Genomic DNA, 144,179 nt, shown 5'->3' with positions numbered 1-144,179 from the left:
ATTCCAATTGAGTTGAGCTGAAACTAACTGTAAAACTGCAATTCAAATTTAAACGAAAAGAAGTGGAATTAAAAATTATTTGTATTTTTATTCACCTTATTTTTCATGTAAACGCGGACGCCGCCATTTTCGAACTATAATGTGTCAGATTTCCGGTAAAGCACTTCCGCTAATATTAGTTGTATTGTGATTACGTAGTTTTGCGTCGACTGTGTAGGTTTTACAGGCTAGTTAACTTTTAATATGGACTACAGAAAGACTGGCGTACTTTGCGCAGTTAGGGGGTGTCATAATAGCTGCAAAAAATACCTGCAAGACATTTGTTTTGATCATAATCCACGCACAAGAGCTGAATGTGGATGTGGGGCACCCTATGATTTGCACGCACCTCCGAAGGGTGAAGAAGCTATTTTCAAGACCTTATATTACTTTTTTCTCCCTGTATATGCACACACACAAACACAAATCATAATGTCAAGATGCAATTTATTTTGATTCCCCCCCAACATACACTGAAAATTATACAGTTTAGCAGTGCTAGGTAAATAAACACCAATTCGTCACTTTTTCAAAACTCATGGAACAAAAGGAAACACATATTTAAGTTATTTTATAACTTATTTTGGATGCTATTAATCCGACCTAATGCTGCACAGCACAGTAATCAGTTTACGGATAAGGACCAAAAAATTTCATTACTAATTTAAAACTATCAACAAGTGCTTTCACAGATGAAAGAGATAAAACATGTCATCATTTACTCATCATTTACTGATATTTACTCACATCATTCCAATACTTTGAATACTTTCCTCAGTGGAACAAAAAAGGAGACATTATTCCGAATGTTAGCCACAGTCACCATTCACTTTCATTGCATATTTCACTGCATATTTTGTCCATGAAATTAATGGTGAATGAAGCTAACATTCTGAATGCACATTTGCGCCACTTTGGCTTGCATTCACGTCTGCTTTTAAAAACACGAAATCGCTGTCTATTTCATGTACCAGCACTCAACCGACTTTTCCGCTGTGCAGGTAACGTAGCTACTGATATGCCTCCGTGCTTTTATAATTCCGCATCGAAGACTCGTCTACTCCGAGCGACAACACAAAAAGACCTCATAAGTTATGGCAGGCCACTTTTTCATTTCATCCTCCCACTGTGTTATACACCGCGGGTGTGGTAAATATTTACCATCACGGCGTTTAACAGTGTTCTCCCACATCGCTCCTTACCTACAATGTAGCGAAACGGAAGTCTAACACATTATAAGGAAGTACGTCATCGTATTTACTTCCGCGTTGCAAAATAAGGTGAATACATAATTAAATAAAGTAGACAGACTGGATGAATGGGTGGAATATATTTAGTTCATTTTTGCCATTCAAATTTCCTACCAATTCGATTCAAAATGACAATAAAAAGGGATAAAGGGTTCAAAGTGAATTAAAAAGGAACTAATTCTTTGATTTAAAATTTTGCATAACCCTGAGACAAAATTTTAATGTATCCTTTGAGGTCATCCCTTGATATTTGCATAGAATTTTTTTGTCTATGGTTCCTGTGTGCCCATTTGTAAGGAACAGCATAGCGCAGTCATTAAAAATTCACAATAGTATTACTGCTAATTACCTCTGTGGTGCTTTGGTCTGAAGCAATTTTCATATCTTTGGTCGTTAATCACCTGCGTTCATATACCTCAACGGATTCCAACCTCTCTCTTCACCCTGATGGAGACTACTTTCAATAGAGGTGATCGTTATGAACTGTTGTTAGAATGATCATATTTAACATAGAGTAGAACTATAAATAGAAAACAATTTAAAAACAACTATTTACACTCTTGCTTTAACACAGTCTCAGGAGACAGGAAACGGGCCAATAACTGACACTTCCTTCTGGTAGCATACATGAGCCAAACAGGTCACAGCTCCCGCTGACCCCAGGGCCAGTTTAATATACGTTCACTGAGAGAGATCCATTCTTTTCAAGAAAAGGACTGTCTTTGATGGCAGTCAAACTCCAAACGTCTGGGATGCACATGTCAATAACCACAGCCAGGAAACCAAGCAGAGCACGAAGTGGTGACTCCAGATGAACAATGCCTTTACCAGTGCAAAATGTAATCGGGCTAATTTTCAGACCTTTCAAAGGATTTTATGCTTTAAAGCAGGATGTCTCACAGAAAGAGCACAATTGTTGGAAACACCAACAAATTGGGTTAAAAAGTGTGTTTATGTGTTTGGCTATGTTAGTCGAGTTACTCACTCTCATGTTCTTCCAAAACGTTTCTTTCTTCCGTGGACCACAAAGGACAATATATAATATATATAAGACAATAACTGTGCTGATCTTTTTTATACAATTTTTGGTCAAACACAGATGCAGGATATATTGGTTCTGGACGGTAATTATTTTCATATTATAATTCTAAAAGGTATATGATATACAATGATAAAACAAATAATGACATTCTGTCTGGTGTTTCTAAATCGTTCAAAGGGATATTTCAACCAAAACATGAAATTAAAGTCATTAGGTTCCACAACATGAGGTTTTCATTTTTATGTGAACTATCTCTTTAAGTTCTTAACAAATTGGAGATGACAGTAAAAGATTACTGACGGATCATGATCAGTGACTTGTAATGAAGTTTACAGAGACCTTTGAAGCTCACAGCTTTGATTTGCTTGGATTGTTCCCAGAGCTGGATGGAAGACGACATATGATGTATAAAGGTAGCTGGATCTTATGATCCTATGAAACATGACGAGAAAATAAATACAATTTTGGGACACAATTCATGTTTAATGTGGAAATGAGCACAGTGTATACAAAGAGACATGCCATTTTTAATAACACAATTCTCATGACTCAATGAGTCTGGACTGCAACATGGGAACTCCCTTGCTCAAAGACTTTCAGCTTTGTGATTTTACTGTTCACAAGTTTTGTATATAAACTAATATTTTATTCAGCAAGAATGCATTAAACTGATCAAAAATGACACTAAATACACTTATAATGTTATGAAAGATTTATATTCATCAAAATGCATCAATTTCCAAAAAATATTAAGCAGCACAACTGTTTCCAACAATGACAATAATTTATTGAGCACTAAATCAATATATTAGAATGAGTTCTTAAGGATTATGTGACAATGAAGACTGTATTGTGTCTATTTCACAATATTGTTATTTTTACTGTATTTTTTTATCAAATAACTGCAGTTTTGCAGCAAAAGAGATATTAAAAATCTTACCAACCTCAAACAGTAAATAGTATATAACTTAATCACTCCACAGATGTGATCTCAGCAGTGTAAATTGGTGTGGATCTTCAATTTTCAGAATGATCAGACTTATTTTTGCCTGATAGATGATAAGATTATGGACAGAATTCCATGTGATAGCTTTGTGTGAAGAATGGACTAACATTTAAGTTTATTCACTGATTATAAGTGTGAGCTGATAACTCAAAAACTGCTGAGAATGCATGATTGAGTCAGTAAGTCAAACTCTGATTCATGAAGGAATCACTCAGTTTGATCTGTGAATCAAATCAACTGGTTCACAGAGAACAACCGCCTCAAAAATTGAATTGTTCACTGATCCAATTCATTCAAGTCCCTAAATTATCCCAGTCATAATGGTTCTCAGGTGAGCAACGTAAATTTCAGTCTGTTCCTCACAAAAACTGCTAAACTGTTAAACTGCTTCAGTAATAGAGTAACATTTGTATAGACTATTTTACGACACTTACAGAAACATAATAATGACTGAACTATTGCTTTAACATACCTAATTAAACACGAAAAACGTGAGCAGTGTTTCATTAGTCAGTTTACAATCTCAACATCAGCCCCTTCATAGGCACAATAAAGCTAAAAACATTTTGGAATGGAAGCTTGTGAAACTTGTTATTGACTAGCATTTGTTCCGCCAAATTCTCTACTAAAAATTCAGTCACGATTCACAGAAACCTTGAGCCACCTTGCGCTTGTGGCACGCTTGAGAGTGGTCCGCCCCCGACAGATGAGGGGAGAGCGATCTCACGGGCCTGGCTCTTTAACAATACACATTTACAGAGCGGCAGCCCACACACTGCTGCCTACACATGGGCGTCACATCTCCCCGCACAGCTCTGACACCCCTTTTGGCCACACCGTTTGGAGACAAAAAGAAGTGTGGAATTCTGGGTAATGGCAAAATGAGTCACTGTGGTCACTCTGTACCCCTCGGCTCCACCTACCTACCTGCACCTATTCACAACCCACACAGAGAACGCAACACACATTAACGTCTTTCAGCCCACACATTCACCTCCAACACACACACACACACACACTTGTCTTCAGCCCACACACAATCAACTAGTTGCTCAAGGAACGTCCTACGCCTGCTATGGCTGCTCCTCAAATGTCTTGCAGTCTCTCATATGTCTGTCGCACAACACAGTAAAAGCATTCCTTCATAAAAGAGAGGGGAAATATTTCTAAATCTCTTTCTTCTTCTTGCCTTTGAGAAACAATCACTATTGTGGGCATAATGAAGCTTTATGAGAAAGTGAGAAGTGTATTAGATGCTTCAAAAAGATAAAACTGCTTCTTTATCTAATTATGCTGGCCACATTTTTGGTACAAGTACATTGTTACTTGCTGTTATTGATGTGAAAGTCAAATTTTCAGTGGCTGTTAAAAGGATGAATATATTTTTTCTTTATATATAAATTTGACACTTTCACATTGCGACCAACTAATAAACAATGAACTACACATACCACTATTATAAAGTTAAAAATATAAAAATATTGTTACAAATTTTTTACATTTTCGGGACATAGGAAAAATGCATCTGTCCACAAAGTTTGCTACTGTTTGCATGGAACAACTTCTAAATACCATTCCAAATTTCTCAAATTATAACAAACTTTTTTGTTTGGATGAATATTAGTGCTTAATATCATTCTTCACATTTCTGCTTTTAAACCCTCCAGGACACCCCACTGATTTATATTTTAAGTGCGTAACTAAACAGTAAGCTGTTTTTGTTTGCTTTTTACAAATTGTGGGATGAGTACTGATACCACAGATGCTGTCAACAGAGCTGAACTCATATGAAAATTCATTTAAAAGTAATCAAAACACCTGAAGTCACTATTGAAATTTAATCAGGGAATTCTTACTCAGAAGCACAGAAAACCTCAGCATGTCATAAGGCAATAAAACAAAGCTTCATGAAATTAAGTGCTTGCTGCCACATAAAGGCGATTGGACAACCATGTTAAAAGCAGCCCTTTGGCTATGTCTCATACAGCACAATTTAAACTCAATAGCAGATCTATATAGCCACAAGTCATGCATTTCAACCGTATACTGCAGCTTTTGCCCTCTCTGTCCTTGCATTATAAATTTATTTTATTGCATCATTAATTTTTTATTCCATAATAGGTCTCAAAGTGCTCTTTATTTAAAGCATCCAAAGATCCAAACATCTGACGTTAGCTGCTTCTTCCAGCACTAGTACGACAACAGCCATAAAGTGCCAATTTGTGGTGACTTTATTTTGCCAAAAACAACAACAGACCGCATTTCTTCTGAGGCTGACTATATTTTTCACTGAAGGATGACTGGCTACTGTTGTTGATCCTATTAATGAAGAATATGAGCTTGAAATATGAGCATTTTTTTACCACCCCAGAAAACGTGAAAAAGAAAAACCCAGTAAATTTTTTTTTTGGTAAGCATTTCTCTGCAAGCTTGTGAAAAAAACAAGCTGCTCAGATTTCATTCCCCCATGACGTAGAAAAAGGAATCTTATTATAATTTTACCACCCCTTAATCTGCAAGTTTCCATGGCGCTGCCATTGTGTTTTCGTAAGCGACAACGGTGTACCAGTTCTAACGCCAGTATTCACATGACATGTGACAGCCGCTTTCTGTGCACGTGCTTCGGATGTGTGCGCTCAGAAAACCGTATATCAGAAGATAATGCTAATATGCTTTAAAGCGCATGATTTCAGCGCGATAGACATGATAATAAAAACCAAACAGATGTTTTTTAGCAGAGTATAGGAGGTACGAGCTGTAACGGCACAGCCCTATTCTGGAAAAGGGGGCGGGGAGCAGCATCTCGTTTGCATTTAAAGATATATGCACGAAAACGTGCGTGTTTCTGTTTCCACTCAAAATTTGCATTTTCAAAATGATATAATAAATGATCTGTGGGGTATTTTGAGCTGAAACCTCACAGACACATTCTGGGGACACCTGAGACAAATATTACATACTGTAAAAAGGGGCAAAATAGATCTTCTTTAAAAGTTGTAAATGAGCATTGGAAAAATATTCCCAGTCCTAAATGCAAAGCAACTAGCGTTAAAAGAACCGGTATGGTAGGGCTAGAATCGCAATCACATCTGCAAAACGAAACTTGAAGGTTATTAAAATCAAAGTCTCTGGGTTACAAATGAGTAGTTTCTCAGTGGGTCACAACTGTCAGTTATACTACGCCTTAACCCCATTTCACTTCAGTAGCAGGGTTTCCCCAGCGGCCAATCTAGAACTTGAACCGAAAGTCCAAGCCATCTTCTGCGACCTAAACGTACTGCAATACCCGGACCTCAACGGTTTACTTCCACATGGACACATCTTTGTAGAGGCTCCTTTGTGTGTTCCACAGTCTTCATTACTCTGGAGTCACATGGCTACTGTTTCCATGGCAATAGTGGCAGTGATGACGCATACATTCAGACCACTAGAGGTTTGAGCCATTAACCAATGGTACTAATGCTTATATGCCAAAGGGCTTCATTAAAAGAAGAAAAAGTTTTATGTTCCTTCAAATTCCATTTAACGTTTTGTGCTTTTCATGCCTCACAGCTATTGAGAGCATTTCGGTGAGCCACTAAAAGATCTGACCAACAGAATGGAAAGAATGTGTGTTCAATGGAGGCTGATAATTAAAAAACACAAATAAACTGGACAAGGTCATTATAGCGCAAACAAATTGAAAGGAGTCAAACAGGAAGGAATCTTCAATCGACCATTGGCTCATTGGCGAGAAAATTGTACAAACACAACCCAGCAATGTTATCAGATAAGCTTCATGCAGAACGCGCACAGCTTTATCAGCCCTTATCAATGCCAAGAGAGGAGATTACAGAAGTATATTGTGTTCCATTCAATATGCACGCACAGAGACATCCAACATTAAGCTCTAATATGTTATTATTATTATTAAATATTTTAGGTATTTAGATTTTCAAGTCATTTTTATTTGTATCTTCAGACAAAATCTAACTGGGTGGTTCTTTAGGACACAAAAGAGTCAGGCATAGGAGATCAGACAATCTTAACAGAAAATGTTCAATTCATATTTTTTCATATTTTTTGTTTGCATCTTGTACATGTAGTTAATGTAGCTTTTATTCTTTGTCCACTGTTATTAGTTAACACAAATCTTCACTGCTAGTTGCCATTGTACTATTTTATTAAAGATAACGTTGACATGAATTTTGATGTTTGGTTCTTCTAACATAATATTCCCTAGTAAAAAAGGGGATGACAGTTATTTTAAATATATTTAAAATACATTTATTTCAAACTAAGTATAGTTAAAATATATTAACATATTTACAAACACATAGCTAGAAACTTACTGATAAAAAATATATATAAACTTTATTTGGAGTACTATACTTGTGCACAATGCACATTTCTTAATATTAAGCCTAATGTGTTTTAATGTCACTATTGATGAGAATTGTATGATTTTTAACAATATTGGCCTTTAAATGCAAGATATTTAAAGTGTACCTGAAGTATACTTGCAATATTTATACTTTAGCGCAATCAAATAAACTTAAGCGTATCTTTAGATAGCACTACTTCCGCACAATTAAAGTGCATTAAGTACAAAATTAGTTGTTCCAATTCAGCGGATTTTAAGTATACCAGTTTTGTAAGTACAATTGCAGGGTATTTACCCAAATAATGCAAATAAATAAATAGTACATAAATAAATAAATTTCAAATACATCTTACACTCTAAAAACAAATGGTGCTATCTAACACTAGAAGTGGTTCTTTGGCTCGTAATCATAGGGGAACCACTGGAATTTAGATTTAGAATTTTCCTATTACAAATTCTTTAAAAAGTCTTACTGGCCACAAGCATTTTAGCAGTAGTGTACTGTAAATGATATATAACTCTCCTCAGATGCTTAGAGTATAGGTTTGCTTGAGTATCAAGTGCATGTTATGTGCATCTGCGTTCGTGTACTGCCCATAATATGTTTCTGGCCTCAGCATTGACTGGAGTGACAGCTCAGTTGGAGGTCTTGCGTGTAAGCGCCTTCCCAATGAGGCTGAGCTACAGAAGCCAGATGAAGCTGTCTGGAGCCCAGACTCTGACAGGCTTAGCTTCTGCCTCACCCTGCTCTTCTGCTAGTACAAACCAACACCCACATACTGCTCCACAAACAACCAGCTTCCACTGCAGAAAGAAGCAGAAAGAGAGCTGAAAAGGAGAAAGGGGGAGGAATATGCTATACAACAAAAAGTTGAGAATCTCCTACAAAAATAAGTTGAGAGAACTAAAAAAATCTGCTGAAGCTGGTTGCCTTAATATTTTAAGTTGGCTCAACTTTGCCATGGGTGGTGATGGCGCAGTGGATAAGACACATGCCTTTGGTGTGAGAGACCTGGGTTTGAATCCACTGTGAGACACCAATGTGTCCCTGAGCAAGACACTTAACCCCTAGTTGCTCCAGAGGCGTGCGACCTCTGACATATATAGCAATTGTAAGTCGCTTTGGATAAAAGCGTCAGCTAAATGAATAAATGTAAACTTTAGTTTTTTTTTTACAGTGAAGTTTCTTCACACAAACGGATGTATTTGACTGATCAAAAGTGACAGCAAAGACTTTTACATTGTTACAAAAATATATAGTTCTTTTAAATGCTGTTCTGCTTCTATTCATCGAAGAATCGTAAAAAAAAGTGTCATAGTTTACAAAAAAATATTTATCAGATCAACACTGATAATTAAAAATAAATAATAAAAAAAAAAGAATTATGTGACTGAAGACTGTAGTAATGGCTGATGAAAATTCAGCTATGTGACCTTAGGAATAAATAACAGTGTAAAATATTTAATGACACTTGGTATACTGGAATTGGAATAAAGCATTGGTTATCTTTTACAGTTTTTGTAAAATGTCACGTTACATTTTCAAAGATTAGCATAAAAAACCTGACAAGCAGAAAATTCATTTTCACCTCTTGTTTGATAAGATTAATTTTCCATACTTGTCATGTTTAAATGTCAACCACGAAGTCTCTTTTCTAGGATGACCGTTATTTAATTTATTCAGAAGGTGACTCCTGAAGTCTCTCTAAAAATGTTTTCTGGAGCAGATCCTGGTCTGGGACACACACACACTGCATGACATAAGGCTTTGGCAGTGAAAGGGATCATTGAGGCTGCAGTTATGCAGGGAGGGGAGTGTCTGTTCATGGATTAGCTGTATGTCACCATCATAAGTTACGTAAATCTGTGCTATAAGCGTTACATGCTGCCTGTACGTAACAGACAGAAGCATGCAGAGCTCGATCTCTTCAGAGGGCTTCACTCTGCCGTTCCTACAGCAGAGTCAATAAACACCATCACCCAGAACAACCAAGGGTCACTCACTGAAACTTCAGTAACCAATATGAATATCTGACTCACCTAACTCGAATCTTTCACCTGGAGTGACAGTGCAGTCACACATCTAACAGTACGAAGAGGTCTGGTGTTCAGTTCAAGACACGTAAAAAGTTCAAAGGAAGCAGTGAAAAGTGCTATAATATATTTTATGAGGTATAATAGCAACTCTGCACTGGCTGTGCACTCATATAAAATATAAAAATCCTGATGGTATTTTTAAAGTGGGAAATACTGTATCTGAAACAAAATATGATTTTTTAGGTAAATACCCTAGACAGTTCAACATATTGAAAGTACAGTAAATGCTGTCAAACTCAAAAATAACATAAAAAGTAGCATAAATATATTATAAAATGGTTAATGTGATTCAAGCACTATATCCAAATCTTTTAAACTTATTAAATAGCTATACTTTGATAAAAGAAGTGGCAATATCCAATTTATCAACCAATCTTTGTTTTGAATCAAATGTTAATTTTTTTAAAGGGGTCATGAAGGTCCTCTTATAATGTTATTAAGATTTTTGCATCAAATACATCATAATTTAGAATTAATAGGCTATTTTCTGTCCTGTTTTTGAACCCCTTCACCAGAATGCTCTGTTTGAGTAGGCATGGTGGATTGTAGACACAGAAGTAAACACCCACTGCTATGATTGGCTAATAGTTGTGTATCTTTGACAGCCTACATCCTTCACAAATGGACTCTGCTGTGATTTAGGTTAAAAACGCATAAATACTCAAATGATCTGTAATAACAGCGTCTTCTTGTATTCGGAACCATTTTTATCATTTGGTTTCGGCGTAGACCTGCATTTGCCTCTCTCGTAAACACTACATGTGCGAATCAGTGGGCGGGGCTAAGCAGTCAGTGATGTAGAGCGTTGATCTTGTTCTGCGGAGGCGGGGTTTTACCACACTATTACATCATAAAGTGGCACATTCAGTCGTTTTGGCAGATTGGTATCAATATAAGTTATAGTACAATGATATCTTATATGTCAAAAGGCCAAGAGAAGATCAAAGGATCTTTTATAAACCATTTTATAAAACCATTTTATATACCATTTTATCTTCTTATGGTGTTTTTGTCTTTTGGAGCTTGAAAGCTCCAGTTCATTATATAAAAAAAAAAAATTGGCAAGCAAGAATGTTATATAGGTTTTTGGAAAACATGAATGTTTACAGAATGTTAATTTCTCTATCCTATTAAATGTGCCTTTCTCTGAGAATTTAGTCATGAACCTGAACTTCCATAAACATAGTTTGTGATCATCAGTCTATTTTCATATTGATCAAACTGTAAATGTTGCACTTTAAAACACATTCATGCCCACTGTCACATCAGCCAATCTCTGAATGGCTCACTACAGTTCCCCAGCTCAATATATCATTGAACCGTGTGAAACATGCGCACACTAAAACACTCCCAGACGCACATTTATCTTTCAGGCAGATGAGCTTACAGAGAACATCTGCCTTTATGACAATAACACATTCATCATGCCCAAACTGAAACTGATATCCAACGCTGCAAAGAAATGTTCTCCTTCAGAGGTCAGACACATAAAATGATTATAAACTGGGTGTGAAAGACCTTTATTGCTAACGCTGGCCTCCAGCCCTGGGGAAATTATAGGGATATATGGATCAGATGGGGTGATGGTTCTCCTGCTGATAACCGGCCTCCTCCTCCTCATCAGCTGCCTGCAGTGCAGGTTCAAGGTATAGAGAAAGACGCCGGTCCTTTGTTCTGCCCCATGCTTGTGGGGGAGGGTTACGGAGTGAGAAGGGCCCATGGGCGGCTCAGAGTCAAACAGTGGCAGACAGATTAGACCACTAGACAGCTTAGGGCAATCCGCAATGACAACATCTAAACAACTTGAGACACTCCCAGCAAAGCAGACATGTTTCCATCCAGCACACAAGGTCAATTCACATTTTCTGACTAAATAATTTAACAATCAAACAAATGAATATAATATAATATATAATGTATATATTAAAAAATTATATATACAATATAATGTATATATTAATAATAATTATTAATGTAAATATCAATAATAAGATATTATAAATTATGTTTTGTTGATATAAAAAAATATATTTTATTCAGATAATAATGAATGAATACATATAATAAACATAATTTAATTGCTGTTAAATCTAGCTGTAAATCATACATTTCTTATTAGTCAATTAATTTGAGCTAATACACCATTGGTGCTGAATGATTTTTAAAATAATAATAATAATAATAGGGTTTTATGAATATAAATCTAATAATATTATGTCCAAATAATAATGTATAAAGAAATAAATATAAATATATTTTAAATGCATTTAATTATAACTGTTAATTATATAATATATAGTGTTTTATTAATATAAATAATATATTCTATACAGATAATTGTCTAAATAAATAACAAATAATATAAAACAGTGCATAACTAATTAATTATATATTTTTTATTAGTCAAACCGTTTGAGCTATACTATTGCTTCTAAAGCATTTGTTAAAATAATAATATGTATTATTGTTGTTGTTGCTGCTGCTGTTGTTATTATTATCATCACATACATACACAGCTGAGTGATCAATACAATGAAATTCAATTTAATTCAATTCCTTATAATGGAAAAAACCATGTAGCCTGAGGCAACACTCATTCTACATTTGTGGAATGTGCATTATCTAGTGTTAGATGCTTGCTGTAATTGGGTGTAGAGGTGACCTGCTTTTAGGGAGTCCACCGGGAGAACAGTGAGATCATTGTTTTGGGGTCCACAGCACTGCAGCTCACTTTGCATGAACAGTTCTCCAGTGAGAGCCCATTGCATACTCATGCTCATTTACACAAGCCGAATGAACTTCCTGCTCTCACACACTGACTGTACGTGCTCAAAATTCATGTAAATTCATCTGGTACCAAAGGTCAAACCTGTCAAAGACACAATGCCTTTGTTAAACCTGGGAAAGTCATGTATTATATAAAACACCAAAGAACATTAAATACATTTCCCTTACTTTAAACAGTATAGCAGGAAGAGCTTTGGTTTTAATCTTATTTGCAGCAAGCAATCAAGGCAAATTAACCAAAATCCCCATGATTTCACCAACTTCAAGCTGTGCTAATGCAAGTTAAAAAACCACATGCCAACCATTGCAAGACCAATACCACAAAATCATTAGTATAGTGGCTGGCTACTATGAGTTTTTAATCAGCCCAAACCCATTTCAACAACTAGAGAACTGAGGGTCCAACATACATACACAAATAGAGATATATATGTCCTGAAAAGTTTACAGAATTGGACCTTTATCTTGTATCTTTGTCTTTTTGTCAGATTTTCAAATGCTTTTGTTGCTTCAAAACAAAGTTTGTAATGTTGTGATTCACCTTGTAGCTGGCTGCTTTGGTTCATGGCTTATAACTCTTTAGCGAAGACTTTAAACTTAGATGCAAACATGCAAAATTAAAAGCAAAAATACTTCCAGAAACAAAGCCACTGAATAAGTGTACATGCACTGTTGCAGTATACATTATTTAAGGCTATTCTATTAGTAAGGCCGTTTATATATAAACTTTTTTATGCATACATTTTTTTTTTCTTTGTATGAGTATCACCATACATGGTTCCAAGCAGGTTCCTCTAAGTTCAAAAGTAGCTTGGAGACGCGGTCATGTAGGGCTCCCCAAGGACTCGTCGTGTCAGGACCTGAGCAAAGCGTGTCCGTCTGACTCAGGGAATGTTCTAGACCCTACAGCCTCATTGATTCAGCGTGCATGAGGTGCTGGGATTAGTGCCTCGCTACCATTTCATTAGCGATGCGTAATGCATACCTGTGTCTCCAGAGTGTTCACGGCCAATGGAAATCAATGATCGCAACATCATACTATGCAAATCTAATCAGGCCGAGTATATGACTCAATCTCTCTTCTGAATAACACAGCTAGTGCTTTTTACATAATTCAGTTACAAGAAGGGTTTGAAACCGAGTAGTGCTCCAATATCCAGCTGCCGTGTTCACAACAGGTAAAACCAGAGCACAACATCCACTCCACTATGACAGGCTGTCATACAAAGGTGCTCTTTGAGCCAGGATAAGCAGAAAATGGCCAGACAAGGACAAAGACCATTCTCTTTAAAATGTTAATGTAATCATAACACTCACTGAAGTGGAGGCGAAGCAATTGTATGAACAAAGGTTGTAGTAATGTAAATGGGATTCCTTTGTTTGCACGGTACACGACTTGTTTTGTATGCTCAGTGTACCCCTATAACCCCAACAGTACAGCTCAAGGACATCTTCATCAACAAGAACTCTCACTGGATATAACTCTGAACATCATTTAGCATTACTTTTAATATTTTAAATCAAACAATCAATTAAAAAAACAATAGTCTAGGTGAAAAGTGAATCATGACAAAAATCATGAGGTTTATCACATTTTCACTTCTGCATTTGACAGACACTTTTATCCAAAAACAACTTTCACGTCATTCAAGATACACATGTTGTCAGTGCTTGCTTTCCCTGGGAATCGAACCCATGACCTTTCCATGCTAATGCCATGCTCTATAATCTGGGCTAAAGGAAGGCTAATTATTCTTAATTATTATTAAAATATATATATTATTACTGTTAATAATTACATTATTGATAATTATTATTCATAATACATTTTTATTGATAATTAATTAACAATTATTTTAGTTGATTTTTCCTGTTTTTACAGGTTTAATAGGCAAAACAAAGACCCCCTGATCCCTGCTTAAATGGATAGTCAAAAATGATTTCATCGATTATCATAATAATTTACTAGCTTTCATGTCGTCCCAAACCTGCATTACTTTCTTTCTTCTGCAAAACATAAAAAACGTTGTTTGAAAAACATTCCAAACAACATTATGACCCTTTAAATTTTACTGTTAAATTTTTTTAAATATCCAAATTTGTCATACAGGACCAGAACGAATGACACGAGCAAATGATGACTTAAATTTTTGGGTGAACTGCAGTACATATCATTGGGCTGAGAAATGTGCTGTTTTAAAATGGTTCAAATTTAATTTAAAAAATTGTGTGTGTGGGTCCTGTTTTGCCTAAATTAATAAAACATGAAAATTATGGGAACCAATAAGCATCCCAACAAAGAAATTGCTTACTAAGCGTACAAAATACCATCTTAATGAAATCCTAAAAATGCAAATGGTTTTGTGTGAAGGTAATGTTTTATTTTATGAACAGAATACATAATTCATTCAGTATAAAAGCAACAGAAGTCAATGGAAAGTCCCCACCAAGATATGTGTGTGTGAATGCAGGGGTCTTACTTTTTGTCTCCTTTGAACTTGAACATCTGTTGTATTTGATGAAGAGTGCAGTCTACTAGCAGATGGTCAAAGCGTCTGACCAGTGGTGCGGCATTTAGACACACTAACACTTGATAGACTTTAGGAGATATATGGCTCACACATATAGGGACACAGGGACTGCGCAGATATCAGTCATCCAGTGCAGGGCGCTGCATTAAACCTCACAGCTCTGTTTTCCTGAATAAGTGTGAGCCGGCAGACTGCCAATGCAGGAATGCATCATGTCTTATCAGAAAAAGCATCATCATCACTGATGGAGTCTTTTATGTAGTCTCAAGGCGATGGAGTGCAAAGCATGAACTGACTGATCTTTCTCAGCATTGCATTTGATGGCAGGTGTTTAAAACACACTGATCAAAGGTAACCACAACCATCTACCATATATCTACATTTCAGCAGAGACATAAACAAAAACCAATAGGACATCAAAATCAGTAGGCTACTGATAAAATAAATGGATGTTTTGGTGCAAAATACCTCAGCAGTGCTTAAAACTGGGTAGCTGTTGTTTCAGCACCATCTCTGCTGGACTGCAAAATCTCTTCTGCGACAAAACCAAATCATGTCTTGGACCAGGTCTCCTCCTTTTCATATGTAGTTTTATTAACAATACACTCCCTTAACGATAAAGACTAAAACTTTGAGATGAAATCAATAGATTTCAGAACAAAGAAGCATTTTTAAACAGATGAAGGGGAGAATTTAAGCACTCCTTTAAGAATCAAATGAAGTTGATACACATTCTCAAAAGTTAAGCATCGTATCTAATGGAAATAATGACTGTTATATATAATCTAGCAACCTTTCTCAAGCAATAAGGATTATCTGTCCCATTAACATCTTCAAAACCGCGAATTAGACGAATTGAAATAGCAGCGTGTCAGAGAACTTCAGAGAATATGTAAAAAAAAGATACATATGCAATATGTACATACATATTATGACTTTCTGTAAATAATGAAATATTGTGGTTTACCTGTTCGGCGTGTTGCGTCCGCTGCAGGCTTTCTCTGGGAGCGCAGTGAACGCCGGTGGTGAAGAGCCGCCCACACTAGACCCCGCCCACCGCAGTGTAGCCCCGCCCACTGCTGAATAATTACCGTAAATCACAGTGTGGACGTGCCAACGTAACTGCTGCAGTGTGATGCGTTACACGTGAACGTCAAGAGAAAAACTATATACAATTTATCGAGGCAAAATGGAGGTTAAAATATTGCAAATCAAAAAATCTTTATATACTATTATAAATCACATTATAGTATTAATATACTAAAGCATCATTAAATAATTAAGTACAATTATTTTGTGTGTGTACACTCTTAACAGTGCTGGATTATTTCTGTAAACACATTGTTGGGTTAATTGTGCTGACTCATAATTCTGGGTTGTTTGAGGTACTGTAAACACACAGCTGGGGTCAAATGGACCGCAGGGGGTTCTTTCACCACTGAACACCTGGGGAACCTGGATTCTTCACTCATCTTGTCCTCAGACGGTCAAGCAACTTGCAGCAAGCAGGATTATAAGGTAAATTAATATGATGATATGATGATTTACCTCTATTTTTAATAAGCTGTGGTAATAAATATTTGATCTGTCGCTGTGCAGGTAAACTCGTCCTCTGTTTTAGTGAATGCTGTGTTGCTTTAATCAGGACACAAGAGGTTTATCCAGGTTAACAGTAAATTAGAGAGGCCATGTTCTTTATATGTTACTGTTAGAAATAATAATTTGTATTTGAGATAATAGGCAGATCACTGGATTTCCAGGCTGGCATACTGTATGGTTTTGCTAGCTTTTAACCCAGTTTTTTATCCTTATTTTACAGGATCTGTTTTGCCTCCCAAAAAATTTGCAGCAGTGGGTCTACAAGCCTCCCAGAAATCTTGAAGGAGTTCCCCAGGCTTCTAGAAAAACTTGGCATGGTAAGAAATCATTTTGATTTTATGGTTTCGTTTACAGAAATTTGAAATGGTTCAATTGTTAGTGGGGTTGGGCAGATAGACGATAGTACAGTTTATTGATGATATTCAGAGATATCGCTGAGAGCTGATGTCTTTGTTGATAGTCAAGGCGATATTACAGGAGCTGCCACATATCTTTAAAATTTGAGCACATTGTTTTCTGTGAGTGTTCACAGCTGCAGCACCTCTGCCAGAACGTCACTAACATCTACATATTCCTAATAAATTACATTATGTTTGTCTCAGGAATCATTCATGTAGGCTGACAAAGTCACATTTCAGCCATGCCATTGTCACTTGGTCTGCCTGTGTCATTTGTTTCTGATCCAATCTATTTAAATCCAATCCAATCCGATCCAAGCTATTTAAAGGAATGAAGACATTTTCACAGGAAAAGTGTTACAACGTGTCGTTTCTTATGGTTTAGATGCTAAAAGGGAGAGTGCTTTCAAAGGCCTGCCCACTCTACTTCCATCAGTATTCAAGAATGGAGGAAAGGTCACAACCACAGAATCCTGGAAGTCATTCATTTGACGAACAACCTGTACGTTTTTTTTTTTTTTTTACTTTTTCTACTTTATACACATTACTGTGCAAAAATTTTAGGCCACTAGTATTTTCATCAGTGAAAAAATGGTTTTAATTCAGTTATTTTTATCTTTTGCTGTAGTGTGTCTGTAGGAAATATCAGTTTACATTTCCAAACATTCATTTTGCCATCAATTGTAATAATCCAGTGAATGTCTGACAAACAACCAGTGCTCCACACAGAGATCTGATCTGATCATCATCCAGTCTGTCTGTAGTGACATGAAGAAACGGAGACCGACTAAATCCAGAAGAACTGTGGCAACATCTCCAAGATGCTTCATGAAAGCTACCTGCAAAGCTACAGTCCTGTTAAAAGTTTTAGACACTTGTGAAAAAATGCTGTTAAATGAGGATGCTGTCAAAAATAATGTACATGGATTTTCTTTATCAAGCACTTGAGTAGAGTTTTTCAGGAAGCTTTGCAGGGAGGTGTCTTGAAGCATTTTGGAGACGTTGCCACAGTTCTTCTGGATTTAGTCTGTCCCAGTTTGTTCTGTTTCTTCCAGACAGACTGGATGATGATCAGATCAGATCTCTGTGTGGAGCACTGGCTGTTTTCAGACTCTTTGTGCAAACAAAAATCTCACTGGATTATTACAGTTAATGGCAAAATGAATGTTTGGAAATTAAAACTGATATTTCCTACAGACACATTACAGCAAAAGATCGAAATAACTGACTTAAAACCATTTTTTTTTAGCTGGCTAAAACACTAGTGGCCTAAAACCTTTGCACAATACTGTATATATATATATATTGGGGGCTTTAAATTATGCCATGTTGGTTGGATGAAATTTAGGTAGGCAACCAAGAAGTGCCAGTAAGCAGAAAGAAACCTAAATCAGTAGCACAATAAATATTTTGTTTGAGCAACCTTTACCAGACCCAGTTCACAGGAAAACCTTGATGGTTTGGCTGATTTCCATAAAATACACGTAAACGTTATTTATTTAAGTCAACTTAAATGTTACAACTTGTAAAAATGTAAGTTATGTTTCAAGACTAAGTGTTGTGTAATTAACAGGTGGGGACCAACATGTTGATGCATCCCTGCACATTTTGTGCCTTGGTGACGAGACAACGACATCCCACACCTTCGCCATTGTTTCGGGCCATGCCATTGAAACGGACTTGTTGCTTGAGGCTGTTTATCTTTTTCAAGTCCTTTTTTGTGCTTGATGTTAGCTACACTAACATCTTCCTTCCTGGGAGTTACTCCAGCGTGCAGTATATCATATTGATGGACATGAGTCTTCGTGTGTGAGGTATTTGAGGGCAACAGTTTTTTCTGGCCACTTGTAGCGGTTTAATTTTTTGTCACATGTATTGTCTGTTGTAGGTCTCTTTGTTTGGCTTAGTTTTAATGACACAATGTTTGGACTGATTCTCATGTGGCAATAATCAATTTCATAGTGTTATGATGCTGCAATGTTGACAAAAAAAATAGGAATCTACAGTAGTACCTAGTTTACAGTTTTGTGTTTTAAAGAAACTGATCTACAAAAACAGTTGTTTTATTTGTGTCTGTAGGGGTTGGATGTAATGTGAATGTAATGTTTAAAAAGAAATGTGAAAACTCATTAATTTGATATTTACAGTTGCATTTTTTGTGTTGTGTAATTGTATTAAAGAAAAATAATAATTTTACATTCCTTTGTGATTTATTATTATTGGTAATATCGGTAAATATAAAGGTAGTTTTTTTTTACCTCCTCCACACTTTACAATGTTAGTGCTTATTTATATAGTGTATAAAATATATATAAATACAATTTTCATTTTTTGGTGTAGTGAAGTATCCCTTTAAGTACTAAATGTGTGACCTTAAATTGGACATAAAGGCAAACCCTTGCTAGGTTTAGGAGCATGTAGCACACCCTCACTTCATGTCTCAAATGTTAGGCAACAGAATCTCACACTCAATGTAACCACATTCATCTCCAGGCGGAAATTAGAGACCTATAAATTATCACTGAATCTCAAGAGGCCAGTTAAAACGCCTGACATGTTTACACCAATGTACGTTTTAGTTGATAGTCACAATGGGTTTTCTTTTCCAGCTTAGTAAACAAACGCCGCCCTTCAAACCTCAGAAGCTTGCCAGTATTACAAAGCAAAATTAAAAAGATATTGTTTGAGTCATGTTGTCATAGAGACAAAAATATAGTCGAGCCAAAGTGAGAGAGACACTCAAAGAAACGACATGCTCTTCCATCCTCTCCACTTCCTTAAATTAGAAAAGCTGAATGAAGGCCCAGTGCGCATCAAGAGCCCTTATCACTATGGAGACAGCTCTGCTTCCAAGATAGGGGTGAGACTTGGGCGTGCATTAGTATTTGATTGAGGAGAGTTAGTGTATGATTTCTGTCATCTCTGTCTCCCACAGCAGTCAGGAGTCTGGTTATATCAACCATTTCTGACAGATCAGTGTGCAGACAAAGCTCTCAAGAGAATAAACCCTTCAATTAACCCCGCCAATCACTACTGTTGCCCACCGAAAGTGATTAAAATGTTGGGGCAAAATTATTTATTTATCAAATATTTTATATTTTTATATTTTCTATATACTGACACTCACAGTATATTGGTGCTATAAACAGTGTTGGGGAAAGTTACTTTTAAAAGTAATGCATTACAATATTGCGTTACTCCCTAAAAAAGTAACTAATTGCGTTACTTTTTATGGAAAGTAATGTGTTACGTTACTTTTGCGTTACTTTTTAAATATGAGCAGGGCTTGTTTTTAATACAAGAAAGTTCTAATCATAGCAAATGTAAAAGCCCTTTCACACCAAAAAGTGTAATGAATAGACCTCAGGCTGAAGGAAAAGTAAATTCACGTGGTGCAGTAGAACGCAGGAGAAGAAGGTTCAACACTCTTCAGCAAAAAAAAAACAACGAAGTACAATTGTTAGTTTATCTAAAGTCATTTTTTCTGCTTAGTATGGTTGAACTGGATCCTATTCTGATGCATATTCTTTTTGCGTCATATTCTGAGTTTGCATTTCACTGTTTTAATTCATTCTGATGAATACTAAATCATTTTTTTGCGAGTGGGATGAATTAATGCACATTCACATTTAGTCTAGAACTACAGTAACAGAATGACAGCGCACTGTCAGTCAATAAATGGGAAAAAAGTAACTGCCGTTACTTTTTTGAAAATGTAACTCAGATATTTTCTTGTAAATTAAAAAGTAATGCGTTACTTTACTAGTTACTTGAAAAAAGTAATATTATTACGTAACTCGCGTTACTTGTAATGCGTTACCCCCAACACTGGCTATAAATAATGTGGATTGAATATACAGTATGTCCACAAATGTTAGATTTGTTAGCGTGCAATGTAATTTTAGTATTAACATTTTCAACATAGTATATTGAGTTTTAACAACACGTGTGTGTGTGTGTGTGTGTGAATATATTTTTTAGGTTTAATTTAAATTTTATGTTTTTTGTTTATTTGTTTGTTTTGCTTTTAAATGGTTCTATTTGGCTTTATTTCTTATTTAATTTTAAGATGTAATTTTAGTTAATTTGTACTTTAACTTATTTTATTTTGGTTATTTGCCAAAGCAACATTGATATTTTTTTTAGTTTTTTAAGTTTATGCCTTTTGTTTATGCTAATATTGTATTTTATTTCAGCATTACTTTTATTTGTCCCACTTTTATATGTTTAGGTTTAACAACACTAGTAGGGTTTTATTTGTATTATTTTATATTAAATAAATATAATATATATTTTATTGTTTTGCTTTTAAAATAGTTCTATGTAGCTTGATTTAATTTTTATTTCAGTTTTAGTTGTAGTAATTTTAGTACTTCTATGTTTTTCAGTTAGCATCAAAGGCAACATTGCTAATTTTTGCTAAGCTTTTTTAAGTTTATGCTTTTTGTTTAATATGTATATTGTATTTTATTTCAGCAGTTTTTGTTTAGTTTTAACAACACTGGTAGGGTCTATGAGCACTTTGTTACACATTCTCATCGAAAATACAAATTCTCATTTAAGTTCACCACGAGTGCTAAATCTGCTCCAGTACATATCTGTGCACTGCAGACTGCACCAAAGTCCCAGTAAAACTCCCCCTGCTGGTAGAAGTAAACCACCAAGCGTCTCACTGGAGCTATAAATAATGATCTCCATTCTCAGAGTTCACAACAAAAGAGAATGGGAGAGAAAGAGGGGTCTATCGAGCTCTCAGAACATCGCAGATCAATACAGTGACTATGCGTCACACACCGGCTCTATTCACTTACTCTGCAGCAAAACACAGAGTTCTGACAGCGCTCTATTTCTGATAATGCTCCAAAACCTAGAGAACTGTCTACCAGCATTTTAAGGCATCATAGGCTGTTCCAAAATATCATGTTTTTGTCCAAATCTAAGGCATCTAACGTGCCATGGGGAATTAGAAAAAATGTACTGCAGCGAGCACAGTGATGAAATAAACATTTTATGCCTAGCAGATCCTTCTTGATTAGGATGCTTTATAAAAAGGCAGCTCAAAAAGACTTCAAACTAATGTTGTGCGGAGTGTACCGACTTTTAAGAAGTGCAGTACAAGGGTGAAAGTCATTGAGCTAGACGAAGGAAAGCAAGTGAGATAATATCTTCCCTATCTCATGGACAGGCAGTAACCTTGACCCCTACTTATAGCCAATTAGCCTTTCCCCAGTGAGTGAGGGCTGCTTGTGAGATGGCCTAATCAGCTTACTGCTGAAAGAGATCAAAGACTACACACACACACACACACACACACACAGGATCAATGCAATAGGATTTTGAGCTGTCAAAGCTTGACACACAGCCTGGGAAGAATCATCAAGTAGTTTACAGTGTTTACAAGTAGTTTACAGTTTTGTCCACTTTGCCACCAACAGGCTGTTTTCTTGAGAATGCAATTTTCAGGAGCAGATGCGGCGCATTAGTGCCCCTCTGTGGTTCATATAAGTATTGCATACTTGTACTTGTGCCTGTTAAAGAAACAATCTGGGTTCAGTATCAATTAATATAAATCACAATTTATATATGTTGTACTTTTCCCCCAAAATGGTAGATAACTTTTAAGATGTTAACTTATTTTAGTCCTCCATTGACAATGAGTTGTATTTAATCTGAAATATTTCATCTCAATTAACAAGGACTCCATTGTGTTCATAAAATGTGATAAAGGAAGACTGTTAACTTCTAAGTGTGCGGCTGTCTAAATCAATTTAATGCAGTATGAGGTAAATTTACACACCTTTCCAATACGTGCTTTGCCCACAGTATTGGATAAATTATAGTGAAAGATGAAATTTAGAGTAAAATCATAAATCATTTGTTCTGTTTTTTCAAAAATGTGAACACAAAGCAATACACTGAAATAAATAACATAAAATAGGTTTAGAGTAAAATAAATAATATGCTTTAGAGTTGATACTTTTAAGGGGCTTGCTTAAAACATTTAATAAATTATACTGTGGAAAAGACAGTATGATACAGTATAAACGGTTTTTAAAAAAATTAAATACTTTATAACAAAATATTTTCCAAAGGAAAAAAATAACTCAATGAGACTGAGGAAACAATGAGAAAAATATCTGTTACAACATTGTGTCATAACTTTTTAAATGCTGAAAGAGTGATTACAGAGTAGAACCATGATGGCTGAGATTCTGCCTCAGTATGATGTCATTTCCTGGTCCACCTCAGATGTTGTGCTTTGGTGCTCTGGAAGTCTGTAATCAGCATAGGATAATAAGTCAAAATTACAAGCAAGAAAAAGACTTATTTTTCTCCACTGCATTTCAACACAATGTAATCTCATTTCAGATTTATCTCTTTAACTGTAATTGTGCATTTCAAAACTGACTCTGATTCTAAATGTGATTCCAATCTGAAATGACTTACAAGGTTTGGGGTGGATACGACTTTTTAATGTTTTTAAAAGTTGCTCTCATGATCACCAAGGACGTATTTAAAATAACGGGTCAAAAGATCAGAATTTATTTGTCAATTTAAATGAAAAAAATTACCCTTTTTTTTTTTTTTACACTCAGGGCAGTGACTGTGGTATGTGCATGTTATTCCTAGTGTGTCCAACAGAGGAAATAATGGACACAAGGAAAGGAAATAAGGACGTACAATTAAAGAACACTCTTATCTTCATCACCCATCAAAGTGTCCTCATCTTCATCAGCCAGGGGGAACGTACGTCTCCTCCATGGTTGTATTGACTACATAAGAGAAAAACAAATGAATACAAGCTGGATAGAAAGATTTGATTTAATTTATTTAATTTTTCACCTCTTTTTCATCCACACTGGCTTCTGATGAATCTTCAGAAGTACTAAAGGTCCAGGTGAAGGAAACAGGAGAATGTACACGAGAGTGAGCAGGATGGTCTCTCACGGATACAGAAGCGCAGCTTTTCCTGGATGATCTGTGGGGGGAAAAAAATCTGAAAATATGTACTGAAGAATATATGTGCAATAAGATAGCTTTACAATAAATCAAAATATACACAGACTTGATCCTGTGTCTTCTGTCCTGATCCCAGCAGGACCAACGCAGTTTCTCTCTACGTTCATAATTCTGGTGCCTCTGAAAGAAATCTTCATCTTCTGTTGCTTCTGACTGAGAAAGATAAAGCCCGTCATTCCACAACACTCTGCGATTGCTTCACCATTTTTTATTGCCTACAGCGAGCTTATAATTACAAGAATGTAAAAAAGCAAACCAACCATCCCTTCCTCATGCTCATCTTCCTCTCTTTTTAATAAAGGCGAAATATCCACCTTTCGCCAACTGACGCGATTAAAATCATTGGAATACAGGAAAGGGGAAAAAAAATGAAAATTAAACATGAATTCATCCATATCAAAGAGTCACATTTAGTAACTTGGCTGACGCATAAATTTATGCGTCAGCCAAGTTACTAAATGTGACTCTTTGGCAATCTATCAAGCACTCTATGGGTAGGCGGTAGGAGCTAAAGCTTACATCACAGTATTGATATATATCATTAAATAGTTATTTTAATCATCATAACAAATTCATGATAAATCTCATTATATAAAGGGAGTTAAACCGTAAAACTAACATCATATTAGCACTCACATACACTACCACTCAAAAGTTTCGGGTCAGAAATGATTTTAAAGAAATTAATACTTTTAATCAGCAAGGATGCATTCATTTGATCAAAACTGACAGCAAAGACATTTATAACCAACAAAAGATTTCTATTTCAAATAAATGTTGTTCTTTTGAATGTTCTATTCATCGAAGAATCCTGAAAAATAATGTATCAAAAAAAATTAAGCAGCATGTTTCCAACATTGATAATAAGAAATCAGCCCCAAAATCAGCAAATTAGAATGATTTCTGAAAGATTCAGTTTTGCCAACACAGAAATAAATTGCTAAATAAATTAAAATTGCAATAATATTTTATTTTTTTACCAAATAAATGTAGCCTTCGTAAGCATAGGAGACTTCTTTTTAAAACACATAAAACTATTTACCAACCCAAAACTTTTTTCTTTCTTAAGGTGAAAAAAATACAAAATATAAATTACTGACTTAAGGTCATTGCACACTGAGTCTGAAGTTTTTTGTATTCCTCATTCTTTCCTATCAAAATGCATGCTACGGATGTGAAAAAGCAGAAAATCAAACCTGATCTGAATTTTTTTTGACGGACGAAAGTTTCGGAGGCAGTGTGCAAATGTGATTGACACAACGTGAGGTTGTATTTATTTTTTAACATGCGAAAATTTCGAACGAAAATTTCGGACTCAGTGTGCAATGCCCTTTAGTGGAAAGATAAAGAAAAAGAAGACAAGAGAAGGGAGAAAGCGATAAAGAAGACAACTAATTTGAAGGCAGTGGAGATAAATTATGGTAATAAAAGTAATCTATATAAGCTAAAACTAGGGGTGTTCGGTTCCGGTTTTTTTGGAGTCGACTCCGACTCCCGACTCCTAATTTTGGAGTCGGTGGAATCGACTCCTCGACTCCATTTACTTTGAATTAAAATAGGGTCAGGATTCAGAAGGTGCGTCTCAATATGCTTCCTCGTTTCCTCACTTCTCGCTCGTATGTCCTACGACCCTGAAAGCGATCGAGCTCCGCTCTCATGTAGGACATCTAAATTCTTTAATTCCACCGGGAGGAGGGCGAGGAACGAGGAGGCTTCCTGAGGAGTCAAGAGCGAGGATACAAATGTTTCCTATACTAAAATGTTTAATCAACTAAACCTTATAAATCCCCCTCCTTTTCACATCGCAGCTTCTTCAAATCATATTTAAGTGTGCAATATGTTAGTATTAATCATTAAACTTGTAAAAGCAGACTTGTTTTAGACAGTGTATTTATCTATTTATTTTGTATATTATTTTATATAATTTTAATGTAGTGAAGCTATGAACTTTAACTTAAGCATGTTTAACTTTATTTTTTAACTTTTTTTGTTTAACATTGAAAAATATTAGTTATATTATATTCGGTCTGGTTGAAATATTTCCACACGGTTGAGGTCGGGGTTGCCATTATAAGTTAACGTTACTGGATTCAAAAACAGTCATCACTCAACAGTATCACTCAATCAACCACCACTTGCCAATTATGGGCATGTCCCACTCTCATCCTGAGGACTGGTACATGATTGGTTCGTAAAACCTACTGCATAGTTTTGTGCCAATCACAACCAATTGACTGTATTGAACCACATCATGATTGATTGAGCCGCAAAACAGACCCAACAGAAAAAAACTATCTGTACATTATTGCTCTTTGTTTTCCTGGCATTACTTATTTTTTCTTCTCATTTCTTTATCTTTTTGTTTTAATTTCTGTATCTTTACGTTCATTATAATCTTTTCGTTATAATGAACTGTTGCGGTGTTGAACTTGAAAAAAACACTCGACACTGGGAAAAAAACCCCTCCTCACTTATCGATTCCGACACTAGGGCTAGTGAGAGTCGAGGAATCGACTCTTTTGGAGTCGACTCCCCATCTCTAGCTAAAACCCATGTATTTCAAATTATATAAAGGGACACAGCATGTTCGTAATGGGTTTATCATGATTTATAAAGATGAATCAGCTCTCCTATTTAATTACCAACCCACACTTTTGAACAGTAGTGTAGATTTCCTGCAATAACAGGTACTTATGTCTCTCCGATGTCCGATGTGTTTTGGGTGAAATCAATTAATCAATACCTGGGTGTTAAAATGTTCTTATACTGAAGTCTTTCCACTTTCACTGATGCGAACAGAGACATAGGAACAACAATGTCATCAATGCTGAAAATACTCTCAGAGTTTCTCCTGCGTGATGAGAACTACAGCATAAAAAAGGACAGTATATGATTATCTTTCTCAAAATATTAACCTTCAAGTAGACAAACATTCCCTTCAAGGAAAGGAACATTGATCTACGTTTGGATTAGCGCAAATTGAAATATACAGTGCCCTCCACTAATATTGGCACCCTTGGTAAATATGAGCAAAGGCAGCTGTGAAAATAAATCTGCATTGTTTATCCTTTTGATCTTTCACTCAAAAAAAATCACAAAATTCTAACCTATCATTGAAGTAAAACAATTGAAAGTGGGGAGAAAATCTCATGATGAAATAAATGTTTTCTCCAATGAATGTTGTCCACAATTATTGGCACCCCTAGAAATTCTAATGAGTAAAATATCTCTGAAGTATATTCCCATTCATATTTAATTTTTTTAGCACACCAGGGTGACTAGGAGCATGAAATTGTCCAGCCATGACTTCCTGTTCCACAAAGACCAAATTCCCTTAATCATCCATCACAAGGAGTAAAACCTAAGAATATAGTTCTGATGTGCAGAACAAGATTGCTGAGCATCACAAAATAGAAAGTGGCTGTAAGAAAATAGTTAAAGCATTGAAAATCCCCATTTAGACCATCAGATGTTAAAAAATCTGCCTCTTCCCCTACATCACCACATGTTGTTCGGGAGGGTTTCAAGGAAAATTCTCCTCACTTATCCAAAAACAAACTCGAGCAAATTCAGTCGTCAGACACGACTGTCGGATGAAACTGAAAAAAATAGCTTTTTGGCAGCAAACCCACCAGATGAGTTTAGTACAAACAGGGATAAAAAAAAAGTACCCCATGTCCACAGTTAAATATACTGCTGGATCTTTAATGTTGTGGGCCTGTTTTTCTGCCAGAGGTCCTGAACATCTTGTTCAGATGCATGGCATCATGGATTCTATCCAATACCTATCTATAAATACCAACAGATAAAAAATCAAAAACCCACTTTCAATAGTTTTACTTCAATGATAGGTTGGAATTTTGTGAAGTTTTTGAATGAAAGATAAAAAGGATAAACAATGCAGATTTATTTTCACAGCTGCCTTTGCTCATATTTACCAAGGGTGTCAATATTAGTGGAGGGCACTGTACAGTATTTATCAAGAGGTTTGGTCAAAGGGCAGACCTGCGAGTTTCTCTGTTGTGTGGGGGTACAGTAAGAGACGGTCACATCCTCTGAAGATTCCTCCACCTGACTGTCATCACTCTGGGAGACCAGATCAGACTTGGGTATAATACTGGAGATGTCTAGAACAAAGCAGTATTACTACCTTAAACATCTTTGGTGTATACAAGTCAAACTAAATTAAAAGGAAATTGAACACACAAACCCATTGTCCTCTCAGAGCAGCGCCACCTCCTCTTGCCTTCCCTGTAATCTTGACTGTGGTGGTCTCGGGTGTGTGCCCATCGTATAGGAGTGCTCTCCCTTCTGTGCCTCTTCAAATACCTCCCGTTTTTTGGCTGATGACTGCAATCTGCAATCATTAATTATAGAACATAAAGACATATTCCTACTTATCAGAACAGGTATATTCATAAGAACACAAAGAATATTCATTCAAGATCACATCCAAAAAGAAATGATATTTTGCATAAAGTACATAAAAAATTATATTTTACATCCAGGTTAAAACCAAACAAAAGAAATAAGAAATTTTATTTAGCATATAGAAAATGTATGGATTTTTATATGGATTTTAAAAAATATATATATATTTATAATTTATTTTTTAGGTTTGGTTTGCATGGACTTAGCAACTGTATTAAACTGTATAACAATATTATTAAAGAGAGGAGATGGAAATCCTAATCCTAAAAATCTGGCCATAGTTCAATCCTAAATCCCAAAATATATTGTAAGACTACAATATATTTTGGCTATAAATAATTTGACCCCACTGAAAGGTCACTAGTGTGTGTGGTTGAGTGTGTGCAGTGCCTTTAGGCTGGATTTGTGAGTCTGTGTTGATCTCCACTCATGGTCTGGAAGCTGCAGGACTGTGGATAGACCGCCTGAGCCACAGAGATAAACACAGACAATACACCACAAGACTATGACTAAACCCACCCAGCAGCCTACACACACCTTATATCATCCCACACACAGCTGATAATGAAAACAGGAATGGAGGGAGCATGAGGTGATTGCGAAGAAAATATTCCTGTCATTCATTTTCCATTCAGTGCTTTTGTAGTTATTTTTTTGTAGTTTGTTCACTTACTCCAGGGGTGCTGCAAAGCGCTGACAGAAAATCAACTAAACAGCATGAGGTGTGTGTTTTTACTTTAGAAACCTGTACACACTTCCATTCCGGTGCAATCACTCACTCGCCCTGACAATCTCTCTCTGTTAAGAATAGCATTGCTGTTTCAGGATCATTAGCCCCCCTAGTCAGACAATAACCAGCAGAGCAGAGAAGAGTGCCAGACCATTAATGATTAGAGCGGATGAGTCAGAGTTTAGTGCCAGGGCAGCTCACTTCAACCCCAGCATTGCATTAAAACTGTAGAGCAGCTATTAACTTCAGCATGACCTTCAGATCTGCACTGAACATGGGCATCACTGTGTATTAAAAAAATACTGAGGACAGTAGTGCCTAAATGAGTCAATACATTTTTTAAGTCTCTTATACTCACCAAGGCTGCATTAATTTGGAAAAATACAGCAAAAACAGTAATATTGTGAAATATTATTACAATTTAATTACAATTAAGTTTTCCATTTTAATATTTTATCATGTAATTTATTCATGTTATGCTGTTTTTTCAGTAGTCATTACTCCAGTCTTTAATGTCACATGATCCTTCCGAAATCATTTTAATATGCTGATTTGATGCTCAAGAAACATTATTATTATTTTCATTATTTTTATCCATGCTGAAATCAGTTGTGCTGCTTAATATTTTTGTGGAAACCGTTTTTCTTTCTGGATTCTTTGATTGATAGAAAGTTCAAGAGAACAGCATTTAATTAAATATATTTTTACAATGTAAAATTCTTTATATGTTTACTAAGTGAATAAATTATATAATAAATACAATTATTTTTTAAATAATAAAGATGTAGTTCATAAATGAAATATTTAAACTAATAGTAATTTGACTAATGCCTGATAATTGTATGTGCTGTGTATTATTATTAAAGTATCTCATTGTTAGCTATCAAAATGCTAATAGCATACTGAAAAAGAGTTTCTTTGTTTCACACGTTGTGTTGCTGCCCATTTAGAGCTTCCCAAATCAGACACTTATGTAGATCCATTTCAGTTAGGATGCTCCCTAAGAAGCAGACAAAGAAGAAAACTTGGCAAGAACACGTTTATACAAAGCATACACACCTGCATAGAGTACAGTACATGTGTTCATGCATCACACACAAATGCCATGAGATGACTTACGGAATAAAGACCGGGAGACTCTGTCTCTGGAGCTGAGACAGTGATGGGGACTGGTGCGCTCAGTTTTCAGGAGGAGAGATCGCTGAAACAAACTTTTCTCAAAGTCAGAATTTTGCAGATGGAAGGATGATGGAGTTTCTGATGAACAGAACAGACAAAGACAAACCTCACTTATATAACACAAACAATAGAAAAACAAAAGTTCACTGTGATGATATAAGGCTATGGTTAAATACCTTGTCAAAATGTCAAAACATTGTCAATTATAAAAATGTCTGGATGTTGCATTTGAGTCATATTAAAGTATGAACTCAATGCTGAGGTTTCATACTGATGACAACCAAGGCTAATTTGATATACCTTCTCTACATTCCTGCTGCTACAAACAATCAGTAAAACAGCAGGAACGGCACAATTTTGACATGCTGATGGAGTAACTGCCTGATAAGAGACAATTTATTCTGACTGAACTGAAATGACAGTCTAATGCAGTGAAATAGATGAGTGATTAATGGATTGCTGTAGTATTAACCATTAAAATCATAACATCCATTTACCTCAGCAAGAGTTTGAACACTTTTCTACAGCTTAAATAAGCTCTTCTCCAAAACCTAGTGAGTTGCCTGCATATGTAGCATTTCAAGGCATCTAAAAGAACATCACACATATCGTTTGAGGAGAAGGCAATCTACAAAGCATTGCGACAGGCTCAATGAAAAAAAATCCATCCAACATGGTGGACAGAGGAGGAAAAATGCCAGTTTTAAACAAAATGCATTCATCTCTCTCTACCTGAGGAAAGTGATAGAACAGGATGCACTTTGCCATCTGTTCTGTCTTTTCTGTGGAGACATGCATGATCTCTGCACACAGATGCAGGATCACAGGATGCACAACTGGGACAAAGAGAAGGGGACGACTCCAGGACCTGTGGAGAGAGAGAAAGAAGTAGTGGGTGTAACCAGAACAGGGAGGTTTTGAGAAGTTATGGGCAAATGGGAAGAACACAAATCTTGCAAAGCATAATTACTAAACAAATGTCTCTGATGCTAAAGGCCTGATCTGCTTCTAGAATCCAGTTTTGATTTGTCCAACTGAGCATTAAAACAAATAAAAAGGGGTGGATGCAAACAACCCAAGTTAATAAAGGCCGAATCATAAACCAGGTTAAAGGAAGTGCACAGGCACCAGCTGGAAAACAGACTCATAGTGTGAGTCATGGTGTAATGTGAAGAGGGCTGGCACACACACAAATAACTGCTTTATTAAAGGACCAGTTCTGTACTCTGTACTATTCTGTCATAATTTACTCACCCTCATGTTGTTAAAAACATTTGATTTATTCTGCTAGGCTACAAGCAACTGTTTTGACTAATACGTTTCAATATGATTAACGTAAAAAAATAAATAAATAATAATAATAACAAATAGAATAAAAGTAGTTAAAAATTATAACATTTTCCACACTATTTTTCAGTAAATTAAGCAAAAGTGGTCAAATAATCACTATAATATTTAATTGATATTTGATTTGGTTTACAATGGTTCTTAAATTGACCTCATCAGCAAAATCAATCCAAATATGCAAAATTAATGCAAATTTCTATGTCCTGTTATATTGCTTAACCCTTTAAAACCTAAGGGTAAAATAGGTCATTTTTACATATTTTGTTTATTTGACTGTAAAATTCTAACAGAATGTGCTATTTTCAAGTGCAAGGTGTCATTTTTTTCAGAAAACAGACGGCTTTCAAAAAAGTACAGCTTTTGACCATTAATGTCGTGTGTTGAGTTTGTAAACAGAATTTAAATAGACAAAAATAAAAAACAACAGTAAAATATTTTCTGTTTTTTATTTATAAAAAAGAGAAAAATCGTGATCGAAATAATCCAACACTTCTTACTTCAAAATTCAACTATATTACATATATACAAGTAGTTTTGGGACACTGGGTTGCACAGTTTTCATTCAGGAGGCTTTTTTGTTCATACACGCATACATTTATACATGCATGTAAATGCGTGCACATGCATACACCCATACATTTACATGCACGGACTCATTATAGCGATGCACACACTACATGTGAAAAAGTCTCACTCAGACTGCTCCCAAAGTCTCATCAAAAATCATCCCAATCGACTCTTATGCTGTTTACTCCTCCTTCACCATGTTTTTGTTTGTTTCGTTTATTATTTTATGCAATCCAAAACTCCGCGCTCCCTATCGCTCCATTCAAATTCTCCCTCCCCGCTCTCCCGGAAATCAGCCGTCATTTGTCGACGGAGCGCAAGAAATTACCGTAATAAGCAATATATTGCCGAAAAGCGCATGTAGTTTTCTGTCAGGAGCAATTTGAATTATTGTGATGGTGCAAACGGTTGAAGAGTTACGGTAACATGAATACAGCTTGGTTTAGTGTGTCGGCGACGACACAGCCGGTCTTAAAGGGTTAACCCATATTACCTTTTATGGTATCTTCTTGTCATTTTTTAAGCTTAACAGTCCTATAATCACAATATGAATCACATATCATTGAATGGAGAAGAGCAGATTAAAAAAATCCTTACATAAATTATGACAGTTTTTTTTTTTTTTTTTTTTTTTCTTGGTTCCTTTAAACTGATGTTGTTTTGTTTTTTCCCCAATTGCTTCTGATTGCATTCCATTTGGAAAATGCATCTTCATCGTGCTGCTTCTAGGTTCAGACTAAAGTATACAGTATCTGAGTTACAGGTCCAGGCAGCCCATAGAGGACACAGCAATTATAAGATTATCATCATTTATGAAAGCACAGCTGGCCTGAGCACTGCATGTTAGCAGTTTCCAAGGGAAAGGACAGAACAAAAGCTAGGGTATTCTTTTTGAGCTCCTCTGTTGGGAAAACACAGCTGATTGAACACAGCACACAGCAGTAAAAGTCCCACTAGTTCAGACAATATCACAGGCTACAGCTATGTTTTGCCTTTTTTACTTAAGCACATTAAGCTGTTATGTCAGCAATCATTTGTGAGACTGTAATATGTGTACACTATCATTCAAAAGTGTACATTTTTTTTTAAAGAAGGAAATTAATACTTTCAGCAAGGATGTACTAAATTGATTCAACTTGTTAAATGTTGTTTTTTTTTCTTTCTATTCATCAACAAATCCTGAAAAAATTATTGTTTCCATAAATGTATTAAGCGGCCCAACTATTGTCAACAATAATAATTATGATTTCTGAAGGATCATTTGAAGATTAGAGTAATGGCTGCTTAAAATTATGCTTTGCATCTCAGTATGATGAAATGAAATTTTTATATATATTAAGAGAGAAAATAGTTATTTTAAATTGTAATAACATTCAACAATATTGCTGTTTTTACCTTTACTTGAGCAAAGAAATGCAGCCATGGTGAGCATTAGAGACTTCTTTCAAAAACATAAATCATACAAACCCCAAAGCTTTGAACAGTACTGTATGCTATGCCATGCCAACTCATTAAAAGTTGACACTTGAAGAATTTGGCTTAAAAATGCCAACCTGTTCTCTATGAGACAATGGATCCATGACGAAAAGTCTAGGCTTGTGATAGGTCAGAAGGGGTCGCGTCCGGGCTGACACACAGGTGACGTCCACCTGAGGGAGGTACTGTCGTCTGTGACATGTTCGCTTCTTCTTCTGCCTGGCCTTGTGCAAACACTGAGGTCCACTGGGAACAAAGACACCCGTGTGTGTCACTTGGCTGCAAAAGTAGGGATAAAATCTTCAGAAATCTGATCATATGACAAATAAAGAGAGCAAGTTTCATTGGTTCTCTTCTCCACTCAGTCTCTTTCATCTTCCTTCTTCCTAATTATTTTGCGTCTTTCTCACTTTTTCAGTTTTCCGCTGGGCTGAATGATTCATCCTGACATTCACATAAGATTTACATAAATGTATCAGAATGAGAGCGCTTCAGTGCTGCAATGAATATGAAATGCATGAATGAAATCAAGACATACTGCTTCCCCTCAGGTGTCTCTGGAGCTTACGTATGACAAAGTAAAATGATCTATACTGCGTCAAAAGAAAAAAGTATTTTTCTCTAATGTGAATATCCTTCTAACAATCTACGTACTTTCTTGAACAATTAAAAATCCAACAACCAGTGCTTCAATAACATAAAGTAATCCCAATTTCTATTTTTGGAAATTTTTGATGAATGACACTGTGAGATATTTGAGGATCATTTTAGCCTGTTGATGAGCTTATAGAGCTTGTAGGTGCTTGTTTGCCTCTCACCCGCTGTAAGCTGACTTCTGTTGACCTCTCCAGCGATTGCAGGGTCCTTTAGACATAGGTGATGAGGAAGGAGAGGCACACAAAGACGGCATCAGGCTGTTTACAATCTGAGTCAGCTGGGCACTCTAAACACACACAAACATGATTTGAGTGTGGTTGATTTAATCAGTTTTAAATTGAACATTACCTGTCATTTTTATCTTGTCTTTTCTATGTTTTTGTCTATGTGCCTGTGGTTTTAGATTCACCTGTCTCTCAATGTTCCTCAAAAGGCGTGTAGGGCTGCTGGGTTCCATCTCTAGATCAGAGTGCAAATCTTGCATGTTCCCAGCTGTAAATGAAAGATCCATAGTCTCTGTCCACAAGGCGTGTTGAATCTGCCTGTCTGTCAGGGGCTGAGACTCCGCCAAAATCACATGACCCTGGAGGACATGTTAGGGACACATATATTTAAACAATTCATCTAAAATCACTCAAGGTGCCACTGAGAACTTCATTGAGAATGCTTATAAAATTCCACTTTAATGAATCAATTTGAATTTATTCTGAATTGAAGCAACACACAGATTCAGAATTGCAATTACACATTTAATTTATGCATAATTAAAATGTATTTATAGCACATTTGTCAAAGAAATTCATATAACTCTGTAATTGTGGCTCATCATAATAAATGTTATTATAATTTGTCAGTATGAATTATATTTCAAAATGTTTAATAAAACAATTTGCTTAAAAATGAAATATATAATTTTTTTAAAAGTATTGTTTCAGCAAGTAGCCAAAAAAAACCCCACAAAATAATCTATGCTTAATTTAATTTCATTAATTAAGTGTGCTATATTTATGAAGTACATTTTATAACTGTGGTAGAAACACATAATTTCCTAGATTGCTCTAATTTACTCTATTATATCTATTATATAATCAATAGATCAAAATGTTGTTGACAATATGTATTTTTACATATAATATGTATTTCTATCTAAAACAAAAATGTTTGATGTGCTTAATGCAAGAATAAAAATATTGACTTTTTTTAATTATTCCACATATTAAGAATATTGTGAGTCAAACTTTATGATGTCTTTGTTTATGTTTTGTAACAGCATTTATATTTTGATTGTTTGGACTAATGAAACTCTCCTATTGTGTTACTGTTACTAATTTGCGATTCATTCATTTCTTTTTCAGGTTTCAATTCACCATCCTCTGGACATTGCCAATTCAATTTAAATTCTCACATGAATTAAGGGCCAGTTCTTAAATTCTGAATTTTGCCCCACAGTGCTAACAGCATGGCCAAATTTCCCTCCTAATCTATAGATGCTGCATAATTTCTTTACCTTATTAGAAAGAATGTGCTGCCTGAGTTTTCCAAGCTGCTGAATCTGAGAGTCCAGCTCAGACAGTCTCATCTGCAGCCATGTCCAGCGACTGCAGAGTTCAGCTCTGTCCTTCAGCCATCTCCACTCACAGACACGACAACTACCCTCCCACAAAGACAGGGACAGAAAAAGTTAGAAAAGGTCATTCAGCTGAGATTTTATACAAAGTGACTTACAGTACATTCCTCCAGAAGCAATCACAGAAAAGTGTTTGGGAAACCGGTGTATGAAACTGACTGTTTGCTTGCTCATTAAACTGTGATTCTAGGATGTTTATTTTTAAACCCAAAATTTGCAATCACAGAGGCAACAGAAGAGGACCTAAACATACAGATATAAACCAGTCTGTCTTCCTCTCTGCAGACATATAGATTAGTGCAGACACTCACTCACACACACACAAATATACTGGGAAGAATGAGATCTCCTGCTGGGGCAACTGTCTTCATGATCCCTATATAAACAAACACGTTACCTCTCTAGCCAGCCTACTGTCACTCTCTCTCTCTTCTCACACATTCACGGAGCATAGCCCTGCTTCATAAAACAAACGAAAGTCACAGAACAAGCGAGCAACCAAATAATTCACGAATTGAAAATATGAGACCACAGATGGCTTTGTTGCTTTTTACTTAATGCCTTAAGGGTGTCCAGACCAAATAATATCACTACATAAACTCTTTATTACATTGCAAATATTCCAGAGGCAACTAAGCAGACACTGAATCTCTGCAAGCTTTGGCCCTATTTTTTTTCAGAAATAAGTGACCACAACTTAACCACTTCAAAATATGAACATCTGTGAAAAGAGAGTACTGACGTCAAACGTGCTGCTCTTGACTGGCTGAGAGCCTAATCTCAGTCCACAAAAAGTGCCCTTAAGCAATTCTGTGGCCAAAGCCAGATAACTCATTTAAAACCTTACAGCAATGTTCTCATATCCAGCTTATCCAGAGAATACAAAGCAATGGCCACCGGCTTGAAACTCTGGTGAGAGATGGTAATTGAGATTGCTGGGACATATGGAAAAGTCACTGAAACTATTTTGTCATGGCCTGAGGAGAGGCAGAGTCAACAACCACAGCTGGCTGCTACTAAAGGGCGTTCACTTTTACAGCAATTTGCAGTAAAAAAGTAATGGGAAGTCATTCATTTTTAATAACAGTTGTTGATTTGAGGCAACTTGAGTCCAATGGGACAAAAGTTTAACATAGTTTAAATTTATGCATGTCAGGGTTATTATATTTAACTAAAACTAAAATTAAAACCATAAAGCATGTTTGTTACCTAAAGAGTTTCCGGAAAGATATATTCCTTTCAAAGATGTGTATCTTGAGACTAGATACTCTCGCATCTGCACATATGCTGCGATCTTACAGTGTAAGTGCAGAGTGGGCGAGCAAATCACAGAGAGGGACATGAAAGCTCTGATCTACGGGTTGGTGAAGGGAGGCCTGATCTCTATTTATTTACTCATCCCAGGGAAAGGAGAGTGCAGCTGTCTGTTTCAGTGTGGCTGCACAGAAACAGGATCGAGGAAGAGCCAGCTCCACATGAACACACCCGATAAAAAATCTTCAACATGGGGGAGAAATATGGTAAGAATTTCTCAACGGCTGTGTACTGTGCCTCTGTTTCTGTGAGCAAGGATCCTAAAGAAACATATAACACTGCCAGAGCCACTCCTCCATCTTCTATTGGGATGTTTGTTTTTCCAAACTTGTTGTTACACTCCCTCTCTTCTTGCCAAAGACTCACGGCCAGCCTGTCATTACAAGTTCTTTACTGCCTGGCAACTTCTAGGTAAAGATTCATTCTACCCTTCAATTCACTTATTTCAAGATCTCACCCAATGTTATTTTTCTGTATTTATTTTGAAGCTAGAGACTGAGTATTATATGTTTTGTTTATAACCACCAAGCATTGTGACTTGCATAGTCATACTATCAATTCTAAGTTTTGGCTAATATATCATATGGATTCTGAAGACTTCTCCTTTTGTGGTACTTTTTGTCCTATGCACGAGCTGTTATTTTTTTCAATTTGAACTAAGCTGTGAAGATGAACAATTTCCCTATGGTGTTCTATCAAAAAAAAAAAAAAGCATAGAGGTTTAGAATGACATGAGGTTAACCACAGTAAGTAATGCTAAAGTTTTCATTTCTGGCCAACCCATTCTGTTAATGTCTTCCATTAAGGTCTATTTCTGTCCATGTGTCTTCTTGATTAGAGGGTCAACAATAATCAACATGACATCATACTCACTGTGATTCCACTGAGGTCCCTTTGGCATCTTCATGGTCCCACTCCTCATCTGAGCTGCTCACGGTGGCATCTGAGTCCAGAGCCTCCAGCACTCCGTGCAGAACAACATGACCATTGTGTGCTAAATTCTGCAAATCTCTGGATTTCAGAGGTTGCCCATGGGCTTGAGGGTACTGGAGGTTTCTTATAAGAGCCTCCTCCACCTGCTGCATCTCTACAGCATTAAAAATCTCAAAAAGAGGCTCTGATGTCAACGTATGGCGTGCTTCAAGAAGTTTCTTCTTCAAACCATCCAGTTGGTGGCTATAGTGTCTAGAAGCATGTTCACCAAGCATCGTCAAAACCCTCTGTTGTAAATGACTGGCTCGATTTGCTAACGAAACGTGCTGGGAGAGATGCCACAATGACTGAATCATCAGCCCTTCCTTCAGTTCCTCCATAGTCCTAACCAATGTTTGGTTTAACGCATTGTTCTTCCAGCTGCAATGTGGTGCTTGCTCTAAGGAAAGTGATTTGGTGCCAACTTGGCGATCTCTGGTAGAACAACCATGTCGTGTGAGGTTGTGACTGGGATCTACCACATCTTGTCCACTGTCTTCAAGTGTGGGCATGAAACACATTTGTGGAGCACCTGCAGGAGTACCCGGTGAGTTTCTGTTCAAGGAGAGGAGGGTGAGTAGTGGCTCTGGGCTTGACAGCAGAAAGGCTTTGGAACGTGAATCCTCTGGGAACTGAGGAGAACTTTTAGAGGACAGGAGATCCAGATGGACCATGGATGGGAGGTTCTGCCAAATCATCTGTCCAAAACTATTATCCACATCCAAACCTAGTGCAACACCGCTGCAGTCCATATTTCCACTCAAAGCAGAGAATGAAATCTGGATTTAATTAGTTTTGATTTGCTGTGTGGATAAGAGATGGACTCATTCCCTGTCCCCCGTCCTGGGAGTGATGGATATAACCTCAGATCCAGTCTCCAGAGCTTATAGCATCACTTGAAACTGTGACTCGAGCAACAGATCTGTTAAAAGAGACGCCGACTATTATAACACATACAGAGAGTGAATACTGTTTTTCTTATAGTCTTAGACTTATATAATTTCAGATGACCTGTCTAATCATATTAGAAACCTAGTGAACAACTGAAAGTATTTGTAAACGGAAAGACTACAAGTATTTTTCGCTCAAGCGATAAGCGTAATGTTATCAAAATAACGGCAGAACTGGAAAAATAACGTCATCGTCTCGCTTTTAATAGCCGCTCAGAAACAGACGATCATCAGTCAATTAAGTCATTAAAATACTGTTTTGTCAGTTTTATGAGCAGATCTCGACTGATCCCGTCCGATTTTCTTTCTCACCGATGAGAGAGAGAGAGAGCTTGAGTTTGTTGTTGATAACAGTAACTTAGCCTTTCTTTCTTTCTTTCTTTCTTTATGTTTTGCTTGCAGTCATGAAAACCGAGAGGGTATCAGCCGCTTGCCCAATCGGACAAATAACTTGAAAAAGTCAATACCAAAAACAATAATAATTGCCTTTATTTATTATATAGCCTTTGTTATAGGGGTGTGCGATATATATCGTTTGCCATAATTTGGTAATTGTTGTTTTATGAGTGTAGAGTGCACGCGTACATTACCTAAAGTCCTCTCGTGCGAGTGCGTTCTTCACTGCATGATTCAGTATTATACAATGCATGAAGAATGAGCGGATAATATATGGGAGAAGAAAATGTATATATTTATATAATTTCATATAGTTTCACACGAAGATCGAGCGCCTTTTTTTTTTTTTGCTCCAAAAACCGTCATGATTACAAATGTGATTTTATAACAGTTCAATAAACAAGAAGTTAACATTAAGAGACTTACGTTTTAGACGCCATATTTCCTGTTTTTGCTCTGTTTCACCAACAAAAATAACTCCAAACACAGCCACAGCACTGTTCTGCATCTCTGAGCAACATGACTGTTTCGTTCCTATTTATTAACAGTGACTTGATGCCACCTAATGGTGGTTTTAATTTCACATTTACAGTATTTTTTTATATATATATAATTTCAAAAACCAGTATTCAACGTTTTATGAATCAAAACATTATTTATTCATTTGTAACTGCAGATTAAAGCATCCCATGTCCATCAGAGCTGCATTAACAGTGGGTAAATATATCTATTCCACTTCAGATGCAGTTCCTGTGTTTCCTCTACATTGCAAAGATGAATTTTGTTGATACTGATTTCATTTGTTTGGTAACTGCCCAAATGTCTTATTATACTAACTGTCTGATTAAATTGAACTCTAATTAAAAAATGTTAAATTTAAGTTTGAAAATTCATATATAAAGAAGTAAATATTAGCATTTTATTTTTAAGTTTAATATAAAATAATTGTATTTGTAATTAATACTCCCTTTTTATTTTAAAATACAGTATTATCACACTTTATTGTTTTTTCATTATTTTATTTAAAACGCAAAATCTAACTAAATAAATTAAATGTGTTTTGTATAACTACAATAAATTATTATATTTACAACTCAATTCAAAAAAATAAAAAATTCTCTCCAGGCAAGTAACTTTTATACTCAACCACATGAGAATGCTTAATGTCACGCCCTGCATGAGATATTTGGCATATTTGTGGCAAAGTTTTTAGCTGTCAGGTGAAAATATCCTTACACATATTTCCAGTGCACACATACTATTGATTAATGAAAGCAGACTTTATGGTTTCTAAAGAAATAAACCAGGTTTGTGCTGTGCAGTTCCTAGTGAAGTCCCAGCCCTGGATCTCAAATATTTTTGGGGGGGTAGATAAAGAAGGAGGGTTTTCCTGAGAGCTGCTCTCAACGTTTGTTTTGCTTTCTTCATGCTCAGTGCTTGTATAGGCTTGTTTGAACGCTTCAGCTGCTCTGAACATAAATTGGTTGTAATATGCATTTAGTCCACCAGGTGGGACTAGAACAACTGAATTAAGAGCTGAAACAACAAGTAATGATCTCATTTTTGAGAAAAACTTGTACACATATTTCCAAAAGCGTGCCACAAATCACATAACATCTGAAACAATAACTGATTATTTGGACAACAACAAAAAAAACAAAAAAAAATTAAAATAATAATAAAAAATAATGAAAGATTTTCTTTTTCAGAAGATAATTTCAACTTCATTAATCAAAATAAAAAAAACATTATTTATTCATATATTTTTTTACATCAATCTAGTTTTCATATAATTGCACTTTTTAATGTTAAGCCCTCTGTATATGTTTTATATAATGTAAAACTGCTATGTCAGAATGACAACTTAATAGAACTGAGAGCATGTGAATATCTGAAGTACTGATTAACCCTTGTGCATCAATAAAAAAAGTTACACATAGGTCCTCCCAAGCTTGGGAGCACAGACTTAAGTTTGGCCTCATTCTAAAGAAGACCCATGGCAGATTATTGTTGAAGTAAAAAAGTTTAAAAAGTGAAACCAATAAAAAGTCATACAGGTTTAAGTTTATGAAAATGATTTATGAACAATATTTTATATCTTATTTTATGAATATTTTATATATGAAACATGTTGAACTCTAAACCTGCTAGAAAATCAAAGCCATAAATCTAAACAAGTTGTGTTCCAAATTTGAGGGTGATATCTCAAAAAATGAGCTTTCAGTAAAATCTTGTTTGGGCGCAGTACCAAATTTTCCCCATTAGATGCCAGCAAAACTCTGTTGGTGCACACAGTGGTTGGATTTGTGATTTACAGTAGAGTTTTTCTTTCTCAAATATTACAAGCACACACACACAATTTTTTTTTATGACACACATAGAAACCACACTCTGACATCTATACCAACATACCCACACAATTATAGCTGCATTATTTATCCAATTGGCTCTATAATATGCAGAAGCAAAAAATAGGAATAAAGCGAGTATTTGCTTTATAGACCAAACCTGAAAAAATGGTATCATCTGGTAAAAAATAGTAAAAAAAAAACAACAGAATGAAAGCCTATTTAAAAAATTGCATCATTTTACAGTTAAACGGCACTGCGATTAAAAATAGCAGTTTTAATGGGTTTCAATGGGGACATTTTTGTCCAAAAGGTGGTTTACTTTTTTGTACCTGGTGTAAAATACATTTATTAAAAGGAAATGAGGGTGGAATATTAAAATTACAATAAAAATACACACCTGAGCCTAAATTTATGCCGTTAGCATTAACACAAGGGTTAAGCAAACAAAAAATAAATACATTACACACAGTAACCCTGAATAGAATACAACATAACAGTAAGCAATATCTGAATTTCTACAGTCCACTTGCATTATGTAGTTTATATTTCTGAATAATCAATATTATTATATTGATTATTCAGAATTAACAGAAATTAAAATCAAAACTATTTGAAGCAAAAATAAATAAAAACATTTTAAAAATGAAAACATGATTCAATATTCAGTCTACAATAAATGTATTTATGGCATTTACCCTTTTGCATAAAGAGGAAAAGTGAGTTTGTGGTTTGCAAATGTCAATACAATTACATGTCCATTCAAATATCAGCAAATAATGTTCTCATACTGACAGTTGTAATCTTGAGTTACATCATTTCAACCACAAGCCATTTTAAATATTGTCACTGAATCATAAAGGACTTTATGTGTATGAAAACATCCACATTTCAGAACATTTTAGACTGATTTAGGAGTGAAAAGGGATTTTCCAGGTTTGTAGTTTTCTGCCATTATTTTTAGCCATTAGGCGGAATTTTGACTGACCAATGCCTAAAAGGATGGTTGCCCCAAGAGTACAGTACCATGACAGTGCAAATAAAATTGCCACTCTGATCAAAAAAAACTGCAAAATACGCAAAGAGTTCTTCTGTCATGAACCACCTTGAAGCGAGAAAGTAGAGGACACTCTGTATAATGCCCAAGATTGTCACTTTCATCTGCTGCTTTTTAATAATAAAAATAATACAGTAGACAAAAAACTAATTCATTAGAATAGTGACAATCGATACAAGCTAAATTTACTACAGCAAATGCCACCATGCTCATGTTAACAATGATGGAAACCATTTTTCTACTAGCCACTAAGAGGAAGAAGTTTATTATGGGCAATGAAGGTATGAAGGCTTCAGCCTCTAAAATAAATATATTTTTTAATGGGGGGAAATTACAGTATATCTGAAATAGCTGCCACTGAAGAAAGTACATTGATGTGCCAACAAACACACACACCACACAGAATTTTAAATTGTTCATAGAATTCATTGAAATGATTTGTTCTATTTAAATTACATACCTGTTCTAAATTCAATGTAAGCACTATGCTTTGGCAATACATTGTAACAACTGTCATGTCAATAAAGCACATATCGAATTGAATTGAATTGAGAAAGAGAGACAGTAAATGTGTAAGTGTGCATGCGTAGTGTTTATGCACCTTGTTAGTTTTTGTGACTGCAGTTGAGATGGCATCAAGCAGCCTAGACATGCCATGAGATATTTGGCATATTTGTGGCAAAGTTTTTAACAGTCAGGTGAAAATATCCTTATACTTACAACCCAAATTCCAGAAATGTTGGGACGTTTTTTAAATTTAAATAAAATGAAAACTAAAAGAATTAAAAAATCACATGAGCCATTGTTTTATTCACAATAGAACACAGATAACATAAATGTTTAAACTGATCAATTTTAAAATGTTATGCACAAAATGAGCTCATTTAAAATTTGATGCCTGCTACAGGTCTCAAAATAGTTAGGACGGGGGCATGTTTACCATGGTGTAGCATCTCTTCTTCTTTTCAAAACGGTTTGAAGACGTGTGGTAATCGAGGTTATTATGAGTTTCTGGAGTTTTGGTGTTGGAATTTGGTCTAATTTCTGCCTGATATATGTTCCCAGCTGCTGAAGAGTTCGTGGTCGTCTTTGACATTATTTTTCATTTAATGATGTGCTAAATGTCTCTAGTGAAAGATCTGGACTGCAGGCAGGCCAATTCAGCATCCGGACTGTTGTAATAGCTGCAGTATGTGGTTTTGCATTGTCCTGCTGAAATACATAAGGCCTTCCCTGAAATAGACGTCATCTGGAGGGGAGCATATGTTGCTCTAAAACCTTTATATAGGGTAAACGTACCTATTAAGCTCACGTACCCATTAAGCACACTTCCATTTTTAAACTCAGATTATAAAAGAAAAAATAATTTATTTTCCTAATTGATGTCTTAACCAATTGTTGTGTTTGTTACTGTATACCTCCTGTAATTTCAAGTCAATCAGATCATTGCACACTGAGATATGGGGCTCCATATGTTCACATTGTCTGGCGGGATTTTGAAAGCTAAAAACTTTCACCAAAAGAGGAACCCTTTAAATGTGCATTTTTTTAGATGTTTAAGCCTTTATTTTGGGTAAGTGTCACTACTTACTGTAAAATTAAGAGATTAATGTTTAGACTTTTGCATATTATAGCCTGGAACTTGGATGTGGGAAATAATTACAGTTAGATCCAAAAGATAGTTTTAGCAACAGCTTCAGTGTGACATCAATGAGAAAAAGTGTAATTTCATAGATATTGTTAATAATAGTTGTTCATATTAAAATATGTGTGAACTTAATACATTACCTAGATTATTTAGCAACGTCTTGTCATTTTAATAAATATTACATGAAATTTATTAAAAAAAAATGTTGCTGCTCCAGTTAAGCTCAGTGTGCTCCCTTTAAGCTCTTCCACACTGAACATCTATGTAAATACTTCAAAAACAGACTTTAAATATTAACTGACGGTCGTCGCTTTAAGTTGATCTTTATAAAATGATTATTAACTTATTTTAACAGCTTTAAGATGACAAAATCGAGACATAACTATAGTTTGTGCCCAAAGATGAAAGAGGCATGTCATCCATTCAAAGAAGGAGCCAACAGAAACCTGTCAAATCTGTCCAGGAAAAAAAACAACTAAAGGCTGGAATACACTACACGACTTTTAAAATGTGAACAGAGTTTTATAACACTAGGCTTCATACACTTACCAATTTTGTAAATAGTTTGTTTTTTGAATATGTGCTACTTAGTTGAATGTGGACTATTGTCTAGATGTTGCTTATATGACACTTCATTATGAATATATAACTGATTAAATTGAATGCCTTGTTGCTTGATTTTAGTGTCCCACAGGACACGACGGCGCTTCTGGACCATGTTCACATATGGCTTCCTTTTTGCATGATAGAGCTTTAGTTGGCATCTGCAGATGGCATGGCGGATTGTGTTTACCGACAGTGGTTTCTGGAAGTATTCCTGGGCCCATTTAGTAATGTCAATGACAGAATCATGCCGATGAGTGACGCAGTGTCGTCTGAGGGCCCGAAAACCACGGGCATTCAACAAAGGTCTTCGGCCTTGTCCCTTACGCACAGAGATTTCTCCAGTTTCTCTGAAACTTTTGATGATGTTATGCACTGTAGATTATGAGATTTGCAAAGCCTTTGCAATTTGACATTGAGGAACGTTGTTTTTAAAGTATGCCACAATCTTTTTATGCACTCTTTCACAGATTGGAGAGCCTCTGCCCATCTTTCCTTCTGACTCTGACTCTGCCTCTCTAAAGCCCGATTCGGACGGTAATTGTTTCTCATATGGACGTCTGTAAAATGTATTTATATATAACCTCAGTGATAAAACTCATGGATTCGGATGGCGATTTATTCACAGTGGAGGAGCGAGTTCTGTGATCCTGCAAACCGAGAACGCGCTGCTCACATGGCCAGTCACATGATTGTGTGCTGTAAATAAAATAAATTTTATTTACAAATTTATTCTTATTATTGTGTAAAGTGTATTTAAAAATACTTATAATTATGTAAAATGTATTCTTATTATTCCAAACATATTTAATAATGTATAATCCTATTTATTATTTGATTATTTAAATTTCCTGTTTTAAAATAGGAAAATACGTGCTATAGTTGTATATAATTATACGCGATATATATCCGTTTATAATACACATTTTAAAATTGTATTGCATACCTGCTGCTGCCATAATAAAGACCCACTTCGAATGTTTACGTGCTTTTCTTCTCTTTCTGCTCTCACTCGCTGTGGTGGAGCAGTTATGAAGTATTGTTCTTTTAAATACTTTCCAACATTTCAAAAGTAAATATATATATAGTAAATATATAGCTATGCAAATTACCGTACGGTGTTCGGGAGTGTTCAAAAAGGGTTTAAATGCTGAATTTTGAATCGATTTCTTCTCGTAAACTCAGATATGTGGATTCGGGCGGCGATTAAATTACCACACAACCTTGGTGTTTGTCATAAAACAGTAGGTAATTCGGCCGGGGATTTTTACGGGGGTGGTGAGAAAAACACAGACGTCCTGGATTCGGACGGCAATTAAATCACCAACTACCCCCTGCATATGGTGAAAATCACTTATGTCCCCCTGAGAAACAAGTACCGTCCGAATCGGGCTTAAGAAATCCCTTTTATAGCTAATCATGTTACAGACCTGATGTCAATTAACTTAATTAGTTGCTAGATGTTCTCCCAGCTGAATCTTTTCAAAATTTCTTGCTTTCTCAGCCCTTTGTTGCCCCCATGCCAACTTTTTTGAGACCTATAGCAGGCTTCAAATTTGAAATGAGCTCATTTAGTGGATAAAAGTGTCAAATTTCTCCATTTAAACATTTGTTATGTTCTCTATATTCTATTGTGAATAAAATATTGGCTCATGTGATTTGAAAGTCTTTTAGTTTTCATTTTATTCAAATTTAAAAAACGTCCCAACATTTCCGGAATTCAGGTTGTATTACCTACAGTATGCACATAAGGTATGCTATTGATTAATAGACTGTAATGTGAAATAAAAAAAGACAGAGGGTTTTCCTTGGAGCTGCTCTCAATGTATGTTTTGCTTTCTTCTTGCTCAGTGCTTGTATAGACTTGAAATGCAGGTAAGCACTTGTTTGAACGCTTCAGCTGCTCTGAACATAAATAAAAAAATATATACATATTGCAGTTATCCTTTTTACTCCTGTCTCATTTAACTGCACTTCTCAATGTTATAGCCTTTTGCATATGTTTTATATAATTTAAAACTACTGGCAATGTCAGAATGGCATTAGGCTATAGAAAAACTGAAAGTATGTGAATATCTGAATTATTGATTAAGCAAACTGAATAAATAGTTACCTTAAGTAACCCTGAATAGAGTTCAACATAACAGTAAGCAATGTCTGAATTTTACAGTCCGTTTGGATTAGAGTCTGTTTAGTATATTTCTGAATAACCATGAAAATTAAATTAAAAAAATTATTTGAAGCAAAATCAATCAATCAATAATCAACCATTTGACATACAAAGTGAATTTGTGGTTTGAAAATGTCAACACATTTCTTTCAAGGTACAATGATCCATGCAAATTATGTTTTATATTATTAACAGGTCTAACCTAAAAGTAACAATTTCAGCCACAAGCTATTTTCAGTATTTACTCTGGCTTTAGACACACACACACACACACAAAAAAGAAAAGTTAATGAACTATAAATTACTTAATGCACATGAAAACATTTAACATCCACCCACAATTCAGGACATTTGTAGACTGATTTAGTTTGCGTGCTGTCCCGACAATGCTTCCCTTTAAATCATGACTATAAAAAAGCGCTGGCAGAAGCGACATAACCTAAACTGACTCATTAGGGAAGAGGACATTTCAGGGTTTTTAGTTTTCTGCCAATATTTTTAGCCATTAGGCAGAAGTTTGCCTGACCAACACCTAAAAGCATGGTTGTTCCAAGAGAGTACAGTGCAATGACAGTGCGAATCAAATGGCCATGCTGATCCATAAAACCAGCAAAATACGCAAGGAGCTCTTCTGTCATGAGCCACCCTGAAGCGAGAAAGTAGAGGATACCCTGTATAATGCCAAAGTTTGTCACTTTCATCTGTTGCTTTTTATGAAGAGCAGAGAAAGAGCTGCCATTGTCCTCCATTCTCTTTATGTGATTGCGCAAGTAGAAAACAGTTGCACTGCTTGATGCCAGCATAATGCCCAGACAAAGCAAAAAATAGCAACATCTAATCCAAAAGTCAATCTGTGATAATATGTAGATTCCTAAATCTGTTGTTTCACTGGTGATGTTCACATGACCTCTGGTTGAATTCAAGTTCATCGCAGAAATTTCCCAGATAACTCGTACAAGGAATTCAGACAGAAAGAAGAGTCTGTCGACAAATAATGCCAAGTACACAAAGAGTCTGATGTGCTTCTTCATCCAGATCAAAAAAGGCCGCCGTACAGGAACAATTTGGAAGTAGTAACACACATTCAGAGCAAGGGAGGCAGTAAAACCAGTCCACATGGCAAAGAGAATACCGGCTGCTGAAAGAATGTGAATCCATGGAGCTGAATCAACAAAGTCGAAAAAAACAAATAAAAGGTTTAAAATGTTAAGAATAAGATTGCATCCAATAAGTGACCACAGCAAAACATTAAGCAGCGGTTTTATGCTGTTTACTGGTCCTTTCTGAGAAAAAATCATACAGTAGGCGAAAAACATATTCATCAGAATAGTGGCAATAGAAACAGGCACATTTACTATGGAAAATGCCACCATGCTCATGTTAACAATAAACGAAAACATTTTTTCCACTGGCCACTAAGAGGAAGATATTTCTTATATGTACAAAGGGGGCATGAAGGCTCCACCCCTAATTGAAATACATTTAGAATGGGGGGGAAATGACATCTGCAAAAACTATGTAAAATCTGAGTAATGAAACATGACATTTGGATTAAGCTATACAGAGTACAAAAACATCAAATTCATAAAGTTCAGTTCTTCTGCAGCCTATATTTCAATGCACAAAATACTGTAGAAACTTTATTTGAAATGGAAATTAGTTTCTATCAGAATAATTTCCACTTTTTTAATTACTTAACGTGGTCAATTTGATGTTCATACTTTGTGATTATAAATGCATTTACTCTGGTCCATGGACCATGACTTCCATCCATCTGCATTTATTTGCATTTCGAAAACCAGAGGGCACAACATGACAATGGACACTGGTACAAAAAATTGTAATTTACTGTCACTCTGTCTTATTTACTTACCCTCATGTCGTTCCGTATGACTTCCTTTCTTTCATGGAAAGTTTTAATAGAACACACTAGCCAAATGTAAAAATGAGGTGGCATAAAAGTCATTGTACGATCTGTGCCCTATATTCAAAGTGAAGTGTGCCCCTGCTGTGCAGTGGTGTTTGGTGCCAACAGTGGTGTTTTGTGGTGTATATTGTAGTATAGATATTTTGTGCAGTCCATTTTGTAATTTCTACAGAAGTAAAAACCATTAGAGATTAACTATTTAACTTCAGTTTACACAAAGTTATAGTATGGTTACTTTAAATGTAGAGTATAATAAATAGTTAATAAAGTATCTAGTTATCTAATATCTAGTTGTCAAAAAGATGTTCTCGCTGATGTTATACTGTACATGTTCATGTACAACTTTTCAAATATAAAGATCCTGCTTACATTGGAAAAGTCCAAAAGTTGTCGAAGAAAGAAAGGTACACTTGGTCTTTTAAGGCTGGGCCTAGTAAATGTTCAGATATTAATTTTGAGTAAATAGTTGTTTAAGAAATGAACAATTACATCAAACACAAACATAAGAAATCCTACTTTATTTCTCTTTTATTTTACAATACAATTCTGACTACAACGCCAGATACAAGTGTCCATCCGCAGAGGAGGGGAAAAATGCTAATGAGGAAAGCAGTGTCTGATATTAAAGATTACAAATAAAGCACATCTCACAAGAACACACGTAGCTAAAAAATAAAATGGATACCTGAAACCAGGTGAAGTCCATCCTCTCATGCACCACCAAGCATCCATCCAAACACATGGGAGGTCCTCAGATCATACTACAGTATCTTTATCTGATACAGAAAACTTAAATAAAATAAATTAGGAAACAAACAAGGCAGCACTGCGTTTCATGATTATTAGTGTTGTTCAAACAAACTGCAATACCTTGTGGCAATATTTGCTACATTTCACACGAATGCTGCATCCAGTAATACTGTTTCAAAATCCTACCAGCTTTTACACAGGTTTAGTTCTCCAGCGTAATTCTCACATCATCTCTGATAAAAACTATACCACTACAAAGCATTAAAGGGATGGTTTGCCCCAAAAATGTAACAATGTCATCATATACACACCCTCATATTGTTCAAAACATGATTTTTCCAAGATGGAACGAAAAAGGAGATGCTTTAAACAATGTTCACGCTGCTCTATTCCATACGATGTAGGTGAATGGGGACCAGGGGCTTTTAAGCTCCAAAAAGCACCAATATACATACTGATTATGGTCAATAGGGCTTATGTTCCACCAAGGAATGAAAGGTATACATGTTTTGGGTGAGTACATGATATCAGAATTTTCATTTTGGAGTGAACCATCCCTTTAACTTTTGATTAACATACACAAGCAGACATACAGATACCCCACTGCACACAAAACAAAGTACAAACCAGTTGGGTACATTATTCCAAGTATAAATATGATAAATTTATGGCTTTTTCCATTTGAGATAATATCTGTTTAAGGAGTTCATAGTGCAAACTTTTATCATATAAAAGTTATACTGTAGCCCAGGCATCTTAACGTGTTATTCTAATTTCACTGACTTCCACTTAAGTATAAATGCTCTGCGAGGAGCTATGAGAACATCAGTTCATTAGCTCCCCACCAGAAACTAAAGTCTTATTGTGGCACTGTGTTCAAATGCTAAATTGACCCAGACAGGCCTCTATGGCTTTCTTCCAGTCTCACAGATAATGGTCTTTTCCTGCCAGCTCATTTTCACATTCAAAGGCCTTTAGTGGTCTGTATCCAGCTCCAGGATCTGCAACAGGTCCAACCATGCCGAGAGATACTTATATGCAGTATCAAACTGCACGCCTGCTGGCTAAGGCCCTCAGAAGTAGTCCCTTCGTCGTGAATCGTCACTTATGAAGGAAGGGTTCCACTGAGCTGGGTAGATGCAGGAATGCCTCGAACCGGGGAGACCGGAGAATGGATACAGGCCATTACGCTCCAGGTCAGAGTTCCTCAGTGCAGGCTAAGAGAGAACAGCGGTCACATATTAGCTAATCATGTGGAAAATGTACTAATACAGGATGTGCAAAGCCATGTGAAGTGTTTTTCTGCCACAAAATAAAAAAAAATAGTAATTGCAACTTTTTCTCTCACAATTCAGATTTTTTTTCCTCAAAATTGCAAGTTTATTCTCACAATTCATACTAACCGTGTGCTTCATAATTCAGACTTCTCACAATTTCTGAGAGGCAGAATTACGAGATGGTAATTGCAATTTACCATTAACAACACAACTGCAAAAAAAGTCTGAATTGTGAAATTTAAACTCAGAATTGTAAATAAAAAAGTTGCAATTTCCTTTTTTATGTTTTTATTCCATTGTAGAATAAAGCTTCCATATAAGACACATTAAAAAACCAAAGCCTCCATATATGCCATGGCTCATTTCTGATTTTATAATTCACTATAAATGACCAATGAAATCTCTGGAGTTTAAACTGCATGATCAAATGTAAAAAAAAATTTTTTTTTATTTATTTATTTATTTGATCAGGGACAATGCACAAAAAACATTAGTCTAAAAAAGAAGAGATGTCATGTGCCAGGTTATAGCAAAAAATGCTAATTTCCACCCGCAGTCCCTGGACAGGTTGATATTATACTTACACAAATTCATAAAATAAAAAAATTATTTTAAGCTTATGGTATGTGCATATGATCACATACCGAGTAATAAATGTCTGTCATTTGCAGGAGATTTTTGGTACTGCCGTTCTCCTGCATCTCAATAGTATCTCGGCCCCACTCCATAGACACACGATTATTTTTAGGAAACTCTGCGTAGGGCGACATCTGAAGGTCTCCACTTTTGAAAATGATTTTGTTGATGTCATTTTTGTCCTTTCTGAGGATGCAGTGAAGAAAAATATTTTTGAGACATTTTTGTGGTTTAAAACTTCCCAAGATATGTATCTGTAAAATAAAGAGGAAAGCTGCATATTTATTTCAAGATCTTACTTGCAGCAGGTGACTATAAGTGCAATGACGACAATCAACAGAAGAGCTCCTCCAGCAGGAGAGACCACCACAGCTATCAGCTTATAGACTATTAAACACAACATCATTTTAGCGACATAAAGATCTTTTTTTTCATTGAAACACAAGTCTGAAAATAATACCAATTTAACTGAATATTTTTCACAAGCTTTATATATCATGCAGCTAAATAATTAAGTTATAAAAATAAAGCTATTTTTAAATATTTTAATATCAAAGATTTTATCAGTAAAAGTATAATGTAAATTAAAATAAAATCTTACAATTATTGCAGTTGAAACCTCCAAATCCAAACATGCACCTGAAGAAGTTAAAAAAGCTTTTTGTTTTGTTTTGTTTTCTGCATAAACACATATGTACAAAACACATACTAATGCACACAACCAGACAAAATGTTGGACAAAATTAACTAAATTTGTTTCCTATGATCTTTTTAAACCTTTGATCTAAGGGCTTATCCTTAAATGCCTGAAAGTGGAAATAGATGAGTTGGACCGTAAAGTGAAGGAAAGCAGCCAAATAGCGACAAACATGCCCAGCATAAATGAGAACTCTCAAAAGTGTTTAAAAAGCACCTCATGAAGTTAAGAGAATGCCCAGGGTGGTTAAAGCTGTAATCTAAACAAAAGCAGGCTCGGGGGTTACCCTGTGGGGTAATGCTGTGGGGAAGACGCCTGTGAGGAGAGATGTGTTGATAATGTGTGTGAGTGCCGGTAAGAGTGTGGGAGAGATTGTTTGGAGAAGATGTGAGGGGATCGGGTCGAGAGGACATGTTGTAGGATGGCTGGAGAGGAGAAGTTTGGATACTTCTGCCTCGGTGAGGGGACAGAAGGAGAAGATGGGAGCTAGAGCGGTGGATGTGGTTGATCGGAGGTCCTGCGGAGTTGAGAACTGGTTGCTGATTGTTCTAGTTTTGTTCAGGTCCGACGGATATCAGTGATACTAAAATGACACTGGCTAAAATACAAGATTTTTTTAACATTTTAAACTGTGGGGATGAAACAATAGTCTATAATTAGTAGGTGTGTCCAAACATTGACTGATTGTTTACAGTAATATTGATTTAAAATTCATTACAAAAACATATACTTACTCAACACAGCTGCCGTTAACAAGCTTGAGTCCATCTCCACAGTCTAAAAAACAGTGAACGAAATAAAAAATTCTAAATGAGAAACTTGGCATTCATTTGTACAGCGGCAGCAAAGTCCAACAGTTTAAATGTATTCAATCAAAGAACTGAAAAGACACAAGCATATGTTGTACCTCTGCAGGTCATGTCCTCTGGGTTCTTTTTAAAGTATCCTGGTTTGCACTGACAGTACGGGGTCCCGCTAGAGTCCGTGCACTCAGAATACTGCAAATCACACGTGGTGTTCTGGGCCAAACACAGGCTCTCCGCTAAACAGAAAGAAGTGCTTCATTTCAAATGGCTTCCCAGAGATAAACAGTGTGACAAAGAGTTTTCCAAAATATTATTTTAGGGGCTAAGAGAGCCCCCCTCAAGACTGTGTTATCCGTGTGTATTGCGTGACTGGTATTATCATATCTCTGGTGGAGTGGAGTAGAGGATAAGAACAGAAGGGGATGTCTTTGAGATAAGAGTATTATGTAGACAGCGAGCGTTGAATGGTACCGTGATAGGAGAGATGGTGCTGAAGCTTAATGGTGCAGTGCGAGTACGTCCGGCTGCAGTTGCTCAGGCACATCTGGATGCTGTTGCAGACATCTGTGCTGGTCACATTAGTGGAGAGTGAAAACATGCTCACCGCTGAGATCTGCACATCTCCTCCATCTCTGCACAAGGCATATGCATTCACATGTGAGATAAAAAAAATAACGCCCGGAATTCTAGTTAGAAATAAAAATATGAATTTGCATATAAGAGTAATATTACTGAGTAATATGAATTACTTGGCAACAGGTACCGTAGGTGATATGAAGAACATTTCTACTGATAAACAGTATCTCACTATAGGTCAGTAATTTTTTTAAAGAAATACTTTATTCTGGAAGGATGTATTAAATTGTATTACAATGTTACGAAAGATTTCTATTTTAAATAAATGCTGTTCTTTCTATTCATCAAAGAATCCTTAAAAAAGTATCACAGCTTTCACAAAAATATTAAGCACCACAACCGTTTTCATTACAACATTAGATATTTCTGAAAGATCATGTAACACTGAAGACGGGAGTTAACGGCTGTTGAAAATGTAGTATTTGCCATCACAGGAATAGAATACAACTTTTAAAATGCATTAAAATAGAACATATTTAGATTGTAATTGTAATAAAAAAAAAGTTTTTATTGTATTTTTTGATCAAATAAATGCAGACAGAAACCATCCCCCTCAAAAAAATTAAAAATTACCACCAAACATTTGAACAGTAATGTAGGCTATATTTCTAAAAATGCTGGAATATATTTTTGGAGAATCCATTTAATTTAATTACATTTTCTAATTAATCATTTTTATTAAATATTAAAATTGTATCAAATCAGCTTTAAGTTCCACCCCTTAAAACTAAGTTATTTTATCTCACTCTGTATTTTTACATTAATTCTTGCATTAGTCTCTTTAAACGGCCCTGCCTACTGGTAGCTGCCCAAATATATCCGAAGGATCATGTGACACTACATACAGCTGTATAAATGGTATAGCAAAATGTATAGAAAAGATATTGACACTGGATTGACACATCAGTAGCTGCATTGTACAGTTGATTTTTAGTGCCCCGTCTGGCCTATTCCTGTTGGGTCTCTGAAAGATAGAAAGTAGAAACTTACTTTTTATGTAAAGTGGAACGTCGGTAACCATGGAAGATGGAGAGTGAGGCATTGAGCTGAAAAACCAATACACAAATGTATAAAATTAACCTCAACTCCATATTCAGTATATCACATTATCATCTGCAACCAATTTCATTCTCTATTTCTATAATGGTTTCTGCATTAGCTGATTAGCTGTGGGTTTTGTGGTTGTGTAGAAGTCAGGTATGTGATGCAGTACAATGTCACATACCAGCTGTAAAATCTCTCTGTGCAGCTCATGCGGACCTGAACTTCTGAGATGCATTGAGGTGTTGACGGTGAAAGTGCCCAAAAATGTCTTCACTGCAAGGTAAAGCCAAAGCAAATACAGTAAGGGTGTCGTAAGGTTATCACCAAAATACATTTATGCACTCTGAACATTGTTTTATTGTGGACAACTGACAACTTACCTGGCATACAACTACGGCCATCCTCCAAGTCAAAGCCCAAGGCACACTGACAGCTGAAAGAGCCACCTGTGTTCACACACACTGACCCCTGGGGGCACGGACTATTCACACACTCATCCAAATCTACAGAAAACACAGCCTAATCAATCATTGTTCATTTTTGTCACAAACCCTTATGAAAACAAACACATATGTGATTAATTATGGACAAACGATATGTTATCATCTTCCATCTTACTTATAAAAATGGAAGAAAATAGAAAACAATACATAACGTAATGGATGTATTTAAATAAATATAATTCAATGTATTTATATTATATTATTTTCTAATGACTAGCATGAAAAAGTCGATTCCTGTTCCTGTTTGTCACTGCACTTTTAACAAGTAATATTGTCCAGTCTGGTTGTTAGTGTACATTTAAGTGGGCTTCTTACGTTCCGTGCAGAAGGGTCCTGTCCATGCAGGCAGACACTGACAGTGGTAACGTCCCTTAGCTGATCTAACACAGTGGCCTCCATTTGCACAAGTTTGAGGCCCACACACATGATCTAAAGCGGAGAAAGAGATGGCTTGAATTGTTCAAAGTAAATCAAATGAACAGGTGAATTCACAAAGAATGTTTACAACTGTAAACAATGGAACAACTGTTAACATTAAGATTTTTATTTTTGCAAAAATCACGTTTACGACACTACTGTGGTTGCCAGAGTGGTTCTAAGGAATTTTTAACACTATAGTATACAGTTACTAGAGTGATACTTACTAGTCTGAGTCAAAAGAGCCAACCCAAGTCTCTATTTCAGTCTATGGGATTTGTTTGTCTGTTTCATCATCTGGTAAAGAAACTCTTTAATAATAATAAAAATAATGATTCACCCCAAAATAAAGATTCTGTCATCATTTATGACTTACTTTCTTCTGTGGAACATAAAAGAAGATGTTGCAGTGTTTCATGTTTATATATAATGGGAGTCAGTGGCCTCCAATGTTCTTTTAAATATCTTCTTTTTTGTTCCACAAAATAACACTGAACACTTAAAAACACTATTAAATTAACATTTAACACTATTCATGAAATTTTTAAATGAATGTCTATTTTTCATACAGTACATTATACTGCTGTGATGCCTTAATTCACTTGTAGCATTGAATTTTTTTTTTTTAGACAAATGCACACTACTATTCAAACATTTAGGGTCTTTGGGTTTTAGGGTTTTTATAAAAAGTTGCATATGCTCACCAATGCTGCATTTATTTGATTGAAAAAATAAAACAGAAACTTTAAAAGAGCAGAATTTATTTGAAATATAAATAGTTTGTAACATTATAAAATGTCTTCACTTTAATAATAAGTTTTGAATGGTAGTGTATATACATTTAATATTGCCATTTAACTGTAATATCAGTGAATCCTCAACAAGTACCATTAATAATACCAACAAAAATTATGATTTGAATGATGCTATTTACAAGTCACTGTATAAATACTAAAAGTCAAACATACCTGGCGATGCTGTTGACTTAAATGGTATCTGTGTGGTTGTCATTCCCATCTCTGTGGTGCTTCTGTCCGTATGATTCCGGGTGGTTTCCACCACAGTGGTCTTGGACGGGGTGCTCTTGCTGTAAGGTGTTGTTGCACGTCCGCCATGTGCAGTAGTGTTCCCTGGTGTTGCCGTGCTGGTTTCTAAGTGCAAGGTGGTGACGTCAGCAGAATCAGATGTACTGGGTGCATGTGGTCCACCAGTAGTGGAGGTAAGCGGACGTTGGGCTGTGGTGGGTGTCGTCCGCAGTACCTGAACAACATCTGTGGTAACGATGGTAGTGTGTTCTGTTTGGGCTTGCGGTGTAGTGCTCGGCTGGAGCTGACGAGTGGTGACGAGAGGAGTCATGGTAGTGAAAGTGTTGGTAGAACTGTAAACAGTTGATGCCTCATCAGTGGCTTCCTCTGTAACCTGTGGCCTATGAGTTTCTGGCATGGCAGATGTTGACACCACTTCCGTGTTGGTCTGATCATCAGTTTTTGGGACGAAGGATGGTTTGCCAGCAAGGAACTTTGTAAATGAGTCATCAATTGTGGTGGCTACATCTTCGGGCACTGGGGGTGCAGTGGTCAGGCCCTGAACGGTTGTCTCCTCCACTGTATGGGTCGGAGACCCTTCGAGTTCCTCACGGCCAGTTGAGCTGACAGATACAGTTGAAAACTCAGTGGAAGCATCAGTATCCAGCGAATAAGTTACTGTGGAATTACTACTCTGTTGGGATGTGCTAGAGGCATTGTGTTCACCGGAGGTAAAAGGTGGGATAGATGACACAGAGTCACCGGTTTCTGTATAAGGCGTCCCACCACTCACCGATGTGGCATCCATTTCCCCTTCATCTCTGTTGATCATTGTAAGAGGGGGTGTTGAATTTGGTTTGTCAGTATCAGACACCTGTTCAAAAGTCTGTCCTGTGACACTAGATTGTCCCGTCTGTGACTCAGTGCTGTGGGAAAACGTTGACTGCTCAGTCTCCAAAGAGTGGCCTTGAGTTGCATTGGTGACATTATGATCTTCAAAAGTGGGTTCAGTCTGTTCAGACAATGTAGATACATCTTCTGCGGTTTCCTCCGTGCCCTGGGTGGCTCCTGTCGTTCTCACTTCCCAGCTGTAGGTTTGAGAGACAGCATCTGAGGAGTTGGAGTCCTCAGTGTACGCAGAGGTGCTGTTGGAGGTCACAGAGAGCAGCGTGCGTTCTCTGACTCGGTTGGTTGTGGAAATGTAGGTGCTATCTGTTTGAGAGACAGACTCGGTGGTGTCAACATCTCTCAGATCTGTTACGGGAACCTCTCGCACTGTTCGAGCCTCTGTAACTGGATGGTGGCTGGTGATGCTGTGCGATGCTACTGATGGACCCTCCCATTGGGCTGTGGCATTGTGGGTAAACTCTTCGTCACTCTGCAGATGTTCAGTGGAATCATCTGAGGTCATCCTCCAGTCAGCTGTATTTGTAGAGATGCTTAAAGGTTTTTCTGAATGTCCTGGTTTGGGTAAATAAAGAACAATATATTGGAAACTATATACACTCCAAAAAGTGATAAATTCACTTAACTTAAAAAAATTTAGGAAACCCCTTGCCTTAAAATGATCAAGTAAATAATAATTTTAAAAATTAAGTTAAGTGAATTGTCAAGTTCACTTAACTTATTCTTTTAAATTATTATTTACTTGATCATTTTAAGGCAACGGGTTTCCTCAATTTTTTTAAGTTAAGTCAACTTATCACTTTTTACAGTGTATAAACTGAAAATAGTACTGAAATTCAGGAAAGGAGAAATTTGAGAAGCATGTCCACTAGGGTGCGCTTCGTGTGGTGTGAGCCTTGGGAAACCTCATGAACTATGTGAGATGTTTTCAGAAGTGACTGCGGATGTAATGATTTTGGGTGGAGAACAATTGGCAGCCAAGCTCGTCTAACCTAACAAAAGCTTGGGCCCTAAAAATGGAGGGGATCTGACCCATTGGGACCTGCTGTTTCCTTCCTTCAGCTGACCTAGCAAAGTCCATATTACAGCGTTGTCACTGCCTGCATGGAGTTCATACACAGGCAAAACTTTAATCAAGAGGACCTCTTATTATCCAAGCTGTTTAAACAGCATATTGACACATACTCAATAACATATTGAGTAGCATTACCTTTATTGTCAACAAATCATCCCTAGATACTCCAATATGAAACAAATAAACAAAACATGCTTTTTACCCAGTTAATAAAATATTTAGCAGCTCTGATGCATAATTTCCACTTCATTTATTTCTATGTTAATCAGTTAAATTAAGTACAGTAAGATATGCTTGTTGCTTTGTTTCTTAGTAAGAAACTGCAGCATGGCTCTGCTGTACATGGCTATAAAATAAAATCATAAGATACAACAATAAAACTTCTGGTTTGTAGCAATTCATTCTAATCTGAATGAGCTATTGTGAAATGAAGGTTTCCAGCATAAAATCTGTTGAAATTGATTTTAGTGTGGAAAGCCATGATATGATTTTGGGTCCAAAAATCGACTCACTCACTTAAAATGTCTCTTTGGGCTTGCATTACAGGGATCTTTCAACAGAAGAACTTTCAGCTTGTATTATGATCAGGGATATTCAGTCCGCTATAAATGATGGGAACGAAGAAAGGCCTAAAAATAAGCCGTTTCTTCAGAAAGTAGATTAATATGACAGTAATGTGTAAGATAAAATAGAATTCACATACATTAGTATTTTTTGATAGTAGTATTATAGTATTTTTTGAGCCAAAATTTCTCAGATATGCATGTGAAAGTAAAGCTAGAATAATGTGTCGCATAATTGTTTTCCCCTTCCCCAAATCCTCTGATGTCTTAAATGAGATACAAGGCTATAAATCCATATGGACTTTTTAAGACTAATTCTGAAATGTATACCTAGAAAGAGTGGCTAATGGCCAAAATAATGTTAATATATAATTGCAGAAATATATTTACTCAAAATTCACTACAAAATGTTTTAAAACAATCTATATCGGAGTCAGTTCACTGCATTTAATTCTATTTACTTAATTGCAAACTTGATGCCAAAAATGTCAACAGGACAAATGACATGGAGTGGAAGTTCTCCAAATTAAATCACATAAAACAAAAACAATCACTGGCATAAACAGTAGACTGAAAAGAACTCAAGAAAGTGGAACAGTTTATGAACCAGGATAGTCATGAGCCAAGGAGGTCATTCATTAAAAGAGATGCTCTTCCAAAAACTGAGGAAACTGAGTGCAAGTAATCTCATTAGTTCATACTTCATACTTGAAACAGATCTCTTTACTACTATAATAATAATAATAATAATGCATGGAATTGAGACAACATTCATAAATATATTTTATACATATTACATTTATTAAATATTAGGCTTTCCTGATTTACACAAGTCTTCATCACGAGCAACTTCTGAGTGCAATCTAACTGCAACAGTTTTGTTTCAAAACACTACTGCTGTACACCTCAAAATAAACTTCTCAACTTGATAGTTTACACTTACTGTAGATTTATGCTCTAGCTGAACCTAGTGTGTTTGCTGCCTATCTAGACAGCACTGCTGGGCATCACAGCGCATGGAAGTCTTACCCTCTCGAGCTCCAGTGACGGACGCTGTTGCAGTGGCCTCTCTCCCCGGCCAGGAGGTGGTTTGTTTTACACCAGTTGGGCGGGTAAAAAAAGTTTCGGTAGCGTTACTCAGTGGGTTATCGGTGTCCGCGTCTGGAGAGAAGGTATCGGCTATCACAGTATTCAGGACAAGCAGAAAGACCGTGAAAACCACACGGCGAGCGCGTCTCTCGACACACGTTTCCATTATAAAGGCGACCAGGCGGACTTCCTAATAAATAAAACGCCAAAGTGCTCCGGGTCACCATCGGAAAGTGAGTCCCTTTAACAGTTTCCCATGAGTAAATTCCTTACGTTGGTTTTAAAGTTGGAGATGAAGACTCGGAAGGGTTATATTTCATGCACCGGAGCAGTGGGTGACTCCTCCCTCCGGCAGGCGATAGCGGTTTCCACCCCATTCCTCTGAATAAACCCACTTTCACAAATGTGTGCTCAATTCGGTTTTGACAGTCAAATGATGCCACAACAGATGGGATTCTTATTTTTCCCTCTCAAGTCTTCATTACGCAAAATGATTTACTCCCCACTCTTAGACTTTTCTATGCATTAACATTAAGACATTATAAAATATAACACGTTAAATGACATTCACAATTGACACCATTGATAATGCAACTTGACAATTATTTTTAAAAAGATCTGACATTTCCTGGCAACATGAATGGCCATAAAACAGAGCTCAACTTCATGCACCTCAATCACAGCAGTTTATTCCTTATTAATGTGAATTGCACTGGATATGGTAGACTTCTTTTAGAAAGCAAGGGGACCTGGGCTCAAATCCCAACCTTGCATACAATCACTAGGGTTCGGGATTGACAGATCACCATGTAGTTTCACACTATGGAAATAACAGCTTTTGATTCTCACGCTAAATCACTTTTGTTCCACTGAGAAAAAAAAGAAAGTCTAATGAGTTTGGTGCATGAACGTGAAGGTGAGCAGATGACGGCAGATCTACAGAAGCTGCAGCTTGACTGCCATGTAAACAGACAAGCAGCACGCAAATAGATTTGCACGTTAAACCTATATTAATTCTGCATTTCAGTAATCAAAAATAAATTATCTGGAAGTTATTTTTGAAGAATTAACTGTGCCAGAAAGTTGGAGGGGGCACGTTCTAGTTTGAATAGGCACTACAATAAGTGTTGTGACCTCAGTGAGGTCAATGAAAATAAAAGACAAAATTTACTTATAATCTGAAAATTAAATGCCCATGATGCATATTAAACCTTACATAACCATTTATTTCACTAGAGAAGATCTTGATGGCAAATTAATTCACATTACATGACTTTGATTGCACATTCCCGATTTTTCAGATAAACATTATTAGTTTCCTTCAGATCTTCCAGGAAATAAAGCTCTGTCCTCCAAGTACTGCAAATGCATTAAATAATATTATATATATATATATATATATATATATTTATTTCAAGTGAGTGATGATTTATTCTCATACATGTGTCCACTGTTTCAGTCCAGCTGGTTAGCAGGGCACAGTTGTTACATGCTCAGTTGGACTGAGGATGGACTATCTTGTCTGTGGTGGTGATAAAGGAGGAGTGATGGTAACGATCACGGAAGGCAAAGTCTGCATTTTCCTCTGTTAGCTGCCTGGTTTCCATGCCAACAGCTGACAAAGGTGGTGTCACCACAATCTGGTCCTGAAGGGCCCCATCTCGCCTAAGAAGAGAGGCAAATGATTGGTAATGTCAGGTTCGGTTTTGCATGCATTCATAGTTCTAATCACATCATCCACAATGCACTCTGCCACATACCCACATAACAGTTATATGTTTGTAAATGCTTTTTTCGGATTTAACTGAAGAACTCTCCTAATAAGCAAAGCTAAAGAATAGTATCATTAATCAGAAGACATTTAAAAATGTTCCACTGAGCATGTAGAAAATGGCTTTGAATTTATCTTCATGCAACACCTACTCTCAGTCTCAGCTCATTTGGAATAGTAACATTCAAAATATATTCTGAATTTTATTTTCTATTAACTCAAATTGATGTTCTGCAGAATGTCTGTATGACTTTTGGATGAACAGAAATTCTGACCTGATCTATTTTTGTGTTTTCTATACAAGCATTGGTGGAAACGGCAATGCCATTGTTGTGGTATTTTATGTATCTTGTAAACCTGCCCTTAAACATCATAAAAAAATTGTAGATCAGACATCTTTTCCTGTCTAATTAGGTAGTTCTTGGCCATACAATGCTGCAATAAGTTCACACTTTATACTGAAAAAGTCAAGTCTGCCTACAGAAGACTATGCAACTTACCTCCCCAAATTCTGCAGCGAGGTCTTGAGCCACCTGAAGAAACTGAAGCGAGCTGCTGCACCTGTGGGCAGAGAATGCAGTTTTATATTTCCTGACAAGAAAAGTCATCATAATGATGGATATGTGTATAATGCACCTCTATTTTTATTTGACTTTAATTTAAATGGTTAAAATAATCATCCTGACAACAACAAACCGATCCAAAAAATGTATTTTAAGCTCTAAGTCTTATTATGCCTATTTCACTGAAATAAGCAGTGTGGCATCCGAAGTGTCTATCAGACAATTTTCAGTGATGAGCAACTGGATTATTTCTCAAATTTTCTCAAAGATTGTTCAAATCAAATAAAAGTTAGGAACAATTACAATTACCTGTTGGCAAACCTGGGCTTGTTGTTCCAATGTAGAGAAAGAGGACAAGGGCGAATGTAATGTTAATCAAGGCGTACATCCACTGGATAACGAACATTATCATAAAGGAGCACAATGCCTAAAGAAAGATAAAAACAGCATTAAAAATTTGAGCTTACACGCTTATTGCTTACAGGCTTGATAATTTTTTGCCAAACTTACACCAACTAACGAAACCCAGTGGTTGCAAAATCTAGCATAGACCGAACCCTGTATTGATCTTATTTCTGATCCTTCAAGATTTGTTTCTGAACCTGTGAACGAAAGGCATATAAGGTGAAATACATATTTTGATCACTATATTGAGGAGTTTTTGTAGAAAAGGAGATTTTGTAGAAAGTTACGTACCATTTCTGTCTATCTGTTCTCTTGGGAGCTGTTCAAGTTCAACTGGCCCAGAATTAGGCAAAGACTGTTTCCTCTTTGTTTCTGTTGTAAGGTCAGACTCCATAAATCCAATCTGGCTGCTGGTATCATCATCTAATCCAATAGTTTGTTCCGGCTCCCTCTTATCTTTTCCTTTATCTAATGATCCATTGCTGTTCAAGTCCAACCCAAAACTGTTCATCAGCGTTTCTTTAGCTGGAATCTTTGACTTCCTGCCCCGGGTCTTAGAGGCAGGAAGAGAAACTCTCTGTTCATCAGCGGAGTCCGTGCTGGGCAATGGAAATATTTGGTCCATGTCTTTGGTGAACTCCAGCAGTGTGCCGTTCACAGGTTCACTGATGGCTCCACTGCTGCCGTAATGGGGATGAGTGCTGGACACCAGTGATCTTCTGGAGCTTGACCTCCTGATCAGTGTCGGCCTTTGCTGGACCTGCAGCTCATGGGTTTTCACCACACAGAAATAGCAGTAATCAATTATGCTGTAGGTTAGCATGAAGTTGATGGTGACGATGGGAGCCAGTACATTGACCTGGCCGATAAAGATGAACGCCATGGAGATCAAGCTGGTCAGACAGATGGCAGCCACAGGCGTCTTATTGGGCCCTCGCTGTAATACATATAAAAGATAAGAGAAAGGTAAATCTATGTCTACTCGCTACAAAGGAAGCATCCCAACTGAAATAAAAGTGACTGACTTAAGTGACTATACATGGGTAGCATTTCTGTGTGTTAATTTTGTGAATTTTGATATTATATTTATAGTACACATTTGTCTATTTTTTTCCTGAGCTCCTCACAATGCATTATGGGATCAGATAGGAGTGTCTAGTCATGTCTACTTCTACTCCACAAGTTTATATTAATCATTTGCAAGTTCACATTATGGGTTTGGCTCCTGTACCCTCATTTCTTTCATGCTCTTCAGGTTATGTAATGAGCAAGTAGAAGTATCCAGTTAAAACATCCCAAAAAAGATTCTCATGTCACCTCAGACCGGTCATTACCCAGATCCCATAAACCTCTGGGATGGAGGCGCTACTGCTACTGGCTGGCACAGCTCCAGATCCACCAGGGTTGGTCTTTTCTGTGCTTCCTGTGTTTGTTCTGGGACTTTGATTCAGAGCGAGATGTCTCGAGCGAACTTGTAGCCCATAGAGAGGGGTCAGACAGAGCTCAGGCGAGGGAAAGGGTGTGCTGTGCTTTTTGAAAGCCACAATTGTTACAATTCATTCCTTCGTGTTTTTTGGAGCGAACTCTGGCACACTATAATTAGGAACCCATCCTGTCGTCTATGGAGCTACTCATTGAGCGTGAAAATGTAAACAATTCATTAAAGTGACACAAAGTGCATGAAAACCAAATATTTAATTTCACTCATTATACTAAGAGTATTGTTAAAGTTTATCATTTATTAATACCTGAGAGAACTCATGGTTTATAAATCACAGAATAGATTTAGCCTTGATTTATCAACATCTAAATAAAAATAAAACTTACAAAATTACCCATTTTATTTTGTTAAGCATAAAACCACAGTCTTGCATTCCCTGTTTTGAAAATTGCAACAATGTAACCACATTAATATCTCCCTATAAGCACCCACCCCTTTCCCAAGAAATCCGAGAGCTGGAATGACTCTCTCCTGGGCGATACACTGGAGGATCCTGGGTGCACCGTACAGGCCGCCCATACAGGAGGCCAGGGACGAGATGTAGAGGCCCAGCAAAAACAGGAAGCCAACCAAGGAGACCTGGGAAAAAAACAAACACAGAGGGGAAGAGAATGTAGAAGGCTCCACCCAGCTCTGTTCCGCTTGGCCAGACTGAAAAAAGTTTATAATGTGTTGAAAGTAAATCAAAGAAACAAAGTGTAATCTGACAGAACCCATAATGAGAGAATGGGCAATTACAAATAATACAGTAAGGTTGATTATGTGTATGCATCACTTCTGTAACACCGTAATTGACAAAATGCACCTTTTTGTAGATTCAATATAATATTAAATATGCATTGTTTTGTATGTAGAGTGTTAACTCCAAAACACTACAGCCCACATTAAGGAACAGCTGGGTCAGCCACAACCAGGCTACAGCCTTACACACTCATAAACTATGTAGCTTAGTTCAGCAGCCCACTGTAATCTATGCTGACTGGCAGCTGTGTGACTATCAAACGTCAGGGTATGTGCAAGGTCAGTGCACAACTGTGCTCCATTCTTATTCAAACACTTACACCAGCTGTAGCGTTTAGAATGACCTCAAATGCCTCTGAGGCCTGCAGACGAGTGGAATGACATTAGCATGACAATAAACGCAACTAACGTTTTATCTGTGGTGGTTAATGCGCTATTCTCAAGTCTCACTTTCAGTTGAGACAATGAGTCTTGATAGTGGAAAAACCCATGGAAGATGGCCATCCTCTGAAGCCTGTAATAACATCAGATTACCTTTTCCGCTATTAAGAAATCATAGCGCAGCGCATCTCTGGTGCAAATGGCTCCCAGTAAGAACACAAAGACGAGATACAGGAACCACCTGCAAATTTCCACAATACACAAGAGTCATTAATTCTATCTATTCTATTTAGTGAAATTCTCTAACTATATAAATAGATATTTATGTTCCAAAACATTTTTATTTGAAATAAATGCTGTTTTTCACTTTCTATTCATCAAAGAATACTGAATAAAAAAGGTTTTACAAAATACTAGGCAGCACAACTGTTTTTAACATTGATAATAATGTTTTGAGCACCAAAAAAGCATACAAGAATGATTCAGTGTATAAAAATAGAAGTCATTTTAAATTGTATTATTAAATAATATTTCACAATATTACAGTTTTTACTGTATTTCTATGATCAATTAAATGTAGCCCTGATAAGCATAAGAGAGTTCTTTCAAAAACATAAAAAAATCTTATCAACCATTACCAGACATACAGTTCATCTCATGTTGATTTTTATGACATACACTTTTTTGCAGGGCATGACGTAATTCGTAATACGTAATTCTGTTTCTCATATTTTCATTTTGGCGCCTGCTCTAAAGTATGTTTACACTCAACACAAATAGAGGCTGAAGATGAACAAAGGAAGAGTGAAAGATTATTTCTGTGGCGGACAGAAACATACGAGGTGCAGACTGCAGCGATAGTTCCCACGGGGATGTTGTGCTCAGGCCTCTGGAGATCAGAGCTCATGTTGAATCCCGCCATCACACCTACACACACACACACACACACACACACACACACACACACACACACAGAGAGAGTTACTGTGAAAACAAGACTGGAGACAAGGGACCATTCAAAACCTGAAGAACAGAAAGACGTACATATCAGAGCTCACTTGAAACACCTTCCTGACTTCTAACAGGAGCAAAAAGGAAACTTTGATCATGACTGATTAGGGCCTCGTGTTGCTCAAATTAATTGTTCAATCTTTTAGTCTTTGCAGGAGGCAGAAGCTGGTTTTGGTAAAACAAGACAAGAATGAAGTGGGTTTTCTTACATTTATGGGTTTTTCACATTTTGTAGATAATTATTTATCTCATTTTTATATTTATATTGTCTGGTTTTTTCATGGGATTTTTGCCAATGAAAATAGTTAAGTTGAAAGCATTATGAAAGTTGGGTTGAGATCACAACATAATGCAGACTGAATTCAAACCTGCAGAGACAATGTGCACTTAACAGATTAACAAAATATGTGAATGTTAAATAATTATGATCCAAAACATTTAATAATATTTCTATATTATTATGAAGGCTTGTCAGAAAACGTTAGGATTAATTGGGATTATTTCCCAATATTTACAGCATAAAATATAAATATTTTAACAGTAAGAAAAAAATACATCTGCATATAATTTCATGAAAAACATGTTAATCGCTGTAAATTTTTCTTGAATTATTTTAGCAATTTGTTTTAGGACAACATCAATACAAAAGCAATTATTTAAATTTGGAAAGAATTGTTTAATTTTGCTTTCTGTAATATTACGTTTAATATTTTTCACACAATATAAATGGGTTTTTATGAATTAAAATATAGCTGCCTTTGTACTTTATAAAGGAGGTGCCCCACAAAAGGATCATCATATTTGGGGTTCCATGAAATCAGAAGTATGAAAAAAAAAGATCCGGTGACAACATGTAGGCTCAGACTAAAACCTCACTATACAACAAAAATGTGTTAACTATGAGATTAAATTTTGCTGAAAAGAGAGATTTCTTGGATGTCTGCATCCTAAATCCAACCACAGCTACTAACATACAGTACAGCTGCAAGTTTTTCAGGCAACTAAATTTATACTTCACTAATAGCAAAGATAAATCCTCATATCAGCATAGTGTCATTAAACCAATGGCTATTATATCATAGTTTAGCCTTTTTTGTTTATATGTGTAAGGTCACCTGTCGCCGCAGGAAAGAAAACCCCAAACACGGTGAAGAAAGTCTCGCCAGCTGTGTAGTCTGGCAGCGTGTTCTTACGCAGCAGATCCTCTGTATAACCAACGAATCCATGCTCTGTAATAAACAAATTCAGCACAAAACAATGTTAGGAAAGACTGTTTATAACAACATTCAGTTGGACTAAAGCATTACTGAGTGCTTTATGGAAAAACTCTGCACTGACACGATGATAAGAATCAGATTCATCTCTGAAATCCCAGTCTCCACTGAGTATATATGACAAACATTACACACACTAAGATTTCCTGTAAATTAGAATCTTTGTTATGAAAAGCAAAAGGAAATATTTTGGCCTTTTTGAAAAATCTGATATTTAGACAGAAAACCATCCTGAAGCAGAATTCAAGTTTCCACCTCTGCTTAAAACACAGGCTGGTGACGACATTAACAAGAAAATATCCTCCTGTGAAAGACCACAAACCAGCATCCATGACATACAATATTGATCTATCGCACACTGATACAATAACCCCTTTCACCCTAGATTCAAAGGGAGGGGTTCCCTGGGGTACTGTGGAACAGACGTCTGGTTTTAAATATGACAGTTTTGGACTCCATAGCCATGCACAGGCAGAGCCCCGCGTGTCTGTGGCTGACCATCACCTCCCTTTATGTAACAACCCGGGGGGACAGACGCCCCGCCAAGATGCGTGTAAACCAAGGGCCGGCCTTTTTCTTGGGAATACATGCAAAGTTCAATAGTTCTGCGCCTTGGACATAATGAAGGGAATGCTGAACTAAGCTCTGGGTGTGTTCACAGGCAAACAAAACAATCCAAAAGCAGGAGCCGCAGAACATTTACGTAAACAGTACTGAGAGATATCACCATTGTGCTGAACCGTCACACGAGTGGCATTTTCACTCAGGGTGGCAGTTATTAAAGTCTACATAGCACTAACACTGTATGTTTCTGGTGGTTTGTGTACTTGTGTAGAAACAACTGTACATAACGTAAAGCAAATGCCAAAGATGGCTTAGTTCACCCAAAACTGCATTTACTCACCCTCAAGTCATTTCAAACCAGTTTGACTTTCTTTTTTTTTACCAAAAAGAAAATGTTTGGAAGAATGTTCCAGTCACTGTTTTCCATATAAAAACAGATTTTTACTGCCAAACTCCAAAAAGGACAAAAATAGCAACATTAAAGGGGTAGTTCACCCAAAAATGAAAGTTATGTCATTAATTACTCACCCTCATGTCGTTCCAAACCTGTAAGACCTTGGTTCATCTTCAGAACACTGAATCCAAGAGCTTTCTGACCCTGCACAGACAGCAATGCAACTGACACGTTCAAGACCCAGAAAGGTAGTAAGGGCATTGTTAAAAACAGTCCATGTGACATCAGAGGTTCAACCTAATTTTATGAAGCTACGAAAATACTTTTTGTGCGCAAAGAATACAAAGGGTCAGAAAGCTCTTGGATTTAATCGAAAATATCTTAATTTGTGTTCTAAAGATGAAAAAAAAGTCTTACGGGTTTGGAACAACATGAGGGTGAGTAATTAATGACAGAATTTTCATTTTTGGGTGAACTAGTCCATACGATTGATTGGCTATATTCCATGACTTCCACATGATTTGTGTGTGAGGAACAGGCTAAAGAAAAAACACTTCATTCACTTCAAGATTACCATTTTTCACTTATAATCTTTCCTTTGCTCCAGCTCTCATATATACATATTTAATATGAAGATCCAACAGAGGGAAGATTTTTAGTAAATAATGCAAAGAATTAAGCTAACATAAAACATTTTACAACAGTGGTTCTCAACTCCAATGCCCCCTTATTGTCCACAATATTCAAAGGCCCAATGACTTTTTCAGCTGTTCATGATTTACTAGACGAGGATTAAGGATAAGGATTTAATTGATAAATTAATTTAACTGATAAAATGTTTTTATTATTTACATGACTTTTCCATGTCTAGAAATAACATTTGAGACTTTTTAAGACCATGAGAACCTTGTTTGTTTTTTTTTTTAAGACAAAAATGTTGCTGAAATATTTATATTTTTTAGTAATTCTGTCTTTTTAAATGCTTGCTTTGTCTTATTTTAAGTCACCTTGAGGCTCCCTTGGAAATTTGCTGAGGCCTCTGACCCCTGGTGGAGAACAATGCCGAGTGAAGATTTGGATTATAGCAAATATGTCAAATAGACTATTTTTAGGATAATTTTATAGTGATTTTTCCTTTTTAGGACTTGAAAGTGAACACACACACAAAGAATGAAAAACAGCAGCTTGGTCATTCTTCAAAACATTTACTTTTGCATTCAATCAATGAAAGAAAGTCATACTGATTTGAAATGTTCAGTTTGAAAAAGTCTTTCAATAAGAAATAATTGTAATAATTTAATAATTAAGTCTCAATTAGAGTCAAAAGCTTACATTAGATGTAGTGAAAGAGAAAGAAAGATGGTGGTTGTCACCCCTGCGGAGACAAGGCACTCATGCAGAGAGCCTGACTAAGCAAGATCATGATCCACTTCCCTCTTGGTTATCTTGTGATGGGAAAGAATGTGTTCTCTTGGATTAATGACATGTTTATCCAAAAGGAAGTCACCACCCTTTCAGAAGCCCTGCTTGTTCCTACCCTTCCAAGTCACAGTTTCTTGGCTACAAAGAGAGAGAGCTAGAAAGAGAGTAAGATACAATAGAGGATCAGGAGAAGGAGGTAGAGAGGAAGTGCATAAAGAAAGTTTAGGTGGTCACAGCCTTAGAAATAACAGATATCAAGTACTCCAATAATACCACGCAAGCAGGAAAAAACATATCCTACTTCACCACATCATAAATTACCTTGACAATTACCTTCTTTTATTAACTTTGCTACATCTACAGTAAGCTGTGCAAGAATAAAACAATTAGCCATAGTTTAGTTTGTGACTCTTGAACTAAATACAACCTTCAAATACACTACCATTCAAAAGATTCAGTAAGATTTTCATTGAAAGGATTTTTAAAACTATTATTCAACTACGATGCATTAAATTGCAGTGACAGTAAAGGCTTTCTTGGAAAAAATCTATTTCAAATAAATGTTCTTTTGACATTTCTCAAAGAATCCTAAAATAAGAACATATCCAGAAATGTAAGCTGCACCACTTTGATAATACAAAATGCTTCTTGAGCCCTGAGATAAATGTCATGCCCTGAGATAAAAATATATACATATTCACAATACAAAAGCATAAAAAACTGGCCATATTGACACAGCGGATAAGAGCAGGGCCGTTACTGTTGCCCTCCTTGCCACCTTTCTAACCATTCTGATTGCAGTTTGGATATTTGTAGTAAGAAGTTCAGATCTGAAGATTTGGAAGAGGAAGTGATGATGTGGACTCTGCTAGTGAAGAACTGAGATCTGCTTCCTGCCTGCTCTTTTGTCTCAAGCCAAAAATGTGGGTGAGCCCGGTCAACACCCTTAACCCAAAACTGAGCGCATGTCAGTTTCCTGTCCAACTTGGGGCGCTTAAATAGTGTGTCTTTGAGTTTAGAGATGAGATCCTACATAACATGAACATCACACCATCATAAAACTAATTATGTGAGTGAAAATAAAACAAGCCAATGACCTGATCAAAGACCATGAGCAGACAAGTCAAGCGATTCAGTTATTTTCATAAAAATTTAATTGTTATACCCCAGCAATTTCTTCCCACCACTAGAGAAGAACAGAATTTACACCAATAATAACAGTCTAAAAGCCCACAGTAGTAGGAAAGCTCTTCTCACAGTTCCTCTTGTGTGGTAATAGGCAGGAGGGAAGGGACAGAACTAGGAGGTGCTCTCGTTTTTTTAAATCCAGCACAAATGTGTTCACCGCAATGGTATGAACACTCGAGAGGACTGTGCTCACATTTTCTTCATCTTTTCCAGCAATAACATTTTCAAATGATTTAACAAAACACTGAAGTAGGTAGCAATATTAAAAGATCATCAACCCTTCTCCCATTTTGGCTACATGAGCCTGGGCACACTGGTGCCCAATGATAGATTGGGTGTATAACTCAAACATATCCTTTACCAAGAATTATTTCACAACCAAGATATGCACTCAGCCCTTCAGTTTTCTACAGCCTTTTATTTCTTAAAGGAATAGTTCACCGTTTGTTTTCCAAATTGCCTTTCTGAAAGAGCTTCTGGGCACTCTGTAAGTCTTATTGCTAAAGCTACCATTGTCTGTGTGTTTTCACTGATGCTGCCTTCAAGTGCTATCAGAATGATCGTGAATAGGAATGTGGTAGTTAAAAGTTGCATATGAAAGCAATGTGAGTCGATCGCTTTCAGTTGTCGAGCTCATAATCAGAAGTGGGACTTATAAAGTTTGTGATAGACCAGCTATGTTGTTATTTTTATTCCGCCGTGCTCCCCATCTGTGTAATTCATAAACGCAAATTTATTATGCACAGTATAATCAGATGACTGACTTTGAAACAGTAGTTTTCTGTAAAGATAACAGGCTTGTATTAATAGTGAAATGTTTATTTGCAAAGGCTAGCACTGTCTGCTAATGCGGAGCTTCAAGAGCTCTTGAAGCTACGCCCTCTTCTCCGGGAGCAACAGCTCACTCGCATTTAAAGCAACATACTCAAAAACAGAGCGTTTTGGCTCGTACCCTAAAAGAGGCAATTTTAACAAGCTATAAAAATATATCTGTGGGGTATATTGAGCTAAAACTTCACATATACGCTCTGGGGACATCAAAGACTTATTTTGCATCTTGTAAAAAGGGGCATAATAGGTCCCCTTTAAGTCATTTTTCATTGAAAATCATAAACAGAAAGAGTCAAATCTTTACACTAAATCATCTGATGAAGTTCACAAAACTGATCTGAATAATTCATTCGCAAACCAACTGATCTGGTTCTTGGTTCTCAATTCAGTCGCAGTGGTTACCAGCTCACTGAAGGGAACGATTTTCAGTAAATTACGACTTAAATGTCAGTCTGTTCCTCACACAAAACTACAAAATGACCTACAAAAGTAGACTTGGAACATAGTACATAAGTCATATGAGCTACTTCAATACTTTTATGATGCTTTTGTGTAGTGGCTTTGTTTGGCCTTTTTTTTTTTTAAATCACATGAGATACGGTTTTCTGTTTGGCAGATAAGTGTCATGAGCAGGACTTTGACTTTGACAGCACTTAGAACCCAGCACCTGTGCTGTCTTCATTAGTTTACTGTCTTTGTTTAATAGCTCTGTCTAATAATAGAAAGGCAAAAAAAACACTACTCGTGTCTTTGTTAAAGCTTGACAGCCACAGTGCTCATTCACTTTCATTATATAAAATAAAAAGAGTGGCCATAATATACTTCAAAATTTCTCCTTTTATGTTCTACAGAAGAAAGACAATCAAATAGCTTTGGAAAAAATAAAATGTCCAATCTTGGGGTGAACTATCCCTTTAAATTGTCATGGAATGCGGTTGTGCTGGGATCTCTGTATCATCACGGTTATGAAGCTTTCCTTGTGCTGACCACCTGGCCTTGGCTACGTGATTAACAGTGTTATCAAACTGTAAACACATCTGCACAGCAGCTCCTTTTTCCTACCACTAGCAGGTAACCCGCCCATGCGGTGCCCAGGCCTAAACCGTGCCAATAGTGAGATCACTTTATAACCACAAGGCTTAACTGAAAAAACCTGAAGGAACCAGTGCCTCCTTTTCCCACTGCCAGAGCACACTGAAGCCCGAGTCCAGCTCCTAAAAGGAGTCAGAGCAACACGACAGCAGCAGGAGCTGTAGTTAGGGGGTAATACCACATATTTAGTCCATTACACCCCAATTTGTCTGACTTTCTCTGCAGAGAGAGTGAGAATACCATCTTTCTGAGAGTCTTGCCTCCTCTCCGGACAGGAAGCCAGTAATCAGGAGAACAGGAAGAGTTGGGATGGACTTCCTGCAAACCCAGTGTGAAAGTACATACTGACCTCATCTGAAGTGGGCAGCCAAAAAAACTTAAACATTACAATGGACTGCATGCTTGCCCTAAGAGCAAATGACTCTTATTAGATGCATCACAATTTTAGCAGGATGCCTTTTATGAATCTGTACTAAAATAAACTTGCACTAAGTATACTTCTTTTTAAGAGGGGGTAGATTTTAGTTTAATACTGTATGTATGCTTACTTCATATACAATTTTAACAAAAGTAGATTTGAATGTCCTAAAAATAAAATATGTGACAGAGATGGATTTCTGCGATTATAGCTAGGGAGAGCTTTAGAAATTTGAATTTGGCAACACATAATTCTTCTTAAACTATAAGCATGCTCCGTTTCATTAACACATGCTTTCAGTCTTTAAAATAAACAACAACTTTAATAAAAACTAATAATATAATATATATATATATATACACACACACACACACACACACAGTGTTGGGGGTAACGCATTACAAGTAACGGGAGTAACTTGCAGTAAAACCGTAAATATTGTAAAATATTTAAATTTATATATATATTTCAAAATGTAATTTATTCCTGTGATGGCAAAGCTAATTTGGCTAATCCAAATATGCACATTTTCCAGCAGGATTCTTTTATAAATAAAGTTCACAAGAACAACAATTTTCAATAATACTTCCTTGCTGAATTAAATACAGTAGTATATATTTTTGCCTTGTAAGGTCCAGGTCTAGGATGACTAGATGACAGTACTGTATATAATAGTGATAGTGAAGTGATAGTGATAGTGAAGTGACATTCAGCCAAGTATGGTGACCCATACTCGGAATTCGTGCTCTGCATTTAACCCATCCAACGTGCACACACACAGCAGTGAACACACACACACACACACCGTGAACATACACCCGGAGCAGTGGGCAGCCATTTTATGCTGCAGCGCCCGGGGAGCAGTTGGGGGTTCGGTGCCTTGCTCAAGGGCACCTCAGTCGTGGTATTGAGGGTGGAGAGAGCGCTGGACATTCACTTCCCCCACCTACAATTCCTGCCGGTCGGGGACTCGAACCCGCAACCTTTGGATTACAAGTCCGACTCTCTAACCATTAGGCCACGACTTCCCACAATGGGAAGACAAATCACTTCACCCTTCCTGTCACTTCAACTTCCATATTCTGATTGGTGTTGGAGTTCTATAATTGTGTTTATTTTAGGAAGAGACCCCGTACTCCCTAATGGCCATGTGCACCCCTCCCAGCAGATGCAGGGCTGCTGGAGGTCTAACTAGCTTCCTGCTTATACTGTCAATGCCTCATCACTACCTGGTATGCAAAATCTTGTCTTGCGTTGTTTGTTAAGCCTAAATGGTTCATGGAAACGCTATGAAAAGAAAAATAAAATAATTAATATGTATAAATATTAATATGTGTGAATTGCCACTACTATAAAACTGACACCCCACAGGATAGCATTGTTTGCAGTAGCCCCTCACTGCAGAACAAAGATCCAGGGGGCGGGGTTGGATCCACATATAGGGGGTGGAGATTGGTAGGTTTAGGGGTGGGTTTAGGGATCAGGGGGTGGAGACGGGTAGGTTCAGGTATAAGGTAGAAGGAGTTGGATCTAGATCCAACCACGCCCCCTGGATCTTGTGTTCTGCAGTGAGGACCATCTCATTGTTTGGGACACCGCCATATTTATGTTACCCTGACATCTACTGGACAGTTGTTGCAAGGACATGTGAACTGAATTTTTCACACACTGGCCAAATAACTAGTACACAGTCTATCAATACCAATAATCATTTTGAATTAGTAAGAGCTTTAAGATGAAAACATTAGCGATTTCTAAAGTCACAGATAACAGACTCACAGTTTTACATTTACACTATTGCTCAGGTCTCTTATGCTCACCAAGATTGCATTTGTTTGATAAATACAGTAAAAACAGTAACATTGTTCAATTTTATTAAATTATTTTTTTCTATTTTAAATTTTAATATATTTTAATTGTAATAATTTATTCCAGTGATGGCAAGGCTGAATTTTTTGCAGCTAATACACTTCAGTCTTTAATGTCACATGATCCTTCAGAAATCATTCTAACATGCTGATTTGGTTCTCAAGAAACATTTATGTTGAAAATAGTTGTGCTGCTTAATATTTTTGTAGAAACCGTGATACTTTGTTTTTTTAGGATTCTTTGACATTTCAATAGAACAACAATTTTTTGAAACTAATTTTGAAAAAAAATTCATTTTGACAACGTAAAAGTCTTGTTGCTTTTGATCAGTTTAATACATTCTTGCTGGATAAAAACATTAATAATTAAATTAATAGCATTAAAAAATATTACTGACCCCAAACGGTTTTAAAAGTAGTGTATATATTGTCATTAATAAGCATCATCAAACTACTTTTCAACTCCAATAAATGCATATTACACCTCACATAAAAACACAAATATAAGAAACTGCGAAATAAAAGAACAGAAATAAGAGAAACGTACACTGGTAAAAGAAAAATCCTTTAGCACACTGCAAATTTAGTCCAATATATACAATGACTTGAACTTGTATATCCTCGTCTGGCAGGTTTGCCAGGAAATGTGCAAATAAAGAAGTGTCAATATAAGAAAGGCAGGCACTGTTTAGTAGGGTCTGTGAAAACAACACTGCAGGGCAAAAATCTCTTCCTAAAGCACTACTTTATTAAATGGAAACCTTTGGTAGAGTCGTAAGTGCCTGTTAAAATTAGATGTAATGGTTTTATTTTTCATTTTAAGAAATACATTAACTTCTGTACACCAGTGCCAGAGGTTTTTTTGCCCACTGAATTTCTTTCACTCAATGGGGGATTTATGTTGTTGTTTTAATGAAAGACTTCAGTTAAAAACACCAAACCTAGCTGTACCTTAATATGTACAGCAGTTACACTTGCTAGAACTCTAATCTAAATTATCCTTGATGTAATCTTATTTGGATTCACAATATAGCTCACCTGGGTCTAGATGACTAAATGTCCCGATGACGAAATCCAAAGTGGACATAGCTAATATGCCCAGTAGAACCAACTGAAGGCGTACAATCCATTTTACCCCGGCCAGGTTAATCCCGAGCAGACCGATCAGAACGGCCACAGAGATGCCCCTCACCACCCACATGCTCTGTAAGTTCAGCACCTGCGCAATGGACTCTGCAAAACCAGTGATGTACATCGCTCCAGCCACACACTGTCAACGAGACACATGACTGCCATCAAACTTGAGAAGAGTGAACGACCACCCAATGAATATGCAATATAACTAATACAGAAAGGAGTTGCTCACCTGTCCAAACACATATAAGAGTCCCACAGTTCCTCCAACCCTTCCTCCGAGCACAGTGGAGATCATGGAGTAGACCCCACCGTTACCCACACTGCAACACTCACACACGCCAATGCCTGACATCACCGTAATCAAGGCGACTAATACCACCAAGGATACCAGAAGCATGCCCAGCAACACACCGGTGTTACCCTAAAGATGATCAAATGGGAAAAATGTTACATTTTCATTGGATGCCCATTTAATAGCTGCCGAAACATGAGACGTAAGAAAGCCCGTTTCCACCATGAAAAAAAAAAAAAAAGGTGGTTGCGACTTTTTCTCTCACAACTTAAACTTTTCTCACGATTCTGACTTTTTCTTCAGAACTGTGAGATATAATGTTAACGGAGAAATCTGAATTGTAAAATATGAACTCACAATTGCAAGAAAAAAAGGCAGAATTGTTTTATTATTTATGTAAAAAAACGGAATTGAGAGATGTAAACTTGGAATGTAAGAAAAAAAAGTCAGATTTCAGTTTCTCTCTCACATTCATGACTTTTGCCTTTGTAAATTGTGAGTTTGTATCCCGCAAGAAGTAATTGCGACTTTTTTTTTTTTTATTCCTTGGTGGATATAAACCAAAACATTGCTTGGAATATCTTTTCAAATGCCATTTAAATAGATCCTCTGACACATATATGCGCTACAAGCATCATGAAATCTATGATAAAACATAACTTACCACAAGCCAGCCAGTCCGTAAAAAGAGCACCACCCCAAAAATGTTGATCATGCAGGTAGTAAAGACTCCATCCCAGGTGCCAAAAAGAACAGGTTCCCAGACGAAGAGCTGCACCTTCCACCAAGGCTGAGCATTACTCTGGGAACCCTACACAAACCAGTGTCACTCATATCTAAATATGCTCCCATTCATTTCAGTTCCTCTGCTCAGGGTAGAACATTAGGTTTGAATTTATGGGTTTCTAATTATTTTTATGGTAAAACGTACTGATTTGCCATTACCTGTGCATCTTCATGGAATAAATCTTGAATTTGAGGATTCATGCTCCCTCCTGGTCAAGATTACAGTAGCTGGATCAGAAGAATGTAAAGAAAGGCTTCAGTACAGTATACACAAAGACAATTTTAACAACATTTGCCAAATGATGGCCTACAAAAAGGCCAACAAAAGCCGTCTGTTAATAAATGACACATTAATAAAACACATAGAATTAATATGACCAACATTTTAAAACTGTAAGATAAAAGGCAAACAAACGCATTGAAGTTCACGTGACTAAGTTGCGTAGTAGGCTACTTACTTTGTGTTTGTGTTTTACTTTAACATTATGTAGTGCAATGGGTTCGTTGTAAACTCAATAAGAAATGCCAGTAATAGCAGCCCTAAATAAACGGATAAACTGCTGTTTTGGGATATTGTTAAATTGTAAATTCCTTGAGTAATCATAAAGACACTGACTCACCTGCAGTAGCTGTGCTCCCGGATGCAGCAGCAGGTGGAGAATGTGAGAGAGGCACGAGCGCACACACCTGAGGACTCGTTTCCGCGAATCGGTTCTTTTGAACGGTTCGTTTATAGAACAACCGGTTAAAGCATCAAACATTAAAAAATTATATTTTTGTAAGTTTTATTTGTAGTAACTATTGAAGAGGTGCTATTGACGTAGCTAACTAAATTGACAGTAACCATGACACAATGTTTTAGTATAGGAGGCCTATATTAAAATCGTTTGATCCTATCTCTTAAAGAGTTTTAGCTTAACAGCTGTTTCTGTGTGTCGCTGATCTTCATGGAAATGCTACGTGTGCAATAAACGTCATTAAACAAATATCTGCTCTGTGTGTGTGTGTGTGTGCGCTGCCAGTTTACAGATCTTATTTGCATTTCACTGTTCTTCGACTAGCCTAACGGTGCAGGATTTCAGTATTGTTTATTTCTTGTCATTTATATAACCAACTAGTGAACATTTATGATGTATAGTGAAATAAAAATCATAGACTTTTATGCAAATTTGGCTAGTTGTGGTCATGTGTCAACCATTCACGATTTAAAGCCATATTTTCAACCCCAGTCCACATTTTTGCCAGTTTAAATCTCACAAAAATGTTCCCAGGGTACATTTAAACCCACAGATTTTATTATTTTTTTTAAAGAATCCTATGTTAAGGACCATTTAATTAAACCATAGAAATACTACTGTGAATAATTTACATCATACACTTTTTTGACATGACAGATTTTAGCATTTAGTTCAAATGAATTGGGAGAAATATGCTTAATTGTATAAAATATATATGCAATCACAATGCAAAAAAAAAACGTTTATAATCATAAAGGGAGGCTTCATTTACTTTAGAATAAAATTATTTCTTGAGTTTTGTTAAAAATGTGCTAGACATTTGGTTTCACGAGATTCACATACAGTAGTGCTTATACTAAGTAGGCAGGGGCCACCCATTCCTGCGATAAGTGATCAGGAAACATGGAAAAAGCACTCAACAACGATGTATTTGGAAATTTAATATTACACAACAAGAGGCACGCAATCAAAAACATCCAGTCAGAACTTTTTCCCCATGTCTTAGGCAAAGTATTGCATTAATGTATGTTCTATGGAAATAATTTGGCTACAATAAAATGGATACATATAAAAATATAACCAGTGTACAGAGACAGTCAGAGGACATGCACTCCCCAATAAAAATGTCTAAAACTATTCAGAAGAGCTTTCTTACTACATAAACCATTCAGTTTTTCACTCAAATTAAGCTTGAAAGAAAACAATGATCCACCGCCAGTAACACCAGATGAGACTTTGATGCTTAAAATACCCAATCGATAAAAAAGGACAACAGTCATGTGTCTAAATGGATATGAACTTTTACCAACAACAATTGAGCTTACAAAGAAAACGCAGTTCACTAAAAGGAAATAAAGCAAAAACAAGACATTAAGGTCTTCCGTCAAATTATCATTTCACTTTCATCAATTTCTGGAGCATCTGTAGCAGTAATTACTGATTAAATATTTATAATGCAGATATCACATGATACTGAAACGATAAATAACATCCTAGAAACTCATCCTCTGAGGGTGTATGAGATCCATCCAAGGTTTAATCAAATTGTAATTACTAAAACTGCATTCAGAGGCAATTCTTAGAGGACAGTACATTTGTAATTTTACAAGCAAGAACACAAACATGATTTTGTCACAAAAGTTGAGCTGAAAGTCATCAGGGAATGAGTAAACCAAAATGGCAGCAAATATTAAATGTGACCCTGCACCACAAAACCAGTCTTAAATGTCAATTTTTCAAAATTGAGATTTATACAATCACCTGAAAGCTGAATAAATAAGCTTTCCATCGATGTATGGCGTGTTAGGATCAGATGATATTTGGCTGAGATACAGCCACTTAAAAATCTGGAATCTGAGTGTGCAAAAAAAAACAAAAAGAGAGAAAAATCGCCTTTAAAGTTGTCCAAATGAGGTTCTTAGCAATGCATATTACTAATCAAAAATTAAGTTATGATATATTTACGGTAAGAAATTTACAAAATATCCTCATGGAACATGATCTCTACTTAATATCCTAATGATTTTTGGCATAAAAGAAAAATCGATAATTTTGACCCTTACAGTGTATTTTTGGCTATTGCTACAAATATACCCCAGCGACTTGAGACTGGTTTTGTGGTCCAGAGTCACAAATCATGTTGAACTCTCTCTCCACTCCAAGAAACGTGCACAGCAAAATGCACAACTTAAAATATACAACCTATTTACAACATGTAAAAATAAAGGGACAGTAAAGTAATGTTTAGGCACACATATAATAGACCGCAATCAAAAACAGAAAAATGTCTTTGACACCCAGAACATACGAACTATAAAGAAAAAAGAAAAGAATAAAACACACAGGACTGCTCGTAATGGGCCTCATTCACGAAACATAAGCAGAGCGAATTTGTGTGTAAATTGTTTATAAAACCATTAAACAACTTACAAAAAAAGTTTTTAAAAATGATTTACAAAGAAATGAGTGTACAGTTTGGCATGATACTATGAATATAAATAATAAAGCGAAGATTAATCAAAATACAGTTTTGGGGCAAGCAGGTAAATTTCAATAAACAATCTGAGAGAACGGAAACAAAGCTTAGAATTTACATGATTAGTTATTAAGCTAACAATAAGAGATGTGCAATTAACAAATGTGTACATATACATTAGTACAACTTTACCAAACATTACACTTTATTTTTTGTTCTATATTAATCCAATAAGTAACAGCAAGTGAATCGGATACAAAGACATATTTGCTAATGGATGGGGTGTTGGGAGACAAAGAAAAAGCATAAAAATATGATTTCAGACCATACATTCTTAAACCATCTTTCTTGATTTCACTCAACACTGATATAGATTATATCAGATTTTTGAATGTGTACATTATGCAGACGGAAGGTGGTAATTAAAAAGTGCTTAAAAAAAAAAAAAAAGCTGAAAGTGCTATTTAAAGGGTAATGTTTATCAGATCTTGAAATTCAAGAAGACAGACTGTCAACAAATTAAATCATCTTATGGAAACCAGTATTTTTTATAGTATATTGTATTTTGACTATTTGTATTTGTAAGTCTGAACTAACCACTGAGTCAGGCACAATGATGACAAACGAAGAATAGCATACCGGTTAGTGCTGTTGTCCTGGACAACTGCATCCCCAAATGTGAGATATGTGAAAACAAACCCTCTACAGATGCCTTGCTCCCCAACTGATTGGCAAGACAGACTCTAACAAAAATGTACTGATTCCCACAGAAGCAGCATGAGAATATCTACTTTTTGATCCAATAACTTTAGGAGAAATGTGCAAAAATATTTCATGATTATATCATCTCATTATATAAAATTATGGGCTAGGTCCATACAAATTCAGTATGACAATACCTGCAGATTGCTCAAAACAAAATGTGTCTTGGAGAGATTTTTTTATGGGAGCAGAGAATGCAAATATATATAAAAACATTTCAACAAGTAATTAAAAGCACAAAAAGATGAAATAACCAAATTAGCTTACAATGACAAGGGTGAGAAAAATGTTACTCGTTTTTTAAACAAAAGTGACTTGCAGTACATCAATCACAAAGTGCCTTACTCAAGTCTAGGGAATTAAAGTAAGGTCCTTTCAGTACCTCTCCAGACAACATGTTTCAAAATACCTAAACCGATTGTAATGCTAGGCTAGAGTAGTTTCTATAGACCTACATTATTAGGTCAGTCCGTTAAGCCTGATGTTCCAGCAAAAGAACTGAATGCTAACAAGAGGCCAAATCAGAATTGAGCTTTCTCTCGGGGAGGCTACGTTGACCCTATAATTTAGACTAGAGCTTGAATTCTTAATTTTAGAACACACAGGGGCTAGCTGATTTGGCAAGCCAGAGTGTGTTTGTCCCAAACACTACATGTGTAATACACAAATAATGCAGTGACACATAAAGAGCATCCTATAGTCTGATAATAAAATCGAATGCGTGCATCACTCTGCTCCTTTCGATTCTCACATATGCGTGATTGTTTAAAGATGGAAAATCATAAGTATTTGCACAGAGATTACATTGCCTTCACTGACAGAACTATAAAGTGCCTTTAAAATGCTTTAAATCATTAAAAGCTCCTGTTTAGCCAAAGGTTTGGCTGCTTGTAGCATCTGGAGATGACGTTAGTTGAGTTCTTGTTTCACTAACAAGCGAGAACTCTGGGAAGTCCGTTCCTCCGTGACCTCTCAGGCTAACTTGTCCACTGGCAATGCTAAACTGTGAGGATATTCCAGATCGTGAGCTTGGGAATTGAGATCGAAAGTTCTGGTCAAAAGTAGAAATCTGAAATGTTTGACTAATGCTTTGCGCATCTGTTTTTTTGGGAGAGGTCACTTGATCGAGGAAGTCCTCCGTTGGCGAAACTGAGGAAGGGTTTATCTCGTCACCCGAAAAGGAGAAGGAGTGTTGGGAATCTACTAAAAGACTAAAGTTAGGCTTCTCCAAGGTGGATCTCAATGGCGAGTTCATGCTCGGTCTGAACCGGGATGGGGAGGTGAACTGCTTCTCCGTAGAAAACAAAGGCTGGCCAGCAAGACTGGCACTGTCATTTACAAACGTAAGACTCTGGTTGTTCAGGTATGTGTCGTTCTGACTGGTCCTTTCCAGTGCTTGCTGGAGAAACTTGGAGTACTCCTGTAGAAGGCTGGCCTTCTCGGCCGGGGGAGCTTGTGAACTGGTTCCCAAAGTCTCGGTGGGGCTGCTCTCATCAGAAGAGTTGATAGAGATGCTGGACGTGACCTCGGTGTCCGCCACACTGAAGGAAATCTCTGCTTGCCCGTTGGCCTTATTGGAGTAGTGATCGAGAAGCGTCTGCAGGACCTCGTCTGGAAGGACGTTCTTCTCATTACTGGACTTGATCTCCACGTTCAGCGTCTGAGTCTCAGAGAGGATTGTGGCGGGAACGGTCTCATCGATGACGCTCGCTACAGCTGCCTGAGTGACAGAAGGCTGCGACACGATGCTGCTCACGTTAAGCGCATAGTCTCGACTAGTGTTTGCCGCCTGAAGGTATCGCTTCTTCTTGAGAAACTGCATGGCGTCGTCGTAATTCGTGCTGCTCCCAGTTGGTTTCGTTTGTCCTCCTTGTAGGTTGTCAACAGACTCCATGTCAGGATTGGTCTCGACATCCAAGAGACCTTTGTTGTCCACAATTTCAAACGTGTATCTCGTTACTTTGCTCTCTTCGAATGAGGACAAGGGTGAGAGGCTCTGGGGCTGTTCTAGGGATTGCAGTTTCAAACCTCTTCTGCTGGCGATTTTCTTCAGCACTAGTTTTGGAGGACTGATGATCTCGTCATTAGACTCCTCCCCTGCGAGATGCCTGTTGCCAGGCGGGGAATCAGGGAGCTCAACAGAATAATCTGTCACAACATACTCGTCCTTCACCTTGGTGTCTACAGTGTAAAGAGGAAGGCACTCCCTTTTGGCCAGTTGGTTTTCCGTCTTCTCCTCGTTACCAGCTTCAACCACTTTGTCAACAGTTGGACTTATAAGCGCAACCCGACTTCTATCAGAGGTCTTCTGACGTTTCTTCTTGGGAAGCATGCATTCCTTGGCAGGAAATGAGAAGCCCAAGCTCTCTGAGGTGCGAAGAGGGCCATCTTTGGCAGCTGCTTTCTGCACCTTCCTGTCCTTATTCTCATGGCACATTCGTCTGTGCTTTAGTACTCTGTCGGTTCTGGAGAAAAACTGTTGGGGAAAATATACATCATGTTTCAGACTGTATAATGCACGCTAATATTTTAATTGCACAGAATCAAACCTGATTTGCTTTGAACTGCGCATACCTGATGGCAATAGTCACACTGGTAAGGCTTTTCCCCGCTGTGTGTCCTCTTATGTCTCTCCATATGGTATTTCTGAATAAATTTCATTCCACACTCATCACAGCGAAAAGGTTTTTCTCCTAAAGGGGAGACATGACAGGTAATTATGAACGATATAAAGAACAATTTAGGCAAGTCACTTAGGCCTACTTTTTCTCTGCCAAGACTTGATGGAAAAAAACTAGGCTTTGACCCTAGACTTGCTTTCTCAGAGTATAAAGATGTACCACAAAAAAGGGGCTTGCAATGGACTACATTTAGAAATGGATCATTGACTTCTGTACATTTTCTGTACTGTACATTCTTTAAGAACATATCTTACAACACCTTGAAGAGAAATCTAAAATGTCACTTATTTGTCTCCACTGGTATAATCCCTTTCCGCTCACCTGTGTGGATCTTCTCATGTCTCTGAAGCAGGTACTTCTGAATGAAGCGCATGTCACACTGATTGCACTGAAAAGGCTTTTCACCTGCAAAAAAAAAATAAAAACATACATTTTTGTTCACCATTTTGTTCTTTTATATGACAATTATTCCCAAAACACATTACACCACCCACCTGTGTGAATGAAGACATGTCTTTGTAAATGGTAGTTTGTCCGAAAAGCAGCATTGCAGTGCTCACAGACATGAGATTTTGGGTTTTGGTGCCCAAGGGAGCCATCTTCATTAATAGTGAGAATCTAACAAGATGGAAGAGGAAATATAGTTTAAAACTACTGTGCTTCTTTAAAGCATCATAACTCCAGAGTGGTCATAATACTTTGTGTCCTTGGGTAACCAATACCAAAAAAGGACATGATAAATGTCAGTCCGGCTTACTCACAGATGTGCATCGCACTTTTTAGTGTAATAACATTTCTATGAGTAAAAACAATCACTTCAGTAGGAAAGCAGCCTTGACATAAATAAAATAATATATAAAAAGTAGACAAAATAAGCAATGTCAGGACACTTTCAAACTCACATTAAACTTTAAATTATTTTACCACCACTGCTTTGCACTGTAAAGCATCTCTCACTTAGAGAACTGGTATTTTAGAGCATAATGGTATTTTATTAGCGGCATCTCTGATGAATTATAGTAAACCTTTGCAGGCGAGCGTTGCTTCCTCTTCTTCTTTTTGTGACAGTCAGATGGGTCCCTCCCCGGTTTCTTCTCCTTTTTATTCAGAATCAATGAGTCTGGCACTTTCATCTCCTGCTTTATATTTACCTAACAAAAACAACAACAAAAATCATTAGTTAAATTCATTTACTGAATTTCTCAGTTACAGTGTGCATATTATATACATATTTTTATTACGATAATATAGCTATATTGCTGTCTAATTCCGACATATTGGATGTGCAAATTTGCTTTAAAGAAATGCACACTTTCTTTACCCAATAATTACTCAGGTTTTTTTGTGTGTGTGTGTGTGTGTGTGGTTCATAGACAAGGTTGTTGGAACTTACACAAGTAAAATAAATAATAGTGTTAAAGCGCTGCAGTAATTAGCTCTTAATTATCCCTAGCAGCTGTACACTTACTGGCATATTGAGTGTATAGTGTAATTTATGGGAGATTCGCTGTGAGAAAGCTGCTTCATCCTGTCTGTCATTTTTCACCGTCTCCTCGTGAACCATCAGGTCATCCTGGGACATCAGATCATGCGAGGTCAAGCCTCCACCTGCCAGGTCTTCGTCATCATCCTCTGCCAAAAGGGGATGATTAGCCAAGCTCCGTTCCCCAAGTGTCATATCCAAACTGCCTCTTCTTCCTCTTCCGTCCACCCTTGAGGGTCCCAGACCTCTGGATGAGTGGTGAAGCCCCACAGGGCTACATTTCATAAGCATCCCCTCCAGCTTGTCATCAATGTTCATCGCTGAACGCTAAGCAGTTTAGCTGAAGCTACAGGAAGAGACAGGACCAACATAAGGATTTCTATCAGCAGTTGCGTTCACAGCACTTCCTCTCCGTCGACCTGGCTGAGAGAAAAAACAAGCTTGAGTTTAAAGGCAACAACTCGCATCCCCCCTTGACAAGCAGGAGCAAAACCTGATGATCCATGTTCTCCAGCACGATATGAGGTCAAAAGAGCATCTTGTGCATCAATGGATGGAAATCTGATCTTTTGAAAATCCTAAACATCATTTCCAGGTTTAAATGGAAAAAAACTGCTATTTTGGTCTAGCCCAGGGATCCTCAAATCAGGACCATTCCTGCTCTAACCCTAATCAAACACACCTGAGCATGCTAATCAGAGTCTTCAAGATCATTAGAAAAGCTAGGTGAGTTTGGTCAGGTTGGAGCTAAACTCTGCAGCAGATTGGACCTCCAGGGAAAGATTTGAGGAACACTGGTCTAGCCTATATGCACAATCAAAATAATAATTTTTCATCACCTGCTGGGCAGAGGAAAATGACATTAAACCCGATCAGACTTGACACGTCTCGAAAAGTCATTGTCAGAATTGCTACTGGAGCATAAACTGATTTAATAAGGACGCATTCATGCCTTTTTACATCAGATTCATACTTCTCATCATGAAGAACTGACTCAAAATGGATTGCAATACATAATTTCTTACTGGTTTAATGAGGCTTATTATTTATTTGTATTCTGAAACTCAATTCAACTGTAACGACACTATTGAATGAAAATACAGAAACTTTGCTCAATAATGACTGCTGTCAGCTGTAAAGCTATTTTATAGCTGAAATTTAGTTTCACAATAACTGATGCAACTCTGACCTTGTTACTGAACAGAACAGAGATGAATAATAACATTTTATCCTCTGTAGAGCTGCTAAAAAGGAATTGAAATATTTAATATTTGATGAACTTTGCAACACTGACAATGTTATTTTCCTGTTTATTACTGTGAAGCAGCTCGGAAACAATCCGTATTGTATAAAGAGCTATATACAGAAATGACTTAATCATAAATATTAATATGAATATTACAAACATACCTGATTGGGATTCATTATTAACCCAGGATGACCTTTAGATAATTATTCTCTTATTTTACTGAGGCATATGAGCTGGTTGGCATCCTGCAGTTTTGTCATAACAGATGTTACCAGATGAGACTGTCATACAATCTTATTTTTATAGCATTTTCACAATATTGTTTCAAAGCATCTCTACAGATAATTTTCCCTCAAGTCAAGTTATATATGACATTTCAAACAAAATACAACCCGCATATTAAGTGAATCAACGTATGATTAAAAACAAATGGCCATAAGTGTTTAATCTCTATACTAGCTTAATAATGCTGATGTGCACTAACTAAAAATACACGACTGTTTACAGTGACACTCAAGCACAACACTCTGTCAGAGATACAGCTGCGCACTTAATTTGACACGAGCTTAGTAAAACTACTGTATTTTAATAAAGACTTTATATAAATGTAGTTTAAAATCGGCCTGATCTCCATCTCTACGCTGCCGTTTCACCACGCACACAGAGGCCGGACTGCAAACATTTTCACGGCTGATTGTAATGAAGAGCCTCGCAGATGAAGAGCAAACATACCGCATGTGTCTTCAGTGCAGCGCTGGCGGCGGGTTCGAGCCGCTCATGATGTGTTTGTCAAACTTTACTGCGATGCTGCGGCTAGCATGAGAGGCTAGCGAGCTACATTCCATCTACAGCTGCGGTGCATTGTGGGATGGCAACGGAGCCATATAGAGAGAGAGAGAGTTGCGACAACTCCGTCGGTTTTTTCAAGCAATGTCGCTCAATAGTTCCCGGAAGCTCGCGCTCATACTATCTAGAGATGCAGCAGAAGAGTTTAAAAGGTAAGACATTTATATATTTTCAGCACAGCTAATCAAATCGCCTTGTGCATTAAAACAGATCATTATTAGATTATTCCTCGCTTAATTAGTAGATTTACGGGATGTTATTCATTCTCTACGTGTATGCATTATATATTTTATTTTTTCCTTATTTTCTCCTGTGTGTTTTATTATGTGATATGTGACTGTATAGTATTATCTGTTATGATGTATTTTCTATGCCAGTGTCAAAGATGAATTTCTGTTCAGTTGCATACATCGTTGTGTAATTAAGGCTTTTAAGCGTGATTTTTACTGGTAGGGAGTTATTTAATAGACTTGGGTTTATTGCAAAGGATGCTGATGGACCTAAGTGAGAATCAAAATTATGCTAGACTAAATTTCCAAAAATGTATTATATACCACCACTATTTTATAGAAGTAATCACAGTAAACCTGTACATTATTACTGTATTTTATTCTTAAACGTCTTTGCAACTATAGAAGTACTGTGTTGAAGGAGCAGTGATGCCACAGGACTGAAATGTGACGGAGAGCATCACTTAATCATTTCTCCTGTGTTTTTCTCCTTCTCTGTCTTGCTTTCAGAACAAGAACCACCTGAGGACTCCCTGTAATGAGACATCACCCTCACCATGAGTCTCTTCACTGGGTTTGGCAAGTCTCCCTGTTCTTTGAGGAAAAAGTGCCAGTTCCCAAGTATGATTCCATTACATTTTGTTGGTGTAATCTATTGATTGCTCCTGCTGATTATATCCAGCCTCTCATGAAGACTTCAGATGACCCAACACTTGTGAAGAGATGACGCCAGCCCTTGAGAGGACTTCAGATGAAGCTGACTCTGAATAAACATACAAAACTGCTTTAATTTGTTCATAGAAACATTCATTTTCTGTAAAGCTGCTTTGAAACTGTGTATAATAAAAAGTGCTATACAAATAAATGTGAATAATTTAATTCTATGTATAGTTTATTATAAATGTATAAATAGATTGCTGTAAATAAGAGCATAACAAAAGTCAACATACATAAAATATATGATTAAATGTGTAAAAATGTTTTAAGTTGTTTTAAATTTGAATATACTACGCATATATTTTTATATATTAATAACAGGGGTGCACAAGAATCAAAAACATTAAACAAGATACATTCTCACTTAATCTTAAAATATCTTCACTTATTTGGAATGCATTTTCTATGAACAAACTTAATATTTAGCATGAGATTAGTAAAACGACAATGAACATTTAGATGTGATTGCACTTGACTACAACATACAAGTTGTAAGAACACACACCTTCATACATCTATATATATATATATTCAGAGTCTGAAGTTACCTTGGTAAAAGACCACGATGTCGTTTATATAACATGGACCTTTACAACGGTAACTTCAGCCTAAAATATGTTAACAAGGCAGGTAAGGATAGCTGACCAAATTAATCCTCAAATATTAGCGGATTGTATCTTTTAATTTCATGGATTTTATTTATTTTTTCTTTTGGTGTTAAATAAATTAACAAATTAATATTAAAAAATATTTTTAAAATCTCTGAAATATTAGTTGTGCAGACTACATTTAAATAATATATAAATAAATACTTTTATATAAATACATTTGTAACATTGTTATATTTGAATTATATTTTATTTCAGGTCTATCTAGATATGCATATCGCATTTTATAGTCTGATTATCTCTGTTCAGATTGTACATTTATTTGAATGACTTGACAGTCATTTGAGATATATTTTAATGTTTTATACATTTCAAAATGATGCACTATATTGTATGTGAAAACAGAAATAGAAATAGACCCTCAAAGGTTAAAAAGCCCCTAAAATAAACTTCCAGGGGGATAACCTGAAATTATTTATGTAAAAACAATGATAATAAATAAAATGAATTAAATGCTAAAAACACAAAAACAAAATTAATCTCAATATATTTTTTTTATTTTGTTGGGGGAAAAAAACGTTTAATTAATTAATATATAAACACTCCCAGTTTCTGTTAATAAAAAGGTTAAAAACAACCAGTTTTAATTAAACCATCAACATAATTACGAGAAATACCACAGAAAAATATATCCAATATGAAGGATTGTTGAATATAGTCTTAGAGATGAGATGAGAGATGATATAGTCCTTATGAGGGGCATTTAAGTAAAAATAAAGTTGCGAACCACTGCCCTAAAAACAACTTGAACAGGTTAAATAGTGGCACTTAAATATAAAAATATTAATTTCTGATCTTGGCTCAATTTGATAAAAAATAAATAAAAAAGTGTTCACTCATTTAACTTGTTAAAACCTGTTGTAAACCTTCAAACAAATTCAAATTCAAACAAAACATCTGACCACAGCACAATCTGTAATATCAAAGGCTTTGGTTATAAAATTTGTTCATAAGTATAACACGCCACAAGAGGGAAGCATTACAACCCAGAAACAAATGGAGATTCTTCCTGAGAAAATGGCTGAGAGGCTTGATCAGTTAAAAGAAATGCACTCTTTTTTACCAGTATACAGCTCAATTCTTATTCAGTGTTAAAATTAAACTTTTAAATATATTTGGTTATGTAATTCCCTGACATACATGAGCATTCTCATACATGGTGTATTTGCATTACACCTCAAGCAATTTCATATCCACTGAAATACAATCAAAATGAACTACATAAAAATCCAAACGACCCTCACAACATATGAAAACACAAGCCAAATGATAATGGTATTTTTTTTATTATCACCATTAGTGTTACACAATGATTTTAACAGTATATATACAAAAGGGTTTTATCTGCCCCACTTTGAACCCCCCCAAAAATTGTATTCCTTCAGCCAGATTTATATCAAAACACTGATCCGCCCACCCATCATAACAGATGACAAATATGGCATTCATAGTGAAAGCTGAGGCAACAAATAAAATATGCAGAGTTAAGTCTTGAATAGGACATAAACAGCATATTAATATTTCTCGGATGAACTGAACCATATAAAGGGAGGGGATCAGTGGTCACAAACAGCTTATGTTTTTATGGCTAAATGTGCAGAAAAGTGACAGACCAGCATATTATGATGAATTTATGCCACTTTGTTTGCTGTATGGGCGTCAGGGCAAATTTAGTTTGCATGCGAGTAAGACAAGTTACTTTGCTTTCATAGGAAATCTGACTTTTGGTGTCCTCTGCGCCAGGTGATAAAGATCATTTTGCATGTTCCACAGAAACTGGACACGTTCCAGATGTGCAAGACCACCATTATGAGGAGGGGTGTGGGGTACGATAAAAATGGAACTGCTGGATTCACTAAGAAAACCCACCCTCTTATTTTGCCTTGACAGTTTTAATCTGTGCTTTTGTGTTTTAAGGTGAACTAAAGTAGTAAAAGCTGATGAAAAGTAGAAAAAAAAGGAATGATTTTAACACATTTTGGCATCAAAAAGCATAAAGGAAAAGACATTAACAAATTACAAAGAAGTGATTCCACGGTTCAAGATTAATCAATACTAATTAAGTTGTTCTTTTGTTTCTGTCTGAAGTGTTAAGAATTGTCCGTTACCTTCACAAACTCTCGTGTAGGTCAAATTAGTGCAGTAACAAAAGTAACCAGGTTTAAAATCTGGCTTGTGAACATGGAAATAAATAAAACAGCACCCCATTCAGTCATTATTTGGACTCTTAAACTAGTGTAATTGATACCCATTTACACCAGAGCACCAGATGCAAGAGGCTGACAAATGTTTAGGATTGAGAGAAAGACTTTAGTCCCCAAGGCCAGTCTCTAGGAGTGTATGCTTTTCTGGATTGACATCTCCAAGGCCTCCTGGTGTTCTGGTTGTCGTGGCTGGAACCCTCACATCTTACTGAAGCACTCTTTAGCATTGTTCCACACTTGAATTCCCTAAAAACAAAACATGCTTATTTTTTTATACAAGTATGCCACTTCTCCCTTGTGTCTAATCAGTAGAAACTGGTTTTTTGATTGTTTTGTAATGACAAAATGTTTTTTAGTTGTTTTTTTTTGCTGGCTTTGATGCTACTCACTTTTTTACACATGCTGATCTGCATGATGGCATAGCTGACGAGAGCCTCTCTGAGATCGTGGTCTTTCTGCTCTTTAAACCTCTCAATGTCCACCCATGCACTTTCCACAAACTCGCTACAAAAAAAGACAAAGATTCTTGGTGTGAAATAATTACTCAAATGAAGCTTTGACGTGAATGGATATATCCTCAAATCTACTTATTTTTAAGAAAGCTCTGAATAATTAGCCTGTTTTTGGGTTCAACTCACCTTTATTAGGTGAGTTTCTCAGGGATGCAACAAAATGAGCATTTGTATTTGGAGCATATAGTTGTTACATGTCAGTCCTTGTCTTGTGTTTCCCCTCCTCTCGTGTCCCTATTTGGCCATCCTCGTTCCTTTCCTCATTAGTTTAATTAGTCCCTAGCCCTGTGTTTGATTAGTCCACACCTGTTCCTTGTTTTCCTAGTGTTTATAAGCCCTGTGTTTCCTAGCCCCTGTGTCCGGTCATCACGTCAGATGTGTTCGTCTCTCCCCATGATCCCTGTTTGTCGGCTGGTTGATAATAAATGTGCTTATTGGAACTCCTACGTCTCCTCGCTCCTTGTATCCCGAGAGGGAACGTGACAGATGACCGGACCTACAAAGTAAGCGGCGCTCCTTTTTTCCCGCTCCCTCCATGGCGATGGAGTTCGCCGCCCGCCTCCGCGCCCTGATACTCTGCGATCTCCCCTTCGTGGAGTACACGGAGGAGTTCTGCGAGCTGGCCGGGAAGGCGGAGCTGCACGACGCTGTCATCCTCCAGCTCTTCCGGCTCGGGGCCTGTCACCACCGCCCCATGAACCTCCCAGACACCACGGGATTGACCTGGAGGCTGGGGATATACCGGTGTCTGGGAGACTTCCGGGCCCGAGTCGAAGCTAGCCCGCCGTCGTCAGCGGCTCCCCCGAGCCCGCCGCCGCTCGCGCTTCCAGAGCGCCCCCGCGAACTCGCGCTTCCAGAGCGCCCCCGCGAACTCGCGCTTCCAGAGCGCCCCCGCGAACTCGCGCTTCCAGAGCGCCCCCGCGACCCCGCGCTTCCCGAGCGCCCTCCCGCGCCGGCTCCACGCACGTGCCCTCCAGTGCCGGCTCCACGCACGTGCCCTCCAGTGCCGGCTCCACGCACGTGCCCTCCTGAGTTCCCGCTGGTTCCGTCCAGCCCTTCTGAGTTCCCGCTGGTCCCGTCCAGCCCACCTGAGTTCCCGCTGGTCCCGTCCAGCCCACCTGAGTTCCCGCTGGTCCCGTCCAGCCCACCTGAGTTCCCGCTGGTCCCGTCCAGCCCACCTGAGTTCCCGCTGGTCCCGTCCAGCCCACCTGAGTTCCCGCTGGTCCCGTCCAGCCCACCTGAGTTCCCGCTGGTCCCGTCCAGCCCACCTGAGTTCCCGCTGGTCCCGTCCAGCCCACCTGAGTTCCCGCTGGTCCCGTCCAGCCCACCTGAGTTCCCGCTGGTCCCGTCCAGCCCACCTGAGTTCCCGCTGGTCCCGTCCAGCCCAGCGCCTCCCGTGCGCCCTCAAGGGTCCGCGCCGCAAGAGCGCCCTCAAGGGTCCGCGCCGCAAGAGCGCCCTCAAGGGTCCGCGCCGCAAGAGCGCCCTCAAGAGTCCGCGCCGCAAGAGCGCCCTCCTGCGTCTCCGCTGGTCCCGTCCAGCGCTCCTTCGTCTCCGCTGGTTCTATCCAGCTTCGCGCCTCCCGTGCGCCCTCAAGTGTCTGCGCTGCAAGAGCGCCCTCAGGAGTCCGCGCTGCAAGAGCGCCCTCCTGCATCTACGCTGGTCCCGTCCAGCTCTCCTTCGTCTCCGCTGGTTCCGTCCAGCTCCGCGCCTCCCGTGCGCCCCCAAGTGCCCGCTCCTCCAGAGCGCCCCCAAGTGCCCGCTCCTCCAGAGCGCCCCCAAGTGCCCGCTCCTCCAGAGCGCCCCCAAGTGCCCGCTCCTCCAGAGCGCCCCCAAGTGCCCGCTCCTCCAGAGCGCCCCCAAGTGCCCGCTCCACCAGAGCGCCCTCTAGGGCCCGCTCCTCCAGAGCGCCCTCAGGTTACCGCTCCTCCCGAGCGCCCCCAAGAGCCCTCTCCTCCAATGTGGCCCCCAGAGGGGAACTTTCCCAAAGAAATTTTGGGGGGGGGCCATATAGTCCCAGTCTGTGTGGCCAGGCCAAAGGCCAAGGCCACAAAGGGCTCCAGATCCGCCATGGCCTCCCGAATCTCCAGTCCTGCCATGGCCTCCCAAGGCTCCAGATCCGCCATGGCCTCCCGAATCTCCAGTCCTGCCATGGCCTCCCAAGGCTCCAGATCCGCCATGGCCTCCCAAGGCTCCAGATCCGCCATGGCCTCCCGAATCTCCAGTCCTGCCATGGCCTCCCAAGGCTCCAGATCCGCCATGGCCTCCCAAGGCTCCAGATCCGCCATGGCCTCCCGAATCTCCAGTCCTGCCATGGCCTCCCAAGGCTCCAGATCCGCCATGGCCTCCCGAATCTCCAGTCCTGCCATGGCCTCCCAAGGCTCCAGATCCGCCATGGCCTCCCAAGGCTCCAGATCCGCCATGGCCTCCCGAATCTCCAGTCCTGCCATGGCCTCCCAAGGCTCCAGATCCGCCATGGCCTCCCGAATCTCCAGTCCTGCCATGGCCTCCCAAGGCTCCAGATCCGCCATGGCCTCCCGAATCTCCAGTCCTGCCATGGCCTCCCAAGGCCCCTGATCCGCCCTGGAGGCTTCCCTGGTCTCCTCCCTGTCCGGGCCCTGCTCCAGCCTCCAGAGCGCCCGCCCCCCCCCCGCCCGTGATGTGTATGTTACGGTGCGGGACGCACCTTCTGGGAGGGGGGCGATATGTTACATGTCAGTCCTTGTCTTGTGTTTCCCCTCCTCTCGTGTCCCTATTTGGCCATCCTCGTTCCTTTCCTCATTAGTTTAATTAGTCCCTAGCCCTGTGTTTGATTAGTCCACACCTGTTCCTTGTTTTCCTAGTGTTTATAAGCCCTGTGTTTCCTAGCCCCTGTGTCCGGTCATCACGTCAGATGTGTTCGTCTCTCCCCATGATCCCTGTTTGTCGGCTGGTTGATAATAAATGTGCTTATTGGAACTCCTACGTCTCCTCGCTCCTTGTATCCCGAGAGGGAACGTGACAATAGTGTATATTTCATAATTTCTGTACTGCCACAGAGAATAAGAAGGCAATGGAGTTTTGTTGAGCAAGCTTCTCAGCTCATAAACCACCTAATCAAGTAAATTTCTGACAACATTTATTGCTTTTCGTCATCAGCAGTACACAAATTTAGTTGTGTGTGAATAGTGCAATAATGCTTACTCGCATTCTGTGTTTCTGTCTTTGACCAGTTCCTCTCCTTCTTCAATCTGTGTCTCCAGCATTTTCAGCTTGGCCTCTCTCTGCTCTGGGGTCTCTTGTCCAAACAGTTTACTGGTCATTCCCTTCAGAGAGAAGGTCCGTATCGTCTACACAGGGGAAAAAAAGTAAAAGTAAATGACACCCATTGGCTGGAGTAAGCCACACTCTTCCTCCCATGTTTATTTGCAGAAAGCTGAAATATGGACATTTTTACTCCCATTTTTTGGCCAAGTGGGCCTAGTAATTATTCATATCAGCCAATCGGATCAGAATGTCTTTTGTATGTCATTGGCTTTTTGTGCTGCTAAAATGTTTACATGTTAAATGTGCCAATGAGGTAATTCTCTACAGGCTCTATTCATGCAAACACAATTTTAACTGTATAAAACTGTTAAAAATCTTTTCAATGTGCAAACCCAAACATGTTTTAAAGCAGAGATGCCCAAACCTTTTACTATGAAAGACCAAAACTCAAACTTGATTGAGGGCTGTGGGACAAAAGTAAATGCTGCATTATATCCAACTTAAAATTTATATTTTTAAATTAAACCTTGAAAAACAGAAAATAAATGCTTTATTTATTTTATGTTTAATAATTGCTTCCTCTATATTCTTTCCTCATTCTTTTGATATGACATGAGCCCTGGTTTATATAAACCTTGCTGGAAAGTCCCCCATTCCAGACATAGGAGGGGTGATGTGGAGTTCTCCAATCTTTGAGTTGTGTCATGTGGTCAAATGGACACTGACCCCTGTGGCGAGTTCCTCCCGCTGCTGTTTCTTAGAGGTCAGATCCTGGGCGGCCATCTCTAGTTCATACTGTGTCAGTTCATGCTTCCTACACACTGCCCTGTGAAAGCACATAAACCACAAAATATGCAAAATCAATCATAAAAGCTGATCGTCTCATTGTTTCTTAGGGAAATTGTTGAACTGAAAGCCTAGATGCCCTGCATTGTGATCACTTTCAAGAAAACTGGGAACTGATGAAGGTTTGTGTATTCACAGTGTACCAAAAGTTGCATGTAACTTAATCAGCCAGAGGGGGCTATATCAGCTCCCAAGAGTTCAGTGAGAACAGGGCCCATGTACATTTCTAATCAACCACATTGTTATAACAGCTCGTGTTTAGTATGCTTCAAATCACATTTAAAATAGTTCAGGCAAATAAATGACCACGATTCTCATTTTGAGTGAACTATCCCTTTAAGATGAGGCAACGTAACAGCAATGAATATTGTACCTTAATGCATCAGCGTAGAAAAGGTACTCCTTCAGCTGATCAGCATAATGCTCCTCTTCCTCTAGAATATCATCTACGGAAGCAGCGTACCTGTAACATACAAAAGGGTAATTGGTCACAGATGTGTGTACACTACTGTTCAAATTTTTTTTTACTTTACCTTTATATGCTATATTTGTTTTCAGCAATGATGCATTAAATTGAATAAAAGTGACAGTAAAGACATTTATAATGTTACAAAAGATTTCAATTTCAAATAACAGTTCTTTTGAACTTTCTATTTGTCAAAGAATCCAGAATAAAATAAGCTAAATTCAGATTTGCCATCACAGAAATAAATTACATTTTTAAATATATTAAAATAGAAAACAGATTATTTGAAATTGCAATATTTTACAATGTTACTGTTTTTTTTCCCCCAAATAAATGCAGCCTTGGTGAGAAGTAGAGACTTTTCAAAAACATAAAAAAAAAAATCTTGCTGACCCCCAATTTTTTATCAATACTGAATAACGCCTATTTAATAACAGCTCTGATCATGACCAATCCAATTATGAATGTTTAGGTCAGAATCATTATCGTTTTATAATATTAGTTGTTTTGAGTCTTACTCAGTATATTTTGTCATAAATAATCATATCTTTTTGAACTTTTCAAGTTCCAAATAAAAAGATAAAATAAACAAATAATATAAAGTACTTTTCATTTAACTCACTGAATTACCCAAAATAGGCATTACCACGGTTTTTAATATATTCAAATCTTTTCATCGAGTTTCTAGTAACCATATCTTTTTATATAAACTGTGACCATAATATTTTGATGATAGCAGGAATATTTTGGCAATTTCTGGTGAAACTACATGTGTTATCCTCTCTAAATCAGACGAAGAGCCTTTGGAATTAAAGCCAAATCCACAGCACAGCCTGTTTGGGGTATTTTGAGGAACTTTGGGAATAGGTGAGCAACATGATCCATAAAATAGTCTGACAGCTGCCAAATAGGGGCTGCTGATGGACAGGTTGTTTCTTTCAGAGCTGAGACAGACAGGCAGTGTATTAGGCTCTGACCTTTCTGCCGAGTACAGCAATCTGGAATCCATCAGAACAGACAGCAATACAAAACCAGCATAGAAACGAAAGGGGCTGGTTAAAGACTCACTAAGTTCAGTACCGCGAGAGCATCCCTCCAACAATATCATCATCATCAACGTTGAAAAAAAATGACCACTTAACGTTTTGGCCATGGCTCCTGGAGATTCACAGTGCAGTCTGCCAGCCAAATTAAAACCTGAGCCTCCCAAGGGCTCATCTTACTGGCTACTTGTTATCGGGGGGCCGTGAATGGAAATCTGAGAGGATCCAGATCAATCTGGCAAATGTCTTTTACAGCCCAGTACCAGAAGCACACATATGTAGAATCACGGGAGAGTCATGGAGTGTATCATACAGCACCTTCATATTTCATGTCCCTCAATGAGCTCTCAGAGGGTAACAGGATCATCCCAGGTAGGAGAAATGCAATCAAAACCAGCTGCAATAAAATCCTGCACTAATCCTATAAAGGTACATTAGAATGGCTCATTGAGTGTGCTGTGAACTCACGCATCCATGTGATGGCCGGCGCTCTGCAGCCCATCTCCCATCTCTTTCTCAATGGCACTCCACTCGCTGTCCAAAACAAACAAAGACTCAGATTGAACCACTGCAGCTGACCGCTGCTACACAATCACAGCCCAAAAGATCTAACCCAAAAATGCTTCTCACGAAAACAGTTTACAGAGCACGTTATAAAACATGTCTGGCTCCTCCAAAATGAGGGTACTTAATTGTGATTGAACTGTGTACTGATTGTACTGTGAGAAAAAATCTTGAGCTGGTCTATTCATCACACAATGACTATAGTTTCAGAAAATGGGAAATATAATTCACAGGTCATATATAGACTGTTGCTATATTCTGACCACATTTATATGCATATAAATATTCAGATTAATTACAGAATAGTGTTAAATTAAGGGGGATTAAGTATGACAAATTTACAAATGTAGTATATTTTTTTAAAGTAATCTCTCATGCTCACCAAGGTTGCATTTATCTGAATAAAAGTATAGTAAAAAATGTAATACTGTAAAACATTACAATTTAAAAGAACTGTTTTCTACACTAATATATTTCAAAATGTAATTTATTCCAGTGATGACAAAGCTGAATTTTCAGCAGTCATTACTCCAGTCTTCAGTGCAACATGATTCGTCAGAAATCATTCTATTTAGCTGATTTTGAGCTAAAGAAACATTACTTATAGTCTTTGTTAGGGGTGTGCTCAAAATATCGATTCTTAGATACATACCGATATAATAAAAAACGATACAGTATCGATATTCTAGCCCTTAGTATCGATACTCCGCCCAGCCATTAGGGGGCGCAGCGGCGCCCGCGAGTTTCAAAAAACTCATGGAAAATGTTAAAGCAAGATGTAGCATTTAAGTGATTTCATAGTGAAATATGTTATGGCAGTACATGGTGTCACAAAAAAGAATTATAAGAAGATTTAATAAGAAGGTAAGAATAATAAGAAGAAGATTTTGTGCTTGTGTGAGCTCAGACTGTACCCTTGGAAAGTTAAATGTTTACTTGTGGTAATTTCCAGATTAATACAATTTGTGTACAATTAATCAGAGCACTTAAAGTTGCAAATATTTAAGCAAAATGCACTTTGTTATAATGCACTTCAGGGCTCGACAGTGCGAGCATTTCACTCGCATTTGCGACTAAAAATAGATGTGTGCGAACTGGAAAATGTATTTAGGAGCGCAAGTGCGAATACAAAACAAAATACAAAACAGCCTAACTTATACAGTAGCCTATAACAAACTATTAATTTATTCTGTTTATTTATGGAAAAATTGCGATGCAGCCTCATATGATTACTTTACAACTTTAAAAAGGCAACGGTTTAATTTAAATGAGCACAGATGAGAAGAAAAGCGGAGCGAGTTAAAGTGAAGACGCGCTGAATGACGCACATTCGCCACTAGAGGGCGCTGCCGCTGCCGTTACCCCGGTAACCCAGTAAACAAATCAGCTGCGCTACTTTCCTAAAACTGTGTAAATAATGTTTCACACTCACAGTCATTTAGGTATTTATATTCACTTTAGTCTTCACAATAGCATCAAATAAGTCTTATTTAAAGACTTAATGAGCTATTTATTTTCAAACATTGTTTCTAAGCTAAAACATGGCCCATCCACTGATCTATAATAGAGAACAGTGGGCCTATCTATATATCAACGACTGATTCGTTATTATTGTTCAGTAACACAAGGTCCATTAGTTAACATGAAAAAAACAATGACTGCATTTATTAATAATGCTATCTTAATTTCAACTTTTAATAATACATTATAAAATCAAAAGTTGTCTTAATATAATTCAATGGAGCTAACATTAACTAACATAGTTGTATTTTTTATTAAATCAACATTAACAAAGAATATTAACTACTGCAACAATTAGCTATTGCACATTTTTAGTTAATGTTAACCTGCTTTAACTAATGTTAACAAATGGGACTTACTTACCTATTGTTCTTTCGTTCATTTGAACAATCTTTTGCACTCTAATCTTGAAACACTTGTTTACTTTATATTTTTATGTATTTTTTATAAAAGTCTTTTAGTAAATTATCTTTAATAAAGTTATTTAACCTGTTAGGAGGACAACACTTTTTTTCACTTAGAAATTATATATTGTGATTTAAAAACAAAAACATATACCGTGACAAAAGCTGCAATGATTATTGTGAAAATTTTATACCGACACAGTTTAATAGGATTATAACTAATTACATAATTAGCCTATTAAATAGTGTCTGAAGTAAAATTATTTAAAAACCTTGTGTACTTTCTGTATTCTGATAAATTAAATAATGGTGCTTGTAAATGTCTCTTTGTATCCCCTTATTAAGCTAAAACACCTAATTTGAAAAATTTGCATTGCACCCCTAAATGTTTTTAATGCGCTCCTAAATTTTTTGATTTAGGAGCACATGTGCTCCTTGGGGAATAGGTAAGCGTCAAGCCCTGCACTTTTGTCTTCAATAAATTGAAGAAAAATGCAGAGTTCTGTTTGTTGAGTAAATGTGTTCAGCATTAACTAATTGGCTCTGGCCCGTGTTTTTTTATTGAATCGTATCGAATCGTGTCACATTGTATCAAATCGTATCGAGACAGCTCTGTATCGAGGTACGTATCGAATCGTGACCTGTGTATCGAGGTATGTATCGTATCGCCAGGTTCTCCAAGGTATACAGCCCTAGTCTTTGTTCAGGAATGCAGTCTTAACCAAAACATAATCAGACATTGATATGCATATAAACATGGTCATTATATGGAGAAGAGGAGCCTGGACATACTGCAAAACATCTATTTTTGTGTTACACAGAAAACAATAAGCCATACCAGTTTTGACATGACATAAGTAAATTATTCTTAAATGAGTGAACTAGGCCTATTCTTTCAAAGAAACATTACCTAAAGACTCTTCCATAATTTCCATGCACTTTGTAGACTCCATACAGGCGATCAGATGCTCTCTAAAAGAAATGAGTAAATTATTAGATATGTGATAAAAAAAAGACCAGCAAATATTTATTAGATTCATTCTATGATTCTAATACAACCAGATATAAACACAATCAGAAGAATTTAAGCAATAAAAGTTAGTTCAGAAAGTTGCCTAAAATCGTATTGTTTTTCTTTAGTAAAGAAGGATGCTTCCTCAAAAGTATTAAAATGAAATCAACAGTATCGCTTAATAACACCTAATATATACAGCACTAAAATTAGACATTTTTCCTGATTGAGCTGCATATTCAGCTGTCTTGACTTTGTTTACACTCACCGCCCGAATTCTCAGCAGCTGTGAAATAACAGACTGCAGCTCATCACCGTAGTGTTTCATTTCTGCAAATCGCCTGTGAAACACACACACATGGGTCAAGGTTAATTTCCGTGTTAACAAACAGCACAGCCATATCTTTATTCATTTCATGACACTGCGTAACACGGTTTGCAAAAAATGACTTACTTGTCTGGATTCTTCACTCTGAATGTGGCATTTAAAGCCTTTAATCTTGAATCGGCCTGTAAGAATGACAAAGGCCAAATGTTGACAGACAGACTGATGTTTGGGTTTTGTTTTTTCAGATGGTGTAAAACTAAATTACAGGCACTCCTTACAACAATCTTTTCAAATGACTGAGATCAGATAAACACTGCAATATGGCAATAATATACACTAACATATAACACTGAGGCTCTTTCGGGTTTGATCCAGAACGATCCAACAGACTTCCTGTGCCTGTTTACATAAACTACAGCGTACTGATAACAGATTCTTCACCGCAGTAGCAATTCAGTTACTTCACACAATTTTTATTTGAAATGAACACATTTAATCAGCCTCATATCAAAACACGAATATTGACCTAAGAGAGAAAGAACCCAATGAACTGGAAAGTGCTGATATACCTTCGCCTGAAATCCTGTCTCAAACACGGTTTCCTTCCAACCATTTTCCTGTGGGGCAGAGAAAGGATGGAATTTCTGACACTGACAAAGTGCATTATCAGCATGAAATGCCAGTTAAAACATCATTCTTTCTTTTCAAATGGCAAAAGTGGCATTAGGTCTGTCAATTTAAGAAATTAATTTAGTTCAAATATTTAAATTCACAAAAATTCATGAATTGCTGAACTGTAGGACATTGATAAAGCTTACACTACCGTTCAATAGTTTGGGATCAGTAAGATTTTTTATTATTCAGCATTAAACTGCAAATACATCACAGTTTTCACAAAAATATTAAGCAGCACAACTGTTTTCAACATTGATAAAAATAAGAAATGTTTCTTGAGCACCAAATCAGCATATTAGAATGATCTCTGAAGTATCATGTGACACTGAAGACTGGAGTAATGATGCTGAAAATTCAGTTTTGCCATCACATGAAAAAATTACATTTTAAAATATATTATATTTTAAAATATTAAATTAAAATATAAAATATATTACATTTAAAATATATCAAATATATTCAAATAGAAAACAGTTCTTTTAAATTGTAATATTATTTGCCAATACTAATGTTTTCACTGTATTATTCCTCATATATATATATATATATATATATATATATATATATATATAAAGAGACTTTCAAAAACATTTAAAAATCTCACCAATCCCAACTTTTTAATGGAATGGTATGTTATCAGGGATGTGAAGAGAGTTCCTCAGGGGCAGGGGCTCAAATGTAAAATAGGGGCAATGTAAAAAAAATAATAATTATAGATCAAACGTTTGGATAAATTACTATTTTATATTTTTGCAAGAAGTCACTTAAAGTCATCAATCCTGCATTTATTTTATCAAATATTTAATATACTTTAAAATACATTTTATGCAATTCTGATTTATTATCAATGTTGGAAAACTGTGATACTTTTTTTCAGGATTCTTTGATTAATAAAAAGTTGTTGTTTTTTTGTTTTTTTTTAAACACAGCAGTTATTTAAAATATAAGTTTTGCAACAATATACGTTGAAAAGCTTGAGGTCAGGTTTTTTTTTTTGTTTAGTTTTTTTAAAGAAATTAGTTTTCATTCAGCAAAAATGTGCTAAATTGATAGAAACAGTGATAGTTAAGATTAATATTGTTAGAAAACATCTCTATTTTGGATAAATGCTGTTCTTTTTCATTTTTAATTTATCAATGAACCCCAAAAAAGTATCACGGGTTCCAAAAAAATAAAAATAAATAAATAAATAAAGCAGCACAGCAGTTTCCAATATTGATAATAAATCAGCATATTAGAATGATTTCTGAAGGATCATGCACTGAAGGCTGGAGTAATGATGCTGAAAATTCAGCTTTGCATCACAGAAATAAATTATATTTTAAAGTAGATAATAGATAAACATTGTTTTAAATTGTAATACTATTTCACAATATTACAGTTTTTCTGTATTTTTGATCAAATAAATGCAGGCTTGATGAGCATAAGACACTTTCATAATGCTGCATAATTATCAAAAATGGTAACATGATAAAGTCCTTTAAATTGCCACTTGGGCTTAACCCTAACCCTAACTATGATAGTTTCATGAAATAGTAAACGTAAATGTAAGTGAATTGAATACTGATTACCATTATTCCGACTTTTGGCACTGGGCGGTTTTGCGCCGTGCGTTAGAAGTCATTTAGCATCTACTCCCTCAGCGATGTAAATTGATTTATAAATTAAACAAACCGCAGATCCAGATCGCTACACAAATAAGCTTGACTGTCCCATGTAATTTTCAACCGATTTATGAATAAGAACAGAAAATAACTGCTCCACTTTACATTATTGTCCAATGAAATTTGAACTTGTGCCAGATCATGATTGTTTGGTGTATTATACATGGCAAACTGGCATTGATGAATTATGTAATATTCAAAAATATATAATTTATGGATTTTAATTCAATTGACACACTAGCTTTTATCATTTATGAAAAAAAGTTTAAAATATTGTTTGGTTTATTTTCCTTCCTTCGACCTACTCACTGAAAGAACCATATATGGCTAGGTTTCTGAACAGACTGGAAAATCAGTCAGTCGAGCAAAACACACGCAACCCATAGCAACGCCTCAGATTGACATATGTAAAAAATAAACAAATTTTCTGACTTTTGAGCGATTAGTTACCATTTTGTACGCATTGTCATGTTAATTATAATTCAAATGCATTTAGTTTTATTGACTACAGTATCATTGCTTTTTGTCTGAGAGGGGCACTTTTGAATAATTTTGAAAAAGGGCAGGGGCTTGATTGAGCCCCCAAAGCCCCCCCTTCTGCACGTGCCTGTATGCTATAGAATTAAATTAAAAATATTGGCTTCAAAAAGCCACTTCTTATAATCTATAATATCTGTACTTTGTTTGTCTGCCTTGATAATTTAACAGGGTTTTTTCAGCAAAACTTTTTCATTGTTATTGTATATGCAATTACTTATTTAATTAATTTCTATTTCTACTAGGCTGTCAATTGATTGTCATTTTTTTAAGTGACAGCATAGTAGAAATATAAATTAATTTACTAAGTTAAAGTTTAAGTTAATTCTAAATTAAAAAATCTTCATATCAAAAGATTTGAAGACAAGGAAAGGTCAGTAACAAAGATGCAAATAGAACGTCTATTTCAAAGTGTGAGAGGCATGGCACTGGTTTGATGCACCCTTTGCTTTGTCCACACAGCTTTAGCGAGAAGTCTCTACCTCAGTGAGGAACGAATAGAAGATCTTGTCACTGGACAGGACTGGGTGTGAGGCCACTCGGAGCAGGAAGTTCTCTAGTCCCACCCTACGCCTCTCCACAAAGTCAGGGTCCATATTGTCTGCTGACAGCTTGTGCCAAACAAATTCAGCCTGTTGCAAAGAGCATGACGTTACAGTGCATGAATGCAAATCACATTTACAAGCAGCGGTAACTTTTTTGCATACCCGTTTTTCAGGCAATGGCGGAACCACCAAAAATGGATAGGTGACTAACAAATAATTTCTAAGGAGCTCAAACTCGCTGTAACGCCGCCACAGTGAATCGGGCACAGGATTCGTCCCTTCTGATGCAGCATCCACTGGCCTAAAAACAAAGAACAAATTAACATACAGTCAGAAGTGGATATAGCATTTCAATACAATATTAGAGTTAGGTTTGATATAAACGTCTTTAAAAAAATAAAAACACTTCTATCATGAAATGTGGGGTTGATTTAAGCAAATTTTTAAACAAAACTAATCTGAAATAAACACAGCAGAGATCTAGAGAGTTTCAAGTTGTGGTTCTGGTTTATGAAAGTAGTCATTTTAAAGGCCTTTTCAAACACATGCCAAAGGTTTAACAGTGCTGTGTAATCTTGCTGAATTCCCAGAGCATAAAGCCATGAATGCTGCTAATTTAGAAGCAGAACTCCACTAAATCACACTGCAATAAAGGAGCATGTATATGAACTCTACTGCATTAATTAAACATCACTCCAGGGTTAGAACGAGGGGAGGGGGATCGGTAGACATTTCCCCCCGGGAGAAATCACGTGATCACATTGTTCCACCCCTTTGATCAGGGCACTTGGAATCATCCTTCCCCCCATTACGGTGCCCCTGCTTAAAGTGCAATAATCAGGCATCCCACAACTTTTTGACCGATGAATTTTCAATTAGTTTCTTTTTAGTGGTCGACAGATAAAATGTAAAAATGCATAAATAATAAATACGCCTTAAGATTTTTTTTTTTTCAGCAAGACTGTTATTGAAATTAATACTTTTACTTAGCATGTATATTATATTTATCAAGTGACAGTAAAGACATTTAGAATGTTACAGAAGTTTTTTGTTTCAAAAAATACTTCAAATAAAGTTCTTTTGGACTTTCTATTCTAAAAATGAAAAAATGCATCACGGTTTTCAACACTGATAATAATAAATAAATAAAATATAGAAAATAAATACAGTGCCAAATCAGCTTCTTGAGGACCAAATCAGCAATGATTTCTGAAGGATCATGTGACACTGCAAACTGGAGTAACAGCTGCTGAAAATCACAGAAATAAATGACTTTTTAAAACATAAAACAGTTATTTTAAATTATATTTCACAATACTACCATTTTTTATTGTGTTTTTCATCAAATAAATGCAGCCTTGGCAAGCATAAAAGACTTATTTCAAAATAGGCTATACAGTAAATGCATTTAATTATTATTCAATTATTAATCATTTTAATTATCTTCATTTTTTATTAATTAATTGATTTTTTTAATGGCATAAATATTTTACCGTTAGTACAAACCGTAAGTAATCCATGACTTTTCCATGCCTGGAAATCACACTTTTTAAATTCAAATTGAAAATTGTTGGAGCCCTCAATAATTCAGATGGAAAAATGCAAAAAGAATTCAGAGATACAGGGGAAATATACATTGAGGGAGGGAAAAGAAAAATGGGGAGACTTTGAAATAAGAGCTTAACTTCCCGAGGGCTCCAGGGAAGAAATGGGAGCATATAATGTGCTCCACGCTAATAATCCATGATGAAATCAAGGCACAAGGAAGGTAAGGATTGGCTGGGAGGCATTCTCCACTCAGACTGTACAACTTTCCTTAAGAAAAGTGGCACCAAACTGCTCTCTAAAGCCCTCTGTTTGCGTGTGCAGTATGCCTTCCACATGGTCCTTACAAAAACACGTCCTTCCTTTTATGGGAAGGAGCAACAATACAGCAGTGTTTAGTTATCTCCATGATTCAATATAGGCAAGAATGTTTATGCTAACACAAGTATCACTATTACTACTGTTTATATACTGTTAAGGTTAGGGGCTTGAACAAACCCTTAACCCTGAGCATGTAACTCATGTAACGTTTCTGCTACAGACATGAATGATGCCTCAAATCATATGGCCTTCTGAACAGAGGTGCTTACTGTATGCTATAGGGTCATTCCGTGTCAAATCAACCAAATTTCAGAAATTTCCCTGGCTCAAATTTTCGATGTTGCTAATATTTTTTCTGAAGAAAGATAAACATGTAATGTAGTAATGATAGCCTGAATATTAAATGCCATGGATTAATATTTACTGAGTTATACAGTATACACTATTTATAAAATGGCAATTTTCACCTGAGATTCAGAGTCAAATTACTTAAAAATTACTTCAGAAAGATGGCAGCATCACAATGTTATTTTTACACAGAGATTGTAGGTATATTAGTAAAATATGTTGACTTTAGCAATCTTTGTAGCATTATGTGCCAATGGTGACCATTCAAAAATGGCGAAACAGCACTTAAAAAATGTTTCTCCAAAGTTTGCATGCCTGTAACTCAAAAAGTATTAAAGATATCTTAATGCCCTTTTAGATATTGGGTCTTAAACTTTCCCTTTGGCGTATTCATTTTTAAGGCCCTATATGGTTCGGTTCTAGAGATATTGGAATTTCAATATGGCTCGAAGAGTAAATTGTTAAAATGTACATATTTCAGTGGTTAAAAACCAAATGTGGGTCAATTTGCAAAAATATGATACTTTTCTTTTAAAGAGGAATGTCTGAAGAACAAATAATGTTGAAACTAGAGATTTAGTTCGATTTATCTCATTTAGTTCTGTCAAAATAACTGCATTAAACATACCTGTCTGAGTGCCATAAATACTCTTTTTCCAAAGTTTGCCTGCCTATAACTCAAGAAGTATTAAAGATATCGCAATATGATTTTAGATTCTAGTTCTTAATAAACTTTTCTTTAGAATCTTCATTTTCAAGTCCCTATCGTTCAGTCACAGAGATATGGGGGTCTCAATTAGGCTCCATTTTCAGATTGTTGAACATTACCTATTTTAGTGGTTGAAAAGCAAATGTTAGTCACTTTGTATACAGCTGATACTAGTTGTATTTAAAGCAGAATGTCTGAAGAATAAGTAATGTTGAAACTAGGAATGCATCTTGTTTCCCTCTATCAAAACAATATGAACAGAACATGCCTGTTGGAGTGCTAAAAATGCACTGAAATTGCCAAGTTGAGGGACATTATCTTTCTCTCAGTAGTCTATTCATAAGATTCTATATTTGAATCTGTTTCAGGAATATTTGGAAGAAGGGATTTTGTTCATTTTAACAGCTTCTGAAGCTACCAAGATATTGTAACATGTTTGAATCAAATCCCACACCTCATAGGGAAAAGTGGTTGCTTTTACATTTACATTTATTCATTTAGCTGACGCTTTTATCCAAAGCGACTTACAATTGCTATATATGTCAGAGGTCGCACGCCTCTGGAGCAACTAGGGGTTAAGTGTCTTGCTCAGGGACACATTGGTGTCTCACAGTGGATTCGAACCCGGGTCTCTCACACCAAAGGCATGTGTCTTATCCACTGCGCCATCACCACCCTTTTACCACATTGTGTTCACATCAATAAACCAAGATTTGCCTAACCTGTATTAATGATTAGAATTTATTTTTCTATTTTATTGTAATATAATGTGAGCATAGTCATAACGCTAAAGGGAATATTTGGCATAATCACTGATAATACCTCAACCTTTTAAGGTCTCTCACAGTTGAAAACATTAACACTGGGTAAATCTAAACCCCAGGTAAATGGGATCCTGGTTAATCTTATTTTACATTTCACACTGTTCATACTTTACCTAGAGTTAACAATTAATCCTGATCATTCATAATCTGATGTGTCACACTGTACATTCTTAAAGCCTGTTATTATACGGTCTGTGGATGATGCAGTCAACATGGGACTGCACTTCATCCTGCAGCATTTGGACAGACCAGGGACTTATGTGAGGATGCTGTTTGTAGACTTCAGCTCCGCTTTTAACACCATCATCCTGGACACCCTTCAGAATAAACTAACCCAGCTCTCCGTCACCACCTCCGTCTGTCAGTGGATCACCAGCTTCCTGACAGACAGGCAGCAGCTAGTGAGGCTGGGAAAATTCTCATCCAGCACCCGCACCATAAGCACTGGAGATCCTCAGGGCTGTGTTCTCTCCCCACTGCTCTTCTCCCTCTACTACACCAACGACTGCACATCTAAAGACCCCGCTGTCAAGCTCCTGAAGTTTGCAGATGACACCACACTGATCGGCCTCATCCAGGACAGTGATGAGTGTGCTTACAGACAGGAGGTTAAGGAGCTGGCTGTCTGGTGCAGTCTTAACAACCTGGAGCTTAACACGCTCAAAACTGTGGAGATGATCGTGGACTTCAGGAGAAACCCCCCTGCTCTCCCCCCACTCACCATCATGAACAGCACTGTGACTGCAGTGGAGTCATTCAGATTCCTGGGCACCACAATTTCTCAGGACCTGAAGTGGGACAATCACATTGAGTCCATTGTGAAAAAGGCCCAGCAGAGGTTGTACTTCCTTCGCCAGCTGAGGAAGTTCAACCTGCCACAGGAGCTACTGAAACAGTTCTACTCCACCATCATTGAATCCATCCTCTGCACTTCTATAACTGTCTGGTTCAGCTCAGCTACCAAATCTGACCTCAGGAGACTACGGAGCGTAGTCCGGACTGCTGAGCGAATCATTGGTACAACCCTCCCCAGTCTCCAAGAACTGTACTTATCCAGAGAGAGCAAAAGGGCTGGTAAAATCACTCTGGATCCCTCACATCCAGCACACTCCCTCTTTGAACTGTTACCGTCTGGTCGACGCTACAGAGCTCTGTGCACCAGAACGACAAGTCACAGGAACAGTTTCTTCCCTCAAGCAATCCATCTCATGAAGTGAAAGTGAAGTGACATATGGCCCATACTCAGAATTTGTGCTCTGCATTTAACCCATCCAACATGCACACACACAGCAGTGAACACACACACACCGTGAACACACACCCGGAGCAGTGGGCAGCCATTTATGCTGCGGCGCCCGGGGAGCAGTTGGGGGTTCGGTGCCTTGCTCAAGGGCACCTCAGTCGTGGTATTGAGGGTGGAGAGAGCGCTGTACATTCACTCCCCCCACCTACAATCCCTGCCGGCCCGAGACTCGAACCCGCAATCTTTGGATTACGAATCCGACTCTCTAACCATTAGGCCACAACTTCCCATGAACACTTGACACTAAATGTGGAACACACAACTCTATTATATATTATTTATTCACCACACATACTTATTTTTTCATTTAAAATTTTCACATATCAGACCTGTACACACACAATTGTCTAAATTATATATTGTGTTTTTGCTATTTTGTACATTACCTATTTGTATATTATTCCTTTATTATCTGTGTCCTGTCCTGTTGCTATCTTTCTGTTGCACTGTAGAGCTTCTGTCACTATAACAAATTCCTCATATGTGTAAACATACCTGGCCAATAAAGCTCATTCTGATTCTGATTCTTTGCATTGTCAGCAGTGATGACACAAAACCACGTTTGGTGTGAAAATGGGTAGGATACAATAATTTGGACATGGAGCTGCACCAACATGTATGATTAAACCATACAGGGCAAAAGGTGAAAGTGACACTTCTGTTGCATGTCACTTCCTGTCCAATGGGATACTTCCGTTTTGTTTTATTTGATGTAGAAAGAACGTTAAAGTGACAGATCTAGGCACAGGAAAAAAAGGTCTAGTGAAAACATTTAAGTATGAAGTGGACTTAAAAAGAGGAAATCCGATGGTCTCTACCAGTCTGCTGTAGCTTCCACAGTTTCTGAGCTGGTCTAGTTATGCTGTGAATCTTTGATGTTTTGAGTTAGTACAGTGTGAGCATAGTTCAGTCAGAAAGTCAATGTGTAAACCTGCTTTATCTAAAGTAGGTTATCACATTCACAAAGAAAATACACATTATAACCAAAACTGATCTTATGCAATGGCTAAAAAAAAGATTAGTTTTAGAAGCTCCATACTTCCAGCTGTAAACCGACTGCATCCAAACCCCTGACCATCATTATTATCTCACAAAAGGAACAGCTATAATACTAGTTTACGGGGCCACTAGTTTTCTTTAAATAACAAGTATTTAGTTACTGCTTGTGTCTCGTATAGGCTCAACCACAGTATAAATGTAATTTATGGTCAAGAGAAACGCCATATGCATAGAATAATTCATCAGTTGTTGATTGGATGGAGGCAGATCTTAATGTGAACTTGCAGTCGAGCATACATCACCAGAAAGAAGTCTGTCATTTCAATGGAAGATCAAGTTAGGTTAAAAAAAATTATGAGGTAAAAATAAAAAAATATATATGCACAGATGACTTGTTTATGAAAAGATCTATAACTTGCATTTAGAAAATACACAGACAAAAAAAAAATGTGTAGGATTAATTTCACACAGCAACACTTGCACAACCAACCACAGCACTGGTTTTGGGATGTGACTGTTTAACAACAATCAATCTGTAATTCTGGTGAAATTACACATTTCACCTTTAATGATGTTGTAGCACTGTGAAAGCGAAGTCAAGTGTCTTACCTCGTCTCTATAAGATACACTGTATAAGTCTCCTGCATGTTGACGGCATTCTTCCCAGTCCTCTTCTCTGCTTCAGCCACACTGATCTCCATCTTCTTCAGAAGACTTGTCCCTTTTTCAACCATCTGTAAATTTTGGTCCAGAGAATCACAATGTTCAAAAACACTACAATATCCTTATGATACTTTCAATGCAAAAAATGGTTCAGGTCTATACCTTGGCTTGAAGATCTTATGAAAAGGGTTGATGAGAACAGTTTTCTCTCCAGTAAACATAACATCACTGATCTATTATACAGCGATCGTCCATTTTTAATAAATAAATAAAAATAGCAAAGAGGATTTAATTTAAATCTCTGCCTTGAACCACAACTGGGCACTTGCTATTGTTAGCTGGCGGTATTAGGAGGGATGTATTCACAAGTTCAGGTGAAATCTCCTGCTTTCATTTTCTCACAATACTAAATGCTTTCCATGCCTACAGTATTGCTCAGTATGAAACACAATCAGATACAAAAGTTATGTGACAAACAAATATTTATTATAAATCTATACAATGAATGAATTAATGGAGACTAAAATATGGTTTCACCGTGATTTTCACCATCCTGACAGGTTGTTTGTTTTGTAGTGAGTGAAAATATCGTATTTTTGATAAAAAGAAAACCAAATTAAATGGTACATTTGTGTTAATAACATCGCAGTGATCATTTCTGATTAATTTCTCATTGTAAATGTAGCTGTAATTAAAAACTAACTGTAATATCTGTAACTGTAATGGCACATATGTTGGACATATTTTGTCCCATGTCTCAAGGATCAACCCATGAAGAAATTAAACGAAGTATGGAGAGGTAAACAAGATGTTTGTTGATATATCTACAGACTGACAGTGTATGAGATACTGGGTGTTTACAAACTACGTGGCAAAGGCTCTTCATTGACAGCATATAAAGTAAAGCAACTTTCTACTTATGTAGATTTATATGAGCATTTTTTATTCCTCATTCTTTTAACTAATAAACACTGTAATAAAAAACAACAACATGTATGTAATTCATGTTTTCTTCGCAGAACATGAACATGACAGACATGGCCATTCATGAGCCGAAGCAAACATCTACAAAACAGCACATTATCGGCCACACCGCACAAAAACATTCAGCTTTAGACTTTACCGTGTTCTTCAAGTTGTTTTCTGACTCTGAAGGAGTAAAATCTGTGTTTCCAATCACCGCTATATCATCCCTTCCTGAATCCGCCATGGTTTACCAGTCTCGCGCTTGCGCGTTGGCAACTTCCACTGTGCGCGTGCACGCGTGCGTGACATACAGTGGAACATAAACTGGTGTAAATGTTTATTAAAAATCGTTCTTGCTTGAGATCGATTGAATTGACTGCAATTAATTTAAGTTTGAATAAACAATCATAGGTTTGGCTTATGAATTGATGAGCAGCAATTTATTCACCAATTATTTTATTAAAATGATTTCTGCGGATTATTTCCCAACTTTACCTGTTCAAGCATTTCCTAACTGTGTTTAAAAGTCTTAATAGCACACTGAAAATATATTTGAATAGCCTACATTTAGCCTACATTTAGGAGCAAAAGTGCTTAATCTGTCACTTTTTCATATATATATATTGTTTTTCCTTTGTTTAAATTAGGCCTGTTTATATTATTATTATTATTATTATTATAAGAAAGAAAGGAAGAAAAGAACACAAGGTTTGCACGTTTCACTACAAACTGTCCTTCTGTATACATTGGGAATCGTGCACTGATAAATGCGAGTTCCTGGGCGGATCCGGTCTCACTCACATCTGGATTAAAATCATCTGGATCCGCCTACTCTCACACACACACACACACACACACACACAGTCCTGAACTCTCTTATATGTGTCTGTCACGAGCAGATAAAGAAAATAACGGGGTCGCTTCAACAGTTTGGGATCTTTGGATTGTAAAGTATTATGGGGCGCGGAGGCTGCAGATTGTGGGCTCCAACATCTGTTCTTCTGTGTTTCTGTCGTAAGTAGATCTTCACTTCTCTCGATGCTTTCATTGTCTGGAGGCTCCACGCATCGGAGCTTTGTCTTGGAAGTTTGTATGCAAAACTTTTCTGACACTGAGAAGAGAATATCTAATATTGATTACCATAAACTGGGTTCAACGTCTTGGTTAAAATAAGATGCTTATGTTGACAATCAAAATGACTTCCAAGGCATCGCATGAAAAACTGTTCGTTTGGTTTTCTGAGAGACTGCAAATGCAGTAAATCACGGTATATTCAAGTTCAAGAGTGTTTGGTTTACTTGAACAATACAGTTTTACAGTTTGATTGAATAGTGCGAGTTGAAGCATCAAATAGTGGTTTCGTGCACATTTGTTTTTATAAGGGTTCAATGATGCATTAGTAACATAAGAAATAAAATAATACATTTTTATGTATTAATAATTTTTAATTTTTTTATAATCTACAGTCTTAAAAATAAAGAATATTTATTGCCATCTGGTTCCAGGAAAGAACATTTGAAATCCAAGAAAACTTTCCATTCTACAAAAGGTTCTTTACAGTGAAAAAAAGTTCTTTAGAATTTTAAAATGTTCTTCACACACACACACACACACACACACACACACACACACACATATATATATATATATATATATATATATATTAAGAACTGTTCACTAATAGGTTCTTTGGGGAACCCAGAATCGTTCTTCAATGGCATAATTTCGAAAGCCCCCTTTTGAAACTTTTATTTTTAGTAATGTAGCATTCTGGAATAAATATTAATGGTCACACTTTATTTTAAGGTCCAATTCTTTCTATTAACAAATCAATAACTACGGCTTTTGCCTCACAAAATTCCTGATTTTCTGCTTATTAATAGTTAGTAAAGTAGTTGTTAAGTTTAGGTAATGGGTATAGTCATGCAGAATATGTGCTTTATAAGTAGCCTACTAATAAAAAGTCAGTATGTTAATAATAGGCATGCTAATAAGAAACTGAGAGAATTGGTCCCAATACTAAAGTGTTACCATAATTATATTAAATATGAATACCCTATTAGTCCTTGTTATGATCCCTACTGAAATGAAATATCAAATTATGACCATATTTTAAAAAGTTGGAACATATCATGCTTGACAAAGAGAAGTCCATAATACATAACTATATGTTCATCATATTTCCTGTGTTGTTAAACAAAAACTTTCATCTAAGAGTCACAGTACAGTATAAACAGCAGTTTGACATCAGTGAAAACCTTTGTATTTTCAGAACAGTACTTAAAAGTTAGATGGAAAAGTATACTAAAAATAGATCCGCATACATGACTATTTTGTGAAATTGTACACCAAAAACTAGTCTTAATTAAAAACAGAATCTCAATGGACATAAAATATGCCACGCACTGTGACCACATGAAAACAACACGATGCTAGGAAAGTTCCAACAAGGAAACCAAATCTTAAGAATCCATATGATCTTTACACACCAGGGGCTTCCTTAAATGGTTTGGGTGTGTATAGAGTAGCTCCACTTACAACAACAATTGTGAAATATTACCATATGGGTGGAGAGAAGAGAACCATCACCTCTCCGTCTCGCTTATCATTTCCCATCTGTTGACTGAAACACCTAAAATAAAAAGCTGGGAAATATAGAGAGGCCACTGTCAGTGTGTGCGAATGTGAACACACAGAGACACTGTAGGCTACATAAAAATACAAAGACATCCATCTAAGATCCCTTGATGAATCTCTCTGCTTTGTCATCATGATTGCCCACAATGGCAATATTGTAATGACTTAAACAGAGGGTGCGATGCTGACAGGGCCTAACCCAACCCCAGTGACCTCTCAGTGGACACAGACACTCCTTTTCTCCTTTGTTTGCCTTGAGTCCAAGAAGTTGTTCTTAGTAGGCATGGGTTTGCATGGTACCCGTGGAGGAGAAGCATCTTGTTTTCAGTGATGATAAATGGTTGATTCTTATTATTTGGCATGAGATAACAAAACATTTCACTGGCAATGAGGAGAGATGAGTAATGGAGACAGATCCTTCACCCTCCTTAACACTGAAACGGCACTTATGGAGTGTGTGTGAGCCACATTCAACACTGCAAAAACAACTTCTGAAGACATCTGTATGTCATGAATGTGACAGTTATGCGAGTGCTGCGTTCACTGTACTGTTATTCATTTAATATCAGGAAATGCTTTCAGGGATCAAGCTGAGTTTAAAAGGAATTGAAAAACTTGGAAATCTGCCACCCAGTGGGATAGTTTGATTACTGCATACTGGGGCCCCCGAAAATGCTTTATGGCATGCAAAGGTATATGGAAGGGGGAAAAAGTATATATATATATATATATATATATATATATATATATATATATATATATATATATATGGATGTTTAGGGAAATTTAACTATTTATTAATTTTATATTATTATTATAATTTTTATTGTTTGTATTGAGATATGATACATACTGTATACATATATACATATATAAAATGTATGTGTATGTATATATATACACACACACACACACACACATTTTTAACTAAAACAGTATCATTTTATAATATAAAACTGTTTAATATATACATACATATTTGCTAAATATTTTTTATATATATTTTACTGAATTGCTATATATATTACTATTTATTGTTTTAATAACAACCCTGAAGGTGGTACTAGAAAACATTCCAAATATTATAAATGATACATCATCATATGAATTACAAATAGGGGAAACTTGTTTGAGTGCAAAGCAAATAAATGCAGGCCAGCATCTCTTGTAAGCATGCAGCCATTGGTTTTCCCATAAGCACTGAGGAGTTGTGCTTCAAACTTGGCCAGTATGAGCACTTCTGACTTCAATTTGTTTCTGGAGCAGTTGCTGCAGAGTTTAATTACTTTAAAGTTTATAGAACGGGGGCTTTTGTGCTTAGCCTTTAGAAGTTTTTTTTTCCCCCTTCAGTTTTTCTCTTTTTCTCTGTTGTCTCTTTCTCCCTTCATGTCCCTTGCTCCTTCATGCAAGAGCTCTCCCTCTCTCTCTCTCTCTCTTGTATATTTTGATGGTTGGCATCAGCGGACATCTGGAAGTCTGTGTCAAATATCTCTGCTCTTTCCTTTAATACTGTTTACTGTAAGGTCGCTGCACTCCTTCAGCGAAACAGCTCCCACCCCTCATCTGCTTTTAATAAACAATTAATATTGTCATGATGTGGTAATATCAGGACAGAGGAGACAGTGTGTGTGGGAAGGAATTCAGGCTTATCCCACTTAACCACAGGAACTTCTGACACTCTCATGAATACGCATGCTTTCAGTGATGTGTGCACCAAACCAAATACACCCTAGCACACAAATACACACACCAGGCCATATACTACATTCATCCAAATCCAATTAGAGATTTATGAACTCCAGATGGGTCACGTAGCTCAAAGATTTGCTCTTAAATACTGTCTTGATTGCAGCTGTCATTACAGCTTTCATTCTTATGACTTAGCATTGCAACCAGTTTCATCATTAGACCATTTTGACTGCTTTTACTGCACTCCTTAGTTATTTTGCTTTTAAGCAATGCATTTTCCAAGGCTATCATAGACACTTTTTTTTAACATATTTTTGTTGAGTTTAGGCCTAATTTATTATTATTTATGGTCATGCTACTATGCATTTTTCATTACCTTTATTAATTATTATATAAAGTTTATTAAATGAGAAACTGCAATGAATAATATTTATATTATTAAAAACATTCTGCATATCAAAATAAATTTTTTTTAATTCATTTTGTTGGGGACACACTTAAACATATTCTGTACATAGGCCTATTTACCATGTAATATATCAACATTTATCAGCTACCTAAAGTCTTCAATTACAGCTAAAAGAAAAATCTGCTAAATGTTGCCTAGTATTTTTATACTGTGCAAACTATGAAATCTTATTGGCTGTCCTTATTGCAGTGTTGCAGGCGCAGAGTTTCACCCTCATAAAGACTAACCTCTGTAAGTGGTGTGACCACTCGAGTCCAGTATGTGAAGACAACGTCTGCATGAGCAACTGCAGTCTGACCTCTTACTGTACTCTGGCTGAAGAAGTGTGTGTAGCGATATGGTAAGTCCATGGCTAAATATGAAAGTATGCATGTGACGTGCAATAACAATTGCTTTTGATAGTATGAACCCTTCTCTCTGTTTGAATACACAAGTGTTCCCTGTTCTTGCACACGTAAATGGCTTAAAATTTCAGAACTTCAGATAACCTTTCAGAGGCAGCATAAATGCCTATATGACTACTATATACAGTGTTAAAAAAAATAAACAAAATATGTGGTTACAACATAAGTCATTCATGTACAGTATTAATTTAACTACAGTATAGTACTACACTGACAAACATACAGTATAATATGTATCTTTTAACTACATGTTATATAAACACTAACTGCACTGATTTAATTAGTTGTAAGTTAGTTAGTAGTTCATTAATTGTAAGCTGCATGTGTTTGATTTACTAAAAATAACCAATCTGTTAGAGTAATTGTTTTTGTTCAGCAGTCAGACTTCAATGGTTGTGATAGAGTTTTTCCCTAATGAAAATTAACCATGGTTTTGTCATAGAAATGTGTAATAACATTGTTTTTTTGTTTGTTTGTTTTTTGGTGTACCAACTACCAATTGTATAGCTACAGTTTTACTAAAAATACCATGATTGAACTAGTTAGTTTAGCTAAACCATGGTTAATTTGAGGTTTTAAACTGTAGTAACCATGGTTTTCTGGTTTTATTTGTTGTAAAACCATGGCTACTTTTCATAAGGGTTGATTCATTAGAAAAAGTCTGTATTTATTTGATTCACTAAAAAGAACCAGCTCATTAGAGTCATTGGTTCAGGAGTCAGAATTCACTGCTTTGATTGTGATTCCTTAAAAAGAACCAAATTATAAGAATCATTTGTTCTGTTATCAGACATCACTAGCCACACTTTCTGTTTTGCACTGTGCAACTGAATAAATAATACAGGAAACTCTGTCAAGAATATTTCAGTATGGTGTTCATTCCACGTGTGAGTACCATTATCTGGATGAAATATATTTTCCAAAGTTTGCCACAATACTGTTGCACTGAATAAGAACTTAGCTGCCTTACAGCGCTTGGGATCTGTGGTGTAATAAGGGTTGCTTTTTGAGAGATTTCCTTGTAAGCCAGTTCCATCCTGCTCAGTCTATGAACAGCTTCTCGGGGGAGCCAATCGAGGTGAACTTTGAGTGACTGCAGTAGAGGCAAGCTGTGAGTAAAAGAGAAGCTCTTCTCTGAGAGGGGTCAAACAAAGACTCCTCTAATACTGGATAAACAGCAAACACATTTATAACCCTCAGGAAATTTTAGACTCTGGCATAAAGAACAAAGTGCACCTCTGAGCAGGGATTCCCTGGTTAAATTTGATTCTAGATTTCATCAGAGGAACATAAGACTTTTTTTCTTGAGCCTGTGTTTATCTTTCTGAAGAATCAGGTCACTTTTTTAACAACTGATGCGTTTTTTTCTGGCAGGAAGAAGGACAATGTGAGCGTGAGTGTGCGGACACTGTGTTATAACCCTCAGGATATGCTGGAGAACATAATGCTGACAAACTACTCCTCCAAAGAGTGTTTGATGACGCCTCAGCACTCTGAAGATGGCCTGCTCTTCATCTGCAGCTGTATTGGAGATCATGAGTGCAACGACAGACTGGTCTTCGAAAAAGGAGCCAATGGTATGTTCAAATGAATACTTCAACACTGCTAAAATGTCTGTTTTCTGCCAAAACATTTTGCTTTGCAATCCAAAACCATGGCTCTGTTCCAAAACCTAGTGAGCTTCCTAGTACCTCAGTTTGGCATCATGGTTCGGTATGGTTTCAGTAGAGCAGGGGGAAATACGAAATATAAAATTGCTTTTTTTTTTTTATTAAACACTGGTACTGAACATATTGTTCCTTCTTTAAATAAATTCCATTATAATTAATTTTCTTAAAAAATAAAAATCTACCTCAGCTTATGCTCTAAACTAGGGAGCCCTTTTACATTTCTACAATTAACAACAGAGCTTATATATTGTTATCAAAAGTAAGTTTCCAGTGAAGTTCCACTCGTGCTGTGGTTAAAAAATGTTGTGTATTTTCGGTACACTTGCGTACCGAACCGAAAGATTACCGAATCTATTTTACAGAATCTAAACATTTTCGGTATGAATACATGTACCTTTACACTCCTAAAAAATAGATATAATTCACTAGTTCATTATACTTATGTTATGTACCTTTTTTTTTTTTAAACACTGTATTGTTTATTTAGGAAAATATTAATATCTAACAAAAATAATTTTTGAGCCAGTCAATTTTTTGCTACATGAGAAGGCCATTCAAATCAACCACTTATGAAGTAGTATTTCAGTTAGCATGCTCCCTTAGAGGGCAGCTGACTTTATAGCAAGACACTTCTCTGAGGTCTGGAACAGAGCCCATGTGTGCTAATATATTCAATCCCCTTTGTTTCCCAGGATTCTCAAAGCTGAAGTCTAAAGACGTCATTCCAGTAGTAGTCATAAGCCTGGTTCCACCCCTCCTGGTAGCTGTCATTGCTACCATGGCTTTTTACCTTTACCGCACACGTCAGCCTGGCAAGAAACCCAAAGACTGGGGGCCACGCCGCACCCACTACCAGTCTCTAGATCCTGCCGAGGGCCAAGTAAATGGTAGCGATTACCGTGGCAAGCTGCCGTCCCTCAGCGATGACGTCAATTCGGAAATCTCATCAACTTGTGCCAATAACCTAAACCACAACACAGAGCAGCTGCCCATCCAGCTGGAGGCGCTGGTGGGTAAGGGGCGATTTGCAGAGGTATGGCGGGCACGGCTCAGTCATAATGAGGGTGGGCAGTACGAAACGGTGGCTGTGAAGATCTTCCCAGCGGTGGAGTATTCCTCATGGTGTAACGAAAGAGCCATATTCTCTGACGCCAACTTAAAACATGAGAATATAGTGCAGTTCCTGACTGCTGAGGAGAGGGGCGGTACTGCTGCCGCCCCCCAGAGGCAATACTGGCTCATCATGGCTTATTATAACATGGGAAACCTTCAGGACTTTCTGGCTGGCCATATCCTCACATGGACTGAGCTGTGTTCACTGGCAGGCTCTGTGGCGAGAGGCCTGGCACACCTCCACAGCGATACGACGCCCTGCGGCACACCAAAAGTGCCCATCGCCCATAGAGATCTGAAGAGCAGCAACATTGTGCTGAAGAACCACAGCGAGTGTACACTCTGTGATTTCGGACTGGCTCTGCGACTCGACCTCTCGCTCACCGTAGATGATTTTGCCAACAGTGGACAGGTAGGCACAATATTGGCTCTGATTCAAAACCTAGTGAGCACAAAATAATGAAAATAATGTATTTTGGGTAAAATAATGAATTTTTATCAATACCTTAAGGTACTAAATGAAAGTAAGTACACTACTAAAAGTTAGTTGTAGGTAACATTTTTAAATGCTTTTGAAATAAGTCTCTTTGCTCACCAAGGCTGCATATATTTGACCCAAATACAGTAAAAAAAAAAAATAATAATAAAAAAGTAATATAAAATATTACAATTTAATGAAAATATACATATTTAAAATGTACTTTTATTATTATCAATGTTGAAAGTGACGTGACATACGACCAAGTATGGTGACCCATACTCGGAATTTGTGCTCTGCATTTAACCCATCCAAAGTACACACACATAGCAGTGAACACACACACACACACACACAGCAGTGAACACACACACACACACACACACGGAGCAGTGTTGAAAACAGTTGTGCTGCTTCATAATTTTGTGGAAACTGTGATACTTTTTTCAGGATTCATGATAGAACACTCAAAATTGCTGAATTTATTTGAAAAAGAAATCTTTTGTAACATTATAACCTAAAGTTTAAAAGTTTTTATAAAAAAAAAAAAAAGTCTGAGCCTAAACTTTTTAACAGTATTGTATATTTATAATAAATATTTAGTTTGCTTTACCTGCCATCTTGGATTGTTGAGAAAATGTTAAAATGCTGTACATAGGCAGCAACTATATGTGGCATAAATAGTGCCTGGGAACCAGATTTCAATAGTTTCTGCCTTAGAATTTGTAGTTGCAAAGAACACGCATTTGATGCCTGCGTAGGCAGCTCTTTAGGTTTCGGAACAGAGACGTAGTGTTCAAATGTTGCATCCGTTGCACATACAAAAAAACAACCAAATGTATCATCCGAGTGGGCAGAACTGCTCTGGGTACAGTGATCATTTCTTCAAGCTTTTTAAGTGTAACATAAAAGCTCCGAGATTGATTTGTTTAGGTCACAGATGTAATCACATGAAACCATTGATAATTCAATTTGGTGCAGTTGTCCGATTTAAATCACATGGTCTGTGTCCTGTAGGTGGGGACCGCACGCTACATGGCTCCTGAAGTTCTGGAGTCCAGGGTGAATCTAGAGGACTTGGAGTCCTTTAAACAGATTGATATCTACTCCATGGCCCTGGTGCTATGGGAAATGGTCTCTAGGTGTGACGTCATAGGAGGCAAGTAAAGCTCTCGATGTATACTTGCTTGAAAGATGCTGGAGGTTAAAACATACTGTAAGAATTTAAGCATATTTGTTTTCTTTTTAACAGAGGTAAAGAGTTACGAACCCCCATTTGGCTCCAAGGTGTGTGAGCAACCTTGTGTAGACAGCATGAGAGACCTGGTGTTAAGAGACAGAGGACGACCAGATATTCCAGAGAGCTGGACAACACATCCCGTGCGTATTCATAAAACACAAACAAAATAAGGGTATACATCAAATTTATTTTTATTTTTTTTATTATGATACAACAGTGGAGAGTAGACAGGAAGCAAGGTGGGAGAGAGAGAGCGGGGCAGGATGGGGAAAGGTCCTCGAGCTGGGATTCGAACTTGGGACACCTGTAAAGCAACATTATATGTCAACATACTTGCCCACTAGGCTATTGGTGTGGACAGAAGTTTTAGATTTTAAATGCGCGCATTTAAATATACATATTTATTAAATATATATATATACTTAATGTAAAAACATTTTAATATTATATTATTTATATTAATAATATTTTTTAAAGTATTAATTTTAATTTATTTTAAAAAAGACAAATATTTTAACATTTAAAAATAAGTTTAACTTTTTTGAATGTTTAATATATGTATACACACAAATACCTACTTTTTCCATTTTCAAAAAAAAAAATTACACCTTTTTTTTTTACATACACGCATTATTATTAGATTTTAATATATACCCAATATAACGCATTTTATAAAATTATATATTAAATATATTACATGTCAAAAATATATATTATATAGAATACATTTTTCATGTTCAAAAATAAAATTTGTTCTCTGAATGACTCATTTGCTGTTAAACTCCTCATAAAAAATGTCTGTATGGCAATTCAGTTTAGACAGTTTGCAAGAATGTTTAGCGTCTGTGGAATGAAAATGATCGCTGCGAGACGCCGCGGAGTGAACGAGTCTTGAGAGAGTTGTGTGAGGACGTGGGCACTGCCTCCGTGTTGCCAGATCCAGTTATTATAAGCGTTTTTGGACTTGTCTTTTTCAATTAATTTGACAGTTTAGAAAGTTAATAAAGTAAGTCATTTCAGTTTAGGGTCAGCAATATATTTATCTTATTTTAATTGCAAAAGATTTTAAATAATTTTATTTATTTTTCGGTTTTTGTTTATTTTAATAGCAATACCTGGCAACACTGCATCGCTGGCACTTAAACTGACAGCAATCAAAAAAGCCCACAGACAACATTCAACATTCAGTAAGGGAAATGCAAAAATATGATATTATCTGTCAGAAACATTATCAACGCTGTCAAAAACAGTAGCATTTAAAACTAGTACACAGATCTGTAGAACAAATAGGTTACAGAATGAAATGAAATATGCAAACACTAGCTATGAAGAAGTCTATGCTATATCATTCGGTATAGTAGTTACATTTTCACAATTCATGCTAAAAACCTTCATAAGAGCACTAGACAATGTTATCAGCTATACTGCAATGGTTATTAATAAAAACTTTAACAGTAATATGTATTGTTGCATGAATAATTAACAGCTTATAAAATTATCCACCCCTAACTATATAAAAATGTTTTTGATGCAATAAATATGGTATGATTTAAATGGGAACATCCCTCCAAAACAGAGAACGCATCTTTCACAAACATCTACATGTCTGTCTCTTATAAAGTGTTTATAGTGTATATAATGAGTTGTATTTGTAGGGGTTATTATAGCATAACAACCCCCCCTCACTAATTTTCACAGCCTGGCTACGGCAATGCCTGTGTGTGTATGCCTAGGTAGATAGGTAGGTAGGTAGGTAGATAGATAAATTTGATGTATACTCATGTTATAACAAATTATTACATGTTTTAAATATAATTAAAATGTACATTAATAATTACATGTGCACATTTATACAATTAATAATTATGATATTTTAACATATAACATAATATCCTAATAAAATATAAATTTTAAATATGCACATATACATATATATACACATATATACAGTATATACATACATATATATATATATATATATATATATATATATATATATATATATATATATATATATACACACACACACACACATACATACATATTGAACAAAATTATAAACGCAGCACACTTGTTTTTCCTCCTATTTTTCATGAGCTGAACACAAAGATCTAATAGTTTTTATATTTTCAAAGATCTAAGGCCTTTTATTATGGCCAGCCTAAGGCACACCTGTGCAATAATCATGCTGTCTAATCAGCATCTTGATATGCCACACCTGTGAGGTGGATGGATTATCTCGGCAAAGGAGAAGTGCTCACTAACACAGATTTAGACAGATTTGTGAACAATATTTGAGCTAAATAGGCCTGTTGTGTATGTAGAAAAAGTCTTAGATCTTTGAGTTCAGCTCATGAAAAATGGGGGCAAAAACAAAAGTGTTGCGTTTATAATTTTGTTCAGTGTATATTGACACTGGCATACTGAAATTATATTCACAAGCTTCTTAGAATGTGTTACTGACATTTCTGCCTGTTGTTTTAGGGCATGCAGCTCTTGTGTGCGACTATAACAGAGTGCTGGGATCATGACCCGGAGGCTCGTCTAACGGCACACTGCGTGGTGGAGCGCTTTAATACTCTGGCACAGGAAGAGCTGGAGAACTCCATCTGCACCCACGCACCCATATTGCCATCTACAGAGGACCAAAGCCCATCCCTTCCCTTCCTTCCTCCCTGCACGGACCACAGCACTGGCATCCATCTGCATGTTACATCTGACACGCAGATCTCCGATTCCTCCTGGCAACCAAGGCAAATGTGACCTGCCTGGAAAAATCAGACTACTTCTTGTAATCCATATTGAATCATTATGTGGAGCTGGTCTTCGTTTTTCTTTAAATGCTAATCTAAACCGACGGACAAAAGAGGGTTTCTGTTCTAACATATCCTCGTTTACTTGTGTAATGTTGTTAAAGGATGTAGTGAAGGATGAAAAGGCTGCTTTGTGCCATAAAGAAAAAACAAAACAAAAAGCTAACGCAGGTGGAGAGAAGTTAAGGGTACGTGGCAGAAAGCTGCAAAGAGCACAGTTATTACTAACATGTTTTCCCAAAAATGTTTACCACACAATTTTCTGATTTACAATTTTCCATTGCCCTTTCTGACTCACTCACTCATGAAATCCACATGATCTTCCCATAAACTCAGTTTTGGGGGACTTCAATTTGATTAACCACAGAACCACAGATGATACACCAGCAACATAACTGCTGTTTTTTGACATAAAAAAAGACCCGTTTCATTTCCTTGCTCACACAGGGTTGTAGTCCTTTCAAATAATTTTAGAATACCTTCAAAATGTGATCTGAGCCTGACATTTTTTGCTATGGATGAGTTGCTTTGCACTGACCCTATTTTAACCACTGACCTGATTACTTTAATTAAATGACAACTACATGAAGGCTTTTTATCTGGAATTATCAATGTCCTGCTTCAGAAGTTGAGGATGAGCCTGTTCATTCCAGACTTATTGATTATAATCAGTTAGCTTAACCTAATTAAAAGAAGAAAAAAGCAACTTTTAAAAGATTTCTTAGACTCTCTTCTGATTCAATAAGCTAATGATTTGTTACATCAATGAGCTTGGGTCTCAGGCAAAGAGAAAAGCATGACACTGACTTGTCTAGTTTCTAAAGAGCCTGCATTTACACTCCGATTTTTTTTAAGCAATCTGAGGTTCACCCAAATTCTACAGAGCTACTTTGAGGGACAGGGAAAATTCATACCAGATTGCACACTGGAAAAATAACTGATGGAGATAAATACTTTCTGTGCAAATGTCAACATGAACATATGGCAACCTGTTGTGCTTTTTCCATTACTGGAGATGAGGCAAACAAAAATGTAATTTTGCCCATTCCTAGTGTGAACTGGCTTCACAGCTGTACAGTAATCACTTTATAAAATGTATATTCATAATGTGTCCATTGACTTTTTTAAACAACATTTTTGGGTTCCATTTCACACTACTGTTCAAAAGTTTGAGGTCAGAAAGTTTTTTTACATATTTTTGAAAAAAGGGGTTCTTATGCTTACCAAAGCTGCGTTTATTTGATCCAAAAATACAGTAAAATTGTGAAATATTATCAATTTATTATATTTTAAAATGTATTCCTGTAATGGCAAAGCTGAATTTTCAGCAGCCATTATTCCAGTCTGCAGTTATCTTTCAGAAATCATTCTAATATGCTGATTTGGGTCCTTAAGAAACATTAATGTCAGTGTTGAAAAGTTGTGCTGCTTAATATTTTTTATAGTTTTTTTGATTCTTTGATGAATTGAAATAGCAAAAGTAACAAACGAACAGTCAGTACCTGTCACTTTTCATCAATTTAATGTTTCCTTGCTGAATGAAAGTATAAAAACCCTTACTGACCGCAAATGTTTAAATGGTAGTATATATAGAAGGAAAACTGTGTTATATTTTTCACTATTTCTAATCACTGTTTTGTATAGAAACCCGTTTCTGCCTCAGAATAAATATAAAACTTGTTATTGTGAGAAAGGTTAACATTTAAAATAATGCTGAGTCAAACTTTGAGATATGAAGTAGCAATCACAAGAAATAAAGTTGCATCGTAAAGTATAAAATCACAACTGTGATAAAGTGACACTGTGAAATATATAGTCACAACCTAAAGTTGCAAATGTGCGATATTAAGCCACACTATGTGAAATACAATTACAACAAATAAAGTCGCAATTCCCTTTATTATTATTATTATTATGTTTACTCTAAGGCAGAGAATGGGTTCCTTAGTTTTGCCTTTCCTAGGTTATTTTAACTAGTCCTTCAATGTGACATCAACTGCAAAACATCCCATATTTTAATTAATATTAGATCATAATGCTACACGCATAATTCTAATAGAATTAGCAAAATGTCATTTAGCATGTCACACTGCAGGACATTTCAACTACCCATGGAGCTTCTTTTATATACCGGTTATTGTGATACATTTCTTGATACCACACAGACAGTCATCAAGTAGACCGAAAGAAAGTTCACCAATAGTTGAAATCCTCCAATATATTAATTTTATTTTTTCAAATCATATTTTCTGAGGCTACAGGGAGTGTATTTAAAACATCAGTGCAGTTGATGGCTCAGCAGAATGATTTGAGTGGAGAGCACAGCTGATGTACCAAACCCTTCGTGGGAATTCTGTATTTTGCTGACAGGAGAAAGAAAGAAGATATGTACAAAGGCTGTGGCTTCAGTCTTACTCTGTTTTAATGAGAAAGCTGACTGCTGTGAGTTGGAACGGGAGGAAGACTAACACAAATAAGGCACCACAAGTTTCTCAGCGCAACCAATGCCAAGGCTGAAGCAGATTATGAGAGATGCAACACTTCAGCCAGCACCGTCACTCCAACTGTTCCCGGCTGGCAAATTGAACAATGAAGCGTTTAAACAAAATCTTGAAGAACTTTGAAACTTCAAATTTGACGTGGTTAAAACGTTTACAAAAAAACTATTACTAACATGACCAGCTAACTAAAAGCATTGAACCTTTAGCAAGGAATAGGTGCCATCAACACATCTTGATAGCGCCTAAATGAGTTTGCTCAAAAATGAAAATTCTGGCATCATTTACTCACCCTCATGTCATTCCAAAGCCCATACTATATTCTTATTTTCTGTGAAACACAAAAGGAGAAGTCAGACAGAACGTCCATGCTGTTCTTATGCAAGAAAAGTGAATTGTGACTTATTCCTCAGAACTCCAAAAAACACCATAAACGTGCTCTATAAAACTTGTATACAACAAAGTCTTCTGAAATTACATGATAGTTTCAATGCCCTGCTGAAAAAAAAAGACAGTTTGAACCTAGTTTGGTGGCCTTAGATGGTCTTCCAATCTGACCAGCTTAAAAGTACCGAAGTCTTTAAAACCAGGCTCGTGTTTTGGCTGACCAAGCTGAGAAACCATCTAAGACCACTAAACCAACTGGTTTTAGATGTTTGTTTTATTTCCAGCAGGACTGAAAAAAGACTGAAATCTAGTCTGACAGGCATCTAAATTGAACTGAACAGAGAACATTACATTTAAGACTGAAATCTGACTTTTAATGTAGCACACAAGTCATATGGAATACAAAGAACAACATAAGGGTGAGTAAAAATGTTCATTTTTGGGTAATTATCCCTTTGAAAAAACAATGTTATCAATGTCAATCGAGGTAGAATCGAAGTGGAACGTAGCAGTGCGAAGTCATAAAATTAAACTGCATAATTTGACAGATCAGATTGGTGTCTGTCAGAACTTTTGACAGAGCTTACTGTATCTCCAATAATACTGTCTAATCGGGTTGTATTTACACGTTATTATGCACACAGAGAATATTATAAGGCTGGCTCTTTTCTAGGTCAAAATAGTTAAAGTGCTCAACGTAAGCATTAAAAGAATAGTTCGCCTAAATTGAAAGTTTGGTTACATTTAGTCACCCTTATGTCATTATAACCTTTGGACCCCACTGAATTTCATTGTATGAAAAAAAAAAAAAAAAAAAAAAAAAAAAAAAAAAGTTAAATTCTGTTCCACAGAAGAAAGAAAGTCCTACAGATTTTAAATGACATGAGGGTAAGTAAATGATGACAATTTTTGGGAGGTGAACTATCCCTTTAAAATCTCTCTGAAAATAAAGCCAATATAATTGTTCACTGAACATCAAGCAAAAACAGAAGAGCAGGCCTGAACCCGAACACTTCCATCCGGCCCAGATTTTGTGTATAGCGCCCGCAAGCTTCATTTACCAGAGCGAGAACGAGAAAAGGACAGCATAATACGAAAGCCAAGCCAACGGTTTCTCTCATCAACACTCCAGCTGCATCCGGCTAAGCAATAACAACTCACATCTTGCCAGTTATCAACGCAACTAGACGCTTGTCCTTTTCAACTCCACCTTCTTGAACAAGCTCCCCTAATCCTGCATTTCATTTGATTTCATATAAATCATGATAACGATTTTAAAGGAATCAGAAAACTTTGACCGTACCGTGGTCAAATACAGTACACCACAGTATGGTTAGATTAAGAAGTTCACCTCAAACACAATCCCACGTTAAGAACCGGCACAACTGTACTCAGCCCTATTTACATACGACACTCGTTAAGGCAACATCAACAAACAATATCTGTGTGCGGATTGAAGAAATCATTCACTGTGTGTTCTACAAAAAAAAAAAAAACACCAAAGGATGCAAAATATGAACATCAGAGTGCAAACCCGCAAGTCCACAAAGCGTGTTACAAACACTCAAACTGAAGTTATGTTTCAGGAATCATACAAAGGAGAGTGTATATCTTTATCTGTGAGAGAGGGAACACCGGACCAGAAGTTTACTGCAGCAGGAGGCTGTACAATGCCTGGACTCAGGTCTTAAAAGATCAGGTCATGGGTTTTGTGGAGTGGACACTGGGGAAGAGCTATGGGCTGCCGTTTTCCACAGTGGTTGGTAATAGACCCAGCCTTCACCCTAGAAAAAGACAAAAAAAAAAAAAATTACAAAAAAAAAAAAGAGAAATTAAAAAACATAATACCAAAGATTTTGCAATTAAGTGGGCCAAACCAGAAGTTAGCATTACGATAATTCACCCGATAAAAAGCCAATAGGATTTTTACATACATGTATGTTTTTGATTTACTGCAGAAGATTACTGTAGCTTCTCATTGTGTTGTATGCCAAGACAGTCTTCTCAAATAAACGCAACTGTTTCGAAGCCTAAGTATAATTGGCAGAAGTAAAAAGCCAAATGTAGGTTAAACACACCACGGTCTCATGACTTTAACGTCACCACCACTAAGCTTCCGACGACTCTTTCAATCTTCATTTAAATCTACTAGGTGGGAATTTTGAGTTAGAATAGTTTGCAAGAGCATGATTATAAAAACATTGAGGCTGTAAAAGCGGATGACAGAGTAGATGAGTTCTCCTGATGACCTCTGTAGACCCGTTTTTAGCCTTTTTCAAGACACACAATAACTCAAAAAGAAACACTGATGTACTTGATGTTGTAGAATAAAGTGTGATAATATCTCAAGCTTGCATCAACCTCAGACCTTATTTCAGGCCAAAACACCCTTCAAAAAACCCACTGACTTCAGGAGGATGGAACCAGAAGTTTTAGGACTCCTTCCTGCAGCATTCCATTCAAGTTTCACTTTGACACTCAGAACACAGTGTTGTTTCTTACCCATTTCCAAGTGAAACAGGGCATTAATGGAGACCAAATGTACCATGAAATTTCAAATGTAGCAAAGAGAGGGATGTATTGAAAAGTACAAGAATCGGTCACATTTCACGGACAAATATTAATTTTATTTATAACAACATTATTTGGAAAAAACACAAACAGTGGAAAACAAGCAATCCTTAACAAGAGTTTAACTACAATAACAGTACATCCAATATCAGTACAGTACAATCAATATATGTGAACTATCATATGATTTAAAAAAAATAAGATGCAGAAGTGTTCTTACTTTGTGCTCAAAGTATTTGGTCCTCCATGCTGTCTGTGTCTCTGCGCGATGCCTTTCCTCCTTCCTCTGCCTTTCTTCCAGGAGGCGCTTGTGTTCCGTGGCTTTATCCATATCTCTTTCCTTGAGAGACTCAGTCACATGCTGCCACAATCGCCTGCAGCGAGAAGAGTCGTGGATTAAAGACCGAGGCTTCACACCATATCAACACACTTTCAGTAAATGCTTCTGAATCCACAGACAACAAGACAGCTATGGAGAAATTTGGATTTTCACTTACAGCTCCTCAAAAAAAAGTGTTACATATCCTGACCCTCATTCTGTTCCAAACCCATATAACTTACTTTCTCAGTGCTTCGCAATATCATTTTTTAACTATTCCTTTAAATCACTTGTTTTACTGTTCAGTTTGCTCATTTAAAAGACATGTGACACCATATTGATATCATATCGACATTAACACTGTTTGCTGTAAACAGTAAATCAGTAAACTTATTGGCTGGTGTTACCTGGACTCATAGGGTCCTTGTAGCTCATTGGGCCGTACTCTTTTTCTGGTGACGGGGAGTTTGGTAACGTCTACAACATGTGTGTCCCTGCTGGTATAGGTAAACTCCAGCACGCCGTTCCACTCGCCCTGCACACGGCACACCACGGAGTTGGTGGGGTTGTGTTTGACCTCCGCATTCACTCTGAGGAACAAAGCACAGGTTTTTGTTACAGTCCACTGGCTCAGCTTTCTGATTAAAGTGCTCATATCATAAAGAACCCAAATTAACTTCATCTTTAAAAGTTAAAATAAAATACAAATTCATCCCACCCCATTTATTTTTCCAAATTCATGTTGCTGATTCTAAATCCCTGTTGTACAATTTTTTTTTTTTTGATAATCTGTTTTGGATATACACAAGTGATCCTGTCAGTACCCCTCAACACTCCAAAAAGACCATTTACTGATACTAAAGCTGGCGTCTAGATACTTTTTCAGCCAGTTGCACTTGTCACCTTCATATAGAATACCTGACTATTTCAGTCTGATCTTTACTAGATTGTTTTGTGAACCTGCCACAATGTAATGGAGCAGTGCAAACTACACTGGACCCCACAGCAAACCCACACTGAAGTCTTTAAGGCAAAGCACCAAAAAAAAGCCAGTTTAATTGTAGGAGGCAGAAAAAAGTTGGACATTTTTTCTGCCTTACATTTTTCTCATTGAATATAGTGTTCACTCGCTTTTCTGGACTACACATAATCTGGACACACAATCTACATTTGAAAAGTCTGGGGTCGGAAAGATTTTTTTGTTTATGTAAGAAGTATCTTATGCTCACCAAGGCCGCATTTATTTAATTAAAAATACATTAATAAAATTAATAGTGAAATATTGTTTCACAATATAAAAAAATATTTCCTATTTGAATACATTTCAAAATTGTATTTATTCTTGTGATGTCAAAGCTGAATTTTCAGCATCATTCCTCCAATCTTCAGTGTCACATGATCCCTCAGAAATAATTCTAATATGCTGATTTGACGATTAAGAAACATTTCATATTATTATCAGTTTTGAAAATAGTTGTGGTGCTTAATATTATTGAGGAAACAGTCACTTTTGATTAATCTTTACAGTCACTTTTGATTAATTTAATGCATCCTTTTAATGGTAGTGTATACTAATGAACAGTTCTTCAGGGCTGCTGTATAAATTTACATTGAAAACATTATACTGTCTCACAGAGATGGAAAATGGAGTCATGTAATGTGATCCAGTGGGATCCCGACCTGTGCAGCTTGCCCCCATAGAAAGGCTTTGTCTGGAAGGTAATGACTGCAGAGTAGCCTGTCTTGGCACAGTTGACATTGACCTTTCCTCCCAGTTCCACCCAGGGCACAGTGAGGATAGAGCGGGCGTAAGCAGAGGGCAGACTGAAGGTATATTCCTCACCGTGCTCCAAAAGGTGTAGATTACCTGTGAGCACAGGAATGAACATTTCTAATGATCAACAATGGACATGCGAAAAATGAGTGCAAGGCAAGGGAAACACACCTTCTCCGATCATAGTGACGCCAATGGACATGCCCATGAACTTGCTTTTGGTCCACACATGGGTGTTAACACACATCTGTCTCTCCTGGCATTCTGCATAGAAGCCTGACACAGGTGGATGATGGGAAACTTGCTCAGCCACAAAGCGGACATTGTAGCAGTCTGATGCACACGGGCTCCCTTCTTTTGGGAGTGCTGACGGAGGCGTTGTCGCTTTGGGTACTTTCCAAGAGCAGTGGAAGGTCTCTCCGATGATGGGGTTGTAGGGCTTCTTGGCAATGGCACCTTTGCGACCTTCGTGGAAGGAAGTGAGGTAATACTCCACAAATCGGACCATGCGGTCCATGGGGCTGGAGCCATCGGTGATGGTCACGAAAAGGTCTGGATGGGACATGAAGTCTGCATACATTTCCAACAAGGAGCGCTTCTCCAGAATGAAGGTAGGAAGGACCACCTATAAGCCCATTTAAAACACTGCATTACTTCATAATGAATAAATCGTACACTGCAAAAAAATATATTTATATATTTTCATGAAAGCATAATCAAAACAAGCATCTTAAAACAAAGTTTATTGGAGTATGTTTTACAAGAAAACACTATTTCAGTATTTCTACTTTAAAATTTCATATTCAACGCTTTACTTGCCATTTCTTGGTAATTTTGTGTGAAATGTAATAGCAATTTCTGAGTAAAAACTATTTTTGATTTTTAGTGTGTAACAGATTTAATTCAAAGTGGTATGATTAAAAACTTCCTCTGAGGTTTGAGAAAGACACAAGATGAAATGAGAAGCATTAATGAGATGGAGCTGATATACCCTGGTGAGGTCCATGCCCAGTTTGAGTTGAGAGAGGAGGTGCAGAATGACGCTGCGCTCCTCTTCAACAGCACCCAGATCCTCCTCCTCGGCTGGAGTTGAATCGTCTACCTCCTGTGTGGTATCAATCTCCTCCTGTTCCTGAAACCCAAACCAAACTTCATGATCACATCCTACTTAATCAGTAAAACACTATAATCACAAGCACAGAACTAGCTTCTTTTTTTTTTTTTTTAAGAGCCCTCAAAATCTCTACACCTTTTGACCAAAGACCTTTCCATAACTTTTCAATCATTGCAGGCAACCTTTTTTAGTTTGTTTTACATTTTATAGAGGTAGAGGCTTAATTGTCTAATAAAAAAAGCCAATAGAGAAATATAAAATAACTGCATTTTATTGAACTAAGAATATTTAAATGATTAAAAATCATTTTCGTTAATAGATATAAAACTAAAATAAAATACAAACAGTATATGATAAACTAATAAGGAATGGTTGGCAACTAACAGAAATTAAAAAAAGAATTTAGTGTTGAAGCACTAAAATTACTTGAACTGAAATAAAAATAAATGAATGCTGTGTAGAAATGTAATTAATAAAACTTATGAAAGCACAAAAATCACTAGAATGTTAAAATAAAAAATAAATCAGAAAATATAGTAAAAGCTTTTTAAAGCTAATGGCTGATTAAACTTTTTAGAGCTGAAAAAAAAACAATTATTCACTGTAGACAACGTATAATGACCAGTTCCAGGTTTTAAACTCCAAGGTATTACTACTGTAGGTGTTCCATGAACATCTATGATATTCTGTATCCTAAATATTTTAGTCTTTGCTTCAGTGAAAGTCTCTGATCCATACCATGACATTCATAAATATGATCACTTAAGTAACAGCACACCTGTTTCAATAGGCTGCACACAATATTAGGCATCATTTGTACGTGTGGGACAAGTTACAGTATGTTTTTGTTAGTTTAAAACTCAAACCCTAAGTATGAGTAACAGTAACAGTGCTGTTTGCCTCAGCAAAAATATTATTCAAGAATACTCAGGGGAAAAAAAACTTACAGCATAGTAAACATTTAACACCGCAAACAAGTTTACTTAGGTTAATAGGGACCCCTGTCTACACTCCAATTTTGAGGAAGGCTCAGGACAGGTGTTTGTTTACGTGAAGGTAACTGAAGCAAAGGATTACTCTTGAGATTCACAGCCTGTCTTTTCCAAAACAACAATGTTGTCAGTAATTATCACCGGCATCTGTTATGAATACATCGGTCAATGACTGTGTTGCTGTGTTAACATACAGAGGCCCCAAAACATATTCAGATACTTCAGACAGTCAAAATTATAACAAAATGTAAAACTATTTTTAGTGTTTTTTTTTATTCAAAGCAAATATAGCACACTTTTTAAGCCAAATATTTCACAAAAGCAGGTATTAAAATTATTCAAAATAGATCTTCTATTCAACATGAAGACAAAGCACTCACACGTTTTTTGGAAAATGGATAAAGCTGGAGCGTGTAATTCGCTGTTAAAACACTAATATCTACACTACCATTCAAATGTTTGAAGTCGTCTGTAAGATTTTTGTAAATTTAAAAAACAGAATTCTCTGTTGTTATTTTCAACAAGGCTGCATTTATCTGATCAGACAATACAGTAAAAACTGTAATATTGATAACTATTATTACCAATATTTTGTATTTCAATATATTTCAAATTGTAAATATATCTTCTGAAATATATTCATAATGAATAAATGTAATTAACTCATTATGATTTTTTTCCTGTGATGGCTAGGCTGAATTTCCAGCACTCATTACTCCAGCCTTCAGTGTCACATGATCCTTCAGAAATCATTCTAATATTCTGAAGCATTTCTTCTTCTTATCCTCAATGTTGAAAACATTTGTGCTTGATTAGGATTGCTTGATTAATTGAATTAACTGAATAACAATAGTTTTTTAAAAATAATTTTTTGGTAACAAAGTAAAAGTCTTTTTTGTCACTTTTGTACATTGATCTCCATGAAAAGTGTCAAGTGTAAACACTGTGTCTCTGTGGTGCTATAAAAACACTGATGTTTGCTTAAGCATCCCGATCAGCCTGCTACTTCTGTAACAACACCGGCTCAATCAATGGCGTAAGATCAGGGCGAGAATTTTTTGTGGCCTGACCGAGCTTTACTGATTACACTACTAGGACACTTGTTTGAACTTAAAAAGAACTGACTTGGAACCAGATGTTTAGAATATACTGTAATCACAAGTGCTGTTAGTTCTGAGAAAAGCATCATTTGTTTGCAGAGGCCACGTGATTTGATATTTTATCTAATGCAACAACACTGATAAATACTTAAGGGGAGACTTGATTATTCAAATACTTCAAGACATTTAGTCATTATAAATATGTCTAAACTAAGACAAGCTCAGATCCTCAGAAATTAATTTTCCACACTTTATTTGGACAACCACTTAAGTGATCAAGACCCACACTTTTTGACCAATGACTTTTCAAGTCATGCGTAATCATTCAATAAGGACTTTTAAAGATATTCAAAATTTAAACACATTTGCACAATAATTGACTTATACCACAGTTAGCAAGAATGATAAAGCAAATCTTACCCCAGCGATATCACAGGAGTCCATTTCTAAAGGTTCCAGAACGGTTCCCTCTGTTGTGCCATCATCTTTGGTGATGCTGGGTAGCGTCCCTCCATTCTTCAGGATGTCTGGAAGTTTTGGCTCCAGCCACTCGAGTGCAGGGCCTACAGGGCACACAAAACCTGGCTCAGGGGTGTTCATATCACCGGCCCACCAGCACAATGCCCACAAGCCAACAGCAGCCTCTTAACGCCACAGGAATTCTGGGTGTTTAGCGCTCTGACAACTGACACAGAGCTCTGAGTGGAAACCTGAGCCCAGGGTCTCACCATCTGCACGGAGCCCTGCCCATTGTTGACTTGTTTGCTTATTGGCACGGAGACTAATCTGGTGGTTTTTGTTTTGTTCCAGTCATTAGGAAGTTCTGAAAGTTCACAAGGTGGCTCACTACTTTTTACAGTAGAAATACAGGTGATCCTGGAACTGTGGGATGTTTACATCTTGTTTCTTTCAAGTCAGAGAGTACTAAAATATGTATGCTTCATGACTGGGTAGCATTAAAGTTGCTTGACAGCTAGAAGGCTTCAGTTTTGCAAAACTCCAAGGGTTTTTGGGCCAGAAGAGTCCCCAAACATGCAAATCTGACAGGAAACAACTTCATCCGAGAATTGACGACGGTATGGTAACACAATTTGGTAAGTCTGTCAACCGACGCGCTTGAGTGACGCCAGCAGAGCTCTGGTTACCTGCAGAAGTCTATCAGTGGTGGATACAGTTCCTCATTAATTATAAAACAATATTCCACTCCCTGAGCAAGGCTCTAGGTCATAAATTCTACAAGCACACACATGACCTGAGATTATTAGATTTGTGACCACAAACGCTTGTGGTTTTTCTATAATATTAAATGGAAAATTAACTACTATTTTTCTTTTCAGCTATTGGTTATCTGGGTACACCCAGACACTGTGACGTGAGCAGAAGGGCTTGTGGCATTGTGTATTTTGATCGTATTGCACTGACCTGGATTAAACACAAGGATCAGGGAGTCGCAGTGAATATGTGATTTAAGGTATTCAATAAATCTCTGATAGCGGATTTGCAGTAAGAGAGTATGTGTGGTTCTCTAAAAGTCTCTACATTATTAATCTTTGGATTGCATTTCGGCAGCCAATAGACGAGTGTTACACAAATTCTACACTATGATGGTATTCAACAAAAAGGGAAGGCTGTACTTGCTCCATTTTTAAGTTAAATCATGACATGGCCTTTGTACTTCTAAACAGTTGAAGCTAAAAGATGAATGCATTTAAATACATGATTAGCACCAGACTATTATATCAGTGAGGGCTGCGTATCCCAAAAGCACCGAAAACCTATGGCGCCTATGATCAACTTACAAAGTTTTTGGGGAATGCAGACCTAGACAATTAATCAGTGAATATTTAAGTGATAACTGTACACGACTGGCCGATAAAAATGGGTAAAATCTACCAACAGCACTGCAAAGTGAAATTACACATTTTCTGTACAGTTTTAATTGTTACGTCCCACGTATTTGTTTAATTCCCTGTCTACACAAGATGTATGTGGTCCACTTATTTATTTGGTGCAATGTGGTTGTACTTAGTTTTTTTTTTTTGTTTTGCATTGTGTTTTGTACTCCCTCTCTGTTTTTTTCCCTCTCTGTTATCCCTTCAGACAGGTATAAGCGTCAGCTGTGCCTAATTAAAACCAAGCTCTGGGGGTGACCTGATTGGTTGATGAGACGGGAGCTGGTGGATAAAGCTGAGGTGGAAAGCCAGGAAGTGGAGAGTCCTTCCTCCTGCCCCAGCATATGATTGTTGAGCCTGTGTGTGTTGGTTGACTGTTGTGATGGCCTAAAACCTGGGTTTGTGTTACTAAGCAGTTTTGTTGTTAAGCAATCTAACCTGACTCTGTTGAACTATATTATCCAAGTTTCTATGTCTGTACTTAATTTTGGAAGCCATAGAGAGGTGGATGCCACTTTCTTTTGCTAATGTGTTTTCTCCTGTTTTTGGTCAGATAGGGAGTGAGATAAAGTTATGCTGTTTATTTGCTTTTTCTTTATTCAGGTAAGCTAGTTTGATCCTCCCCCATTTAAACTTATTTTGTTTGTTGTTTTGGCCTGGTCCCCTCTTGAAGGTTCTTGCTTCCTCTTTCATGTAGAGTCAATAAAAAGAAGTCAATTATTATATCTCAAACCTGTGTGGTGATTGCTGGCTGGGATGACCTCCACTAAAAGCCTTGTTACATTTCTTTTCCCAGACGGGGAAGAAATGTAACATAATTGTTAGTAATAAATTGTGCTATATCAGCATTATATCAGCCACCCTGCTCTCTAGACAGTGATATCAGCCAATAAAAAAAAAAAAAAACATATCATACCCATGTTTACACATCAACAATGCTTATTTGGTATTCAGAAACTTGGCAGAATCCAGTCATGGAAAAGCAAATACAGTAATAATATATACAGTAATATTATTCCTAAACGCCAAAAAAACATTGATAAGTGTAAATATGGGAAATTGTGTAAATCCTTGTGCCGTTTCTGATTGTATGCAGCACCAGTAGCTCTGCACATCTTTCCAAATCACCTAATATTTAAAACAAGCACCTGCAGTCATAATTTAGGCTTTACAAAGGTATTTGTTATTGAAGGATGGGAGAGTTGCACTACAATGGAAAAGTCCTGCATCTTGTGAGTGAAGGTTTTGTCACATTCACAGTTGCTCAGCAACATTTTGCATCATTTCAGCAGGAATCACACGATTAGGAGTTTTACATGGGGGCAAAAAAGTTCCCCATGCTGATTTCGCTCTCATTCAATTTGGTCAAGAGAATTTGCTGAGTCGACCAACAGAAAGCTCCTTGACTTGAAATAGACTTCTGTGTGAGCAGTGCTTAATGCATTACTATCTTTTTTCACTGAAATTTCATTAATGTAACTGCGCCTCCAGTGTACTAAAGCACAACATCTGATTTCAAATGTGAAGATGATGTTTACATAAAGTCTTAAAAGTACAGCAAAAAAAAATGAATAATTCTAAGGATCAGGGAGAGAGTGGACAATGGTCATGTAAAGCTTAATTGTTACTAACCTAGCCTAAGCAGAGCTTAATGTTTAAATATATAAATATAGGATATGGCCACTCTAAAAACAAAAACGTTGCCGATTTTATGCTAAAATCTTGTCAAGAAAAGCAGAGAGGAATACGAAAAGAGACTCAAGCTGTATGACACATAGGAGCAGCACCAATCAATAATTTCTGTGATGGAAGCTGTGCTTATAAATAACCCTCTTACTGTCTTTTACTGGAAGAGAAATGCATTCACTTAACAACTAAGCACTGCAGTAGCATGAGACAAAGCATAAAGTAAAGTCAGGTCTAGTAGAGCCAGAAAAAGGGAAAACTGCATAGCATTAAGAACCTCATTTCACATTTTTTAAAACGTTTAAAAAATATATATATATATTTTTTAGCTTTTCTATTATCCATTATACACTGGGCATGCACACAAGTAATGCAAATGTGACATAAAATGAAGAGATGTAAACACATCTACTGTTACAGTCAACATAATGAAGAAAACCACAAGGATCAACACACAGATTAAAAATAAAAAAAACACTCACCACCGAGAGGAACTTTCTGCCGAGCCACTTGTTGGAGCTGCAGGATATGCAGGCAGTCGCTGAGGCAGGTCATGGTGGCCAAAGAAGTAGCTTTCAGCAGCAGCAAGTCTTGGTCCAAGGGAGAGGGACACTGGGAGGAGGGCAGACCCTCAATACTCTGGATCAGGTTTCTGTGCTGGCCCTGCGCCTGGCTCATCATCTGAAGAAAGAGTATTTGTTGGTTAATGAGCATCCTACACCTCAAAAGTTCAGATAAGATAACTTATGAAGTTACAAACAGACTATACAATTGGGCCTCTAAAAGCATCACTCAGTCTCACCTCTCTGGCCTCCAGCAAGTGATCAGGCAGCAGCGACTTCCTGCTGGAGTAAAGAGATGAGCCACGCTGCAGTTGGGACAGGCCCATGAGGGCGTTTGAGTTCTGGTTGATCCTGTGTTGAGATCCTGGAGAGCTGCCACTGCCTTGAGAAGCCATGGAGAGACTGCGAGTCTGGAGAGGTGGGTTTGTCTGTGGGATTATGGATAAATGCTGAAAAAATTAGATCACCCAGAAATTACAAGTTCATCATCATTTCGCTCCAAATCTGTATTTTCAAGGAACACTAAACCAGAGTTTTAAAAAAAGAAATGCTAGAAAGCTAGTGATGATTTTGACACCAAAACTCCAAGAAGGACAAATAAATGTAAGCATTATGATTTGTGGGCTATAATCAAAGTCTTCTGATGTTTTGAGAAACAGACCCAAAATATACTGCAAGTCATTATTCATTGATTATCTTTCCTTGAGCTGCATCTCATTCACTCATATACAGTAAAGTCAAATAAGTCACATCAAATAAGTTTGTTTTTTAACACATTACAGTTTCTTTGCTCAAATGTATCAGTTTTGAATGATATGATGGTGAAAAAATTATGACAGAATTTTAAACTCCGAAATAACTATTTTTGGGACATTGTAATTTAACAGATTGTCTGTCTGTTCCTGTAACTTAAATCACTGAGCAGTACAGTGGTGTTAACTGTATTACTGGTGTCTGGATGTAAGTCTCACTTTGCCCATCGCCTCTGTGTGGTGCTGTGCACAGATCTGCAGTCGGCTGACCCAGTGCTGTCGCTCCTTTGCATCTGAGGCTGAAGTTACACAAACAGGTAATAAATATAAATGATAATATTTGGATAATATTAGCTCAGATCAGACAAGTGAAACATGTTAGTATAAGCTGCATTTTTACAAAAAAAAACAACTTGCGGTGTGATTAAGAGAGCAGAAGTGAAACCATCTAGCAAAGGTTGAAAGAGATCATGTGACAACCTCTAAGTTTGTATTGCTCTCCGCTGATGGCATTGACAGTGAAAGTGTGTGAATCCTCATCACTGGGGGAAATCACCGCACCGGCTAATGGCAGCGAACCCCTGGGCTTCTGATTTCTTGACTGCTCATTCACAAAATATTCCAGCAGCCCTGCCTCATTGTTGAGCACAAAATATCTATAATTGAAACATAATTTAAGAGTTCATTAAATAGTTTAACTATTGCATTTTACCTGCAGAATTCTAAATATTCCCCCCAAATCAGCACAGATTTCATTTGGGCCGTTCATATTAAATAGAGCCTCACCGATACTGCCATCCTGTCACAAGATTGGTGTACTTCATCAAATACCCATCCACCTTTTCCATCAGATCACTTCAAAAAGAAAACATCATGTTGTTAAACAACTAGACTTTCATACATTACATAAAAGATCATATCACCAAATTGTATAATATGCACAAAGACCATTCACAGACAGGATGCTGGGATAGATCCATAATCTCCATACAACTGTGGTCAATCGTGTTTATGTATAATGAAAGTGAAAGGAGACTGAGGCTGTTATTCTGCCAAACATTTCATTTTGTGATGCATGAAAATCATACAGGAATAATATCAAGAGTGACATGTGTTTAAGTCCAGTTTACTCCGGAAATGGAATATTGTACAAGCTCCCCTCGTATAAGAAAAGTAGAATTTGCTAGCCTATTTGACCTGGCTCACAAGTAAACACTGTTTGTTTGTAAAGGAGCTGCTTGTGTGAAGTAACTCACCTGTACTGCCAGGGTTTGGAGCCTGTCCTACAGGAACTCTGTGAGCCGCCGTGATGCTCCAGCACGGCTTCAGTCTGCATGATCTACAACACAGCTATCACTTCACCTGCCGCACTAAACACCGACCAGCCGGTTTCATAAAGCGGACCTCAAGACTTCAATGACCGCTGCTTTAATCATCGCACTAGTGTAATGCTCTGAATTACAGAGGCACTGGCATGTTTATGTCTCACGCAGCCATGACACACCGTGAAGTCATTGGCGACCCGCATCATGTGACAGGAAGTGGAATAAAAACACAAATAAACCGCACAAACGGGATAATTTGATTATACTTAATCTATTCATAGCATATTGATTATATCAGTATAGATGACTAGAATTATTTTTTTTAGTGTTTAATGTTATTTTACATCCGAACCGCCACATAATCCACCTTTCAAATTAAAAGTCCTCGCGCTAGATCAGCTCTCATTCTGATTGGCCAGATGCAATGACACCACCCTAGTGACGTTCAAAGTCAAATTAGGGTGAAATATTATGTCGATTATTATATAATTTATATTAAAATTACAAATAACTAAATATTGATAACTTATTTTTATTGTCAGCAATGCTAAAACAAATACTTAAAAAAAAGATAATTCATGTTTCTTATAAGTTATGAAGAATGTATACAGTAACATTTCTGTACTTTTTAATAATTATTTTAATTTATTGGATTTTACCACATTCAAACATTGATTTAAAAGGTAAAGTAAAAAACATTTATTTGTCAATTCATTTTATTGGGAAAATAAACGACTGTTAACAATGAAATAGTCTCAACAGGACTCTTTTAATTGTGTATCATTAAAACAGACCACTAATGTACCATATACAATACAAAACATGGAGAAAACATAATGAGAGATTATGTGGTAGATTTTTAGTTCTGCATAGACTTGTCTTTGGTCTTACAACAGTCTCATGACTTGGCATTTTCGATTTCTGAATTTCTGTTGATCCTCATACTGGCTGTAGGTTGTTATTCTCTTCTATAGTCATTTATATGCATTTTTACTTTGTAGAATCCA

At 36.9% G+C, this 144,179-nt stretch overlaps 7 protein-coding genes across 11 annotated transcripts; 1 reads left to right on the top strand and 6 right to left on the bottom strand.

Moving 5' to 3' along the window:
- Positions 1-22,433: 22,433 nt before the first annotated feature.
- On the bottom strand, positions 22,434-40,327 carry LOC306877158 (KAT8 regulatory NSL complex subunit 1-like protein). 3 transcript variants are annotated; one of them, XM_079428715.1, is made up of 16 exons: positions 40,205-40,327; positions 38,334-39,354; positions 36,027-36,168; positions 34,929-35,102; positions 34,681-34,805; positions 33,940-34,141; positions 31,205-31,340; positions 30,413-30,550; positions 28,343-28,489; positions 28,138-28,259; positions 26,876-26,997; positions 24,393-24,456; positions 24,179-24,285; positions 23,956-24,091; positions 23,794-23,885; positions 22,434-23,387 (listed from the first exon to the last, which is right to left on the bottom strand). In XM_079428715.1, the coding sequence occupies exons 2-15, from the start codon at positions 39,182-39,184 to the stop codon at positions 23,796-23,798; spliced, it is 2,556 nt and encodes an 851-aa protein (XP_079284841.1). In that variant the 5' UTR covers positions 39,185-39,354; positions 40,205-40,327; the 3' UTR covers positions 22,434-23,387; positions 23,794-23,795. The 3 variants fall into 3 exon arrangements, with proteins under 3 accessions (XP_079284841.1, XP_079284842.1, XP_079284840.1); XM_079428716.1 differs by lacking the exon at positions 40,205-40,327 and adding an exon at positions 39,973-40,009 and having other exon boundaries at positions 22,860-23,387; XM_079428714.1 differs by having other exon boundaries at positions 22,861-23,387; positions 23,956-24,285.
- Positions 40,328-50,026: 9,699 nt separating this feature from the next.
- Positions 50,027-61,308, bottom strand: LOC306876868 (protein HEG-like). Of its 2 annotated transcripts, none has more exons than XM_079428304.1 (13): positions 60,896-61,308; positions 57,266-58,783; positions 56,196-56,309; positions 55,758-55,880; positions 55,559-55,650; positions 55,324-55,379; positions 54,169-54,329; positions 53,799-53,933; positions 53,626-53,668; positions 52,796-52,833; positions 52,494-52,581; positions 52,203-52,380; positions 50,027-51,498 (listed from the first exon to the last, which is right to left on the bottom strand). In XM_079428304.1, the coding sequence occupies exons 1-13, from the start codon at positions 61,119-61,121 to the stop codon at positions 51,355-51,357; spliced, it is 2,916 nt and encodes a 971-aa protein (XP_079284430.1). In that variant the 5' UTR covers positions 61,122-61,308; the 3' UTR covers positions 50,027-51,354. The 2 variants fall into 2 exon arrangements, with proteins under 2 accessions (XP_079284430.1, XP_079284431.1); XM_079428305.1 differs by having other exon boundaries at positions 60,810-61,252.
- A 1,140-nt stretch (positions 61,309-62,448) lies between these two features.
- Positions 62,449-78,795, bottom strand: LOC306876941 (solute carrier family 12 member 8-like; the record flags this gene model as incomplete). The annotated part of the gene is made up of 13 exons (XM_079428394.1): positions 62,449-62,620; positions 63,227-63,287; positions 63,599-63,716; positions 63,800-63,891; positions 63,986-64,631; positions 65,628-65,774; positions 66,471-66,558; positions 67,157-67,244; positions 68,444-68,557; positions 77,418-77,649; positions 77,746-77,937; positions 78,473-78,619; positions 78,754-78,795. 13 exons carry the CDS (start codon positions 78,793-78,795, stop codon positions 62,449-62,451), a joined length of 2,139 nt encoding a protein of 712 aa, XP_079284520.1.
- Positions 78,796-80,252: 1,457 nt separating this feature from the next.
- On the bottom strand, positions 80,253-88,917 carry LOC306876755 (zinc finger protein 148). 2 transcript variants are annotated; one of them, XM_079428152.1, is made up of 7 exons: positions 88,715-88,917; positions 86,719-87,152; positions 86,276-86,401; positions 85,745-85,868; positions 85,572-85,655; positions 85,144-85,262; positions 80,253-85,045 (listed from the first exon to the last, which is right to left on the bottom strand). In XM_079428152.1, the coding sequence occupies exons 2-7, from the start codon at positions 87,049-87,051 to the stop codon at positions 83,438-83,440; spliced, it is 2,394 nt and encodes a 797-aa protein (XP_079284278.1). In that variant the 5' UTR covers positions 87,052-87,152; positions 88,715-88,917; the 3' UTR covers positions 80,253-83,437. The 2 variants fall into 2 exon arrangements, with proteins under 2 accessions (XP_079284278.1, XP_079284277.1); XM_079428151.1 differs by having other exon boundaries at positions 86,719-87,156; positions 88,715-88,876.
- Positions 88,918-91,710: 2,793 nt separating this feature from the next.
- Positions 91,711-113,980, bottom strand: LOC306877402 (sorting nexin-4-like). The gene is made up of 14 exons (XM_079429172.1): positions 113,844-113,980; positions 112,667-112,791; positions 106,171-106,309; positions 105,946-106,095; positions 103,157-103,204; positions 102,714-102,769; positions 102,528-102,600; positions 102,158-102,219; positions 99,227-99,292; positions 97,623-97,712; positions 97,130-97,229; positions 96,341-96,486; positions 93,037-93,151; positions 91,711-92,893 (listed from the first exon to the last, which is right to left on the bottom strand). The coding sequence occupies exons 1-14, from the start codon at positions 113,928-113,930 to the stop codon at positions 92,846-92,848; spliced, it is 1,305 nt and encodes a 434-aa protein (XP_079285298.1). The 5' UTR covers positions 113,931-113,980; the 3' UTR covers positions 91,711-92,845.
- Positions 113,981-114,521: 541 nt separating this feature from the next.
- Positions 114,522-127,309, top strand: LOC306877034 (TGF-beta receptor type-2-like). Its single transcript, XM_079428555.1, has 7 exons — positions 114,522-114,700; positions 118,671-118,821; positions 120,260-120,462; positions 121,248-122,080; positions 123,164-123,305; positions 123,399-123,526; positions 125,871-127,309. The coding sequence occupies exons 1-7, from the start codon at positions 114,643-114,645 to the stop codon at positions 126,147-126,149; spliced, it is 1,794 nt and encodes a 597-aa protein (XP_079284681.1). The 5' UTR covers positions 114,522-114,642; the 3' UTR covers positions 126,150-127,309.
- A 1,095-nt stretch (positions 127,310-128,404) lies between these two features.
- On the bottom strand, positions 128,405-143,380 carry LOC306877401 (oxysterol-binding protein-related protein 11-like). Its single transcript, XM_079429171.1, has 13 exons — positions 143,104-143,380; positions 142,634-142,702; positions 142,328-142,503; positions 142,067-142,146; positions 141,335-141,523; positions 141,015-141,213; positions 137,375-137,517; positions 134,740-134,880; positions 133,920-134,373; positions 133,655-133,841; positions 132,382-132,564; positions 131,876-132,029; positions 128,405-130,868 (listed from the first exon to the last, which is right to left on the bottom strand). The coding sequence occupies exons 1-13, from the start codon at positions 143,181-143,183 to the stop codon at positions 130,785-130,787; spliced, it is 2,139 nt and encodes a 712-aa protein (XP_079285297.1). The 5' UTR covers positions 143,184-143,380; the 3' UTR covers positions 128,405-130,784.
- Between the last annotated feature and the right edge of the window lie 799 nt (positions 143,381-144,179).

This window comes from Barbus barbus, assembly GCF_936440315.1.
Source record: "Barbus barbus genome assembly, chromosome: 11".
Taxonomy (NCBI): Eukaryota; Metazoa; Chordata; class Actinopteri; order Cypriniformes; family Cyprinidae; genus Barbus; species Barbus barbus.
Note: the sequence above shows the minus strand (reverse complement) of the source record. Positions and strands in the feature narration are given on the sequence as shown.

What these genes read in the sequence shown, in the direction of transcription:
- LOC306877158 (XM_079428714.1), bottom strand. Translation starts at nt 39,184, where the DNA reads ATGGACTGCAGCGGTGTTGCACTAGGTTTGGATGTGGATAATAGTTTT. An exon ending in AGTCTCCCGGTCTTTATTCC is followed by an intron (nt 28,490 to 30,412) that starts GTAAGTCATCTC and finishes TAATGATTGCAG; the next exon opens with ATTGCAGTCATCAGCCAAAA. An exon ending in ATGAGCATGAGGAAGGGATG is followed by an intron (nt 24,286 to 24,392) that starts GTTGGTTTGCTT and finishes TATCTTTCTCAG; the next exon opens with TCAGAAGCAACAGAAGATGA.
- LOC306876868 (XM_079428304.1), bottom strand. Translation starts at nt 61,121, where the DNA reads ATGGAAACGTGTGTCGAGAGACGCGCTCGCCGTGTGGTTTTCACGGTC. An exon ending in GCACCATCTCTCCTATCACG is followed by an intron (nt 53,934 to 54,168) that starts GTACCATTCAAC and finishes CTTTCTGTTTAG; the next exon opens with CGGAGAGCCTGTGTTTGGCC. An exon ending in CTTATAGTCACCTGCTGCAA is followed by an intron (nt 52,381 to 52,493) that starts GTAAGATCTTGA and finishes CTGCATCCTCAG; the next exon opens with AAAGGACAAAAATGACATCA.
- LOC306876755 (XM_079428152.1), bottom strand. Translation starts at nt 87,051, where the DNA reads ATGAACATTGATGACAAGCTGGAGGGGATGCTTATGAAATGTAGCCCT. An exon ending in ACTATACACTCAATATGCCA is followed by an intron (nt 86,402 to 86,718) that starts GTAAGTGTACAG and finishes TGTTTTTGTTAG; the next exon opens with GTAAATATAAAGCAGGAGAT. An exon ending in AGTGTGACTATTGCCATCAG is followed by an intron (nt 85,046 to 85,143) that starts GTATGCGCAGTT and finishes TTTCCCCAACAG; the next exon opens with TTTTTCTCCAGAACCGACAG.
- LOC306877402 (XM_079429172.1), bottom strand. Translation starts at nt 113,930, where the DNA reads ATGGCGGATTCAGGAAGGGATGATATAGCGGTGATTGGAAACACAGAT. An exon ending in AGACAGGATTTCAGGCGAAG is followed by an intron (nt 102,770 to 103,156) that starts GTATATCAGCAC and finishes TCATTCTTACAG; the next exon opens with GCCGATTCAAGATTAAAGGC. An exon ending in AGATCAGCATGTGTAAAAAA is followed by an intron (nt 92,894 to 93,036) that starts GTGAGTAGCATC and finishes TTTTGTTTTTAG; the next exon opens with GGAATTCAAGTGTGGAACAA.
- LOC306877034 (XM_079428555.1), top strand. Translation starts at nt 114,643, where the DNA reads ATGGGGCGCGGAGGCTGCAGATTGTGGGCTCCAACATCTGTTCTTCTG. An exon ending in CTTCGAAAAAGGAGCCAATG is followed by an intron (nt 120,463 to 121,247) that starts GTATGTTCAAAT and finishes TTTGTTTCCCAG; the next exon opens with GATTCTCAAAGCTGAAGTCT. An exon ending in AGAGCTGGACAACACATCCC is followed by an intron (nt 123,527 to 125,870) that starts GTGCGTATTCAT and finishes CTGTTGTTTTAG; the next exon opens with GGCATGCAGCTCTTGTGTGC.
- LOC306877401 (XM_079429171.1), bottom strand. Translation starts at nt 143,183, where the DNA reads ATGCAGACTGAAGCCGTGCTGGAGCATCACGGCGGCTCACAGAGTTCC. An exon ending in GCAGAAAGTTCCTCTCGGTG is followed by an intron (nt 137,518 to 141,014) that starts GTGAGTGTTTTT and finishes TGTGCCCTGTAG; the next exon opens with GCCCTGCACTCGAGTGGCTG. An exon ending in TATGGGGGCAAGCTGCACAG is followed by an intron (nt 132,565 to 133,654) that starts GTCGGGATCCCA and finishes TTTGTTCCTCAG; the next exon opens with AGTGAATGCGGAGGTCAAAC.